General features: G+C 37.6%; 12 protein-coding genes and 2 non-coding genes across 22 annotated transcripts in view; 7 read left to right on the top strand and 7 right to left on the bottom strand.

Moving 5' to 3' along the window:
• Positions 1–1,464: 1,464 nt before the first annotated feature.
• On the bottom strand, positions 1,465–12,232 carry LOC106179932 (sushi domain-containing protein 2). The gene is made up of 17 exons (XM_013563744.3): positions 11,909–12,232; positions 10,354–10,644; positions 9,882–10,013; positions 9,235–9,397; positions 8,701–8,955; positions 8,182–8,317; positions 7,658–7,831; positions 7,009–7,428; positions 6,250–6,533; positions 5,703–5,846; positions 5,225–5,386; positions 4,733–4,864; positions 4,283–4,408; positions 3,732–3,983; positions 3,182–3,364; positions 2,953–3,009; positions 1,465–2,682 (listed from the first exon to the last, which is right to left on the bottom strand). Exons 1-17 carry the CDS (start codon positions 12,128–12,130, stop codon positions 2,456–2,458), a joined length of 3,360 nt encoding a protein of 1,119 aa, XP_013419198.2. The 5' UTR covers positions 12,131–12,232; the 3' UTR covers positions 1,465–2,455.
• Positions 12,233–12,886: 654 nt separating this feature from the next.
• On the bottom strand, positions 12,887–24,058 carry LOC106179913 (sushi domain-containing protein 2). The gene is made up of 16 exons (XM_013563721.2): positions 23,722–24,058; positions 22,672–22,962; positions 22,314–22,451; positions 21,507–21,669; positions 20,611–20,862; positions 19,742–19,877; positions 19,268–19,444; positions 18,574–18,981; positions 18,036–18,313; positions 17,475–17,618; positions 16,740–16,898; positions 16,011–16,142; positions 15,538–15,663; positions 14,879–15,130; positions 14,255–14,437; positions 12,887–13,866 (listed from the first exon to the last, which is right to left on the bottom strand). The coding sequence occupies exons 1-16, from the start codon at positions 23,926–23,928 to the stop codon at positions 13,637–13,639; spliced, it is 3,276 nt and encodes a 1,091-aa protein (XP_013419175.2). The 5' UTR covers positions 23,929–24,058; the 3' UTR covers positions 12,887–13,636.
• An 879-nt stretch (positions 24,059–24,937) lies between these two features.
• On the top strand, positions 24,938–25,011 carry Trnai-aau (transfer RNA isoleucine (anticodon AAU)). Its single transcript has one exon. It is a non-coding gene; the product is annotated as a tRNA-Ile (tRNA).
• A 435-nt stretch (positions 25,012–25,446) lies between these two features.
• On the bottom strand, positions 25,447–33,737 carry LOC106179930 (uncharacterized). Its single transcript, XM_013563743.3, has 9 exons — positions 32,950–33,737; positions 32,539–32,575; positions 30,193–30,354; positions 28,806–28,936; positions 28,482–28,608; positions 27,525–27,700; positions 27,305–27,364; positions 26,479–26,587; positions 25,447–26,031 (listed from the first exon to the last, which is right to left on the bottom strand). Exons 1-9 carry the CDS (start codon positions 33,094–33,096, stop codon positions 25,979–25,981), a joined length of 1,002 nt encoding a protein of 333 aa, XP_013419197.2. The 5' UTR covers positions 33,097–33,737; the 3' UTR covers positions 25,447–25,978.
• Trnai-aau (transfer RNA isoleucine (anticodon AAU)) lies at positions 29,179–29,252 on the top strand. Its single transcript has one exon. It is a non-coding gene; the product is annotated as a tRNA-Ile (tRNA).
• A 786-nt stretch (positions 33,738–34,523) lies between the features above and the next one.
• LOC106179929 (mitochondrial inner membrane protease subunit 2) lies at positions 34,524–76,018 on the top strand. Of its 2 annotated transcripts, XM_013563740.3 has the most exons (6): positions 34,524–34,712; positions 35,670–35,804; positions 36,710–36,813; positions 69,754–69,819; positions 73,659–73,761; positions 74,106–76,018. In XM_013563740.3, the coding sequence occupies exons 2-6, from the start codon at positions 35,715–35,717 to the stop codon at positions 74,289–74,291; spliced, it is 549 nt and encodes a 182-aa protein (XP_013419194.2). In that variant the 5' UTR covers positions 34,524–34,712; positions 35,670–35,714; the 3' UTR covers positions 74,292–76,018. The 2 variants fall into 2 exon arrangements, with proteins under 2 accessions (XP_013419194.2, XP_086872299.1); XM_087016173.1 differs by lacking the exon at positions 69,754–69,819.
• Positions 37,191–66,300, bottom strand: LOC106179925 (uncharacterized). Of its 6 annotated transcripts, none has more exons than XM_013563733.2 (2): positions 66,164–66,300; positions 37,191–40,766 (listed from the first exon to the last, which is right to left on the bottom strand). In XM_013563733.2, the coding sequence occupies exon 2, from the start codon at positions 40,642–40,644 to the stop codon at positions 38,422–38,424; it is 2,223 nt and encodes a 740-aa protein (XP_013419187.2). In that variant the 5' UTR covers positions 40,645–40,766; positions 66,164–66,300; the 3' UTR covers positions 37,191–38,421. The 6 variants fall into 6 exon arrangements, with proteins under 6 accessions (XP_013419187.2, XP_013419188.2, XP_013419189.2 ...); XM_013563734.3 differs by lacking the exon at positions 66,164–66,300 and adding an exon at positions 59,807–60,208; XM_013563735.3 differs by lacking the exon at positions 66,164–66,300 and adding an exon at positions 53,402–53,889.
• On the top strand, positions 69,828–72,980 carry LOC106179928 (transmembrane protein 45B). Its single transcript, XM_013563739.2, has one exon. It carries the CDS (start codon positions 71,509–71,511, stop codon positions 72,388–72,390), a length of 882 nt encoding a protein of 293 aa, XP_013419193.2. The 5' UTR covers positions 69,828–71,508; the 3' UTR covers positions 72,391–72,980.
• A 984-nt stretch (positions 76,019–77,002) lies between the features above and the next one.
• Positions 77,003–81,681, top strand: LOC147761126 (bone morphogenetic protein 1-like). The gene is made up of 6 exons (XM_087015171.1): positions 77,003–77,021; positions 77,500–77,639; positions 78,256–78,463; positions 80,137–80,267; positions 80,853–81,060; positions 81,587–81,681. The coding sequence occupies exons 1-6, from the start codon at positions 77,003–77,005 to the stop codon at positions 81,679–81,681; spliced, it is 801 nt and encodes a 266-aa protein (XP_086871297.1).
• On the top strand, positions 77,069–88,506 carry LOC106179916 (uncharacterized). Of its 2 annotated transcripts, XM_087016170.1 has the most exons (9): positions 77,069–77,639; positions 78,256–78,463; positions 80,137–80,267; positions 80,853–82,872; positions 83,458–83,665; positions 85,638–85,777; positions 86,384–86,591; positions 86,945–87,485; positions 87,806–88,506. In XM_087016170.1, exons 4-9 carry the CDS (start codon positions 82,594–82,596, stop codon positions 87,864–87,866), a joined length of 1,437 nt encoding a protein of 478 aa, XP_086872296.1. In that variant the 5' UTR covers positions 77,069–77,639; positions 78,256–78,463; positions 80,137–80,267; positions 80,853–82,593; the 3' UTR covers positions 87,867–88,506. The 2 variants fall into 2 exon arrangements, with proteins under 2 accessions (XP_086872296.1, XP_086872297.1); XM_087016171.1 differs by lacking the exons at positions 77,069–77,639; positions 78,256–78,463 and having other exon boundaries at positions 78,481–80,267.
• A 1,505-nt stretch (positions 88,507–90,011) lies between these two features.
• Positions 90,012–93,493, bottom strand: LOC106179917 (galactose-3-O-sulfotransferase 2-like). 2 transcript variants are annotated; one of them, XM_087016168.1, is made up of 2 exons: positions 92,381–93,493; positions 90,012–91,514 (listed from the first exon to the last, which is right to left on the bottom strand). In XM_087016168.1, the coding sequence occupies exons 1-2, from the start codon at positions 92,819–92,821 to the stop codon at positions 90,297–90,299; spliced, it is 1,659 nt and encodes a 552-aa protein (XP_086872294.1). In that variant the 5' UTR covers positions 92,822–93,493; the 3' UTR covers positions 90,012–90,296. The 2 variants fall into 2 exon arrangements, with proteins under 2 accessions (XP_086872294.1, XP_086872293.1); XM_087016167.1 differs by having other exon boundaries at positions 90,012–91,517; positions 92,381–93,492.
• A 635-nt stretch (positions 93,494–94,128) lies between these two features.
• Positions 94,129–97,846, bottom strand: LOC106179919 (galactose-3-O-sulfotransferase 2-like). The gene is made up of 2 exons (XM_013563726.2): positions 96,948–97,846; positions 94,129–96,084 (listed from the first exon to the last, which is right to left on the bottom strand). Exons 1-2 carry the CDS (start codon positions 97,418–97,420, stop codon positions 94,872–94,874), a joined length of 1,686 nt encoding a protein of 561 aa, XP_013419180.2. The 5' UTR covers positions 97,421–97,846; the 3' UTR covers positions 94,129–94,871.
• An 827-nt stretch (positions 97,847–98,673) lies between these two features.
• Positions 98,674–101,939, bottom strand: LOC147761125 (uncharacterized). Its single transcript, XM_087016166.1, has 2 exons — positions 101,026–101,939; positions 98,674–100,637 (listed from the first exon to the last, which is right to left on the bottom strand). The coding sequence occupies exons 1-2, from the start codon at positions 101,625–101,627 to the stop codon at positions 99,449–99,451; spliced, it is 1,791 nt and encodes a 596-aa protein (XP_086872292.1). The 5' UTR covers positions 101,628–101,939; the 3' UTR covers positions 98,674–99,448.
• A 3,219-nt stretch (positions 101,940–105,158) lies between these two features.
• The window catches only part of LOC106179927 (sorting nexin-5), a 16,606-nt gene continuing 5,508 nt past the window's right edge, over positions 105,159–116,256 (top strand). The window contains exons 1-12 of the mRNA XM_013563738.2: positions 105,159–105,247; positions 106,132–106,296; positions 106,480–106,581; positions 107,116–107,246; positions 107,625–107,700; positions 108,685–108,762; positions 109,180–109,254; positions 109,629–109,659; positions 111,055–111,139; positions 111,657–111,696; positions 112,113–112,199; positions 112,927–113,016. Coding sequence (XP_013419192.2) covers positions 105,245–105,247; positions 106,132–106,296; positions 106,480–106,581; positions 107,116–107,246; positions 107,625–107,700; positions 108,685–108,762; positions 109,180–109,254; positions 109,629–109,659; positions 111,055–111,139; positions 111,657–111,696; positions 112,113–112,199; positions 112,927–113,016 — 963 coding nt within the window. The 5' untranslated portion in view covers positions 105,159–105,244. The remainder of the gene's footprint in view (positions 105,248–106,131; positions 106,297–106,479; positions 106,582–107,115; positions 107,247–107,624; positions 107,701–108,684; positions 108,763–109,179; positions 109,255–109,628; positions 109,660–111,054; positions 111,140–111,656; positions 111,697–112,112; positions 112,200–112,926; positions 113,017–116,256) is intronic.

Below are 116,256 nucleotides of genomic sequence, written 5' to 3'. Positions count from 1 at the left end.
TCACCTGCAAACTAACAAAAAGTGCCTATGTATCCTCCATTATGCATACTACAAGACAAAAGTTATATACTCAAATAAAATTTAAAAAATTTGTGAGGGTGAGTCAAATTCCATGGGGGGAGTCAGATTTTCATTATGAAATTTTGACTGGGGGAGTCAGATTTTCATGGGAGTTAGATTTTCACGTTACACCGGGTTCGAATCCCGGTCGTGCCTGGTGTTTTCTCCCCCTAAATTGCTACACTTCTAACCATTAGGAAGGCCTCTGGTCCTTGACATATTTTGAAGGGACTGGCTTGTCTGCTGAGTAGTATATCGGCATGCTGTCGTGCATATCAGGATCGTGGGCAGTGCATTATTTGGTATATGGCACACCAAGGCATTTAGTGATCACTATCTCACGAGCATCGCTGTTTGCGACCGCACGCACACATTGCGATCGATCGCTATTTGCGAGTGTAATACCTATGCCCACTTGCTATCGCAACGCATTTGCTATCGCAACGATACATGTTATGATGAGACTGATACCATAACTGGTGCATTGGTGAATATTTCTCAGTCTCATCAAAACACACGCGGAGGGAGGCCATAGTGTGGGTGAATGCTTTGTGAGGTTTACCCTCAATTTTGTGTAGAAAGTGAAAAGTTTAATATCAGTATTAACCATCTATGAATTTTCTTAACTAATATTTGGAATTTAAGAATTCTATGCATAACGTTATAAATTACGAAATTTTCATAAGTGTAATTTTTTGTCTTTGATTGATTAATATCTTTAATTCATAGTATTCTTCACGTAAATATTGCGAGTTAATTATAATACGAGGTTTATAAGACGCAGTTTCAGTTTCAGTTTTAGTTTTCTATCAGAATTACCAAATGACTACACTCTACCAGGGCCGCAGTTATTATTGTGGACATTTTTGACTTCATACCAAAATGACTGTCTATTTATCTAGAGACATATCTGTGAATATCTGTGGAAAATCAATCTGTCGTCCTGGTAAATGGTATCAAATCTTAATAACTACATCTTTTATAAAAGCCCTTGTTGTGTTAGATGCTTTTAATGAATTAGACAAGACCAAATGACATGGGCATACACGTAACCTCATATATGTAAGAAAGATTCTTTTGAGTCTAAAGAGAAAGTGAATTCCTAATGTGATATCATATAATGTTAAAAAAGCATCGACTTTGTGTAATAAACTGTGTTGAAACGTTGGTAGTTTATGATTTTTTTCTTCAATAAGCAGCATCGAAATAACAAGAAATAGAAAATAAACATGCAGAACATAAAGAAAAAAACGCAAGGATTTGTTTTAAATACCCAACATGAAAGCTTCTTTAAATTAATTGTTTCAGTCGTTTATGAGTGGTTTAATATGAATATGACGAATAACTGTGAGAAGACGTTAAAAGCTGATGTACATGCCAATGGATTAAATAACATATCGCAAATACCTGCAAAAGTCAGTTTATTAAAAACAAATATAACACATAAAAATTAAATCACCTCACTGCAAAATGGACTTAACCGGTTCTGTAACTTAAAAGTAACTATAAAAATATAAACACCAATCGTATAAATTTAAATGAATTAACATATTTTCTGCTAATCATTAAAGATATCCAGCAAAACACAATAAAGCAAACATGATATACCGCGTTTGAAAAAAGTGTAAAACACAAATAGGGTTTTATATTGTACTTTCAGGACGGAATTATTTCGTCTAGATTATACTCAGCTGGTTTGGCACAGAGAAATATCCAGGAAGTAAATATTCGTCAATCATTTCGTGCCACACGCTAATTTCCATATTGATATCAAATTACTGGTGTGATGACAATGACACAGCATTATGTTAGAAAGCGTACATACGTGTACAATTTAAGTTGTAACAAACTTGCTATTCAAGTGTTGCGTTAATATTAAGTTACCCATTTCAAACCGAAAACAAGGCATGGCATAAACATGTATACTTTACATTTACACTGAACCCGATATAGTATTATTATTCTCCATTCTTGAGATTTGAGTGAATATCACAAAGACTCCTTAGCCTTCCTAATAAAAAACTACTTACACGACAGTACATTATATAAACTTTACAAACATCTGCTCCTTGAGATGAATTAACATCAGACTAGAAAAAAAGTCAGTTCATTTAACTCTGTCAATCGTAGAATAAAAATCAGATCGACGAATAAAAGTATTCAGGAGAATATTCAGTTTCCCCTTGAGTCTGCATTTAGGGATAACTGTTCTCTGGATATAATGTCGCCATCTTCTGGAGAACTGAGCAACCAACCTATATATATATATACTCGTACCTCCCAGACTTGACGGAAGAAAATTAATAAGGAACACCGATAACACACTGAAGACATTCTTCTGGTTTGGGAACAACGGCATTCTGGGTAACCCCCCCCCCCTTTCTGGTAGAGTCCCCTAGCTGTCTATCTCCGTTACATACAGGTCATTCATGTAGTATCCGGGCGCGCTGTATGCTGGGATATTACTGGCAGGTGGCATGGGGGAGGGGGGCGGTGATGGCATAACCGTCGTATGGCTCTTACCACTGGACTTTACTGCCACGCAGGTTATGACAGTTATGATGATCACCAAACAAGCTGCTGCCGCAACCGCGATGGGAATTATCACGTCTAAGCCGAGCCCTGAAATAGTGTAAGTGTTATGGTTAGCTAAAAGAAATAAAACTAGGGAAGTCTTTTTTAATATGGGTACATAAGATTTTTTATACTATAGATCTACTAGTATTTCTTTCGGAAAAAAAAGAAAAGTGTGATGCAGATAAATGATTCTATAAATAAAGCAAAATATCCAAATTGGTGTATGTCTGTGTGTGTGTGTGTGTGTGTGTGTGTGAAAGTGCATGCATGTTCTTGTTTACATGTGTACATGTGTAATTCAAACGCTTTCCGTACCTGTCTCTTGGCAAGTGACGTCAGTTCCATTCCCGCCTCCATTTTGTGAAGAACAACCTACGAAAGGTGACAGAAAATGAGTTTATAAAGAAAGACAAATAGCATGTAAAAAAATCGCCGTATTTCTCGATTTCCATAAACGTCAAACAATACATTTTCAAGGATGTAATTGCAGAAATGTAACCAAAAATCCAAGGGCAACGTCTATCAAACTAGTATATTGACTTACCATCATACTGACATGAGCTGTTCTCGCCGTTCCACCGCCCGCTGGACAGGCATGTTCTACTGGCTGACCCTTGTAAATTATAGCCGTTGTCGCAGGCAAAGGTCACTTCAGCTCCGACCGTGTAACCACTGGTCACATTCTTCTGGCCATTGGGCGGCGTCTCAAGTCGTGGACATAACACAACTGGCAGACAATATAACGGTCAGTATTTCATACATATACAGACAACATGTTGGGAATTTGAATATTTATATTTAAGGTCAGACAAAATATCATACTTAGGTTTTCGAGCCACGGTGCTCTGAAAAAATTTTGGTAGACAAAATATCATTTTGCTCATTGGTTTTATGTTTAGTTTTGAGTGATGAATTTTTTTCCTGAGGGAAAGGAATTTTAAATCCACAGTTTGTGTATTCTTAGTACAAAACTGATAACATTCAGTTTTTTTTTGCTTTAAATTTTCCCACAGATACCAATGAACGTCAAGTGAATTCATATATTTACAAACTGTTAACCAAGGCAGTTAAAATACAGCATAATTACTGCATACCTGGTTCCGTGTCAGTGACAGCTGTATCATAGTCCTCAACACTACTCTTGGTCGCCTGGGCAATGTCGGTGTTTCCGGTTGAGACGTAGTCAAAAATACATTGGTCGTTGTCTCCACAGATAAGAAAGAGTTCGGTGGTGTTTGCTGACGCTAATGAGACCTCGAATAAGGGCACAAAACCGGTATTCTGGTACGTAGAATGACTTGTGCCAACATCGTATGTAAACAAGGAAGTTGCAGAAGTGGTTCTCCCTAAAGGAAATGCATGCATTATAACAATTTTTGTTTCATGAATACTGTGCCAATCAAGAAATGAAACCAAAAATGGTACCTGTAGTTTGAAAACAAGTACCTTTGTAAGATGATATGAAAATATTTGGAAAATCAAAAAGTCTTCTGAGTGTGCCTCCATAAGTTTTTTTCACATTGGTGCATAAAATTTAACGAATCTTATATGACACTTTGGTATGCTGGATTCCTGCACTGTACATAAACAATACCCCATTATTTCATTCGTTCTTTTTAACTATAACATACAAAACTCAACTTACATGTTTCTCCAAAGTTGTAATGAATAATCCTGGTACTCGAATTGTGTTGTAACATGACGCCAGAGGACGCCACCAGATCATCTTCTGAATTGTCATTCCAGGAACCCAATAGCCCCTCTGTCTTATCTGTATTGAAAAAAACAAAAACAAAACAAAACAAAAAAAAAAAAAAAAAAAGAAAAGAAAAAAACAGTCATTCATATTAATTTTGTTAGATGTGGAATCAAAAAAGCGATCTTTTTAGGAATATGACAATATTATGATTATTTGAATAGCAAAATGACACGTGACAAAACAAGCTTCAGATACTTCCTAAAAGAACCTGGCTTTGAACGGCAACATGTTTTGAAGGATTTTTGAACTTGTCATTAGGGCTGCATTGAGTTCTCCGTGCATCATGGACTGATTTTGAAAATAGGAAACAATTATAATGATTTAAACCAAACATACGCTTCATAGACTCAGGTAGGAGCAGCATAAAATTAAAAATCCCCGCTACATGTGTCACAGTGAGGGAGACGCCATCATTGTTAAGGTCCACTTCGGTGACAGACGTGTTCATGTTTCGTTCAATAGTAAGACCTGAAATAAGATAGGATAATTGATAACTAATTTGTAATATATAAACTCCACCTCGTCGTGTTTAACGATCCCCCTCTCCCAATAAAATAAACGTCAATAAGCAAAATTTATTTATATCCTTCTACACATGTACAAATATATATCCATGTACAACGTACCTATGCAACATACTTGACCAATAAGAATTTAAAGATAAATGACATTGTACGGTATGTATGTGAAAAAAGGTAATTTAAAAAAATAAGTTGACATCAAGTCCGAATTATTTTAAATAACAAGAGCGAGAGATAGAGGGAGAGAGATGGTACTTAGTGAAAGGCGCCTCTCGTTGAACGATATATTAAGTCGACTCATCTTTACCCGGGTAATTTGTCACCCTGTCTCCAAGTTCATCAAAATCTATTCTGACTCCGCCAACTAACACGTCGATTACTCTCAGCAAGCTGGTCCTGACTTCCACCGTGCTGCTGTTTGACCCTTTGAACGCAAAAGCAGTCCACCCAGTGGCGATGGGACTACCACCTATGAATAATAAGGAAATCATGCCTTATTGAATGTTAAACTGTGGGACGGATGCCTGTCAGACATTGCTTTTCCGATAAGAAAAGTATTTCTAAAAAATAAATCCTAGGGATTTCACTATCATGGGGTTTTACTGTTGAAAATTAATGCCAATTTCCCTCACTTGTTTCGTCATCAAACAAATGGCAACTACAATGATAATTTACTTCGTTAATAACAATTTTCATCCTGGGGATTTTGGCTCACAGTCCCCACAGTTATTTCCTCCTCAATCAAATGACAACTACAAACATATCGTATTCAAACATTCCCCTACCGCCGGCATTTTGTACTGTCTCCGCTCTGCCCTGCATGGTAAAGGAATCATCGTTCGTCTTCACAAGGGTGTATTCACCAGCTCCATTAAACGTGTACCGCAAACCGTCCAACGTGATGATGTGGGGGTCTCCGTTACCGACAGCTGGAAATTAGGTCTCAAACTTAGACCTAAGGTTGTTTATCTACTAGAACGTAGCTCAGTTTACTAATTCTTGTGCCTACACTGTACAGATTTACCCTAATACGTGTTTCAAGCATATTTTTATTTATGCCCTACCTAGAGGTGATGATTTAGAAAAAAAATATTGAAATAAAAAGGATAACGACCGAACCTAAGAACGATTCACTGCATAAATTTGTGACTCACTGAATTAATTAATAAACTGATTTAAGAAAGGTTAGTATAAAGATTTTACATGGTCTACATCATCATAAGCATTTGGAATTCTTGGCACTAAATACATGCGTTTACGTATGATACCAAATATAAAGAGAAAATCTAAATTGGAGTGTGTAATATTTGGTGTATATTGTTTTACACGCACCTGGTCTTGGTGGGCGGTATCTACTCCCATCATCAGAGGGTCGTCTCTCCATGTACGTGTCCTGACACAGCTGTTCATCTCCCGAGTACTTGCAACAGTGATAATACGGCAGGACGTCTTGTAAAAAATGGTCAAGGTACGGTATGACCACCGTCCCCTGGTCCAAGTTCAAACAGCCCTTGTAGTGGGCTCTGTCCAGTGTACCACCGCCAAGCTGACCATCGGCGACGTTGAGCAAAGATCCTCGTCTACTGTAGCAGCATTGCTGACCGGCGCCAGAGGGACTTAGTATTTTAAAAAATAAAAAAATATAATAAATGGATTTTCATTCCAGGTGAAATGACCCTGTTCTTTACTCCCTGATGATGGTGTTTGACAGTCACAGAAATATTGGAGGTAATACCCACATATTTTATAAGCTCTTGATAAAAAGAAAATAATAATTTAAATTGATACATACAGAGCTAATGAAACTGTTCTCTCAAAAAATATAATGTGAAGAGACAAAAAAGATATTACTAATAGGGCTAGATGTACATTTTATGTAGACATTTCTTAATTGAGCAGAGATCATAAAAACACTAGCTGAACAATTAAAGGTGTTCAGGGCACAATGTTTGCATCCGTAAAACACCGCACTCTACATACATAGTTTGCCTATTGTTCGAGCGCAACAGCACGGTGAGGAGTGCTGGGGAACACGCCTCTTAATACAGGGTAGGACAGAAAAGAACCGCTACAAAACAAAGCAATCCATACCTACAGACATTTGAACGAACACAATGTGACGCCCCAGGATGAAAGCCACAGCTATTTGGGTACCCCATCCTACAAGCGGGGTCCTCGGAGAAGGTACCGCGGTCTCTTATGGCCTGGCGAAGCCTAACAGGGCATGGCGGAAGATCTGTGGGCAACGGCTGTTTGGAATCACTGTCGAACCAAGCCTGACACATCTGTTTGTTCACATCTCTGAACTTCTCCTTCACTTCGCCTTTGATGGCTGTCCATGTTTTTTGCGCTATTTGTTTTGTGTTGAATCTTATTTCGTCCACGGCTGCTGCTAGACCTTCGATGATGCTTCTTTTACGCTGGTACTGTGGATCTTGCTTTATTTTGGTTGCTATGTAGGCATTTATGTACCACTGCAGTACATGGATATCAGACCATATGGCAGCTGTCCTGTTTTGTGTAAAGAGAAATATGTATGAAAGGTCAGTTATTATAGCTCTTAGAGTCTTTCTGTTAGATATAAGAACAAGAATTTATATAAGTGCACGTAAGGTGAAACCAAACACCTTTTTCTAGAGAGAGAGAGAGAGAGAGAGAGAAAGAGAGCAGTTAAATACGCGCTGTAGATTCTGTATTATACTACATTTTGAAAATAAATTTGATAAACCATGCAACCTACGTGTAGTTGGGCCCTGAAGCGGAACCTGCCGGAGTTAACCGAATAGCTCCGAATGTCGCTATATCACCAAAGTTTCCATTTGTGTTGAGGAGGTCGTCTAAGTCTTCAGTACCATTGTTCGCTATATTTGTGGCAATATTGATCCATTTTTCACGAAGCCCCAGACTTTCATCACTGAAATATTATTATTTTATTTTTTTTAATTTAAGACAAACACATTTCATAATTCCAACATTATGCTGAAAGCGTGTTAAAAGGTATTCAAGCTCAAAACATTTATGCTAATAAATTGTCATTTCTAAAGAATAATATATGGACAAGGAAAACTTTGAACTATATATTAAAAGAAAACAGGCGAAATCGATTTTCATAATGAAAATTTCGTAGCAGCCAAATTTCACGTTCATGTTTAATGAGACCCAGTTCCCCAATATAATAAAATATGCGGTTATTTTGAATCTCATTTGTTTACGAATTTCTGTATGAATATCATAATAAATAAATAAATGAATAAATAAATAAACCTGAAAGTAAGCAGGTCCAAGTCCAAAGTCGACGCTACAAGATCCCCTGGGTCCCATTGGATAACATATGGTCCTTTGTCGTCCCACTTTTCCTCATCAACTCTCACAATTTTAGGGTCATCTATCGCATCCATATCTCGAAAAATAATATAATACACCACATTTAACACAGATCTCTTGCTTGAGCTCCCTACAGCATGTACAAGTTTGTTCAAATTTGATCAATTTTGCACTGTGCTGTAATATTGCACATTTAAACCAATGGTTAGGTTATATATATATATTTGTGGTTTAACCTAACTATGTTTTGGCCCTTTTATATATATATATATTGTATACTTCACCTCAGAGCCATAACATAACGAAATGTAAAAAGTGGTTATCGCAACAAGTTGCTTTTCACCATTATTTGCGCATTTTATTAACTATTCATTGTCACCATTTTCTGCCTGACCATGCGGTAGCATTCTGCAAAGACACTCTTATTTTCATGTCAATAAAGCCAAAAACACCCCTTACCTGGAACAAACGCGCTGCCTTCGGTAAAATTTTGCCCTCCATTTTGGGACATTTGCAATAACACCTCCGATTTTCCCGCCTTAAACAATGGCGGCGAATAGCAGGCCATCCTCAGTGTGTTGACAAAGTGACCCGGGACGACAATGTCATCAAACTTGCACAAAAACTGATCCGTAGGGAGAAAGCAAGGGCCAGAGACGAGAATCTCTGTACCTCCCAACGCGTTTCCTGTGACAGGGGAGATCTGTAGCTCAACTAAAAATGTGATTACAAAATAGCCCAGTTAAAATAAAAAAGGCGTAATTGGCGACCATTTTGGATTTTTCATGTTCCCCATGCAGTGGTTTTGTTTAACTTTAGTATGCATGGGGACCTGTATGGTGGAAAAATGAATTCTGTTGCAATTTTGTCCAGGTGCACCCCCTAAATGGCCTGTCTACATGTATCCTGGACTAAAATTAATCAATAAACAGACGCAACATGAAAAGCAATTTAAAAAAGATAAACTACCAGCCTCCTGTTAGTGACACTTACCCCCCATATTGCAGCCACCGGCTTCAACACCGATGTCGTCTACTCGGAATATCCACCGTCCGGGAACGTTGACGTTGGTGGTGGTCTCTACGTCGACGATAGCGGACGTCCTTGATCCAGGCACTGAGAAATACCGAAGACCATCACCTGCATTGAAACCGACCTGAAAAAAATGATTAAGCCTCTATTTGAAGAACATCACAACTAGGCACAAAACGCAAATTTTAACTTATAGAAGCGCCAGGACTACATGTACTCTCTTGTCGCAGGGGTCTCTAGTATGTTATACAATATTGAATGATCAATTCAATAATTTTGTTAGAAATTACTAGCTATCCCTGTGGTCAGAAATTGCTTCTATACTTAATAATAATAATAATAATATTTTAATTCTTGTAATCATTATTTTTTATGTATTGCCCTTTAATCGATTAATCGATGGCCCATATTCTGTTTATTGTGGAAACTTTCTTTTTATTTTTTTTCTTTGGGGACAGCATTTATTTCCAATTATACGTACTTGTGTTTGTACATTTTATTTTATGTTTACAAACGGCCGAATCAATCACATTTGTTTACCATCGTTATAATCATTGTTTTTTTTCTATTTAATAACATTAATAAATATCAATCGATGCTCCACCCACCTGTGCCGGCGTTCCTCCCAGCCCACCGCTGCCACCACTCGCTGTCCCCGTGGTCCAAGTCACTTCCTTGTAGTTAAATATGGCAAACGAGTGGCGGCCATTGGTGACCAAAACCACTTGGAATGTGTTTGTCTGAAAACACCAAAGTGTGAAAAAGTAGAAATATGTGGGTCAGGGATCAGCCATTTCTCATTTTCATTTTGGTATTAGACTAGATCGTGAGCAAAATCTGCAATATCTTTTGAATAATAAAAAGAAAGGTCTTGCAATATACTCTTGTTTCTGCCTATGGAAAAATACTGTGAAAATTGTTGAAAGAAACACGACCATGCATATTTTCGCAACTCGACAATTTGTTGCTTTGTTAATGTGGATTCTATTCGGGGACTGTCTGTCTGTCTTTCTATCTGTAAATTAATCCTTTTTTATTTTATAAATATATTATTAAAATAATATAAACATAAATACTGACGTTAGTGATGGAGCTCCCACCAAAGTAGGTGACGTCATCATAGGTGCAGACGAAGGCCCAGGAAGCCGTGAACTTGGACTGTGACACGAACGCCGCTCTAATGTCACTCGTAGCTCTGTTAAGTATGGACAAATCTGTCGTCTGCCGGTAGAAGACTCTTCCGTGGTTTTCTGTCGTGTCCACGTCTGCCCAGAAGGGGGCGATGAGCCTCCGATTGGAATCCAACGGGAAGGCTTGCGGTGTATACGTAGAGACGGTGCCCAGGAATGACAAGGCGCCATTGGTATTGACCTTATGGTGATGGATAAACAAACAAACAATAACATGAATAAATAAATAAATAAATGAATAAAATAAATAAACCGACAGATTAAAACAAATACAAAACAAAAATAGATGAATGGAGGAATAAATACATAAATTTATATGTACATCAATCATTCAATAGATGAGGATATAGAAATTTAAAATGAAATAAACGATAAATATGTAATAAATGGGCAGACAAACGGATGAAGCAATAAGAGAGAAAATAAAAAAAACAAATAATGAGAAAGATACACTATAAATATAGACAGATAGATAACCGACTGAAAACATTCGCCCATTACACCAGGAACGGAAACAACACAAAGAAACGTTGTAGAGCAGGGATGTAATAAATGATACTCGTAAGCCATCCCTGTTCTCACACTCACATGAATATTTTTAAAAAAATCTTGGAGCAGCACACACTGAACCTGTCGAAAATCTGGGAAATTGATTAAAAAAGATTTAACTGGCCAGCGTATCAGGTCAATAAATGCTGCAAAAATTAAATAAGAGGCCAGCCTTATTAATAAAGTGAAAACACTGTAGAAAATGATAAACATCTGAGGCCTGAATGACTTGTTTACCATTTAGCGAAAAGAATCAAAACCTGCAGGAAATCAAATAAATAAACAAATTAATTAAATTGATAAATAGGTGACACAGTCATAATTTCACGCTTGAGCTATGAATGGATTGTTTTTTTTAGTCTTAATAAAGAAAAATTTCAACTGTGTTAACATATATACCACACAATATATAGCATGCTCCTGCCTAAAATATAATTATAAAAATAAAATAGCAAAATGTCCCCTACTTTAACATTTTGTCATCAGATATTTCCTTTCAATATCTGTAGTTGTAATGCATTTTCTTGTTTCTTATCTTGGGTGCGGTGTCTCTTTCCATAAGAAATCAGGTCAGCGCTAGGTTCAGAATAAATCCCCTTACCGATTTCATCTTCCCACTTACCTACTAGGAGTAAAGAACTTCAACACACACACACACACACACACACACACACTATTCATACCCAATTCGTTTTTTATGTACAATAAAATCTATAAGTATCTACAATAAAACTGTTCGCAGTTAGTTTTACTTTGTTCACTTTTAAGGTCGAAAGTGCATTAATCTGTTTATATACACGTGTATATCATGAAACAAAAGTGACAAAAAGAAGAGAAAAAAATCACCGTGCACCTAGGTTTCTCTTACCAAAGAAATGATAAAATGTTAAACTTACATAAAGTCTGGTGTGAAGTTGGTCAAAGTATGGAAAACCTGTAGAGAGCGTAATGGCGGACGTGCTGCCGTCATCATTCACCGGGGCGGTGGCGTCTCCGTTATTTGTGCCATACGGGTAAAGAATGTTAGTTGTTTGTGCAGATGTTAAACTCCGTCTCCAGTAAAAAAGAAGAAAAATCACGATGGTATACTGCAGGTGCCTCATCGCAAAAGAGAGCATTACAATACATTAACAATGTTTACATACTATCTCCATTTTCCCTGGCAACAACCTGCTTAATCCTATAATTCTATCGTATGTCGTCTTCGTCATTGACGTAATATCGGGTGACTAAAAACATCATAACTTCGTATTGTACCTGGATGATTAACGATCTGTGAAAAGTATTCGCATTTCTTTCAAAACACAAAAAGCACAGCAGTGATATTTTACTAAAAGGGTGCTAAATAAATAAAACGAACAAGGTAAAGTTAATGCATGGAATAATAAATAATAGGCCAACTGAAATAAAAATAAAAAGCATTTCGGATCCCTCTGTACGATTCCAAGAAGAGTAGTCAGCCTCGTTTTGACTACCTTTTGACAATAAAAGTCTGACCCGATCAATACGTAAATGGAACGCCAAGGTATTCAGGTCTTTTTGAGTCTGCTCAAAAAAACACAAAAGGTGTTGGCTCCAGCGTAGGGTTATCTGGTGAAAGAATCAATATGGTTTCTCTCGATGGGGCTTTATTAAAAAAAAACATAAAAACATGTCAATCTATTTCTGTATGTGAAGCAGAAAAGCCGGTCGTAAAAAGAGGATTTTATAATTGTTGATATGGTATCAAAATATGCAGTTGCATTAAAAAATGTTATACAGCAATAATATTGTTGTACTGGATCTAGTTGAAACTGCGTGAACTTTACCGGTGTTTTCTCTTACTTCTTATAAAATATAGCCATTGCACACGGATGCATTAATAACACATTAAAGGCGATGCCAACGTTATTTATTTCGTCTATAACATTATATTATACATGTACCTGTTTTAATTCGGCTGATCTATTATTTTGAATAAATAAAATTTGGTGATATATGCCCTAAAAACGCTGTCTCCGTTTGTTACAGGTTTTGAGCAAAGACAGAAAGACAAAAGCTCATCGTAAAAAGGGCTTTTTTGTAAAAGTATTAGTTGGCAAGCATAGGGGTACTCCAATGACGTTTTTACAGCAAGACGTACATGTACCCTTCAGACAGATGAAGTAAAATAAAAAAAATATTTATTTCTTAAAATAACCTAGTACATTGATTTGATCATGCACTATCAAACTATAATCCAAATTAAGATATATTCATAAATCTATAACTGCATTTCTCTCAGTTTGACAAAGACAAATGTGTAGCACGGACTTAACACACGTGTTCTCTTTGGAGTAGCGTATATCTAAACATATTTACATATAACCGTTCCAACAATGCAAGTGTCCATATGGCTTAAGATGATGCAGTTATTGTTGTCATTATGTCCATCTAGCACCACTACTATCACGTTTCACAGACTTGCCTCATTTGTGTATTCACGGGGATCAAATTATAAAACAATTTTACAACGTATCCCATTATTTCAATGCCAGTCTAGTAAGGTGAGGCGACAAAAGGCCAAAATTTTCAGATTTAGTGTCCCCTTTATACGCAGGCCTGAATCATATCTGCTGGTCAAACTCAGCCATAAACCATAAAGGTCAAAACTCTTGAGAACCCCACTGATATCCCTTGCGAACCATGTCGTCTTCACTGACAGTTTTGACGACCTCGATCTCTTTCGTTTCCGGTTCCGGTTGTACCTGGTTCTTCTCTGTGTGGTCTGCGCCCCCACGCTTTACCGTGCGCACGATTATCATCACTAACACGACCACCGGGATCCCGGCCCCCGATACACCTAATATGAATACGACTGGGAACAGTATAAAATCTGAAACAAAGGTAAAGAAAAAAATTAAAAAATAATAATTACTTCTTTCTGTGTTTTTTTTTCTTAACCATATTTGGATTTCTGTGACAGAGCATTTTATAATAATTACAACCAGCTGTATAATATCTCTGGCAGAAAAAAGAAGAAATGTAGGATTTTTTCAAATCTATATGAAGCAATTAAGGTTAAACAAGATTCTAATGAAATGCAAGATGGAGACAAGAATGATGTTTTTAAAATCTTTATAACCTCAAGTGAATAGATCTCTTCAGTTAACAGAAACTCGACCTTTTCGGATTTTATAAATTCTCCAAATACCATGTAATTTTTTTTCACTGTGTACAATGATTTTCTACAGTAGTTATGGTGGCAGATGTGGAACCCATACCGGCAATGCAATTCACAGGTTGCCCGCTCCATTGTGACGAAGATAAACACGTGCGATTTGCGGATCCCTCGAGACTGTATCCTTCATTGCATGAGAACTCAATGGTGACGCCTTCAAGATAATTAGTGTCCGTCAAATTTCTCTGACCGTTATCTGGTGCACCGAGCCGGCCACAGGCTACAACTGAAAAACAAAGACAAAATGAAACTAGAAGGTACGCAATCGCTTTCATCACACGTATGATAAGAAAGTGTTGCTTTGTTCAACTCTTACATTAACGCCAATAGGCCTACCACATATATAGGCTACCTATTGCCATAAAGTCGATTTTTATTGTGCTTTAAAAACTTTAACTTAATGTCAATATCAGACTCAAATTTTTCCATTTCCTCCAATTTTTTTTTATACTTGTACATCCATATCTATTTTCCAGCTATTTTCTTTTACTTCGTGTGTCACCTACCTTTCGTTATTACTAAAAAATTCAACAATCGTGTTTATGAAGTAATCCACGGTTTAGATGTTAGGTCTACTTTTCTTAGACTATTGCGGTTGTGTTTATGTATAGTAATATTATATAAACCATAAAGTGTATTGAGTATGGATAATATTTAACTTTTTTACCAGTTTGAGTATCGGCAACAGCTGTTTGATAATCATCTGCTATTCTTTTCGTAGCAACAGCAATGGCGGCACTTCCGGTGGTGACGTAATCAAAGATACACTGGTTATGGTCTCCACACAGAAGCGTCACCTCAGTAACGTTGACGGAGTCCAGTGAAATGACAAACGTGGGAACAAACGCGGGATTTTGGTAGGAAGTGTGACTCTGCCCCGGGTCGTAGGTAAATAAGGAACCAGAAGAACTGGTTCTCCCTGGAAAAGTAGGTTGAACTGTGTAATTTAATGTAACCATATATATCTCCTTTGAAGACTGACATACATTATGCAGCAATTGCAACATTGTACGCGAACAGAAGCCAATGTAACAATATGACGAACACATAAAAGTGAAAGTGAAGTACTAGTAAATGCTGATTTTAGTCAGTCTTAGAGATCTACATTTTTAGAATAGGTACATTGTAATGTGTGCCACCGGGTAAACTGAACAGTTTTTGAACAACTGCTAGACCTACTTTTACACTTTTCAAACTCAGATCGTTAAATGAATCAATAACAGTGAAATGGTTCACATGATAAGAGTTCAGGAATTTTCACACAAATGATTTATTTGAAATAGTTCGCTAAATATTTTAACAAATAAACACTACTGTGCCGCTTACATGTTTCTCCAAAGTTATAATGAATGTCTTGGAGAGACGATGTCACTGGTATTTGAACCCCATTGGAAGTGGTGAAGTCGTCTGCTATATTTCCGTTCCAAACTCCTAACAGTCCTCTTGTTAATGCTTATAAAGCAAATATATATATATATATATATATATATATATATATATATATATATATATATATAGTAATCTAAAGAATGACACAAAAAAATGGGGACTACGAAAATAAATAGACATATCAAAAGATACAAGTAGATAAAATATAATAATTTAACTTCCAAATCAACAGCTTATGGTTCAATTAAAATCTCTTGATAAGATGTATTCTTAAAGGTTGCATTTTGTGTGTCACTTGCTTTGCAATATACTGCAGTATGTGAAAAAATGTTCAACATTTTATCAAAAACACAGTCTTCCATGTACTTTGCTGAATAATAGTAAAATAAATAAAAGGTTTATAAACTTACTCCTTAACGAATGTGGTAGCATCAGCATGAAATTTAATAATCCAGCCACGTGACTGAATGTGACGTATATATTGTCCAGGTCGAGGCTGACATTAATGGCTTGTGTCGCTGGGTTGCGAACGAGGCTGATTCCTAAAGAAAATCGCTCATATTAGGCCTACATTGAAAAGTGAAAAGAAACTGAAGACTTTTAAGACAGCACGGTCGTTCGTTCAAGTTAACTTTCTTTTTCAAGGTTGTTTTCAAAATAGGCAGTCAAGTAATCAATAAAATGAAAAAAAAAAAAAAAAAAAAATTAGCTAGATGTATGACGGCACGAAATACCCGTCAGAGCAGAAGATGATGTTAACGATAAAATAAATCACCGTTAAGGTACGTAAATAAACTAAATAAACGCCATATTCCCGATGAACATCCTGGTTAACATTAACCGATTGGTGGGCTTAATGACACAGCATGCAGACTGGTAGCTAAAACAATGCATCATAATATAAAACCAAAGCCTATTAAAAAACCGCTGCATAATTTACAACCATATAGATCAGTGTAAGGAAGCGTACTGTTGCAACTCAATTTATTTTTTATTTTTAAACTTCGAGCTGGTAACATAAAAGTTTGTGTAAGTAACTCAACATTTTGACTTACTAATTCGAAATTTCAGAAATCTCAAAATGTAATTAAAAAACAAAGTGGCAGCCATACGCTTCCGTCGTAATGAGGTCTACTTGCCGCCGTAAAGAGTCAGGCTGTCCCCCAGGGTGTCAAAATCCACCCTCAAGCCAGCTACGTACACATCCACCCTCACTGAAGAGACCGACCGCACTTCAACCGTCTCATTGGTCCCTCTCAACGCCACAGAGGTCCAGCCCGTGGCAGAGGACAAGGAGCCTGATAAAAGAATCACATGGACTTCAAGAAAATATCTGATGAGAAATACCTCAATTAGTTAGGACCGTATAATGCAGAAACATAAACACGTTTTCGGATACGCTTATTTAAAACCAAAAGATGCATTAGTTATATCAATGAGCTATAGGTCTATGCACCCATGGGCTATATGAAGTGATAGTGAAAGCTGCTTTATGACCGTGCAGCTTACTTGGTTTTAGATTAGATTGTATTCATATTCATGTGAACAAAAGTTAATTTGATAACAGAGGAAGGGACAACTTTTTGACTCACTGGGATCAGCATTATATGTAACAGGTTAATGACGGTAAAACAGTCTTATTGGCCTGAATTTTAAAGACTTACTTTTTAAATCACAACATGTTAACTGATTTCTTTAATATATAAATACAATAAATCAAGGACAAAATTTTACAAAATGTTTTATAGTGTACGAGAAAAAGGGGATTCAAAAGACAAAATTCCGATTGGTCAGTTTCTAGTGACGTCATATGCGCCAGATCTATGGGCTGCTGTGTGCGTGTGTTGTGATGGCACAGCCAATATATGACTTACCGTTCACATGCCTGATCTGTTCTGCCCGTCCCTGCATGGTAAAAGTCCCGTGGGTGGTCTGGACCAGGGTGTATTCCCCTACCCCGTTAAACGTGTAGTTCAGACCGTCCAGCGTTATAAGGTGGGGATCTCCGATGGATACAACTGATGTAAAAAGAAACGGGTATTACGGGTAAGGGTTTTTAAGACACCTTGTAGCTTTGATATATGGTTTTCTACTAGTACACTTAACATCTCTTTTGATTTTAAGTTTCATTTCATTTGGACTGGCTAAAAACTCGGTTAGCGAGTCCCAATGCAAGCACGCACGCAGGCACAAATTTCTTGAAACAGGTGTTTCAACCGACAGGCTTCAAATGTTAGATCGAATCTTGAAAACTTTAGATTTTGGGTTTCAATGTTTGTGTCATAATAGTATAATTCAACAATAGTTAAAGAATGTAAAATTTATTGAAAATTTGCTTTCATTCAGTTAAAACTTTCGTCAGCTTTTTAAGAATTTCGTTTCAGATTGAAAGATTTGCATTTTACAGTAGAACACATAATATAAGAATGACTTGCCTGGCCGTGGGGGGTTGTAATTTGCACTGTCATTAGATGGCCTCCTCGCGGCAAACTTATCCACGCACTTGCCCTCTTTATCTGAAGACCTGTGACAGCAGAACTGATATGGGAGCTCGTCGTGCCAAAAGTTGCTTAGCAACGGGACCACGCCCTCTACCTCCGGACACCCTTTCCTGTGTGCCCTGTCTTGTGAACCACCGCCATATTGGCTATCGGCTAGTATGAGGAGGTTTCCGTCACTGCCGTAACAGCACTCTTGTCCTCCTCCCGACGGGCTTCATGAAAATAATTGAACAGGATCTGGATATACATGTATTTCTTAATGTGCTTTAACTACATGTATGTCTATGTCTATGTAATTAATACCTCTCGAAGATTTGAAGGTCTCTGATTTTTATTCTTCTTAAACATTGTTGATACAATTGAACTACAGCTGGGTAAAGAAAACAGCTGAATGACTCTCATTTCTTCGTGTAAAGCCTTGTTTTATATGACGAACCTTACTTAAAGTACCAACGAGAGGTTGGATTCTCACCTGCACCTATTAGACTGCACACAGTGCACGGCCCCTGGGCGAAGATAGCATCCGCCAGGGGCGTCTAAGTTACAGTCTGGGTCTTCTTCAAACGTCCCCCTATCTCTAACCGCCTGCTGGAGCACGACAGGGCACGCTGGAAGGTCGGAGTGCAAGGTCCACGAGGAGTCTTCCTCAAACCAGTGGTCACACAACTCGTCGTTCACCCACTGGTAATGAACCTTCACCTTGTCTTTGGTGTCTTGCCATGTGTTCCTTAAGAAAGATCCGTTTTTTACAGCGGAGTCCCTTAGCTTTGTGAAGACGTTCGTCTTGGAGGTTGATGCTTGGCCGTTCCGCAACTCTGTAGCAATATAGGCATTGAGGAGCCACAGCATGTAGTGGACGTCGGACCATAAACAAGGTTTTCTAAAAATGACAATGTTAAACACATGTACGGAAATACAAGCGTTGCAGTGAACAAAAACGAGTTGGCAACAGATCTGTAATAAGCTGCCGTTCTGCCTGCCTAACTTTGTTTCAATCCAGTACAAAAGAGAATCCTTTTACAAAAATCAGATTACAATCCTATAAGTATACTAATTTGACCACACTTGACTAACATTTACTCGATATTTTAACCTTTTAAATATGTTGACACCTTGATGTCCACCTGGTCCTTTCACCTATGTTTACTATGAAACTCATGACTTACGTCAGATTTTGACCAACTGCTGATCCAGAGGGCGTCAAGCGAATTGCGCCAAAGCCTACGGCGTCTACTGCCACTTCGCCACGTGCATTAAGAAGACTGTCAAGCTCTACGAGACCGGAATTGGCAATACCCGAAGCAAGACGAATCCAATGGTTGGTTACTATGTTATCAGATATACTGTTGGGGCAACGACAAAAAAGAAAAAGGAATTGCTTGACAGCACAGGGTAAATGTATTGTGTTTATATGTTAAAATGTCATTGCAAATGAAAAAGGTTTTCAAAAAACCATTTTAGAAGCTCCATGGCATTACGATTACAAATATACACCTTAGATTGCACTGTTAACTTTGACACACGCTATTCGTGTTGCCATTTGACACCAAAAAATGAATTATTGATATACACATGCCTGATGGATTACCATTACTGTAAAGAGAAGTTTCATCTAAAAGCAATCTTAGGGTCAGTTATACCTGAAACCAAGTATATCCACATCTATCAGTGATGAACTCAAACTGGCGGACTGCCACTGTATGACGTAAGTACCAGTCATGGTCCAAGCATCCTCCCTTACCCTGACGACATCCGGCGTAGCTGACGTGTTTACAACTGTGTGCAATAAAAGTGAGAAAAGGTTTTAGAGAACATAGTTTCATTGATACAAAATTTTGAGTTAACATTATCTGTTACATTACGCTGGATTTTGACAAAAGTGTGGCCACTTTGAACCTTAACGACAAATTTGGGACCATTCCCACAGATATTTGGAGCGATCTATCTCCCTGGGGAGTCTCACTAAATTGCTATCAACTTAACCGGTTTAAGTGTCTACCATGCCTATTCAAGCTGTTAGAGGGTAATTATCTTTACCCTAGCTCATTCGGTAGGTGTGACAGGCATTTAAGCCGTTTAAGTTGATAGCAATTAAGTGAGACTCCTCAGGGAGTTAGTCCGGTCCAGATGGATCGATCTAGGCATGGCAACCCAGTCTTTGACTTTTTCTATCTAAAACAAATCATATAAATTTATTTTGTTCTTTTTGACAATTTTCACGACTTATCCAGATTTTTTAACAGGATGTACAGTTTTGATTAAATGACATGTTCATATAATGCTAAAGCAATCACAAATTTTCTCTTTATTTTGATAAAACATTAGCAAAATTGCCTTTAGTACATGGTTGATTTTACTGTAAATTTTTTGCATTCATCTACAATTTCTTTTCACATATCTTTTTAACAGTAAAAATGGTAGAAAAATACGTGGCTTGATCTTTTGTGAAACATTCTAATAACAGTCATATTATCAATGACAAAGAGTCACCTGTTTCAAGAGGCTATACCTGGTATAAACTCTGCTGAATGTGAGTATGTAGTACCACCGTCTATGGACACCTCAAATTTGACTGAACTCGTGGTGGCAAACATAGGTGGCGTATAGCACATAGCCTTAAGGTCGCTGATGAAATACCCAGGTACTACAGCGCCTCCTATCTTACAAACAATATTGCTTGTGATTTGGATACAGGGTCCAGAAAGTTCGATGGCTGTTCCGCCTAAAGCGGGACCCCTAACTGGCGAGGTATAGAGCGTTCCTGGAAATACGGAAGTTAGCAAATTAAGATATAAAGGAGATTTTAATTTAAAAAAACATCTGCTTGCTTGACCTCTCTGGCCAATACCACCAAAAACAAATTTATAAAAAATATAAAATGGATTGCGTACGGAATCAAGGCATACACCGAATTTTAATGTAGAAACTGACAAATGTTTTAGCATAAATGGAAAGGTGATGCAATCATCCCTGCCATATACCAAGTACATACGGTATAGTCAGGGCAGTAGCCTCCGGGGGGGCAGGGGGGGCAGCTGCCCCCCCCCTGGGATTTGAGGTGCAAAAAAAAAATAATAATCGCAATTTCTGACTTCTGATTGAGCAATAAATAACAGTTAAAATGCACCAGAATGCAGTATTATACATACAGTTTTAAAAATTTTCCACACCGTGGGAGGGGGACACCCCCACCCACACACCCCCTTTTTGGCTTCGCCCCCTCGTGTCCGCTTACTGCCCCCCCTGGCAGTTTGCTCAGGCTACGGCCCTGATAGTAATTTGAAACGTTCTTTAATATATCATGAAGACCAGGGAAGCACTCATTTTAAACTCACGTGGCTTCCACGTGACAGCACGTCAACAACGTGGCAGCCACGCGGTCACGTGTGTCTGGTAAATCCTTACCTGCCTCCGTGCATCCAGCGGCTACCACCGTGGCCTCGTCTACCCTGAACACCCACCGGCCGGGTATGAGGACATTGCTCTTTGTCTCAATGTCCACGATAGAAGAGGTTCTGGAGCCAGGTACGGAGAAATAGCGTATTCCATCGCCAGCATTGAAGCCTGCCTGTGTACAGTTGGAGTGAACGAGACACGAAAGAAATGAAAAGAAATATAGCACTACTTGTTAAATTTGTATTGACAGGAAATTTAGACAGGCAGTTATGTAGTAAAAGAAGACTTGAAATAAGATGAGATGATTTTTTTCTTTTTCGAAAGGTGCGGCTGCGGCATGTTGCAGTCTGATTCCTTCACTGAAAAACTGCGTTCCACAGGTTGAACGATTTTAAACTTAAAAGAAGACGTTTGATACAAAATGCTGTTGGGAACAGGAAACGGTTAGAATTTAGTCAAAGACGGAGAGTCTTTGGCCATCCCATTCTGTAGGTGTGTATAGAAATGTGTATCATTTCGTAGTCATCATCATAACATCTTCAGCAGCACGTCGGAGCCATCACATGCTGTTGAAGACAAGCCAAGCGCCTCTTTCACTCACAGTATTCTCAGCCCTTCTATACTGACTAGGCCAGCATTTCTCAATAGTATATCTATTTCGTATATTAATATTTTTTGTTTTACTTTCTACAATTCCTGATCATATATTTAAATAAAACATAGGTATGTAAAATACTGCTTAACAATTATCACTCTTAATTGAATTTTATATAAGCAAACCCATCACTGTCTTTAAGCACCCCGCGTTGTTTTTACCTGTGCTGGCGTTCCACCCAGGCCGTTCACAGAGTCTCCACCGCTTGCCGTCCCTGTTGTCCACGTCACTTGTAAGTAGTTAAATATAACAAAGGAATGACGTCCATCCGTTGTCAAGACAACCTGGAAAGTGTTCGTCTGGAAGAAAGCACACGGAGGAATTTAATCACTGGTGTCCGAGATTGCTATGAAATAAACCTGTTCAAAGCCTAGCTTGTTCTTTTTATTGTTCAGAAACAAAACGAAATTGTCATAGCCTTGAGACAGTAACTTCAAATATTTGAAATTAAAGATATTAGATAAAGATCGCCGGAATTGTTTCATCCCATTTAATCTCAAACTCCACACAAATCATTACCGGTGTAGTGCTGCTGCCGCCATAAAACGTCACGCCGGCGTAGGTACAGACAAACGCCCAGGTGGCGTTAAAGTTAGACAGAACCACAAACGCTCTCCTCACGTCCTCGTCGGTTTTATTCAGCACCGCCTCGCTCGTGGTCTGGCGGTAGTACACCCTCCCCGTGTTTCGAGAGGTGTCGATGTCTGCCCAGAAAGGAGCGATGATCCTCCTGTTTGAGTCCAGTGGGAAGGGGTCGGGAGTGAACTGGGTGACCGAGACAAGGAAGGAAATAGCACCGTTTGAGTTCACCTGAATAAATACAATAAAATCTAATCAAATGTCGGTTTAAAAAGTAAGTTGTCTTTTGATGGGCGGGAAGAGAGGAGATTTAAAATAAGAATGAAATATAACACAGTTTTATTCGGAATACCGGTACGCACCCTGTAATACGATGAATTACTTTGTGTTGGTTGATAATTCCACGAACGAGAAAGAGAAAGAAATAGAAGAAGAATCACGACCCTGCGGGCCTTGTAGAGGGGCCCTGCCCTGAACGAAGAACAAGATCCTTTCGGAACCGTTTTTTTACGACACTAGATTCTGGTTACCAGAATCGCTTTTTGAGAAAGGAAACTGGAAACTAGACACTTATTTTTGCCCTCTCCGTTTTCTACCACCCATCTTTATCAAAACATGACCGCACGGTAGAGTAGAATATGGAATAGAATAGAGGACTTACTAATACAAAATTAATGAAGTAAAAGAAAAAAAAATATTTGACTCACCTCCCGACACAAACCGAACAAAACGTTTAAACGTACAATATGAAGAAACAGTTTATAATATGACACCAACAAGCTAATAACTCAGTGAAAAAAATACGGCAAATGATATGTTATAAATAAGGGGACGGAAGAATTCAAAAGAAAATACGTAGCACCGCATACGCCTTACAGTAGTCTTCATATGATACCAACAAATTCATTAGCACAATGATATCATTAAATAGATTTCAGTACAAATTTTTAAAAATACAGGATATAAAAGCACTACATCTATCATACGTACGTATAAGGACGAATGGACCTGATCGAAGAAAGGGAAACCAGCAGCCAGCGCTATCTCCCCTGTCCCCCCGTCGTCGCTCACCGGCACTGTGGCGTCTCCCTCCGCGAGCCCATAAGGGTACAATATACCGGAGCCCTGAACCGCGGCTATGAGCGATAAAATCCAAAACAGATATAAGCAGTAGGGGCACCTCAGCGACGCCGTCATGTTTCGTGGGCGTCCATCATTAACACATGATATGCCTGTATCTTTTAACTTCTGTGTTTTGTGTACGCTGAAGTGTGAGTCTCCTCGTTACTTCTCGCCATCTTGTTCGGTAAGGAAGGAGGAAGGTCAAAACTTTTGTTCAACTTGACCTCAGTCAGTTATAAGGCTATGCTGGTTTTATACCTTACAGGGTGTTAAAAACACGCATACATTGTTCGGGCTTTTGCGAAGTTTACAATTGGTTAAAAACATATTAACGGTGTTTTAGAATTGGAAAGCAAATGAAATTTTGTTTTACTGTCTTATTCTGTCAGATGGATTGCTGTCAATTTATAATTTAAGACGTTCATGGAGAAAAAAGAAACGGAGAAGGCCTACAAGATGAATATTGAACCTTCCTCATCGGCAAATATAACATCTCGACGGTGAATTTATATCTTGAACCTGAAGATAGAACAATTAGGGGCTATAATGCTAAATTTGTGTCAGTTTAATACGTTATAGGGGCACGTATAAGTTTGCATTTTAAAAACGTTAGCATATGGACCATAAAATGGCTGACAAATGTATTTTGGAAACTCTTTAGTACATTTTCATATTGAATGCTGCAGAACCATGCATAAAAGCCCGACTTATCTTAGATTTTTTAGTTTTATTTCAAACTTTATAATGGTAATCAAAAGTCAAAAAATGATTGAACAAGTACATGTAATCAGGGATGGATGGGGGGGGGGGGGGGGGGAGGGGGGGTGCTGAAGGGCCCCGAAAAATGTTGGTACTTTGAAGGGCGAAAGGTGCCATTTGGTTCGGTTTATAACTATGATCCAGCTAGTCAAAATTCTAATATCCAGAAATCAAAAGGGGGGGGGGGGGGGGGCAAGACACCCCTGACACTCCCCCTCCTCTAAATCAGCCACTGTGTAATAATGCTGGCTAAGTAAGCGCACAAGTGTTGTGATACCGACGATGACCCAAGAGAGTATAATTGCCAGTCACAAGTGAGTGTGAGGGCCTGATAGCTCAGTCGGTTAGAGCGTCGTGCTAATAACGCGAATGTCCTGGGTTCGAGCCCCAGTCGGGCCATTCTTTTCTTTTGTGGCCCAAGAGAATATGAAGCAGCCAACTGTTTGGTTTGAGAGTTTTTATTTGTTTATAATACGCATATACATATGCCATTGAATGACTTGACGTTTAGCGAGAATCCCGGTGGAGATAGATCGATCCACAGTTAAGACGATAGGGTCTGGGAATGGTCACTACGTCCCAATTCATCATAATCATACTCCAAGCATAGAGCGGTTCTATACTTTTCAACCCCCCTGCGCGTTACCTTCACCTCTAAACTAAGTTATAAAGATCGGTAATTTAATACATGGTGTCAACAAACAACACTATAAGGGCCTACCTAGCGATGCATTCTTTATACGTTTACTTTGACTGCGCGGCTTTGACACAGATGTTATGCTTTTCTTTAGAAAGTCGGGTTCTTCACACAAAAGGGCATGCACAATAAAGAGGTAAGAACTATGTTGTTTATTAATAACGTACGGGTAGGTCTATGGAACACTATAAATGCCCCCTTAAACAAACCTATGGATTACAAATTATTCGGCAAGACGATTAACTCTGTGATTTTATTGTGTTTAAGAAAACTTATAGTGTAGAATAAATACATGTGCGTTTGAAAAGTTTGGCACAACGTTCAGTTCATTAAGGCGCTGATAACTGCGGTGTAGATATAGGAAAGAGCATAAGTTTTACTATACAAGAAATAATAATCAACAAAATGTTGCGTTGTCTAAATTTATCTGTAAATATACTGTGCATAACGATTTACGATAACGCAAGACGACCACAGTGTGATCATGAACTCCTTTTTCTTAGACTTGTGAAGACTCTTTTGTCTATAGCGACTTATATTTGTCTGGTCCTTTTTCTTAGTCTTCACTAAAGTAGGGATATCTTTTAAATAAAAGTCCATGCGAGAGTATTTTGGCTGCAAAAGCTGCATTTCGCTTTGGGTGTAGATTCAAATTAAACTCCGTTGGCCCTAAGGCGCCGCCAACGTGGGCTTAGTTACATCACACTCCGGTGAGAAAGGGCCTAAAAATAAATAAATAAATAGATAAATAAATAATAAACATACATAAAAAATATAATTTAAAAGAACATAATAATAATAATAATAATAATAATAATAATAATAATAATAATAATAATATTTGATAAAGGTTATCAGTATCCCTGTGCCAGTAGACAGAATTCTCTGGTGCAATACTTGTTTTTCAATATCCAGTTAGAACTCACTAAACAAAATAAGATAAATAAAAAACTTTGAATGCTATTTCCACGAAATTCTTGCCTGTAGCTTCTTTCGTTAGTGTTTACTCTTATAATGTTCACGCTGCGTTTCACTGGTATATCATCCACGTGGCTGAGAAAAACTTTGACAAAATGACTAAGGGTGCATGCATAACCTAACGTGTGTGCTAGGGAGAAAGAACCCCCACACAAGCATTCGCATGCATGTTACACGTGTTATTTTTTTACCTTTTATTGTGAAGACCTCTGTTGCTGATGTGGTACAGTGGGTTTCGCAGCCGCCGTATCTGTTAACGCATGCGCACCGAACCCCGGGCCCTGTGCCCATAGGTTCTACCTGAGGGTTGAAAGGGAAATCGGACATATATGATAGAAATTAAAAAGGAGACACATAGGCCCTTTTTCACTTTAGCAACGCAGCGAAGGCTGGTTTCGTATAATCACCTATTTTTATTTCACTTAGAATTTTTGTGAGCAAATATAGCCCAATCCTGTGTGTTCCCTTTTTCACATCTTCTGAAGAGTTGCTATTACACGTTTCCATTTGAAACGGTGGCTTTCTGGTTTACTGTACATTACTTCACTACTTATTTCTGGAACCTTTGATACCTTTTATTTCTCGCTATACGAAAAAATAATCACTCTTTTTTCCTACCTTTTCTCTGCACAGTTCTTTTGCTAAATCTGTTTTATCTGAATAGGTATTTAGCTAACAGAAGTATAGCGATTTTAATATCTAAACACTCGGAAGTGATGACTGTCATCCAATCAAAAAATCTAAACAATTAAGAATAGCATATACGAAAATGGATGAATAAATATTTAGATATAAGGAAAAATAATGGCCAATGATAAAAAAGTTGACAACATAGAACTGAATTATTGGGAATAAAGACTATCGTAATGATTTGCTTGTTTTAAATATTGGCGATCATTAATATATAAGGAGAATACTTAGCACTGGTGTAAATGTAAGAGTCATATTGGGCTAATCAACAGACACATAATATGTGAAAAAATTAATAACAATACACAATAAGTCGGTTTTTCTTACCCATATCTTGTATCGGCCGGGGCAATTTCTTTTGAAGTTAACTTCGATTTTTTCTGATGTCTAAAAATAATAAATATTACAACTAATTTATATCAAAAGGAATACAGGCGCAGCAGGCCACAGTGGAAGGTTCATAACAACATCATCTAAACTGTAAAAATATCCAAATGAGAAATATCAGAATATCTTGCAATCAAAGTCATTTACATCAGTTACTTACAGACGGCACAAACACAGTAGAGACAATCTCAAAATCTCGGTCTTCCGCCCTTAAAAGGCTGACATTGTACGCCGCAAATGCGTGTGGCGCCTTCCTGAAGCTGACGAGCACGTTGTGTTTGTTGTGACTGGGCACAATCTTGTGTGTGATGGGGGTGGTCCACTCCGCGCTGGGAACTAATGCATTAGTAATAATACGTTACTGAGCACTTAAATGTGTACAAATTATATACAAATTACATTTTATAGGTTCTCTACTCTGTATATTTGTTTATACAAAATGCATAGTTAACAAAATAGGCATGAGGACTGAGAAATAGACTAGGATAATAAGACTATTGTAAGTAATGGGTACATGTATATCGTTTCTCAATGCTTACAGTTATGTTTAAATGTATGGCTCTTAAGCATGATTAAACTTTTGGACAGAGCATCCAGTTAAGTTTTTCAGGGTCCATTCTCTGCTCACGTACTATCATTAATCTACTTCATTCTGTCGTTTTGCTCCTTACATTTCAGTACGGAAAGAGTTTCTGTTTCAATTTCAGAGCGGTGGGGGCACTTATGATTTTTGGTGATGTATAGCGACCCCTTTCAATTTCCAGGTCTTGATCACTAACACGCATTTCGCAAGTTTTGAAAGAAATGTTAATCTGTAGGACATTGCACTATAGAGGCTGTATTACTGATCGAATGTCTACATTGCTTAAAACGTGAATTCAGTAACGCACAGATCTGCACTAGCATACCTGATCATCAGATCTTCAGCATTAAATAGGACTTCACCCTGATTCTTTCTTTAATAACTATAAAAATAGAAGGCCTGAATGGGACTAGGCCTATGGCACATTCTGATTGTCATAATATTTTCTGGTAGAAAGATCTATAAGTTTTAATTTTGAAAAGACTTTTAATATTAGAATATTATTCAGCTGCACGGCTTATCAAAATTACCTACCGCTCTTCTTCTTCTCTGTCCTATATTCTATCACTGAACATCGCAGGGCAGACGAGAAGACAGCGCATACCTCGATCTCTACGGTTAGTTGCTCTGGTACGGGCCAGATCTCCACGGAATACTTTGCCTTGCATGAAAAAAGAAAAAAAAACAGATGGCACAGTTTATTTTGTATTTTAATGTAATAAATAAATAAATAAATATTTTTTCAACGAACCTTTCTTTCAAAGAGAGAGAGAGAGAGAGAGAGAGAGAGAGAGAGAGAGAAATGTGCTTCTAGGATGAGAGATACCAATGACTATAAAAATTTTGAAGAAACCTTACTCTTGGTTGGAGATCCGTCCTCTTCCAGTTTATTTCGCGGTCGAGTATTGCACACACTAGTTCATCGCCAATGGAATAAATACTGGTAGCACTCTGAATCTTTGCTGATATTCTGAAGTCTGTCAAATTTTCTAAAGAAATTTGAAAATAAAAGAAAGAAGTTATAAAATCAAGAAAGCACAATTACAGATCATCACAGAAGACACTGTTCTAACGATACCGCTTTATTTATATTATTTACATTGCATCTAATCAGTATGTAACAGGCACCAATGTACAAGTTTCCTTTGCTAAATTAGTAACCGTGAGAAAACGGTGTTATACACTGACGATGACTCATCGGACAACGTTTTGCTAAAAGTGGAATAAGCGAGGCCCGATAGCTCAGTCGGTTAGAGCGTCGTGCTAATAACGCGAATGTCCTGGGTTCGAGCCCCAGTCGGGCCATGTGGTATTCTTTTATTAAATAATAATATATTGAGCACAGAAATGTACTTTACATGTAAAGGATCTCTAACTACTATATATTACTCATATGGAAAAATTAATAACAATTCAATTCAATTTATTTCTGTACTGGTACATAGATTGTCATGACATTAACATTAACTGGTGGCCACTAGACGGGATGCGTTTGGACCGATGAAACGTGACGGAGAGTCCCCTATAACAGAGAGTCCCCTATAACAGAGAGTCCTCTTCCCATTCATTTGTACAGGTGAGCCTCGCCTTAGATTTCGACCCACTTAGGTCAGACTAACCCTAACCATTATAACTATATGGAGGGCGGACTTTCTGTTACACGTACCCTCAGTTTCGTTACACCTGAACTTGAGAGACATTACTCAGAAATGGTGAGCGTTCATGGTCTGAGGGTGAATATATTGCCCTTTCTATCTAATTTTGAATGTTTAACTTTCACACTTGGACGTTTTTGTTGCATTAGTTCAATTTGGTGTACAATTAAAGCCGTTGGAGATATCTGATCGAGTTCTTCACTTATTTACTGATATCATTGTTATTAAAATCGTCGTTACAATTTGTAGTCATTTAGGGGTAATTCCTAATGACACTGTTATTCAAGGTAGATCGATTCAACTACGCGTGGACTCTCGCAAAATGAAAAATGTTGAGGAATAGACTATAAAAGACAGAAAAAGGAAGTGATGAAACGAGTACGTTGGAAAGAAGTTTCATTGCGAATGAACCCTTAGACTAAAAACGTGCTAAAAACGCGAATGTCCTGGACAGAGCTCCAATCGGGCCACGTAAATTTTTCAAAACTTCACCTCTCCCCTGGAACCAAAGGTGTCAAGTATATCTACACGATATATCATGCAAATGGAAAGAGCCAAAAAGAGAAAGAAAAGACACAGATAAACCTCACCGTGGCGGCCATTCTCCCACTCGACTAAGATACCCGGGTGCTGAAGTCCCCAAGTCCCGAAGTGGCGAAGTTTCCCCTCCGTGTGAAAGGCCTTCAGTGAGGTGGGTGCGCCATGATTGTGTCGGTTGTGATTGTGTTTGCTGCGATACTTGTAATCACACTCTGAAAACAGAAGCGCTTAATTAACAGACAGTTGTGCATGAAAAACGCAAGGAGCCAATTCAAAGGATATATTTCCATGGTAGATTTTTTAAATGTAATAATTAACGTTTTGGGACCAATAAGCTGATGCTTTGCAACTTGTGCCATATTTTTATAACAACTCACCCCCAAATAAAAAATTGAAGGGCCTATACCGTCTTTAAAATGTTAATTTTAGATAAGTCTTGTAAAAACAAACAAACAAACAAACAAACAAATAAACAAATAAACAAATAAATAAATAAATAAACACACAACTTCCTACTTTTAAAATTAAGCAGTGACGGATATGGGGGAGGGGGTGTCAAGGGGGTCCTGACCTTCGATTTCGGAAAAAAAAAACACACCAATGGTCCCTTCTTGAAATTAGAATTTTGACTAGCTGAATCACAGTTCTAAGTCTTACCAAATGGCACCGTTCGCCCTTTAAAATACCCAATTTTTCGGGGCCCCGAACCCCACGCCGCAGGGATTGCATCTGCGGCCTGTCATTCCTAAAAAAAAAAAAAAAAAAAAAAAAACCAAGCCCACCCCCCCTCATTCAAATAATCCTGAATCCGCCCCTGCCAAGAATTTACGGACTAAAATTCACAGTTCCAGAACTTCAGCCCGTCCCGTGGAATTTAATCACCTTCAGCAGTTGCATTCCTCCACTTTTATTACACGCGTGACACTCTCTCATCTAGGGTGTTTAACCGCAGCGTCTGAATTATGATTTATCTCTGTTTAATTGGCTATCACGTAAACAGAATTTGAAGAAATAACACACATAGCTTTGAATATAAACGACTAAATGATAAATACTCTAATGAATGAACGAATGATTAAGTGAAAAACGAGAGAGAGAGAGAGAGTAACCCCTGCTGCGATGACTTTTAAACAAACTCACATTAAGTGCATTGACGTAACTAGAAAAAAATCCAAATGACATCTGGATTTAATTACGATAAACCTGACCTCAATCATCAAGGAGTGTTACTTGTAGACTTTTTATATAAAAAATTCACGAGCAGTCTTTGGGAATCCATTAATGCCAAAAAAATGAAGCTTCTAGATTTTTTTTAATTCATTCAAGCCGATTCAAATAAGAGGCCTTTCTCTTTAACCTCGACTTAGCTCTGTGCCCTTATTTAATGATGTGTTTTTGTTTGGACGGTTTAATTATTAATATATTCTTGGAGACAAGAACACATGATTCAAATAGGTTTACACAATATTCTAATAAGGATATTTAACAACAATGAAAAAGAATAGTAATAAAAAAGAAATTAAACATAAAAAACAAATGGTTTTTCTCTCCCTTTTCATGATCTTACATTCTGCATTCATTAAATTATATGTGTTCTTGTTTGGACGACTGTAGATATTTAAAACGCAAACTATCCATTTGGCTCGTGCACAGAAACCCTCTGGCTTATAAACAGGATTAAAGGTAACATCAAAACAAACAAAAACATCAATTATATTCTCATATCCGCTGTTTCATTTTTGTCCAAGTTTGCTTTCCAAAATGCTGTTGAGGAGGCAGACAAACCAGTCCAGCTGTCTTTAAATTTCAAATCACGTTTCACTTTTTTCATTTTATTTAATTATTTGACATTAATTTTGTTCCATACACACGCAACACTTGTGCTTTCTGTACACATCTTCTAAAAATCCTTTCAAGGGCTATTCCTAGAAATGGAATAACTACTCAGGCTAAAAGCTTATCTTCAGAGGAATAGAAAAAAGATCAACTGGTGGGTTAGTATAGTTTTCAGTAAAGGGAACAATAGGGCCACGGTTCGTAAATCGGACTTTTTGAAAACTACGTCGACTTTTCATTAACATTATAACCTTTAAATAAAACGTAACAATCGTCCTTTTTAATGTCGCCAACATCAGTTTTTATATGTAAAAGAATAATAAAATAATAAAAATAAATTTGAACGAACGACTGAAAACAAATATCTTATAGAAAAAAAAAGAAAAAAAAAAAAAAAAAAAGAAAAAAAAAATCACACAACAAAAAAGGGCTTTGTACTGTGCCAACTACTCCGGCATGTCTAGGTATTTTTACGAGAGGAAACGCATGTATGTCCACTTTTGAGATTGACTATATCTTTATTTGTATTCGAATAGGAGATAAATAAGCCCCATACTTACTAGTGGGTGCACTGTGACACACAAGATAAGGGTGTTTCTGGAAAAGAAAAGTTCATAATTATTACGGATGCTATTTACTCAAGTTGAATGGCCTAATATTATTCATTTCAGGACGTTTTATTTTATCTTTTAAGAAATTCACACAGGAGACAAACAATCACCCGAACTTCATTTATTCATTTGAAAACATTGAAAATCAATTAGATAAATATCAAAATATGGCATTTCAATCAAAATCAAGCATTACTAAATCTGTAGACTTTTACATAAACGTATATGGAAAAGAAAAGTACTGCTGTATACATTTATGTATGAATGGACAACTGATATGTCAAAAGAACAGCAAGACATGCAGACGAAGAGAAAGAGAGAGAGACGAAAAGAAATGCAGACAAACAAAAATCACCCTACCTCTGGCTGGCAATATAACACAGGGCTGCTGTCTAGCTGGGAGAACGACCACGCGAACGTGAAAGTGAAGACAACGAACAGATTCCATTTAATAACGAAATCAGCCATCATATAACGTGGTACTGCAAGTTGGCAGACGTCTCGCATTAGGCACTATTTTCCCTTGCCCACGTGCACGAACCCAGGCGAAATTTGTGGTGATCGTCAGAGGATGGGCATGAATCACGTCGGCGTGTGAAAAGTTTAAATATTACTTACAACCACGTGCAGCCCTTCCTTTTTTAACACCAGGAATCCTTGTCGGTTGAGATGAAAATCCTGGTCAATTCAACACAGCAAGCAAAGTAAACCCGAGTCAGTAATATCAAGAGGGTGTAAAGAGACAACTTCTTGGTAATATATTGTCCTCTACAACTTAGCCTTCTGAATAGATCCTAATATATAATAATATCTTGTCATACTGTACGTTCCCGATTGCCTCGAGTGAGATCAAGGGCACAAAACCTGTGATGTTGACGGATGATACGGAAAGGCTCTGTCTTGGTTGAAATACCAGTACGTGCTACAGTACATAGCCTTTACCTATGTCCTTTTAATAAACATTTACATTAACCAGATATATTCCTGATAAAATCGCGATTAAAGTGGACATGCAGTGATAACGGACATTTTTTAGGTCAGGGGGAAATACCCTGTAATTCATAGTCTATCAAATACTCGGTCCAGTGACAAGTTTCCTGTATACGGACCTTACGGAGACCGCGTGAGGGGTACAGCAGAGTTGCCGCCAGTGCTACGACCCTCAGGGTTTATAAAAGACTGAATGCTGGTTAAAGTGAAAGTATACCTACCCATGCCAAAGACTTCCTTCCGACACTTATGTATCACGAGCTGGGTCTGATAGTGATAGCCTAAAGCTGACATAATCACCGCACAATGGTTAAACTGTTAAAACCATGCTTTCTTCAGAATCGAATGAACTTTGCGGGCTCGTGGACAACCTTGTTTACTGCTCACCGACTGCTAAAAACCTACAGAACTAGATTGTTTGGAACAAACTGGAAGCAATTGAGGTGGTTAAAAAGGTAAAGTGATAAAACTCCTTGCCAAGGCGATTGTTTTGGAATTAAGAAAGTGGTGATATCAGACTCAGTGGTTCCATATCACTCTCTTTGTAGGCCTAACCGATCCAACAAACTGAAAATAAATAATTAGGCCTAAATTAAATTAATTAAATTTGATTAAATTAAATTAAACAATAATAATAATACATAATCGAAAAAAAATATACGCTTATATATGTAAAATATTTACAGTTTATCAGGAAAAAAAAGAATGCATGCATGTACGCAGATGCAAGATAAAACGGGGTCACTGTCGGTGAAGTCTATGTCAAAATGGATCAAGCCTACGGTTTGGTCCTTAAAAATGGCCTAGAAAAAGTGTTTGGATAAAATCTTCTGTCCAGCCTGTGCACATATCAGCAGATGTTTGAGAAAAAATCGTTCATGGGACAAACACTTGATCTCAGATTAAATTTGCAGTTGGAGAACAACGGGGAATCGTGGGTCGCTGAAAGTTAGCATTCGTTACGCGCAGGCAAATTATTTTTGTCTGCAGATCGTGGCGAGGCTTATCTTGGAAAACCCCGGATGTGAAGATGGCGGCGCCCTAGACGCGAGGAAATTTTTCAAAGGCAAAACACAAATCAATGTTTTCGGTTAAATGGCCTGTTACTGAAGGATTAGTGGGAATTGCAGTTGGTAAGAATATGAAATGGGAATATACTGTGAATTTCAATTTCAATGGTTTTCATTGTTTGGTTAACTTTGGCAACTTAATTATTTCGTACGTTCAGTTTTGTCTCAGCCTCAGGCAGAAGTCGGTTACTATTTCGAATGGTCGCTACCAGTTATCCATATTTCTGTTTCATGATATTCACTGTTGTGTAAGAGCATGGAAGAAGCAGATTGTTACACATAAAGTAAATTCCTTCTATCGAAACGTTGGATTCTTCTGCTTGTCCACCAGATATACCTCGGTGAAATTAAACACTTGTTAAAGAAAACATAAAATGGACTTACTAGTATGTATATGTGCAAGGTAGGTAATAGGGCAATGCTCACCCTTCCACACCCCCCCAACCCCAGGAAGTACCCTACTGCAGCAGAATCATGGAAGCTGCTTGGCAGAAGTGATTTTACGAAAGTTTTTTATGGACAAGTTTTTTATGGAGACTGGACTCCCATACCTACTAAGTAGACTGATGTGTCTTCTTTGCGCAAAATGAAGTCTTTCATCAGGGCCATTGCACCTGTGATAACGTGCATGATGCCCATGGATACTAGTAACATGTTTAATACCTATACTAGTACAGCCTTACTTGAGACCTTGATTTATACAGGTTAAAATCCAAAAATTGAATAGAATCAGCCATCAAATCACCCACAGACCAAGTCTGCCTAGCCAAAACAACCCCTGCGACATTCTAGTTTGTGCCTTAGATATGAGGCAAAAAACCTGAGGCAAAAGCATCTTAGGCATTATCAACCTTTCTTCTTTTGTAAATCTATCAGACCTAGAAAAACTTCAGTGTGCTAGCCTGGTATGTGTTATGCTGGCTATATACCACATGTGAAAACACATTTAGGAAAAAGAAAGAAACAGAATCCTTCAGTCCCAGTCCTTAACATGTGTGCTTGATAATTGTTTACTTTCAGTTACTACTACACAGAACTACAGGTGTTGCAGATAGTCCACTTACCATGAACAAAGTGTTGGTTGGTGGTGCCGTGGTAGGGGTGATCTATTCTGCCGTTGGGTTTCCTTCCAAGATACGAGGACGGTCAATGACAGTGAGTATGGCCCATTGTGGTATGATATATATGCAAACATTGAGTTGATGGACTGTAGAATTAAGATTTTAATTGAACCTGACTTGAAATATATTGCATTGCGTTGTGTTGTGAGACTGTTCCCATACCTAGATTGATCTAACGTGATCTGTCTATCTCCGAGGGGTTTCTTGCTAAATTGTTTTTAGCTTAAGCAACTTGGATGTCCAGCACACCTACTGAAGCTGCTAAACGATAGTTAATTACCCCCTAACAGCTTCAGTAGGCGGGACAAACATCTAAGTTGATTGCAATTTAGTGAGAATTCCCTCTGAGATAGATCAATCCACAGTTAATAAGGTCTGGGAATGGTTCCTATGTATCATAGTGGAATTGGGTTGAACTGACTTGATGTAAGTGTCATGTCTGTACAAAATACATGTAACTGCTATTTTCAAAGAAAGGATATTTTTCTGAATAGTTTTGACTCAACCCAAGAAATGACATAGAACACAGCAGACTTTTAAATCTTACACATAAACTTGAAGTATATGAAAAATCTCGAAGACCTTCTCCAGTGTCAGTTTTTACTTTGCAATGTTTGTTTTTACTATTACAATGTTCATGCGTGAAATTTCACTGATTATAGTCACATCTAGCACAATTAGTTGATCCCAGTCTGGCAGTCACATCTAGCACAATTAGTTGATCCCAGTCTGGCAGTCACATCTAGCACAATCAGTTGATCCCGGTCTAACTGTTAATTGTAAATTTAAGTAAGGGATCATCTTTTAATATGTTTCAATTACACTGTGATTTACATCTTTTTATATATTTTACATTTTCTTTGACATTCCATTGATAAATTACCACAAACTATTTTACTGCCAGTAAGACATTATAACAAAGAAATTTTTTATTTTTAGCCCACTTTAAATCCTGATGATTCCAAGTACTCGGACTACATATGGATGAGTAAACTGGGCAGCCAGCAATTCAAGTACCAGAGAGGAAATGTGGTCTGCCTTGTGTAAGTATCTGGTTTGCTTACTGTAAGTATCTGGTTTGCCTGCTGTAAGTATCTGGTTTGCCTAATGCAAGTTTCTGGTCTGCCTAATTTACTAATTTGATGTACCTTGCCAAAGTATCAGCAGTTGAGGCAAGCAGACATCTGGGGATAAAACTGATAAAAATTGGCTGAAGGGTTAGTAAAGCCCCAAAATTCCAGGTAATTTTTAAACTAAACTTGCTTTTGATTCAATGTCTGTTATTTTTTCAACTACATTTATAAGTTATTTACGTTTAGTGTTAACAACAGTTATATGTTATAACTTAAGTTTGGGAAGGATTGTTACGATGTTCACTTCTATTATTTTATATATAGTAATGTAAAGGAAGAAATGGTGATAAGAGACAAGAGGAATCTTTATTTACAATATTTTACAGGCAATGTACAATTTTCTCTATTATGCTAAACAGGCTGTTATTGTACCACAGAAGAAAGAAGCCACAGTTTTTGAATTCCTTCCATTATGATTATTCTAGAAAAGTTACTTACCAAAAGAAACTATTTAAAACTGTACAATGCAGTGATATAGACTGGTGGTGAATTGATTAACATATGGTACTGCTCACATTAAATTTATTACAATGAAGCAAAGATCAAAATACCCACAGTACACATATTTTATGAACTCGTATGTTATGGATAGCTCTTAGACTGTCTCATTTGTCATAATATTATGTCATTACAAAAGCCACTTTTCTTTCTTTCTTGCTGTGACATTGAGTTGTTCCTATTGCTACTTAATATGTAAAAGTGACATATTTACATTTCTCATTGTTTATTTACATCAAGTGCAGTTAGCAGAAATATACATTGAAAAAGCTCAGATTCGTTGTAAAAAAATTGACATAGCATGAGACACACATGGTATTTATTAAAGAATGATTTTTTGTGCTTAACCTAAATGGAAAAATTTACTTTTGACAAAATGATGTTCAACTTCAGCAACTAAATAAGACTGAATATATTCTTATATGAAAAACAGTGCCTGCACATGTACTTGGTATTTATGTATCCTGCATTAGATATATTTGTGTTAGAAAAGAAATAACATATTTGGCATTTGCAACAATGCTTTCTGATGTATATCCACATGCCTGTTACAGTCATCATTAATCTATAGACTAAAACATTTCCTGGTAAATTTGTAATTAATATGCCACATATTCCCACTAAGAAATCCTCTCTTTTTACTTTTTTACCAAGCAACAGTAGACTTTTAACTTTTAAAGGCAGTAAACGCTTTTTAAACAGCTTTTATCCAAGTGCAGTGGCGCATTTTAATTTGATCTCAAAGCTAAATTCTTAATTTATTTATTTATTGTATTATTTTATTATTTTACTCTGTATATTGCTCCAATGGAAAATGATTTCCGATTTTTATAATTGGCTAAATAAACTCTTATCTTAAGAGAAACTTCATCTGTTAGACCAAATTCAAGTAGAATAATATGTAAAGTGACTGCAATTAATTTTGTTTCACATGTATTGTACTGAATAAGTGGTGTCAAGAAGTTTACTGAAGGGAAGACATGTTACAAAGGGGAGACACTGTGTATGATAACTTATATCCTAGGCATATGATGGACCGTATGCATTTTTCACCAGCGATGTCTTGAGATTGTGTATTGGGGTAGATGGAGGGCTGTACAAAGAGTCTAGCGTAATGTTTGAGATGCTACCCAAGCGATAAACCATACCATCGGGTTCTTTGTATGGCTGCCTTTGCTTGAATCGGCGCACAAATGCCAGCGTCACCGCCAGCACTGTGAGGACAGATACGCACACAAAGATAACCGTCACAACCGTTGTACCCGTGACGTCATTGAATTTGACATCGTTACTGGTACTGATGTTGTCATTATGCAGTTCTTTGATGACCTTAGAGTCAGTGCTGATATTAATACAGTCTAAGTTATGATTGTAGTTATTGTGCTCATAAGTGATGCAGAAGATGTACATTGTCTTTGGCTGTAGCTCTGTTATGGTGAAGATTTGCGTATTGTTAGGCAAAATATGGATCAGTTTATAGTCTTGATCGCTACCTGGAGATAGTTTGTAACTGAGGTGGAACTTTTCCACCGTTTTATTCAAGTCTGATCCGTTGAGAGCCACTGTGACCATGTTCTCGGTCACGCCCACGGGGAGGATTTTAACATTTTTACCCTTCACTTTAAGTCGAGTAGAAGTGGTGTCGTACTGAGAGCGATTGTTGGCTGCGATACACACTACAGCGCCAGTGTCTGACTGGGTCACGTGGGTGATAGTGAGACTCCCTCTGTCAAACTGATATCTGTCGGAGTCCGATGATGTCTCGTTTACTTTCTTTCCCTGCCCTAGAAAGTAATGAATATTTGGGGTAGGTATTCCTATGGCCCGGCAGTGTATGGTGAAAGGATCGCCTAATTCCAGTGTGTAGCTGGCATTGAAGAATGGGAGAGCCGTAGGGGCGCATGTTTTGGAAAAACTCTCCAGGGGGACGGTTTGCAGAACTTTGGTGTTCAAAGCTGGGGGCGTGTCACAAACCAGCCTGTCAGACCACTGGAACTGAAGCCGCGAGTAGTGATTGGTCAGGTGCCCAGGTGTAACTGTGCCATTGGTGTCTTTGGTTTTGTCCTTGGCTCGTTCCATCCATTCTCGTATCCATCTTGCATTACAGTCACAGTGAATAGGATTGTGGTAAAAACTGATGTCCTGCAGATGTGGTGAGGATTTTGCGATCTCCTCAGGCAGTGCCATCAGGTTATTATTATGTATGTATAGCATGCTGAGTTTAGGAACATTGTCAAAAGCGTTGGCATCCAAGTAGGTCAAGTTGATGTTGTCGTGGAGCTGTAAGATGGTCAAGCTGGATAAGTCCTTAAATGCACCAGCATCTACGAACAAAAGTGATGGCATGTTGTTCAAGTTGAGCTCGGCAAGCACTGGGAGATCGTGAAAACTTCCTGTGTCCAGCCTTTGAAACTTATTTCCATTTAAGGACAAGATTTTGAGATTTGTCAGGTTGGCCAGGGTTTGTGTAGGTACAACAGTCAGATTGTTGTTGTCAAAGTAAAGGAATTCTAAATTTTCTATTCCATGGATGGCTGCCTGTGTTAGCTGGTTGATGTTGTTGCTGTTCAGAGACAGCTTGGTGAGCTTCCGCAATGGTCTGAACACCCCATCTGGTAGTACTCTCAGCTGGTTGGCGGATAAAGTTAACTCATCCAGATAAGGCAAATTGGAAAACCACTGAGGATTCAGAGACGTGAGTCGATTTTCCTGCAGAAACAAGCTCCTTAGGCTCGAGAGCTCATCAAAAGTTTCTGGCTCGATTTGCTGCAGTGCGTTGTTGGACAAGAATAACTTGTTCAGGTTGTGAAGGCCACTGAAACTGTCTCTGGATAGAGATGTTAACTTGTTGTTGGCCAGGTTAAGATAGCGCAAGGAAGTTAAGTTCCTGATCACGGATACTTCCTGCAACGAGTCTAAATTGTTGTAAGATAAATCCAAGTGTTGAAGTCGTGGTAGAGGCAGTATGGTGTTTTCAACACTTGTAAGGTCATTTCCTTGTAGAAGGAGTGCCTCCGTGTCCAGAGGAAGGTCACTGGGAATGGACTGAAGGTTAAGATTATGACAATCAACTGTTTTTAACTTGACTCCAAAGTCTGTGTTTTTAACAGCACATGAGCAGTTAGACACACAGGTGGTGTTCCAGATTTCAGCTGGGTCTTTTCCTACCTCCGCTGTGGTGAGAGTGAGGCAAGACAGTCCAAGGATGATGAGGTGGAGTAGAAGGTTGTTACTGCTGCGCATTGTGACGAGTTGGATGATGTAATCACTGGATTGTCATAGATGTGGAATGTTACTGTATCTCAACAGAAAGTGGTTTGGTCTTCTGATGTTGTTTTCTTTGTATCAACTTCTTTTCATGCTTGCTGAAAAAAGAGACAAAACTTTAAATTGGCTGTTAAAAAAATTAATTTAAAAGTTACAGTATTATGTTGATGATAGAAACAAAGATTGTTTCAAGGTTTTTATAATTCTCCCTATGTATTGAAAAAAAAAACAAAAAAAAAAAAAAAACTAATGGGCTATATTCCAATAAATTTAATCTGTAGATGTTTTAACTTGTATATGATGGATTTTGAATGTTGAATGGTATCTCCTGCTGGTACTATCTGCTATCAGCTTACCATGTAGGATTATCAGTAAGTCAGTTAGAAAAACTAAGATGATATGTACAGAAATAAACAGTATTTTCCACAATTTTCTGAAACAGCTGCTTAATTGCCAGCCATTAGCGTGCGCAGTGAAGGATACAACCGTCAGTTGTGAATGGTAAAAATAGAAACTGATATGGCAGTATGTTCGTCCAGAATGAAATGCTGAATTCAAGTTATCGAGTAAACGTTTCGCCAAATGCTTAAGAAGATTTATTACTTTGTCTTCAGAAATAATGGCAATTATTTGTTATTTTGAATGTTTTCAGTGTTCCCAAATCAAATATGATATCATTGATAGCTAGTGAAGTGAGAATTTCTGTGACAGACGTGGGATTATGTTAGAAGCCTGCCGACCATATCAGCAATCAGTGGCAGGAATTTCTGTAGTACTAGGCTCAAAATACATTACTGTATCATTCATAACAACACAGAGTTTAAAGGAAGCACAGTTTTGACTGGAAAAGGTCGACTCTGAATCAGAATTTGATCTAGGTTCTATGCTATATTTCATGTTTGATCAACAACAGAGATAAAAACACCATCTCTGCCCTGACACAATACATTTTTAAATGAAGTTTGGCCTCAGAATGACATTATTTTTCATTAATAATTACATTTCCTTGAAATGATATCGAAGCCAATATCAGTCACACATTTCTACACACATTGCTAAACAGTATCTATTTGTATGAATACCAGTATACACAGCTATACAACTGACCGCTTGACCACTGTGTCCAGTGTTTACTCTCACAACATCCTATAGTGCAGCTGCCCATTGATGAACAAGGATATTATCATTCATAAACAGTACGGTTATCTACATGGGCAGTTCTTCTTTGAAAACAAAGCCTACAAGGATCTGCATTGTTGCTTCCTACTGTAGGCCAGTGTAGACAAAGATTAATTTGGATCGAGAGTGGGCCCAACTTTTGTTATCAGACCACTGGTTTGATAAGCCAAGCATTAGAACATTGGAGTCTAAAAGGAATCTTTCAATGCCAAGGCCTGATTACAAAGAAATCTCTTTTTTTTTCTAACTCTCTCTCTCTCTCTCTCTCTTTTTCTTCTTTTTTTATGCCGCCTCTGCCAGCTGATCCTGTCTGAATTAGTTCTTATATCTAAACATGAAGTAATGCCTATGTGTGATTTGTGTACCACACACAAATACCAAGCAGGGGTGTTTCTTTTCACTGTATATTACTGTAAAGATATTAGATAATGTCTAAATCACTAAATGGAATTTGCTGTTGTCTCTGGTTATGTATTTGCATATTTTACACTTTCTAAATTTATATACTATTTCATAGAAATTATATGAGTCCACTCATACTATGCCCTGCCATATTTATATATATCAAAACATTGATTATAGCACTGTTTAACTGTCATGTTTTGTTGTCTTTTATAACAGTACTTGTCAAAGGGAAAACTGTTTTTTTTTTCAAAAGTATATTTTTTGCAATGTGGAATATATTCAACTTTTTCTCTGAAAATCACAACAACATTAATATGATTTAGCCAATTTTCTGCGAACATGAAACTTTCACTTTGGAAATCTTCATATCAGTAGCAAGATTTTAACACTAATCAAGTCACACGAGGAAAATGACACCAGAAGCGTGGTAAAAACGACCATTAGAGGCTTATTTAAACCTTATTTTAGCTCACAGTCATGGATAATTCCACCATATCATCAGCTTATAGATAATTCTACCCGTAATCAATATGTGATAAAATCAGTTAATAGTTTTTAAGAGGCTCTGGGTTGGATCATATGAACGGGTTGTGTTTCCGCAGCAGCTCTGTGTTGGCGTGAGATTATAGGTGTGTTAATTCTCTGAAAGGGATTGAAATAATGTGGGTTCAGTAACTTTGTCATATCTGCGCCCTGAGTATCAGAGTGTGGTATTTACTTGAATTTTACTTTGAATTTTTCTGTCATAATTTCTTCATATTAGAACATTCCTATTGAGTGGAAGCAACATGCTTAAAAAGCAGGCTACTCTATAGTTCTTTTCTATGTATACAGTAAAAGCACCACAGATATGCTTTTTAGGACTATAATTTTTTATTGTAAAGTTATGTATCTGAAAGTTTGATAACTTTTGTCCATTTAAAAGATTGAGTCATTACCATACTAGTTAGCGAAAAACCTTCCTCTAATAGCAGCATACGACATATTCTATTATGATAGATACTGAAACTCGGGGTGCAATTTGTTTGACATCAGCCATCAAAGGGAAGCCAAGACCATCCTTGCAAGAGTCACATGTACATAATAACCAGATGGTCACCAGCTCAGTGGTAATCCACCTCTGCACATATCCGCTCATTATACTCAGGTGTCTCACTGCTGGGCTGACAACTGCAGTCGGACATACACCTCTAAAAATACATTGCTCTTAATCAGTATTTGCTATCTGGTTGCCCACTTATAGTTTATACAAAGTTTGCAAAAGAGCTTGCCAATGTTAAATTGTTTTATAGAATGCTCACTGTTATTAATTTTTATGAGTAATTTAACAAATAAATCTGTTCATTATATAAAGATATAAATTTTTTTGGTCATTCACAAACAGGCAACACAATTACCAACTAGAGAAATGGTAATGCACCGATTGCCGGTAGTATATTATATTGTACAAGGTCATGATAATCTATGTACCAGTACATAAATAAATTGAATTGAATTAATATTAAAGGTGCAGAGTGCTACTTCAAAACTGTCACAGGAGTACTAGTTTTCACTGTAGTGAGTAAAGACCTCTTATAAAATACAGGTACATACTATTTGAGTAGTGACTCATGTGTAAACACACATAAACACACACACTGTTCTCTGTATATTACTTAATCCTAGGAGGCTGGTGTTTCTTGGTACTCATCCTCCTGGGGTTTAATTAGTTTTATGATCTATATGTTGTATCCAGACTTGGCATGTTTGCTGAGAATACATAACCCTTTGGTAGGAAAGCCAGATATTCCTAGTGGGAAAACAGACATTCAAGGAAATGCACTCAAAAAAAGCCTTGTTTGTAGGGCCTCTGGTACAGCTGTTCAGCTGTATTTGAATTTCTTATATATAATAATATACTTTGATTGAGCCAAGTTTGTTGAAGATGAAAGATTTGTTTATTTTGGTGAGATTTTGCCAAGTAAAGCTCCGGTAAACTGTTTCAGTGTGGCTGCTTTGAGAAGTGTTTTGTGTTTGTGTGTGTGTGCATGTGTGTGTGTGAGAGAGAGAGAGAAAGTGAGAGAGAGAATTATTCTTGTATTATTGCACATGAGTCATTCAGAATTTAAATAACCCAGACTGCTGAATTAAGGAGCACTCAACATTTTCAATACCTCAGTTTGGGGTGGGATTTCCTTGTATTCCCGGTAACTCTTAAGTAAATTGGCTTACAGTTCCTAATCACATAGCAGTGTTTGATCAACCCCCGTACATATAAACTGACTAGATTCCCAGACTTCTGCTAGAGCCATTAACATTTCCATCGCCTGCCAAGTCTTATTGAACAGGACATACTCAGTAATGGATTTTAATTTGTGTACATAAATTTGTTAGTGGTTCAAGAGTTTAATTTCCATGCAGCTTTTTTTTTCAGGCATTGATTGATTTATGTCTAAGTGTTAGTGTGATGAGGTGTCTACTAAATCAGGCATGTTTGCACTTTAGGGACGGTGTGTTGTTGTTTGATGTTGGGGATGTTGGTTGATACACAGGGTTTCCACAGGAATTTGAATTTTTGTGTCATTTGGAAAAAAAAAAAAAGTTGGCTGTGTTGTACTGTGAGGGTAATTTCTTTCACAAGACAACAAGGAACCTTATATGTTGTTGCTTATTAGGTTCTTACTTTGTTTGGTGGGTGCTATAAAATGGAGCTCAATTTGTACACGCAAATTTAATGTGAACCAAAGTAAAAAAAAAACAAGATTTTCTTTCAGTTTTTTCTCTTTCTGATATTCATCTTCATGAACAATTAAAATATATCCACAGGGCTATTTTTCTTGAATTTCCTGGTACGTGTACTTAGAATATGCCTCCTTTAAAGTTAATTACAGTTGGACGAGAACAGCGTGCTGAGTTACATAATTACAATTATGCTAAGAGTCAATCCTGTAGGGAAAGTCAATATTTCTAGGGCACAGTTAATCTAGACATCTTTTAATCTCTCTTTTGTATCTATCAGGTAGGGCCTCGCGCCTAAGTTAATGACCGTTTGCTGGGCTATTTCCTGGCCATTTCCCAGAACATTTCCTGGAGCCAGCAGTGCGGAGAGGCAAGGTGGAGAAGGGTTTTATGAATGGCGCTGGAGAAGTTTTATAACTCGAAGCAGATTATAGTATTACTGATACCACAAAAGAGTTAAAATTTTTTCTGCTGTACTCTCCTTAATATAAGTTTTGTAGTACACTAGAGACCCCTGTGTAACCAGGTGACTTGGGCTTTGAACAGAGACAATGCTTCATTAAGAAAAGCCTCTATCAGACTTTTGGATTACAGGGTGCTTCATAACTACTTGGTATCACATTAATTTCATAGTCTTTCACCTACCAATTGCTGACCTGATTATACTAATTTTGACTTAGGCATATGTGATATTTCTGGCAATTTATTTTACTTAACACTGCAGGAAGTGGTGATGTCTTGTCCTCACCTGAGCATCAGTAACCCCCCCCCCCCAATTGCTCTTGCTGCTATGTTGACCAGTTCAAAGATTACACTGGGATTTAGTAGAGGAAGGGGATAGCAATCAAGCCTCTGTATTGTGATGTGAGAATTATTAGCACAGTCTTGGTTTATATCTTAAATGATTGCAACAAAACTATGATACACTTTTTAATAGTTACTTTTCAGGGATTTTGTTCAAATCCTGAATAGAACAACTGCCATGGTTTTTCTGGATGGAAAAAATTGACTTTTTTTGTCAATCATTAGTTGTTCTGTGCTAACAGGTGCACAATTGTTCTGTGAGGATGAATCATGCTGGAAAGCCATCTAGACTAAATGTAATGAAGGAGACTCATGTTTTGTAATATCATTTAATGGCTCATGCTCTAGATATTTAATGGCAGCTCGATTCCTAGGATACTCCGCATGAAAGTAATGACACTGTCACCTGACTAGGGTGTGGAGAGACAAAGGTTGGATCCAGAATGATAGCAGCAAGATTACTATAATTCTAAGCCTAGTAGTACATCTATGCCCTCTTTCCTTCTAAACACACACACAGACAGACACACACACACACACACACACACACACACACACAGAGAGAGAGAGAGAGAGAAAGACATGCGTGCACATGCATGCACATACATAGCTTTTTATCATTTCTAATTACCTAAATGAGTCGTACAGTGGTGATGTCTTTTGGACCTTAACCAGTTTGTGTTTTATACACCTGTGTATAAATCCACATACATGTTGTAGTTAGCATGAAGCCACCATGCTAACCTGGGACATCGGCCTGCCCGCAGTATTTGCTGGAAACTTAAGCAGCAGAGCCGCGATCAATATATTACCAGGTGTTATTCCCAGCTGCCTGAGATCACACTGGGACTGACATGGGGAATATTAGCCACAGGCTTAGAGTCATTTCTTTTGGCTGAAGAAAATGAGCCAATTTTAATTACCATGTATTCAGAATATATTATTGGGTTCAGAAAACAGTTTCAATTTACCTGTGAGTTGTAACGATTTGGTTTGGAAAGGTATGGTCATAGAGTTTAGTTATATAGTGAGTAATGATGGTGTATCTAGGCACATGCTAGCTGTGTAGTCGGGAGTCGCGTCGCATGAGGTTTTTGTGTTAAGCACCTTTTGTCCCTCACCAGGATGCGCTGTCGTTAAAGCCACAGCTCTGTTAAAAGGCCCATTGACCATGCTCTTAAATGTCAACAGAAATGTCAGACAACGCAATAGAAGTAACTGCGGTTTGTCTATGCGGTAGATACTCTGGAGATGACGCACTGTCATCGGTGTTTGACTTAGAAAATTGGCTGATATCCTGAACTGCAGAGAGGGTTTTTTACTTCTCTGATTTCTTTGAAAGAAAAATTAATTTCACTGCCAGTATGATGTGGGTTTTATCAATAATGGAGTATTCTTTTCAATGTTATTATATTATATATATATATATATATATATATATATATATATATATATATATATATATATATATATATATAACTGTATACACTGATGTTTAGATAAATACCATAAATCAGAAGCATAATAAAAGGATTGAAAATACAAGGACCAAAAACAAAATGTTATTGGTAAATCTACATGGTGTCAAACAGGTTCCGTCAAAATGTAGACAGCTAAATATCCTAAGCCTAAAGTAAGAAATGTTAGTTTTTAGGTCTTCTGTATATATGCTCACAACCTCTACAAATACTTGTCTGCAGCTATTGGCAAGTATAGACTATTTGCATGAATAGAGTGATTGGCAAAGTTTGTTCAGACCCTTAGATTCTGTGTTTTAACTAGTTGTACATTTGAAGAGCTAGATAATGCTTTATATTCAACATGATTTATCCAAGAATTTTTTTCCATTCATTTGTAAAATTGAATGATAAAAGAACAGATAGTGAGGCAATAGCAAGTGAATTTTTCAGCCTTTAATAAGAAAAAAATATTCAGCCTTTAATAAGTAAAAATCATTTCATCACCTATTTTATGTATATTTCATCACAACAACAACAAAAAGAGCATAAACACAGATACAAATTACCTCAAACATATCTGAACAAATACCTGAATCCTATTTCACTAAAAACATTTGTAGGACAAAAAAACAGACTATACTCTAACATACCAGAAACACCTTCCAGATTTTTTTTCCACTGGAGATACCACAGGGCTGGCATGCCTCAGAAACCTAACAGAATTTTTTTTCTCACCTGCCTGTCAGAGTTAATCCCTTGCTTGGCTTTGATCCCAGCGTTATAAACCATCCAGATTAACCATGTGTGATATATATGTATGTCCCAGCTAACATGTCCTTTATATCCAACTAATACCTTATACTTCAGTGCCAGTATACTATGTACAGCTTATAGCTGCTGGGGAGGCTATGCTGGCATCTGATTGGCTAGACAGGCAAGACAGGTGGGCTGAGCCAGTGGGGGTTACAGCATAGGTTTCTAGGGGCAGAATGGCTTATCATTAGGATAATTTGTAGATAATTTCTTGTTATCTTGATAATTTCTTGTTATCTTGATAATTTCTTGTTATCTTTGCACAACACAAGGATTGATGAAGATGTTACCAAGAAATGACAATTTATATATAGATGAATAATTTGAGTGTACAACCTTTTAACCCTGTTATAAAATGGGCTGCCCCCTTGACTGGCAGCCATGTGTTTACTCGCCCCGTGCACTGTATTATGGTTCTCTTTTTAGCGCTGCAAGTTGTAAAAATTACCATTTTAATCACGCAGTCGCCTGGCAGGTCTGAATGACCAGGTGATCACCCACAGCCATCCCAGCTTTCCTTTCCCACACTACCTTCAATACTGCCAGCTATGCTACTGCATACCAAATTAAATATTCGGATGGAATAACATATTTGCTCTCTTCTGTTCGTGTGTTATTATTATTGTTATTGTTTCTATTACAAGTAACTTCTGGTACAAGTATTGGTTTATGCTGGAAGACTGTCTGTTACAGTGGAATGTGGCCATTGGGGCAATAAGAAAAGAGCTGAACAGGCTGACCATATATAATTGATTTCTTTTTTTTTTTCTCATAAAAGTACTGGTACAAAGAAGTTTAATATTTATCTCCTGTCCTAACAGGTGCTTTGTTCATTTTGGATTTCCACAAGTAGCGATCCATCAATTTTTTGACATTTATAGACTTAAATATTGTTCCTAGGGCTGCTCGGGTATCAGTGCACCTGACCAAGTAGTCCGCTTCTTTTGTTATCATTACAGCTAATTTGATTTGATTTTGATTTTTTTTTTCGTGGTATTCACTACTGCTACTGTTATCCTGAAATTATAATGTTTGTCTGATGTGGGCTGCAAAAAGATGTTTCTTTTTTACACATAATATGAGACTTTTTTTGTCATGGTGTTTTTCCATATTTCTGTCTCAAGCACCTTTGGTTATGTGGACATCCTTTTTTCTTATAGTCTTAATTCATGTGTACCTGTAACTGACTAGAAAGGGGTGGGGGGGGGGGGGGGGCACATCCAGTTCAGGTATCTACTATAAAATATTTGTAGCAGGTACCTCATGTGGTGATATTGATTCTTTAATTCCTAATTATATTTTCAATCTTGATCTAGAAAAAAAGTTTGAGGAATAAGAAAGGAAAAAAAAGAAAGGAAAACTTGTTACACACTGCATAAAGCAGTAGGTGAAAAGGTTCTCTGGAGTGAAATTTGAAATTTCATGAATGATTCACATGCTCAGACACCGTGTCACAAATGTCATGTACTCTATGACAAGTTGACATCAAATTGATTCAAAAATTTTTCCAGTCTGGAATCAATTCCACGAAGAAAAAAAAAATCTGTAAAATTTCCATAAAGACAGCCACATGTCTTTTTATTTGTCCCCCACCCTTATTCCCGTATTACTTTTCACCAAATGGCAAGTATATGCTTGAGTTGTTCTAGACGCAGTATTATTTTACCTCAATCAAAACGTGCCCGGCACAATCTGCAAATACGCCATTATTGAAACAAGCCCTAATTCTCATGCCGGCTCATTGTGCTTTATGCTAATCTTGAACCCCGATCTCTCAATTGTCTGGCAAAAGGAAGCTTGAGGACTGATAACTCTGTTCATGTTATACTGGTAGACAGGTGGTTGAAGGAATAAAGTTCCATTGTTGATTTTGTGTTGTAAAACTATTGCAAAACATCGTTTCAGCTGTGGGTTTCGGTTCAAGTGGTCATACGAATGGCATCCTGCCAGTAGTTGATGGAAAGTTTGGTTGATTTATGTCAACGCTGGGATTACTTCTATTTGTGTAATTTGCTTTTAACACTCAAATTGCTGCCCTAGGATAATTATATGACTTTGATGATACGATGCTTTGATAGCAATTCCCAATAAGATGATAAATGATTGATTGCTTAAATAATTGAACCAACAAACATGAAACCTTAAGTGGTAGATGATATTTTTGGAAACGGTTGAAAAAAATTCTGTCTGAAGGTTAAGCCTAGGCTCGATAAAGCCAATACATTTTTCGCCTAATGCAAAGATGATATACTTTGTCCAAAAGTTCATGTGAACAAGAAAAAAAAGAATGCCTTCGTGCTAAATTATAATTGAGAGAGAATGAAGCAATCAGCCTGGATTAAAAACCTGACGGCACGACCCCATTGAATTAGTGGATGTGTGATTACAGCAGATCTGTCCAATTCCAAGCTCTCTCCAGGGAATGTCCTGTCAGCTTATCAGCTCATATTTTCCTGGCAATCTGATGGATTCCTAGTAATCTTAGTGGCCCATGCTTACCATTGAATGCGTATGTCACAGAGTGGCGGTCCCTTGTGTATGGATGTGTAGCACTTGTAATGGCGAGAGATACATTGAGTATGCATTTGTAAGTGTGTGTGTCTGTGTACATGTGTGTGTATGTGTGTGTGTGTGTGTCAGTGTATGTGTGTGCATGAATGCACCTGTGTGTGTGTGTGTGTGTGTGTGTGTGTGTTAATTGCTTGTGCTCGAGTGTTTATGCATCTGTGTTGGTTTGTGCATAATTATACATGTGCATTTGCATTTGTATATGCCATAGCACACACTGCATGAAAGTATTTTATTTTGTATCAAAATAAAACTATGTATTTTTGCTATCGATTAAATCATGATACTAAAATGTGCCATGTGTGAAATATTAAGTTTCTTAGTCACAAAAAAGAAGAAAAACATTAAAAGCATGGATATTATATAATGGTAAGAGGTAATGCATTTAGTTTGTCCTTAGAGACATTTGGAACATCTCTGGATCCTGCATCTTGAAAAATGAAAATGATGAAGTTGGCATGAATGGGAAAAAAATTTGAGTCAAGATTTTACTGTATTGATTTCTTTCAGACTAAGTCTGACTTGGAAAAAAAATCTTAAACTTATTATTTCCTTTAACAGTTCCTTGTTCTAATACCATGTAGGTATTCTTTCAAGCTACCAATATGACAGAAAAAAAAAAAAAAAGAACTGAGAAAAATCGGAAATGAGACTTTTTGCTGATATTCAGTAATTTTTTCCATTAGCTTAGAATGATGGCTTCTAGTTGTAATGATGATGATGTCTTTCAGGGATTGTCCAGATTGCAAAAGATGTGGGAATAAACGATGCTTTCATTAGGCTAGCTGTTCATCAACAACTACATTCACTTTTTTTGTACTCATTCCACATTTTAGCTTTTCCCTCTTGATGACTTGTCTAGAGATTTACAGTTCAATTTACAGTTAGTCAGTCTTTACATAAATGACTTTTACAAACATCTTTGTTTTCCAGTCTTCGTTTTCTTTCTGAAGTGGGGTTTCTCCTGATCATTAGTCTCAGAACACATACATGAACACAATTTGCAATCACCCACATTGACATTTTCTAGGATTTGATCTAATAATCAGCTTAAGGCACATCAAAAGTACATTTGTGCTGGGTTAACTTGCCATTCACTATCTTAGTAGAGTGTAACTGTACAATTTCTTAACACAGGGTGTAATTCTAATCACTCTGTTGCCCCGCGTTCTTTCATTTTAATTAAGTTGTGATGCCCAGTATGCCTAAAACTAGTTGGGATCCATGGTAAATAATGGTAGTCACTTGGAAATAGTATGGAACTAAGTTGAACTGTCACAATAGGACTGTATATGCACACCTTTAGAGAGTACAATTTCTAACAATAATGGGCATTTTTGTATCATTTTTCACAAGAGCTAACTTTCATGTTTTTCCAATGCCATTGAGGCTTCTCAATGGTTAATGATAATGGACATAATGTGTTTTTGTTATCGGAAACCCATCAGCTGTGGTAATTTGTCTTTTTTCTCAGTACAAGTTTTCCAGATAAAGCACTGGGAGTAAAAGATGAGTAGCCTGAATATCTGGAAAATTTGGCCCTGAAACTGTAAGTTTTTTTTTTTTCGCTGTTTGTTTGTTGACAGAGGACAGTCATATTTGAACTAATTGTCATAGTCCAGGCACCCTGAATGTCACAGAACTATTGGTGATCATCTCCTCTCCTGTACACCCTGTGAATGGAGGAGGGTTTCCAGTTTAGACTCCTATTTACCGAAATCTGGCCCATAAGGGGGGTGGGGGTGGAGAGAGGAGGACAAAGAAGCTTTTGGCTGAAAAAAGGGTGCACCCTGAATCAAAATTTGATCTGTAGATGGGTTCTCTTCGATTTCACAAGTTGGCTCAATCATGGGAGTAAAATGATAAACTTTTTCAAAAAAATACCCCCCACCCAACTCAAACTATTAAATTGACAGTTGTGGGCCTCCAGATTGCCTCACTTATAGTACTGACTATATACACTTTCTATAATATACATGTTCACAGAATATGATGTTGTTACAAGATGAAACAAGAGCTGTGCTCTCAAAGCTCTTAGTATGTAATCTGGATGTTTTTTTTTTTACCTTCCAACAGAACCCTTCCTATTACTGCCAAATCTCGAGTCTGTCTCCAGACTGTGCTGACATTATCAAGTCATCGTAGAGAAAGATGTAGATTTTATTCAATCTCGTGTCATCATAGTGTGGATATTGATTAGAATTCCGCCTCCCTGCCCCTGATTAGCAACCCAATGTGGAATAAAGAAAAAAGAGATAGCAGAACCATGCACGCATTTGCGTCTGGTTTGTATGATAAAGAGATGACAGGATTTTACGTTTTAACCAACATGTGTCTTTATGCATGGATGTCTTCCATTTAGAAAGATACGATTTAGGTAAAAAAAATTACCCAAGGCATGGTTTGAACTGTGGTGTTTTGGCCTTGCGTGGTTTGATTTTTGAATTGATGTATGCAGTCACTATTCATGCTTATTGAGGAGTTTTGTAGGTGTAACAGTATTAGGATAGAGGTTTTTGATTGATTGATTTGTCTATGGTGCCAGCCTTACGTGATAATTATGACAGATTTCATGCACTTTGATGTCTTTCTTAATGAAATTGCATGCAGGGAATTGTTGTATTATGGGATGTACGTCTGCTGTTATTGATTTAACCTCCCAGAAAATCTGCTGTAAAAATGTACATGCACGCAACTGACTCGGAGAATGAATGCTTTCCTATAAGATAAAACAAAGTGTGGCTGATAATTTTTTTTAATCAAAGAATGAAGTTTTTTTTCCCTACCTGCAGAATCTGTCCTTCTCTGCGTGGATTATAGTTACCCAGGTATGGACTTGAGTCTCTTCAAAGTGAATTGCAACAGAAAGTTTTGCACTTAGAGAAATGTCCTGTAAAAAGCTATTGCACTCGTCCGCAATGGTTCCTTTCTCTTCACAGTGAGTGGCTTTTCTTCTTATAAACACCAGTTTTATTTAAAAAAAAAAAAAATGTTAAAAGTGAATATAGATATTATCTGCAGAGATCCTGACAGCTGCTGTCATTCTCCTCTTACTAGTTCTGACTTCTCTCTCCCTCTTTCTCTTCTTCTCTCAGACTGGTGGTTGTCACCTCTCCCAAGCCTAATAAGCAAAGAAGCGTAAACTACCAGCAGCTACAAAATATATAGTTTCGTTAAGGTACATTATCCCTTACACAAGAGCTGGCGGAAGCGCGTTGCTGTGTTATTTAGCCGACGACTAAGCCGGAGTCTTTAGCCCAGCTGAGATGTGGGTCCCTTGTCGTGAGGCGCCGATGCATAAATCATGTGAATGAGACCAGCTTGTGACTGGCGTGTGTGGGTGCGTGTGGTGTGTGGACCCACATGTGGCCCCCTGTTGCCGAGGCTAGAATTACGCCGGGTCCTCTGTGTCTGATTTTATTTGCTTCGGTTGAGAATAAAGGAATAAAAAATGCATTTGCTTTCCTGTATGTTTTGTACTATAGGAGGAGATTTTGGTCATAGATAAACCATTTCTTGTGGCATGTTTTTCTTTAGTAATTTTATTTTGTAACTAAATTTGAATGAGAGTTTATGGCTATGCATGGCCTTTTTATTATTATAATTATTACATAAAGAAACAAAGTTAAGATGTTGCTTTTTATCATCTCTGTTTTGGTGTGAATAACACTGTCTCATAGGGGTTTGAACAGGTGCTGCATGTTTTTGTGCCTTTTGATCTATTTTATGTGGTATTTTATGGGCATTTCTGTACAATTTTACACACTGAACTTCACTGGCAGGTGTGCTCTGTTTGGCTGGAAATAAGTAATTTTTTTGATGATTTTTTACTGATATTTTTTTTTGTATTATATTTTCACTTCTTATTTCTGTGGATAATGACTTGTTTTTCTTTTCTAAAGTTTCTATAGTATTGCGTGTAAGCCTAAATTTCACATTCTAAAAATCCGATTGAAACTGTAGATGTTTTGCCTCATATTTATACCTTGCTTTGAGAATTATTAAAACTTTTTAGAAAGTCTTAATCTAATGTATTAAAAAATTTATGGAAAAATGTTCCAAAGTTCCGTTCTGACATTTTAGCCTGTGATTCCATAACTTCAAAAGATATGCAGCGGTACTTTATTACATCATCTATATTACTAGTACATAGTATCAAATATAAGACTGTGGCTTCCTCACAAACCCTGCACAATAAATTTGTATATAAGTCACTGACAGATAATAGAATTAAATTATTATAATAATTCTGGGGACCATGGTAGCTAACGAAGGTGTCGAGCTGTACATCTGCCTAGGCAGGTTAACTAACAGTGTACTCAGCCCCAGCCCAGGCCCAACTGCCCACCCCGAGGGCATTGTAATCATCTCCTCATTATCCTCTTCTCATTATGAGTAAATTAGCAGCTGAATCTCGGGGTGATCACAGGGTTGATGTTGGCGGGGTCTGGTCACCTGCCCTAGCATTGTGGAAGAACAAAGGATGGATGGGGAGTGGAAGTGAGCCTAATCTGGCTCAAGTCAGGAGAGGTTAGGTTTCCATGGCTAGGTGTGATCATCTTCATGGTCAAATGTGTGTGTGTGTGTGTGGGGGGGGGGGGGGGGGGGGGAGAGAGAGAGAGAGAGAGAGAGAGAGAGAGAGAGAGAGGCAGAATGATATTTTATTTTGTTCAAATCAAGATAAGTTTTGCTACAGAAAGATGCAATCATCTTCATGATCAAATGTGTGTGTGTGTGTGTGTGTGTGTGAGTGAGAGAGAGAGAGAGAGAGAGAGAGAGAGAGAGAGAGAGAGAGAGAGAGAGAGAGAGAGGTGAAGTAACACTGTATTTTCTTCAGATCAGGATACATTTTGTCACAGTAAGGTGTTATCATCTTCACAGTGAAACTCTTGGAAAGGGAAAGATTTGGGGTTATTGGAAGACGGCAGTGTAACTGGCTCAGTTGAGAACTTGAGCACTACATTTGGCTCATTTTGCTTGGCTTTTCTCTTCAATTTGGTTAAATACCCTCATTTAACTGACTTATCTCAGACAGCTGCCTGCAGCATTTCAATTCATTTCTACAGAGGATCATGTGGGTATTATTTCTACATACATGCACCAGTTGAACAAGTACATGTACTAGCATTCTACTTGCACAAACACTTCAAAAAGCTGAGAGCCGGTAGGAAGGGGAACTTTCTCTCTGCCCTGCACAGACTGGACACAGTGCCCTAAAGTCCCTGGGGACTAATACACCTTTAAATTACCTGTGATCCATTTATCCACTTAATGGAGGGGCAGGTGTGCAGGTTAAGGGGCACACTTAGGGGGCAATCATGGACTGGACGGGATAAATTACTACTTAGTTTACTACTGGAGTTATCTTAACTTGGACTCAGTTCTGTATGGATCAGTCCTAGATTGGCAGCCAGCTTATTATTATTTTTTTTTCTCAATCACCCCTCCCCCTCTACATAGGAAAAGAAGATAAATATTTTGTTTAGATTTTATTAAGATGGCAATATTTTTAGAAGTTGCTCTAGATTGAAATGCTGCACCCCCTTTTTCAGTGAATCAGTAGTCACCAGTGAACTTGTTGGACTTCTGCACTTTGAAGCAACACTGAATCTTGAATCAGAAGTACTTTAAAATCTGACCAGTTTCAGGGATACCTACCAACACCCCCTCACAGCACCCCTCATAATAGAGACAAGATAATAACTTTCTGTTAATGATGTGTTGGCCCCCTGGATCGAGGCAGGTAGACTTACAAAAGACTGGGACAGTTAAAGCATCCGAGATAGAAAGGGTAGACGCTAAACCTGATCAGGATTACCTGACGTCCATTTGTTACCTGACACCTACTCTTGTCCTGTTACATAGCTGCTACACAGAATATTGTGTTGGTATTATGTAAACTTCCAGCTAGGGTCGGTGTACTTGTCTGTACACCAGTGATTGTGGTAATGTGATTCTGGGTTTGCATGGTCTTTGAGTGCTATCTGACATCTGCACTTGTCCTTGTACATTATGTAGTAGAACTCTGACAAGAATGAAGAAGTTTCTGGAGGTTTGACTGCATTGCATGGTCTTGGTCTGTTTCTTTACAACTTGTAGTAAAAGGAATGAAATGAATACATATATGCTAGTATATGGATACATTTTTCTAGGAATTTAACTACAAGGTTTGGTTTCTGTACACTTATATCTGCTGTTAAGTGATTCTGATTCAGATGTTCCTATCAAGCTGTTTGGCATATAAATTATATGTAAAATATATGCACTTGTTAACTTCATCATATCTCTCTGTGTCAGGTGGGCCCATACTGCAAATATTTCTGTCAATTATTTATTGTAACAGTTGTAATGTTATTCTGACAATGAACAGAACACAAACCGTATCATTTTCCATATTAATAGATTATAATTGTATAGTTACACATAGAAGGAAACATTACCCCTGGGTTAAGTATGATTAAGTGTTATGTCAAAAATAATAATAAAAAAAATATTATTTTATTCTTTGCCAGCAAATGATCAGTTTAGTGAAATGTTTATGTTCAGACTGTGTAGATAGTAATAAGTTAACAGTAGTTAATAATAGATTAAATATGTCACTGAGTGTTTAAATGACAAATATTAAAAAGCTCAAATGAGAAATGTTTTCTTGGTCCTTTCATGCAATTGTATTTTTTGACCCACAAACATGAAATAATGCACTAATATCTGTATTTTTTTTAAATACTGATATATAATACTTTAGAAGTATTATTCTGCAGATACACAAGCACACTTCCTTGATACGAATGAATACTATTAAATAAATAAAAAGATGATGATGAATATCTCAGTGTCTTAAGGCAATCTAATATTGATATAATAATTATTTCATGAAAAATCATAGGCTACAAATCTCGTGGTCGACTGCTCTGCACAAAGCTAATAATTCAATATCCAAGAAGTCAAGACGTCATAGGCATAATCCCATCTGTTTCCCTATAACCCCTGGTCAACTTGAATTACTATCCACTCCATTGAGTGACCATTGAGTCATGAAATAGGAATGAAAGGCACAAGGTAAAGCCACCTGCCTCTCAGCAGGAACCTTCCCTACAGAAAGAACTGAGGTCTGGTTAGTCTTCACTTTGATACCCAAAATGGTTGACTGCCGTTAAGTATTAGACTAGTTGTTATCTAAATTATTGAAGTGACTGTTTTTTGAAAGCTTTATCTTTTTTTATATTAAAAAAATTTTTTTTTATATAAAACATGAACTTACTCAATGTAAATCAGTAAAAATTCACTTTAATTAGCACACTGTTTATTATCTGAATAAACTGTTTGTTTAAAACTTAAAGTGATAATAACTCTTCGTTTCGGCAAAAAAATGAATTTTCCTGGAGTAAACAACAATTTTCCCATACTTACCAATGGTTAATGAATCCATTTTTACATTCAAAGGTAGTCCCTGGTTTTTTTCTAAAAAGTTTGGTTTTTTGTTAAAATCTCTTAAGAGATTTTAACAGAGTATAGCCATCAATGGAGGTCACGTGGTCTAAAGACAAGCTCAGATATCAGAATAATAGCTATAACAGCCGTTTTTGTGGGAAAACAGAATATCTTATATTTTTATGAGTCACTCACAATGTTTTTATTGTGAAATACAGATTTCATACGAAGAGTTATTATCCCTTTAAGTCATTTCTTACTTTTTTTATGTAAAACAGGCCAAATCAATATGTGAGTTTAAATGGTCCAGGATTATTACTGATTTACCTTGAGTTAGTTGTCAGGTTGGTGGGGGACTGAATGTAGTGAATGTTGGACAAGTCATGCAGCAAGTAACTGTAACAGAAAATTGGAAGTTCATGATTTTTTTCTTGATGTCTTGCTCCATTTTACACCATTTATAAATCAATTCACATGACATTGGCCTTACATACCACAACATGCTGCATGCACAAATATTTTGATTCAAGATTCACCATCATTTCAATCAATCAATGGCACATTCTTTGTATTGATCTCTCACTTAAAAATATACGAAAGCAGCATGTTTATTTGGATTAAAATGGAGCACACAAAACATCTTCGAGAGAAAAAATAACTCATCTGTAGAAATGACAACTATAATTATCACATGCCAAATGGTTGCTCCATTTTCATCCACCTGTATGGATAAGGGTACCAGCATGGCTGGAATAAAAATGACAAAATTTTCCTATCAGACAGTGTGACACAGTCAGTTAACTTGCCTTCTTTATCTGCAGAATAACAAATAAGTTGGGTGACAGGTCAGTCAGAGTTGACCTCTTGACCTGACCCCTACCAGGGCGCCATCTGCTCATGATTAGATTTTTATCTTGACTTTAATTATGATTTCTTAATTAGAGAATCTTTCTGAGAATTTTGTTGCTTTGCTACTAGTATATGATTATGGGTTTATTGAAATAGTCACTTCCAACCATCTTATTTGAGTATGCCAAATTTCTTATCAATGTCTTTTCTTATATTTCTTAAAGGAAAAGAAATCATCACAATTCATTTATTTTCTTTTCAATTTCTCGTCTCATATTATTGGTAGGGAAAGTACTTTTATCTTCATTTTCTGCTTCATTTTCTTTTAATTAAAGACGCATCATATTTTCATCAATCATCATTTGAAACTTTGGTTTAATACCATTTTGAAGGTGGATTATTTTCCTCGCTGGCTGTCATAAACCTCCACTATTTCCTGAAGTCTCTTTTGACATTTACCTTAGCTAGAGTATGTCGACCAGATGCCACAGTATCTTGTGAATGTACTGAGTACATCTGTGAGGTGATCTATGTAGCGACAAATTTAAAGAATAATAAGCTGTTTGCTGAATGGTACACTAAGGCTCTATTCCCATAGATTTTAGATCGATCTATCCCCGCGGGGAGTCTCACTAGAATACTTTCAGATAATCCGACTTAAATGTCCGTCCCGCCTACTACAAGCTGTAAGGGGATAATTAACTTTCGTGTCCGCCCGGCTGACAGCTATTAAGCGTGAACCCCCAGGGAGTTAGGTCGATCTAAAGTAGGTCGATCTAATCTATGGAAATGGGGTGTAACACATGTGCACCCAAAAAAGCATGCATGCAGAATGAGAGAGAGAGAGAGAGAGAGAGAGAGAGAGAGAGAGATAGGGAGAATATACCACAAGCGAATATGATAATCATTACCTTAATTTTGAACCACCGTGACTGTTCATAATATAGATCTGCTGTTTAAGAATACTGTTATTTCAGTTTGGTAGTAACACAACAGACGGATTCCTCTGATGAAAACTTAAAAAACCTGTTTCCTCATCAAATGAAATGATCGTGTGAAAATTGTCACTTCTTTACATAAAACAGCCAGTGGCATTGACTCTTCGGTATGTACAGATAGACCAAGAACGAAACTGTTAGTCTCCCAGTAAATATCCCCAACTGAATATACAATCAACTTGAAGTTTTAAATAAAAGTGTTATTCATATCCGTGTCTGGGTCCCAGTCATGCAGTCACCGTGCAGCTGCTTTCTTACAAACAATATCTCAGCCGTTTCCTGAACGTGATCTTTTATACGCTGTGAGTGCTTCTCTACACACGCACGTCCTAGAAATTGTCGATTGCCATAATATACGTGGATGGGATAGTAAATGCTTTGGTGATCAATATTTAAACAAACTGATAACATTATGCACGGATCTAATGTTTTGTGGAAGTAATCCCAGTGCCAATTATTTATGGATTTGCGTGCAGCAGAAATGCGGGATTCATTGACAGTAAATGGTTCTGGTGAGTCTATATAATCGAGGTCAGAAGATGTTCAACTCCATTGTTTTTCGCTGGGTCAGTAGTGTGTCGTGGTTCATTGAATTGTCCTGTCCTTGTGTGCAATTGTTGACATTATATATGATGATAACAAAAGCTCGTTTTGAGTTTTTGAGTGAGGGAAGATCAGGAAAGCAGTCGTGTAAATTGTATTCATATTCAACTGTATGAATCGTTAACACACAGCCCTTCAAGCATAAGATTACGCACAAAATCAATGCCCCATTCAAAGAAACCCACCAGGCACTGCAGGCCAGGAAGTGAACAGTTTTATTAGCTGCGTAGCTCATTAAGCCACAAGAGGAGCAGTTAAGTGGCAGCTGGTGTGGTACAATGCAATGCTTTAGCCAGGGAGGCTGCTCGCCTTTTAAGACAAATTTATCAATATTATTTATTGATGATTGCATCTTCCCATGGAAGTATGTTTAGCAAAGGAAATTTAGAAGTTATTATACAAAAACAAATTGGACAACCTTGGCGAGGTCTCTTGGTGCCTCAATGCTTTAATAGGTTACGTGGCTTTTTTATCGAGTGTAATTTATATTTTAAATTAATCAAGTTGTGGTGAGAATTTAGAGCTGCATATGAGAATATATATATATATATATTTATATTTAGATCACAGGTATATATTTAGATCACAGGTTTGAACAATCTGTTTTGTATCATGCTATGATCTTTTCTCAGTACTGCTGAAGATAAACACGGATACAAACATGTATTTCGGAGATAAATGAGAGCAGGAAATTAAAAAATTTAGTAAAGCGTCACATGTGGAAATGCTAGTCAAAGTAATAACTGTGATTAATAACACGATTCATCTGTAAGTTCACTGGGTCAGGGTACTATCAATTTACTGAAGCACCAAAATTTATTTTGACTTCCTATTTTGGATTCCTCTTTTTTTTTTGCATGGCACAATTAAGTAAAAAAAATTATATTGTGTAATTTTGAAAAATGTATGGCGAAAACGATGTTCCTTACAGTTATGTTTGTTTGTAAAATCACCTTTGTCACCACCAGTAAAGGTCAAGTGGATTGCATTACCCCAAGCATTTTCCAGAACAGTTGCCATTATTACCTTCTTGGCAATGGGGTTTGGTTTCTCCAGAAAAACCATGTTCATATACATTGGGTATGAGATTTTAGAATATATGCATGATTTTACCTCCTTTAGGGGTCTGTTTTATGAAATACCTCAGTTTGATGTTCTGTAGAAGATTTTAGACATTAAACTGTAAATGTGCCTTATACCCTGGAGACCAAAACTAATGACATTTGAATAGCACTTATCTTGGGACTCAACCATTTGCTTAGGACAGAATATTATTGCTTTTTTGATAATCTATACTTTTAAGGCCCTTTCCCACAGGCAGAAATTAAACCAGTTCTGATGAATTCTGTTCGACATCATTCACCACACAATAGTCAACAACACACCTAAATTGCCAGTCAGTGACCAATAAATTTTTTAATGAATTGTAGAAAACTGTATTCAGTCAGTTCAAGAGACACCCAGCAATTTTGAATTTATTTAATAGGCAGTCTGGCAAAATGTCCTTCAGTCTGGCAAATTTTTCATAACGGACCATCTGAATGTCAGTCTCTTCCTTAAAAACTTTTCAGCATGTCTGCTTTTTCAAAGAAACCAGTTTTTCTTGTTTGAGTATACATGATGTAACATTTTGTAGTTCCATCAATTACACATAACCAAATCTCCATGATGAAAGTGGTTCTGACATCTCAGGGGGACTGGGATTGCTGGGTATGAGCTAATTTTGGATTCTGTTGTACGCCTTTGGATTGTCTCCTGGGAGAAATTCCAAACTGTGGGCATGAATAGTTATAGGGCTGATTGAGATGTGGGGTGGAGGAAGTTCATGAAGAAGTACCTGAATTAGGGAGACTGTTCACACAGGGATAACTTAGACCGAAAACGGGTTAAGTGTGTCATTTGAAGTTGCAAGTAGACCATGTTTTAAAGGAACACCAAATGAGTTAGTTTTTTAAATCACGTGGTATTAGGCTGCATCCAGCCCAGCGGACTAACTATTCCACAGGTCAGATATGGCAACCCACTTAAAAGCTTGATGTCTAATCCCCTAATAGACACTAAATAGATACCCCGTGCAGATTATGCAACAAGCATTCAGGTGGGTTGGCCATGTTTGATCCAGGGACTAGTAAGTCAGCTGTTGTGATTGTTGCCTGAGAACAAGCTTGAAGGTTCAGACCCAAAAGAACCCCTGGCATAAATACATTAGGTTTACGGTAATGTGCCAAGCATTTCGACGGGCCCAGTCAATCCGACCATAAAAATTATTTTATAAAATTAATTTTTCTGGGCTCAAACATTTAGTCCATACGTCAAAATCATGCGACAGAATTTTTTTCTTGTTCCGATTGTTCGACCACATCGTCGGCAAGACTCGGTAAATTTTCAAGCCAGTCATATAGATGCTGCATGCCGGGCCCTTTGTCAATTGTTGTCCTTTCAATAGCTCTCGTCAATGAGGAAGAAACTATTAATTGAAGATCTAATCTGGAAGCATGACGTACCTGTCATTTCCAAAAGATCAGCGGGATTGACCGCCCAGACTTCTTGGCGCCAAATACCACGCGCTGTCAAAATCTGACGAACACGTGTAGCTGTTCACCTACATGGGTAACTGATTTGTCAACAATAAAAATGACGTCTTCCTTAACTCCATGAGAGCTTCATAGAGAGTTCCACTGGATATTTACGTTACCTGTGAGTCACTTTTTATTTCCCCAGATGCATGAAATGTTGATGATATGTAGCGTAATCCACGAAGAACTCCATTCCTGTGACCCCCCTCCCCCAAAATGGGACCGTCTTCATTAACATGTGGTTTGCGCTATGCTGGACCAGACCAGTTAAGACCTGTCTCATTTCTGCATGTGCTCAATTCTCGCGTCAAATTATAAATGCACTTGTTTTGTGAAAATTATGGCAATTAAATGCTTATTTTACGTTCGGGTTGTATCAGTGGGGTTTTCAATATGCACCGTGGTTTGTGCACAGCGGGAGTATATAAGTAAGAAAATTGGAAGAGTGCCAGCAAGATAGGCCTACTGTATGTCTATCGGCACAGGTAGGCTCCGTATTTTGCCTTTTCTCAATATGTTTTAATATGACATGCTTTTTAAATAAAATACTTATAAGTAATTTGAAGTTACACTGAATTCTGTTTGAGTGCCAGTTGGTATTCTTTGATACGGGTGATTGAATTTTCTTCGGAAGTACGTCTACGCCTCGACGCTGAGCAAGCCTTGCGGGTTGAAAACAACTGATCTCAGACTGGTAAAAAATTTCAATTCGGTTGATTTCAGTTGTCATATTAAAATTCAAATAGGGCGAACGTAGATCACATAACTAGTTTAAGTCTACTAAAGCTACCGGTTTCAAATATAAGAGACCGGCCTTTGTTTACAACACCCGTCTCTGGGGAAATACTCGTCCCACTCTTGAAGCGCATCATGAAAATGATCGTAGGTGAGGGAAATATATAATTAGAAATTATTATTGTCGTCTTTTTTAATGTTAAGTAATGTTAGCACATATTGTACACAGCAAAATAAGATTTTAAAAGGAGGATAAAACAAGCCTGAAACACGTGTTAGGCGAAAATTGCGGCTTATCTTGCGTAACACTTCCGGTAAAATGCAATACTTCCGGAAAGATGGACATTTTGGCAGATACCCCTAACAATCCGACGATATCAAAGGTTTCCATTTGCTGTATTTTAATCAATTCGACCAAACTGACATTTCCATGAAATTAATTAATTAATCTTGGTCGAATTGTTTGGCATATTACCGTATGAAATTTTCAAATTTTGATAAGATTCAATTTTATGACCTATAGCAGCTTTGCAGCAGTTAAAAAAAAGAAGCCCCACAAAATATCTTCATCTCTTTGTCTGATCACATCATATTGGAATTTGGTTTACAATCTGGCACATTCCCTGTCTGAATGGACCTCAGCTTTGATTTCCCTATGCCCTAATTTTGCCTCCAAGTCATCCTAATCAAGTCATCACTGGTAAGACTCTGTAGACTGTGCCAATTATTACCTCTTGTTCTGTAAAAGGGGGAGTGGGGGTGAAATGCACTTTGTGGTGAACATTGCCAGGAAAGAGTCAGATTGGTTTCAAACGGAGAAAAAATTTGTTTCAGTATTGATCCGCACTGGTGAAAGGTGTGAATTAGTGTCTACTTGCTTGTGTGGAACTCAAAAATGTCATTTTAAAGAGTAATTGCCTGGTAATGAACCATTTATTGGAAGGAAATTGTTTATTTTTGAAGCAGTAAGTTGGCTTAGCACACTTTATTATGTTGCCTCCAATTATTGTTAGGCAGTGAGACTGAGGATTACAGTTACCATGACATAGGGCATATTCCCAGACATTTAGATCGATCTGTCCCCGTGGGGAGTCTCACTAGATTACTGTCAGATAATCTGGCTTAAATGTCTGTCCCGCCTACTACAAGCTGTTAGGGGGTAATTAACTTTTGTGCTCGCTCGGCTGACAGCTATTTAGCGTGAACCCCCAGGGAGTTAGGTCGATCTAGTTTGGATCGATCTAATCTCTGGGAATGGGGTCATAGGCTGCTGACATTTTTATGTGGTGTTTCTCACTCTGTTTTAATTTAGTATTTTAAATCTTTGCTTCATGTTAGCATCATTCTCAGTGTAAGATATGTACTTATTATTTAATTTATATACATGAAAGGACTGTAAAATACCAGATTGACCCCGAACAACAGTGGAGAGAAAGACCGAATGGAGCTGCACATGTCTATGGTATTTAAACTATAGACCTTAAGATATTTATTTTGTGTCAACAGTCATACTCTTTTTTTTCCTCAGGAATGTTACACACACATTTCTAATATTATAACAAAATACGAAAATTGATATATACAGTACTTGCATTTGGGAGATAAATATGAGCAGGAAATTAGAAAATTTAGTAAATGTACTTAAGCGTTGTAATATGGATGTCATCAAAGGATTATGATTGTACTACATGTAACTTTGGTTAATGGCATGGTTCAGTTTTAAATACTGGTACACCACAATGCAGGCCCGTAGCCAGGGGGGATTTTTGCTGGAAAAAGGTCCACTCTGGGTAAAATTTGTTTCAAACCCCCCTTTTTGCTGGAAAAAGGTCCACTCTGGGTAAAATTTGACCTAGGTACATGGGGATTATATGGTAAAAGGTCCACTTTTTCAGAAAAAGAACTCCCCCCCCTTTGAAATTGCTGGCTACGGGCCTGCAATGCCATGGTTACAAGTACAGAATCATATCACCTTATTGAAGCACGATAACCTGCATATTTAGACTTCCTGTTTTTAAAGTTAAATTGTTTTTGCATTCAAAATTGAGTTATGAAAGCAGTACTGTGTAATCCATAGACATTTCTAATTACATCTGATGTACATTTTGGCATGATGCCTTTCTAGTTGTCTCTGCATGGAGATGTTACTGACTAAAAATAATTTTCAATTTAGATGAAGCATATGATTTTGAATTCAGTTCAAACAGGCTTTGGCAAAATGAAATCTTCTCCAATCCTCCACTGGCATCTTTTTTTTTTTTTTTTTTTTTGAAACTACTACCTCACCTGACAAACTGCTGGCAATGGTTTCAAATGCATCTTAAGATACAGCAATAAAATTAAAAGTTTTGCTTACCTTGTTATTTATCCTTGTTGATCTTGTCCTGGAATTATAACGATAATTAATAAATTGCACAGTGAGTGGAGGTCTGTTGTCTTGAGGGAAGTTCAGTGCTGCTTACGTCGAGCAGCTGAGGCTGGTGTCATCTGAGTCAGCTTGCTTGGAAAATCAATACCTGTGTCTTTGTTTTATGCTATGTCCCACTCCAAGTTTGCAGTAATATATCATCATGAAGACAGTTTTATTAACACTGGTGACGCGGCACTGAGAAAATTGTTTAATTTAACACAATATTGCTTGAGAATTTTTTTGTTTGATTTAACTCTGTATGAGCAGCCAGCTCTAAAAGGTAGCCTCTAACCTCGTAATTGCGTAAGGCACTCCTTGCACACAGTAGGGGTAATTTGTCAAAGAAAATTATTTTATGTGACAGGATTTTGTTTGAGATTTTTTTTTTTCTTTGCTAAAATTCCTTTGAATAAATGATGCTTTGGGGCAACTTTCAATACTGCACATGAGTTCCTATTTGTGTTTGCATTTAAGAGTAACACAATATTTTTTCTGGTGCCATGACTTTCTCTAGTAAGTGATATTATTCATTAAAAAAAGTTATTTATGTGTTTGTCATCATGAAATGCATAAAATATTGAGTAGGGATTATTGTATAATGGCCTAGAGTTGATTTGTTTACTTAGATAATATAATAAAATCATTAAAATTATCATTAAATAAAGCAAATAATGGTAGCATTGAAATGTCAAGGTGTGTACTAGTAGACAGGTTTTTACACAACAATTGATAAGACATAATTATCCTTAATAAGTAAAAAGTCACAAAGGTGATTCTTGCCTGCATACCTGATGTGAAGCTTGGATTCATTTATCAAAAGTCAGCTTGGAAAATAGGGCAATAAATGCCAGGAAGAGACTGAAGATGTGTTATTGCCAGATGATTCATAAGCTGTTATATGTCACTGCATTATGTTACTGCAAAGTGAGTGGATTTTGACTTGGGGATTAGAAACCAAATGTCACAGTCTTCCTTAATGGTATATATTTAGTTAAGTTTCTGCATTATGGTATTACCAGCAGTGACATCTTTTACATTCTTGGAAGTAACATGCTGGAAAAAACAATAATTGTAATTAGATAAACTTGCCCCACCTATGGATAACACAGAAGGTATATTCAACCCCATTGTTTTAGTTTTTCCTTCCCCCCCCCCCCCACACCCCACCTGCCTGCCCGCATGCCACGCGAATCATGCGAAGCTCATGCACATGTTTCCGTAGGATTTGTTTATTTTTCTGTCAGCTGGATCAACAGAGGGTTGAGGGCCGCGGCATTGTGTGCTCTGGCCCTTTAGCTTACATGTACACAGGCATGACCAAACAATACCTCCCCCATCAGCTGATTCAACAGCGCATTTCAACACAGGCGTGTGTCACTATAACACGCACTGGTACTGCGACATGCGGGCGCACACACTTGTCAGGAGAGCGTTAATTAAGGAATCATCGTGGTTGTTCATAAGAATGGTGGGGTTGTTCTTATGTAGTGGTGCGATTTGGCTTTTGAATTATTTTAATACTTTAAAGTATTTAGAGGAATGAGAGCACCCTGATTTTTGAAAGTGATCATTTCTGGTTGTTATCCTTGATTTCTTCTTTTCTGTCTTTTTCTCTTTCAAATTGTTGCCATCTTTCCTTTTAATAAAATGTTTGCCTTGTATTATGTTTGGATTTTTTTTTTCAGTTTACTTTCTTCTTTCCCTTTATGCTGTTTGTCTTGATATTTTATGGAAATGAAATCTTGATTAGTATTAAAGAAATCTTGCCAGGTTTCATGATTAATATGCCTATTGGACTTCATAATTTTGAGCAAATAAGTGCATAGTGATAATTATTATTATTTTGCAAGAGATAGGAGAAATGTCCTTAGATTAGTGAGCTTTGAATACTGTCTTACCACTCATTGACATGGAGTCCTTATTTTGGCTAGTTACTAGAGATTCCACTTCTTGAACATTCACAATAGAAAGCACTTAAAATTTTGACATGTTTGACGAACCTGCATGTTATATAACGTTAACCTGCAGGTCTGCTTACTAATAAAGCCCAGTTGTTTAGACATCAGTGTTGTTTGCGCGGAGTGTTATGGTTCCTTAAAGATGTTGACTCAGCTTACTTCATAATTACCTGCATCGTCTGTTTATTACCTGTAATCAACTCTCTGATTGAGTGCTTGTAGTTGAATCAGCTGACGCCAAAGTAAACAACAACAGCTCTAATGTCCATTATTAAGGGGACATTGACTTACCCTCCATTGTTGTATTGAAGGGTTCGTGACAGCCCCCTTAAGTAGCGTGTCATACAGTCAAAAATTAACATCTTGATTTTGAACCACAGGCATCTGATCTTGCACTTGCAGCTGGTGGACATGGGTCATGTCTCAGGCCTCTAGCAGTCTGTTACGTTAGCCACTGGTCCTGTGCCCCTGGCATATGAAATTTTGTTTGAACCAGTGAATTTTTCAGAATGTGTAAATTTAGTGGTCAGACATGGTCATTAGAATTTTTCTTAAAGTTTTCAAAAGCACTTTCAAATCCAATCAATATTTCCTGAAATGTAACTTGTTATTACTAATATTAATGCTATAAAAATTACTGGTCTTACTGATATTTTTATTTGGACCAGTGAAATCTGATTTCGCCCAGTAGATTTCAGGAAAGTGGTCAGATTGCCAAGGCCAATAAGCTGAAAAGTTAATAGCACAGGCTGCCTTAGGCAGCTGTGTAAAAGGGTGGGTGTAGGAATAAGTCTTCTTTTGAAATGTCTTTCATTTTTGGCCACAGAAATGTCTACTTTGAATCAAAATTTTGAAAATTTTTTAATGCTGTACTGATGCACACATCTAGGTTTCTTGGTAAAAAAAGAACTTTTTCCCTTTGAAATTGCTATCTTCAGGCCTTCTAATGCCAGAAGCATATTTCGTGTATTCATAATTTTGCAAAATGCTCATTTTAGACTATATTTCATTCTTAAGAGTATGTCTAGATCTGCATGTGAGTGTGTGTGTGTGGGGGGAGTGGGTGGGGGGGGGGGGGGGGCAGGAACTAACATACAAAATATCTGTAACAACATGTACTTTTGCAATGAGATGATGCTGAAGTATCTACAAACACAACTTATTTGTCCATTTTACTTTACTTTGCTAATTTATTTAGTGATAATGAATTTGGTAAAAAAAAGTAAAACAAATATGTTAACTGTAAACTAGGTACTGTCCAGTGAATAAACAACTATGACTTTGTTCCATTTTCTTCAACCTTCCCAGTTGATGGCAGATTTCATCTTATGTGTTCAGAATTATTATAGCATCATAACTAACTTACACTTTCATCTGCCAGCTGCAAGAATACCACAAAGTAGTCACTGGGTAGAGATATGAACAGGTGATACAACAAGTCTACGGATAATCTCTCACAGTTTTCTGCTTGATAGTTTCAGCAACTCCAACAAGGGGGCAGCACCTGCTGGTCTCTCTTACAGATCTGGGATACAAGAGTAGCCTTAATCTGAAATTCTGTTTTTGATATTATTGCAGTTCTCCCAAGGACCCAAAAGAACGTTTGATCAAGCGAATAATTGCACTAGAAGGGGATACTGTCAAGTAAGTGGCGAAAAATGAAAACAAAAAATTGAGTGTAGTAAATAGACAAAGTTGAGGATTACTGAAAAGAAACTGCACCATAAACATGTTTTCTGATCACAGGTGTAATGTATGAAAAACATTTTTTTCTTTTTTTTTCTTTTTTTGAGAGAGAGAAAGGTGGATCAAATAAATTTAAGATATATTTATGTGTGTAAACACAGTTATCAGTTTTATACAGTCTAGCATCACTGGAACTAGAGTTGAAGCTAGGAAGTAATGTCATTTTCAAGTTACTGCGATAACCAGAGAAAAAATTGTTGTTGGGCTTGAGACTCACAGGTATAAGTTATTTATTGTCTTCATATGGTGCTCAAGTTCGAAAATGGGCATAGTTTTTTTTTTTAATTTTGGCTGTATATTGCTGCATAGATGGGGTCAAAAACTGTTGCTTACCAGGTCGATGTCATAGAAGAGGATGCCCCAGTGCTGATATGATATGAAATGAATTATCTTTCATCTGTAGTCTTTTCTGATGACTAGATACAACAAGAATGTCATCCCTTCTTTATGCATTTTACAAGATAAGATGACTGTGTAATCTTGTCAGGACAGTGGCTATATAGAGGTGTGGAGATTTATGTACATATGATTACAGACATGGGATTGACTCATTCTTCTCATTGGGGAAAATCGTGATTTTTGCAGATACTGTATTCTTTTAAAGACTAATTATTTTTTATTCAGAACATCCCTTTTGTCAATGACAACAAAATAACAGAATTGAAAAGCAGGCTACTCATAAGTTTTATTCTATACAGTGATAGCACCACAAATGCTAGTAAGATGTATGTATGTAATATATCTGAAAATTTGATTATTTTTTGCCATTGAAAATATCGAGTCATTACCACTATACTGTTTATCAACATTTGGGTAAGAAAAGCCAGAGGGGTGGACAGGTTGGACTGCATCATATAACATCTTAAAATGGCACAGGTTTGACACTGAGCTTTCTCTTTTAATTCACAATCCATGTCCCACTCTTAAAACTGTTTTCAGTATAGTATATATTGCACATTGTGCTTATGTTTACAATGGGTGTTATATTTAGACCTGCTTCTTTTGAAAGTTAGGAAAGCGTGGACGTAACAGGTAGACAAGAGAATACTGTTAGGCTAAGTTACATAAAACTATTCAAATTTGATTCTGTTCATAGCGAGCTACACAGGTAGAAAAGAAAAGGGGGCAAAGAAAAGAAAAGGAGGCACTTATAATGATAATGATAATAATAATAATAATCTTTATTGGAGAATCTCAACCCGAAGGTTGAAGTTATACAATTATGTTATACAATTATATATGAATATTCAAGTCAAGGAAGCCTGGTCATTTTAGCACTGGTGCACTCCGTAGACGGTCTCACCTCCCTGGGGAGCATACACTTAAGTATACTTCTGGTACACAAGATGATGAGGGTGACAGTCATTTTGTGCAGTTTTAGTCAACTCTTACTGTTATGTTGAGTGTCTTGAACTATTTAGAACAGTCATCTACTAGGAGTGAGTGACGATAATGGAAATAGGCAGTGCCTCATTGTGATCTTTCATTTTGATTTTGCTCCCTACCTTGCATGCTATTGGACTATCTGAATTCATAGTTGGAACCTGACCAAGAACTCGTTTAAGTAGAAAAAAAACCCAAGTGAAAATGGGTAATTTTAAAGGACATATTCTCCCAGGCTCATTCTTCATTGCTTTTGGTATATGGTGGACCATCAACATTTGGGTCAATTATTTTCGCGCTCAAGACAGGAAGAAGAAGCGGCCATTTCAATGCAGACTCATTTATCCTGTCGCTAGTAACTGCACCAGACTGAAGTGCTGTCACAGTGGCTCCATCTGCTGGGAAGGCATTGTGAAAGTGGTGGTCACAGGCATAGGCATTGTAGGGGAATTCAGCTACGGTTACGATGCCAAACTGCATTATGTTCATGCGGGCAATGCCCAGCACATCACCATGTTTGCCGTGTTCGGGTTGACCGGAGTCGTGGACATCCTGCTCTTTCACAAGGTTGCTTTACCCAGCAAGTGTGACTACATGTCCGTGGTGCTGGCCCTGGTGGTGGAGAGCATCCTGTTCAAGTTCCACTTACACGGAAGAACAATGCTGAACACTCACGTGCACACTTTGCTCCTATACACTCTGTACATGACAATTCCAGCCGTGTTAGCAGAGATGTACTTTGACAAGCATGTGCTGGCAGCGTTTGCACGCACATTTCTGTTCCTGCTCCAAGGAACATGGTTCTTTCAGGCAGCGTTCATCCTGTTCAGCCCTCTCCCCAGAGCATTGCCATGGAAACAGGACAGTCCCCATGAGGTGACACTTGTGACGTTGTTCTACACCTGGCATCTGGGAAGCCTGTTTGTGTTGATGCTCTGCATAGGAGGCATAGTGGGCTGTTGCTTGCGATATCGTAGGCGAGAACGCCGCAATGAAGATGTAGAAATGCAAAGCCTTCTGTCTACAAATACTACTAACCTGACCCCAGAGTGTGCAGAGGACTTCCTCAGTGATGGTGAAATTTAGTCACGAGTCCCATTTTGACACGATTATGTAAAGATTTTCGTCAAATATGCACAGCATCCTTATATTATTTATTTTGATCTGTGGAGAATTTTCAAAATCTGACAGCTAGTAAATGAGAAACTGACTCATATGCTGTAAACCTCCATATTTGTTACCGCAACAGTCTACTCCTTGATATTCCAGAGTGCCATGTATTGAATGAAACTCCAGTCTGTTTAATGTGCGTGTGCTAGATTATTGGACTAAATGAATATTATAAGCAAGAGCATTTTACACTAATTTTTCACCAACTATAAGTAACCCTCATGGCAAGGAATTTCTTATCAAGTTTAACGCTGATTTATCAGATTTAAAGGAAGTTGCCCATAAGATTTTTATTGATCAAACAAGTTTTTATTGTATACAGAAACGGATCACCCAACAGAGATTGGACACAGAGCAAACCATAAAGACTTGTGGTCATCTAACTTTCACTATTACTGCAGCCATATTTTGACTTGAACCACCATGATAATAAATGTTCAAAGTTTATTAAAATAAAGCTTAAAACTTACCCTTTCAAATAATATCATGATCATTTATTAAAGTTATAGTGGATTTGACTTTTACTGCATTGGACCTTTGGAATTTTTAAAACAACTAAATTTTGAAGACACTGATATTTTTAAGTGGATACACAGAACTTTATTGTGGTCTCCCTAGGCCAACTGACAAGGTCAGGCACATATGGCTGAATACTGTGTATGACACTCAAAGCTTGCTGAATGCAACTCACTCTCCCCTGGGAAACAACACATTGGAGACAAAGTTGTAAGGAGGGAATCTACTCTCTACTCTCATCATACTTGCAATAGAGATGAAGGGCTCAGTAACATTTACCAAGTTGTTGTGACGTCAGGACCCTGCACACACTAATGAAAGAATGGGAAGGGCAGTATCAGTCGATCTGGGGTTGTGGTGTTGCATATGTCAGCATTGGCCAATTTTTTTATTTCTTTTTATTTATTTATTTATTTATTTTTTTTTTTGTGTGTGTGTGGGGGGGGGGGGGGGAGGGTGGAATTTAAAAACTAAATATAATAGATTATAAGTGTAATTATTAAAAAAGGATGTGTCTGATGTCCAAATACCTTCTGGTAACATGGTAATGGAATTTATTTATTTTAATTTATTTTACATTTTGCAACTTTTCTAGCATTTTGTGACAGAACAAAGCAGGGTGATTAGTTATAATACTTTTTTGTTATTTTTGTTTTATTTTCAATCAGGACCCTGGCCTACAAGAACCGTCACGTTACAATTCCTGAGGGGCATTGCTGGGTGGAGGGAGACAGTAAATACAGGAGCTGCGATAGTAACATATTTGGTGCGGTATGTACGCCATTGGAGGTGCAAATTTTCGTCCTTTCTTATTTGAAGATGAAGACTGTATGTACGAAGTGGCTCTGTGAAATAGTATTATGCTCTGCTTATTATTTGTGTCATTGTTTACTTTGAATGGATAGTCAGACAAGTCACAGTGTCACTTATGGACAAGTCACAGTGTCACTTATGGGCAAAATAAATAGGATAAATGTGTATGAATTGATTTTTTTGTTTAGAGTGTAATTTTGGGATGTATTTGTGTGAGATAAAAAGGGTTCCTTTGAGATAGGGAAATATCGATCCTTGATCTTTAAGTAGCTAAATTTTCAACCACTTACCTCTATTTTCAGATTTCCATGGGGCTAATACAAGGGCGCGCAACACACATAATATGGCCGCCATCGCGAATACAAAGACTAGATAACCGTTACCCAGAGGAGCGTGTACAAATTCCTCCAGACTCTAAACATATACCTACCAGTAACCCTTCACTAGGTACCAGTAAACATTCAATTTTAGCCAATGAAAAGGAATGACAGAAGAGGAGGAATTAGGCCACAATTTAAATGTATTTTATTTTGTACTATATATATATATATATAATAACATTTTACATGAAAACCAAATACTGCATAATTGGATTAATTTTACGAATTGAAAATTGTCTGGCAAGCTGTGACGAGAAAACTACTTGTTTCACCATCTTGTCAATTTTGTTTATGTAGATTTGCACAGTAAAAAAAATTCTAAGGAAATAGATGGCAAATTGCTGAATACAGGTACCTACATATAAAAGAAAGAATTAAATATTGGAATTTTTTTACAGTAAGTCAATAAGTTATTTTAACAGTGGTCAGCTTGAATCTTGCTGTCAGCTTTCACCTAAACCCATGGACAGGCCCAAACTATTGCTGCAAGCCGAGTCTGTTATTACTCTTGAAATGTAGCATAGTGGTACCATTAGTTGAGAAAAAAGGACATTTAATTATTATTTTTTTTATCAGCCATTGTTTGAGAATGATTTTGAATTCTGGAAAATTTTTGACTGGCCATTTCTGAAGCTCAAACATCCCCATTATATTCCCTTCTGAATAATATAGTTTTTGTTCGGTGTGAATAGCAGCACATTACCTTTGAAGATGCATGTAATTGATAAGTATGGTAAAATTATTACAATATAAGTTTGATTTTTTTATCAGTATGGGATTTACTAAGTACCCAAATTGTCAATTTGTTTCTATTAGTTTTAAAGGATATTGTAAGTTATGCAGTCATTTACTGGGGGGACGGAATCGTATTTAGTCCATGAAAAAAATTTTATATTGGGTGAGGTGCCATTACAGTATGCTTGCATGGACCATAGCATTCTGTATTCTCCTGAAATTGACTGCACAATGATTAATCATGTTGCTGTTTTAACGTGAAGATAATATTATGACTACTTCACCAAGTCTTTGTGAGTCTTGTTTCAATTACTAACAGGGCACATTCAGAACCCGCAGGCTAATTGATCTGCATATTAAATATGGCCGACCCACTTAAAAATCGGCGCCACTTTGGGGTGCAATTCGTTCTCATGCTGATGTTTGCCTTGTTCCCTATGCCTGATCAAAGTGGAGCAGAAATTAAATCATTGTGCACTTGTAGGGATGGCATGTGTAAGAAGCAGGGAGCCCATTAAGGGACTATGCAGTATTGCTTTCAAGTGGGTTGGCCATTTTTGATTCGCAGATCAGTTTGTCCACGGATCAAATTGTTCTGAATGCACCCTGAGTGTGACGCGTATTAGGCAGAATATTGTCAATATGGCCTAACAAGGTCACCAGGTGTTCGAGATATATTGTAGGTTCTTCCTGGAATGATAACGTAACAATCATATATTGTCAGTACAAGTAATTGAAACAAGACTCGGGGGGGTTGCGAGTTCATTGTGCACTTCATCAGGTTGTATGGGCTTTTTCAGTGGTGTGATGATAATTATTTTAATTTGAAAAAAGTTGTCTCCTCTTCATTTATACAAATATTTCGAAAAAAGATGAGTGAAATGATTAAACTTTGCAATCTTCGTATACATGCTGATAATCTTGCCCATTGTAAAAATCAAATGCTGCTGTGGGTTTTGTCTTGTGTGGTTGTTATCAAATGTCAAAAAGGTCGACGAAGTACATTTGTCTGTTCGCCTTCCAGTTTGTATTGCACATAATACAAAAGGTTTAATGTATCACTTTTTAAAGAAATAAATATATTATTTATATTCAAACAATTGTCTGTTTGACCTTCATAATGCAACATTTAATTACATATTATATATACATAATTAAGCTGACCTATTTGAAAGAAGCAAGCTAATTAAGCTTGCATGCCGAATTTAGTTATCTTGTGAATCCTACCCTCCCAGCTTGGGAGCTTATGCTTAAAATAAGAGTGAAAATCAATGACACATACTTTCTGAATATATAATTGGAGAAACTGATGTCTGTGATTTATGAAGCTGCATACTGACCATATGGCAATGTACTTGTATATTTTACGTTGCAGAATAACTCGCAGAATAACTCGAAATGCATAAAGAGACAAAATGATTAAAATTAATGATACACACATATTGATCGTTGGGACAGGTATCCTACTAAGAAAGTAAATTTCAAAATCACTCGATAATGTTTTTTTAAAGGTAAATTATAGGTATGCCAACATCCATAATAATCACTGTTTTGCCGTCACTACTAACAACATGGACAAATAACAATGAAATATGAATATGACATGAGGCAACTGTTGTAGTTACCAGAATTATAAAGATAATTCAAACACGGAAAATTATATATAGTGTTGAATGGGCAACGTTGTTTCAAACCCACTGGAACAACAGGAAAACATGGGTGTGGCAGAGAGACGTTTAATTTGCAGTAAGGCCTTATTTGCAGTGCAGTTTCTGATGATTTTCTTTCTTATAACAGGTAGGGATATTTTAATGAAAATATGTGTTTTAATTGAAGTTAGATGTCAGTATTTATTGCGTGTTTATGTAATGTAGCCAGTCTCCCATATCAAATATATCAAAGGTAAAGGAGGAGATTTTGATAACAAAGTAATTTCTTCCAGCATTTGCTAGTGAATTCCTGTAAGATGTCATCTGAATTATTTCAAAAATTGCTCTCCTCTCATCTTTACTGACAGGTGTTTATGGTCGAAATAATGCTGCACTTTGCTTGTTTATGGGTTTCTATTGTCATCCGCCAGCAACATGATCACTGGTACTAGTGGTACACCCGTAGATATAAACTCTTGCTCAAAAATTGTCCCACTTTCAATCATTTGTGCTTTTGTTTACAAATAATAACATGATAGCTAAAGACCGATTTAGAATAAAAAATAATTTATATATATTATAAAATAAAAATACCATATTTAACATGACTTACATTAGATAAAAACCAAAATACCATTTATTCAAAGTATTATTATGCACCCCCTCAAGAATGAGTTTTTATAGTGATTTTCACATAAATAATTATTGGCCATAAAATCGAAAAGACGCACCATATTTCATCAAATTTACATCAGAATGCACTCTTCAAAAGTCACTTGTTAATTAGTAGCATGTGCGTTTACGGCGTACTGCAATTATCTCCTATAAGCCGCATGGCATACCACCAACGAGGGGCACAGGAGTGTTTTGTGGGAAATTGTCCCATTATTTTTGAACTGCTTGAATTTTTTTTTTACAATTTTCTACTCTAGAATCCCAAGGACAAGTCTGCCCACCAGCTTCGAACCCCACAGTGCTGACCGCTCCGGTGACCATAGACCCTTGGCCTGGGGATGGATCGTATTCTAGCGACTTGGACTGTCACTGGCAAGTGAACGCCCCCAACGGAGAGGTATGGTCTTTATAATTATAAATAGAATATCAAAAAAATAGGTACTACATGGTTCTTGTGTATAAATGAATAATACTACTGAGCGCACTCGAGTACGGCAGGTTTTGCGTTTTTTTTTTTGCTTTCTTTCTTTTTTTAATGTGTGATTTTTCTGCACTTGTACTGGGATGGGCGTTATTTGCAGAAACGCATGATTTTTTTTATCAAATTCAAAATTCTGCTTAGGAATGGACGTATCAACGTCATGTTACTTAAAAGCGATGCGTCGGCTTTATATCTTTACTTCTATATCACAGTAGACAACAGCGTAGGTACTAGGGTAGGCATACATGTAGGTGCCTCTCACGCTCCTTGTTTTATGGTGACTTTTGCTTCAAAATTGTAACAAGCATTATAATGCAACTAAGAGAGAGAGAGAGAGAGAGAGAAAGAGGGAGAGAGAGAGAGAGAGGTGAGATATAAGTATGATTGATTGTTGGTAAACAGGTGGAATTGATAGTGTGATTTGTACATCTGCGGCTCTTATTGTACCCCAGTATGCCCCTACTTGATCGACTAAATGATTATCGACTCTTACATGTATACATGCTGCTAAGCTTTACGTCCTTGATTTTAGGTTCTGGAGTACTCGATCGATTCTTTAGACATAGAGGATGACATAGACTGCTATTATGACTATCTAAAGCTAACAAGTCATTCTGGAGAGTCCCAAATATTTTGTGGAAGTACGCCAGCCAGTGGTACCTATTACAATCCAATTTACATTCATTTTCACAGTGATGATTCTATGGTTGGATCTGGATTTAGACTTGTAATAACGCCAGGTGAGTGGCACTTCTTTCTCTCTCTCTCTCTCTCTCTCTCAAGCGCTCGAACGTGCAGGTGTGATCCATCTATTATTAAAAAAGTTTTGTATTGAATAATAGTGCAAATTACTCGCCTGTCTCATTACTGTTGGAGAGAAAGCTTGAATGATAACGACGAAACCCAGGCCTACCCAACTACCAGACTCGGCACCAATTGATCCGGAATTCACCGGTAGATCGGGCCACACTACCCGTTTTCATGGTGTGCGTCAGTACGCATTTCACAGTATCATACCCCGGAACAAATTTTGAGATGAGATGCGCCTACTTTACAACCTCGCTGAGAATCATCACTATCACATCGGGTACTAGGCGTGAGCGGTGTCGCGTCTGATAATTCGGAGCGCGTACTGATACACACCTTGAAAACGGGTATTGTGGCTCTGGTAGTTGGCCTGAAGCCGTTTCAATGAATATAGGTGTTTTAATTAAAGTTAGATGTCAGTATTTATGGCCTGTTTGTGTAATGTATTCAGTCTCCCATATCAAATATATCAAAGGTAAAGATGGAGATTTTTATAACAAAGTAATCTTTCCAGCGTTTGCTAGTGAATTCAGTGAATTCCTGTAAGGTGTCATCTAAATTATTTCAAAAAGTGCTCTCCTCTCATCTTCACCGACTGGTGTTTATGGTCGAAATAAAGTACACTTTGCTTGTTGATGGGTTTTCTATTGTCATCCGCCAGTCAATAACAATATGATCACTGGTAGATATAAACTATTGCTCAAAATTTGTCCCACTTTCAATCATTTGTGCTTTTGTTGACAAATTATCACGATAGCTGTAAACCGAGCTAGAATACTATATTTAACATCAGACTTGAATAAAGAAAAGCCGAAATTCCTCTGAAGACATACACAATTTATACCATATGTTGTAAAGCAAATGGCATACTCTTTCGATAATTACAAAACAATTAAAACAGAATTAAATGTGTGGGAATTTATTGAGTGCAAAGTGAATTGTCAACGAGTGTAGAGACTGTTCTCGAAGCAAGAAAGGGTGGAACATTTCAGAGTCAGATATAGTTGGATCTGATTGGTTAATTTTTCTATAGATTGCACTTTTTTAACATGTGTAAAACTCATGCATACTCGAGTTGGACAAGATCCAAGATGAGTAATTCGGGAAATATTTTAAATATTTTAAATCATAAAAAAAGTCTCATTTAAATTACTGAATTAGGAAATATTGAATAGAGTTTTGTTATATGAGAATAGAAAATTCTTCGGGTAATAGTGTATAAATACTTGTAGATTCTGTGAAAAAGTAAGTCGGTGAATAAACGTTCGAAAGCTCCAGACTGCTGAATTTCTCACTATAAAACATTTACTCAAAGTAGGAATATGCACCCCCTCAAGAATGAGTTTTTATAGTGATTTTCACATAAATAATAATTGGCCATAAAATCGCAAAGAGCACCAAATTTAATCAAATTTACATCAGAATGCACTCTTCAAAAGTCACTTGTTAATTAGTAGCATGTGCGTTTACGGCGTACTGCAATTATCTCCTATAAGCCGCATGGCATACCACCAACGAGGGGCACAGGAGTGTTTTGTTGGAAATTGTCCCATTATTTTTGAACTGCTTGAATTTTTTTTTCAATTTTCTACTCTGGAATCCCAAGGACAAGTCTGCCCACCAGCTTCGAACCCCACTGTGCTGACCGCTCCGGTGACCATAGACCCTTGGCCTGGGGATGGATCGTATTCTAGCGACTTGGACTGTCACTGGCAAGTGAACGCCCCCAACGGAGAGGTATGGTCTTTATAATTATAAATAGAATATCAAAAAAATAGGTACTACATGGTTCTTGTGTATAAATGAATAATACTACTGAGCGCACTCGAGTACGGCAGGTTTTGGTTTTTTTTTTCTTTCTTTCTTTTTTTTAATGTGTGATTTTTCTGCACTTGTACTGGGATGGGCGTTATTTGCAGAAACGCATGATTTTTTTTTATCAAATTCAAAATTCTGCTTAGGAATGGACGTATCAACGTCATGTTACTTAAAAGCGATGCGTCGGCTTTATATCTTTACTTCTATATCACAGTAGACAACAGCGTAGGTACTAGGGTAGGCGTAGGTGCCTCTCACGCTTCTTGTTTTGTGGTGACTTTTGTTTCAAAATTGTAACAAGCATTATAATGCAACTAAGAGAGAGAGAAAGAGAGAGAGAGAGAGATGAGATATGAATATGATTGATTGTTGGTAAACAGGTGGAATTGATAGTGTGATTTGTACATCCGGGGCTCTTATTGTACCCCAGTATGCCCCTACTTGATCGACTAAATGATTATCGACTCTTATACATGCTGCTAAGCTTAACGTCCTTGATTTTAGGTTCTGGAGTACTCGATCGATTCTTTAGACATAGAGGATGACACAGACTGCGATTATGACTATCTAAAGCTAACAAGTTATTCTGGAGAGTCCCAAATATTTTGTGGAAGTACGCCAGTCAGTGGTACCTATTACAGCCCAGTTTACATCCATTTTCACAGTGATGATTCTACGGTTGGATCTGGATTTAGACTTGTAATAACGCCAGGTGAGTGGCACTTCTTTCTCTCTCTCTCTCTCTCTCTCTCTCTCTCTCAAGCGCTCGAACGTGCAGGTGTGATCCATCTATTATTAAAAAAGTTTTGTATTGAATAATAGTGCAAATTACTCGCCTGTCTCATTACTGTTGGAGAGAAAGCTTGAATGATAACGACGAAACCCAGGCCTACCCAACTACCAGACTCGGCACCAATTGATCCGGAATTCACCGGTAGATCGGGCCACACTACCCGTTTTCATGGTGTGCGTCAGTACGCATTTCACAGTATCATACCCCGGAACAAATTTTGAGATGAGATGCGCCTACTTTACAACCTCGCTGAGAATCATCACTATCACATCGGGTACTAGGCGTGAGCGGTGTCGCGTCTGATAATTCGGAGCGCGTACTGATACACACCTTGAAAACGGGTATTGTGGCTCTGGTAGTTGGCCTGAAGCCGTTTCAATGAATATAGGTGTTTTAATTAAAGTTAGATGTCAGTATTTATGGCCTGTTTGTGTAATGTATTCAGTCTCCCATATCAAATATATCAAAGGTAAAGATGGAGATTTTTATAACAAAGTAATCTTTCCAGCGTTTGCTAGTGAATTCAGTGAATTCCTGTAAGGTGTCATCTAAATTATTTCAAAAAGTGCTCTCCTCTCATCTTCACCGACTGGTGTTTATGGTCGAAATAAAGTACACTTTGCTTGTTGATGGGTTTTCTATTGTCATCCGCCAGTCAATAACAATATGATCACTGGTAGATATAAACTATTGCTCAAAATTTGTCCCACTTTCAATCATTTGTGCTTTTGTTGACAAATTATCACGATAGCTGTAAACCGAGCTAGAATACTATATTTAACATCAGACTTGAATAAAGAAAAGCCGAAATTCCTCTGAAGACATACACAATTTATACCATATGTTGTAAAGCAAATGGCATACTCTTTCGATAATTACAAAACAATTAAAACAGAATTAAATGTGTGGGAATTTATTGAGTGCAAAGTGAATTGTCAACGAGTGTAGAGACTGTTCTCGAAGCAAGAAAGGGTGGAACATTTCAGAGTCAGATATAGTTGGATCTGATTGGTTAATTTTTCTATAGATTGCACTTTTTTAACATGTGTAAAACTCATGCATACTCGAGTTGGACAAGATCCAAGATGAGTAATTCGGGAAATATTTTAAATATTTTAAATCATAAAAAAAGTCTCATTTAAATTACTGAATTAGGAAATATTGAATAGAGTTTTGTTATATGAGAATAGAAAATTCTTCGGGTAATAGTGTATAAATACTTGTAGATTCTGTGAAAAAGTAAGTCGGTGAATAAACGTTCGAAAGCTCCAGACTGCTGAATTTCTCACTATAAAACATTTACTCAAAGTAGGAATATGCACCCCCTCAAGAATGAGTTTTTATAGTGATTTTCACATAAATAATAATTGGCCATAAAATCGCAAAGAGCACCAAATTTAATCAAATTTACATCAGAATGCACTCTTCAAAAGTCACTTGTTAATTAGTAGCATGTGCGTTTACGGCGTACTGCAATTATCTCCTATAAGCCGCATGGCATACCACCAACGAGGGGCACAGGAGTGTTTTGTTGGAAATTGTCCCATTATTTTTGAACTGCTTGAATTTTTTTTTCAATTTTCTACTCTGGAATCCCAAGGACAAGTCTGCCCACCAGCTTCGAACCCCACTGTGCTGACCGCTCCGGTGACCATAGACCCTTGGCCTGGGGATGGATCGTATTCTAGCGACTTGGACTGTCACTGGCAAGTGAACGCCCCCAACGGAGAGGTATGGTCTTTATAATTATAAATAGAATATCAAAAAAATAGGTACTACATGGTTCTTGTGTATAAATGAATAATACTACTGAGCGCACTCGAGTACGGCAGGTTTTGGTTTTTTTTTTCTTTCTTTCTTTTTTTTAATGTGTGATTTTTCTGCACTTGTACTGGGATGGGCGTTATTTGCAGAAACGCATGATTTTTTTTTATCAAATTCAAAATTCTGCTTAGGAATGGACGTATCAACGTCATGTTACTTAAAAGCGATGCGTCGGCTTTATATCTTTACTTCTATATCACAGTAGACAACAGCGTAGGTACTAGGGTAGGCGTAGGTGCCTCTCACGCTTCTTGTTTTGTGGTGACTTTTGTTTCAAAATTGTAACAAGCATTATAATGCAACTAAGAGAGAGAGAAAGAGAGAGAGAGAGAGATGAGATATGAATATGATTGATTGTTGGTAAACAGGTGGAATTGATAGTGTGATTTGTACATCCGGGGCTCTTATTGTACCCCAGTATGCCCCTACTTGATCGACTAAATGATTATCGACTCTTATACATGCTGCTAAGCTTAACGTCCTTGATTTTAGGTTCTGGAGTACTCGATCGATTCTTTAGACATAGAGGATGACACAGACTGCGATTATGACTATCTAAAGCTAACAAGTTATTCTGGAGAGTCCCAAATATTTTGTGGAAGTACGCCAGTCAGTGGTACCTATTACAGCCCAGTTTACATCCATTTTCACAGTGATGATTCTACGGTTGGATCTGGATTTAGACTTGTAATAACGCCAGGTGAGTGGCACCTCTCTCTCTCTCTCTCTCAAGCGCTCGAACGTGCAGGTGTGATCCACTCTTTATTAAAAAAAGTTTTGTATTGAATAATAGTGCAAATTACCCAGTTAATATCATCGCCTGTCTCATTACTGTTGGAGAGAAAGCTTGAATGTTAACGACGAAACCCACCCGCACGAAAACGAAGTAGATACTCCAGCGCAGTAGACTACTGCAATCATACTGCAAACATGCTTCAAATCTGCTTCGATGTGGAAGCTAATTAGCATATTTGAAACATGCTTCTATCATGCTGCTAATCTACTGCATTAATGCTCCTCCTCTGTACAACCCTATGTAATTTTTGAAGTAGAATTGCAGTAGGCTATGCTGCATTTCTACTGCAAATATGCTCCACACCAGTACTGCGTCAATGCTTCTTTGCTACTTCGATACTACTTCATTTTCGTGCGGGCAGGCCTACCCAACTACCAGACTCGGCACCAATTGATCCAGAATTCACCGATAGATCGGACCACACTACCCGTTTTCATGGTGTGCGTCAGTACGCATTTCACAGTATCATACCCCGGAACAAATTTTGAGATGAGATGCGCCTACTTTACAACCTCGCTGAGAATCATCACTATCACATCGGGTACTAGGCGTGAGCGGTGTCGCGTCTGATACTTCGAAGCGCGTACTGATACACACCTTGAAAACGGGTATTGTGGCTCTAGTAGTTGGCCTGAAGCCGTTTCAATGAAAATAGGTGTTTTAATTTAAGTTAGATGTCAGTATTTATGGCGTGTTTGTGTAATGTATTCAGTCTCCCATATCAAATATATCAAAGGTAAAGGTGGAGATTTTTATAACAAAGTAATCTTTCCAGCATTTGTGAATTCAGTGAATTCCTGAAAGGTGTCACTTGAATTATTTCAAAAATTGCTCTCCTCTCATCTTCACCGACAGGTGTTTATGGTCGAAATAAACTACACTTTGCTTGTTTATGGGTTTCTATTGTCATCCGCCAGTCAGAAGCAATATGATCACTGGTAGATATAAACTATTACTCAAAATTTGTCCCACTTTCAATCATTTGTGCTTTTGTTGACAAATTATCACGATAGCTGTAAACCGAGCTAGAATACTATATTTAACATCAGACTTGAATAAAGAAAAGCCGAAATTCCTCTGAAGACATACACAATTTATACCATATGTTGTAAAGCAAATGACATACTCTTTCGATAATTACAAAACAATTAAAACAGAATTAAAGGTGTAGGAAGTTATTGAGTGCAAAGTAAAACGTCTTGAAGTGTCAACGAGTGTAGAGACTGTTCTCGAAACAAGAAAGGGTGGAACATTTCAGAGTGAGATATAGTTGGATCTGATTGGTTAATTTTTCTATCGATTTGCACGTTTTTAACATGTGTAAAACTCATGCATACTCGAGTTGGACAAGATCCAAGATGAGTAATTCGGGAAATATTTTAAATATTTTAAATCATAAAAAAGTCTCATTTAAATTACTAAATTAGGAAATATTGAATAGAATTTTGTAATATGAGAATAGAAAATTCTTCGGGAAATAGTGTATAAATACTTGTACATTCTGTGAAAAAGTAAGTCGGTGAAAAAACGTTCGAAAGCTCCAGACTGCTGTCGTCATTTCTCACAAAAAAATATTTTTATTCAAAGTAGGACTATGCACCCCCTCAAGAATGAGTTTTTATAGTGATTTTCACATAAATAATAATTGGCCATAAAATCGCAAAGACGCACCAAATTTAATCAAATTTACAACAGAAAGCACTCTTCTATAGTTACTTGTTTAGTAGCATGTGCGTTTACGGCGTACTGCAATCATCTCCTATAAGCCGCATGGCATACCACCAACGAGGGGCACAGAAGTGTTTTGTGGGAAATTGTCCCATTATTTTTGAACTGCTTGAAAGTTTTTTTTTCAATTTTCTACTCTATACTCTAGAATCCCAAGGACAAGTCTGCCCACCAGCTTCGAACCCCACTGTGCTGACCGCTCCGGTGACCATAGACCCTTGGCCTGGGGATGGATCGTATTCTAGCGACTTGGACTGTCACTGGCAAGTGAACGCCCCCAACGGAGAGGTATGGTCTTTATAATTATAAATAGAATATTTAATACATATTTAATATTAAAAAAATAGGTACTACATGGTTCTTGTGTATAAATGAATAATACTACTGAGCGCACTCGAGTACGGCAGGTTTTGCGTTTTTTTTTCTTTCTTTCTTTTTTTTAATGTGTGATTTTTCTGCACTTGTTACTGAGATGAGCGTTATTTGCAGAAACGCATGATTTTTTTTTATGAAATTCAAAATTCTGCTTAGGAATGTACGTATCAACGTCATTACTTAAAAGCGATGCATCGGCTTTATATCTTTACTTCTATATCACAGTAGACAACAGCGTAGGTACTAGGGTAGGCGTAGGTGCCTCTCACGCTCCTTGTTTTATGGTGACTTTTGCTTCAAAATTGTAACAAGCATTATAATGCAACTAAGAGAGAGAGAAAGAGAGAGAGAGAGAGAGAGATGAGATATAGATATGATTGATTGTTGGTAAACAGGTGGAATTGATAGTGTGATTTGTACATCTGCGGCTCTTATTGTACCCCAGTATGCCCCTACTTGATCGACTAAATGATTATCGACTCTTATACATGCTGCTAAGCTTTACGTCCTTGATTTTAGGTTCTGGAGTACTCGATCGATTCTTTAGACATAGAGGATGACACAGACTGCGATTATGACTATCTAAAGCTAACGAGTTATTCTGGAGAGTCCCAAATATTTTGTGGAAGTACGCCAGTCAGTGGTACCTATTACAGTCCAATTTACATTCATTTTCACAGTGATGATTTTTTTGTTGGATCTGGATTTAGACTTATAATAACGCCAGGTGAGTGGCACCTCTCTCTCTCTCTCTCTCAAGCGCTCAAACATGCAGGTGTGATCCACCCTTTATTAAAAAAGTTTTGTATTGAATAATAGTGCAAATTACCCAGTTAATATCATCGCCTGTCTCCGTACTGTTGGAGAGAGAGCTTGAATGTTAACGAAGCCCTTTGAGAAATTTTTAATGTTCACCTGAAAATAAACTTACAAACACATTTCAAACGATTAAAGTTTCCACACACACACACACACTCACACACACATACACACACACACACTCAAACAAAAAATCACTTGAATTTTGCAGTTTTAGTGACTATGGCGTTCAACCAACTGCTTTATTGGTATCAACTTCAGTGTCGCTTCAAAACCTGGTGACGGGTTCCGAGAAGGTTCTACCAACGGAGGCAAACACAGTCACTCCGTCACAAACTGAACAGCAGTCTTCAGCACCTCCAAACTTCGATGCCTCAAGCTATATCCCAATCCACAGTGGACAACCGTCTCTAGTTACTGGTGCTTCCGGCTCACTTCAGACGACACAACCTTATTCAGCACGGGCCATTGTGACAACAACCAATACACTGTCAACGTATACCATGTCTCAGATGACGCCAACACCTTCAGAATTTATTACATACCAATCTATTCAACCATCAGCAAGCCCAGAGTCAATTGAATATGTCTCGTCGCAGTCCGTCACCTTAAATGAGCAATCAGCAACACATCCGCCCACAATGCCGAACAATGTCACTTCCCCTGCCACTGCCGGTCAGGTGATCCAAAAGGCTAAAGAAGAAGAAGCAAGGAGGTTGGCTGCTGCCGTAGTCGGGGGCACAGCAGGAGCCATAGCTGTTATAATAATTGTAACACTGGGAGCGTTTTTATTCATCAAATGGTATGCATATAAATTCACTGTCATTTCAGATTTGTTGGCTCTCAGTTCCTCAGCATAGCATACCAAAGTGTCAGACCATTGACATTTTTAGATTGTTTTGCATTCAATGTAAAATCTGTGATTGCATTCTGTGACGTAGTTTATATGACATGATAACTAAACTAATATTTATGTTTAGTTCACTCGTTTTGTCTGTTTTTTTTTCACACTCATTTTGACTTCTATATTATTACCAAAAAACGTTTTGATAATATCTTACGGATATTATTTGCCGTAAATAATTGAAATAAGCCAGGTGAACATGACATTTTGTCTTTCAGGAAAGGACGCCAATCTAACGTCGTCCACGCAATTTCTAACCGTGATAACTCGACCATGTAAAAATGATCACCTACTTTAAGGGATTGACGGAAATTCCAAATGAGGATGTTTCCAAAGTTGCACCAGATCCATTATGTGCAGTGTTCAGAAGTTTGAGCGACCAGATGTCAGTTGTGTTACATAGAAAGAGTACATAGAAAGAAGTGTAATTCATTTGAAGACTCCAGGACTTAGTTTTGCAATATGTTAATATCGAAAATGCTGGAAACGACTTATGATTTTAAGCGCAAGCACGAAAGGAGCAAAATTTCATTGGGGTGAAACCAGATCGGACCTTCATAATATCATGAGTACTCCAGTGTGAGAATACAGCAGTGATGTTATTATTTGTCCCGTATGTAATGGTCTTTAATTATTATTCTTCCTTTACTGTCAACTGTTTAACAAATTTAAAATGCTTACCGTGCTTGCTCAGTAAATACGGTGCTTACTTAGAGAAAAAATCCCATTAATAAACCAGAACTAGTCATCTCTGTCCCCTGCCTGAAAACGTCGTCGTTGTTGTTGTTGTTGAAATATAGAATCCGAAACTGTGTTTTACCTTTTTTTTTCTACATAACAACGAATGCATTTATTTTGCATGACTAAGTAGGTGTTTATTAATCAAGTATCATGTTACTGAAATAAAATCTTACGCATGTCTAATAGGAGTTGGCTACACTGATTTATAAAGATTATAATAAAAAAGGCAATCGCATTGGCGGCTTGTCTCTTGCAAAATAAAGTGACACTTTCTATTTCGTAGTAACAACATCACTCAAATTCGTCATCTCTTCAAACGGTTTAACTGGATAGGCCTAAGTAGCAAGAAAACTCTTTTTTTGGTGACCATACAGTTACGTTGTCATGGTTATGACGGACGCAGTTGAATATGTAAGGGCAGTTGACTCAAAACATTTATTCTCCACTTGAGCCAGCTCTTCAATTAAAAGAGGAGCTATGTACTTTATACACTGCGGCAGCCTGCTGGCGGCACAATTCCGATAGTGACACGAATTGTTGTTGGCGTGGTATCGCTTGGCACACCGAGATGAAAGCCAATCTGCACAATTATTACCTGAAAAATACACACAAAAGATTTAATTGTGTATTGGTAACTGCTGGATTTAAATTTATCATTTATATTTTTATTTATAACTGTAAACATCCTGACAACACTGCTAGCGACACGAAATTATAGGTCCTACCCTATACGTGTAGTTACCAAAAAGTGGCACTTCAAGACCCCCTTCCAGTGCTGGCGGTTTAAGGTACGTTACACGCCATTAAGAATTGATTTTAAACTGTGGTGCACTGCCGTAAAGGGCGAAGATTTAAATGTCTTTTTTTTTTCTTACTCTTCTGACTTTTTGTATTTGAGGAAGTTTCACGGCAGGCTCTATCAGTTCCAGGCCTGACACTTCTGATTATTAGCATGTATTAGAGAGGTCCCTGTGTTACAGGTTTAGATTCCCAGTGATGCGTACAGGCAAGCCCAGTTCTACATTTGACCTACTTACATTACACTAGCCTGAACCTGTATGAATTAAATGAAGAGCAGAGTCGCCGGACGCTGTTACACAGACTCCCACTTTACACTGGCATTCTTTGCCATGTGTTTTTCAGCAGTTTTGTACACTGTCCCTTTACTTATTACCAATCTTGTACAGTAATGTCGGCGTAGGCTCATTGGTTGGTTGCATTCTAAAGAGTTAATGTAAAAAATAGATTTTTTTACATTTTTCAACTCTTAGAAAGCTGTCAAAATCATTGTTTGAATGTGTGTAACAACATGTTGCATAAATTAAATTTCCATAAAAACTAAAAGCATATGTTGTGACGTCACCCGACCACGTGACCTGGACCTGTTCCTTCATTTTTGCATATTGAGGTGGGGTGTTTTAAAACGCCCTTTTTCTACTAATCGATTGTTTTTATAATCTTTATATGATGGTTTTCGCTGTAAACGTATCAATAATGTACAATTTGAGTGATGTTTCCGTAAAAGTCAAAAACTGAAAATTACTCTGTCTGTTATCCTTTAACAAACAGACAAGTATGAGACCAATATTCAACAACTGCGACAAAACTGTTTAATTCCACTTTTTGAATGAAAATTGAAATATACATACCATTTGCTGCAGAATAAATAAAGCATGCACAAAATTTAAAGACTTTCAGGAACCACCCTTTATTTCAAAACGGACTGGTATAGATTACAGATTAATTTATTGAAAAAATGGATCGAAGAATGACTACATAATGCTCCAGTATTGTATGCGCACAAGAAGCCGATAAAAAAACCTGGCGTGCTAGATGGATAAAATATTTCTTTGGTGAGACAGAGGCACACGAGTACACCACAAAACCAATGATGTTGTAGCGCATACTGTTAACAGAATAACAAAAGAAGATTAAAGCTTCCCATTACATACCTGAAAGGTAAAACCTTTATTGTTTTTTAGTAATTTTCATTTGGTCTAATTTCTTATTAATTACATTATAAAATTTAAAGAAGCCCTTCCCAAAACGTGCAACCTGGTTATAATATCGTTCTTTAAGCAGCAGCGAAAAATGATTCGAAGATAACAGCATCCTGGCGCAATCTTTCGCAGTCAAATTGAAACCACTTGTCCAATTATTAGGACGAACCAGGAAAACATTATTAGGACGGGCCAGGAAATCAGTGCTGTTGGTCCCATTCAGTTCTACATTACAATAATCTCTTATTTGTAGCAAAAGTTTTTCATAGTACGCAAGTTCGGCCCAAAAATCTTTGTCTTGTCTTTTCTTCTCTGCTTCAAACTTAGCACGAAAGTGCTGATAGAGCTGATAATCTAGGGTACCCCAAGTTGCATGGAGCTTAGCAAGATCGTCCAGGGTTTTTTCACGAATTGGGAATTTGTAAGTGGCTTGAGCGTTCAATTTTAAATATATAATATCCTTTATATCCCAGCACAGTCGCCGGCGCAACATAACTATGCCGGCGTTTATCTCCTCGGTAAGCAAAACCAAGTTAAAATCAGAGTCAAGTGTTTTGATGTAGTCTATCCCAGATCCAATGTCGTCTTCTGCGTGCAGCTTAAATCCTAGATCTAGCATCATATTGTTTCTAAGTATATATCCGATACTGCGTAGATTAGCTTTATCTATACTCTGTGGAGCACTCTTCTCATTCAACACACTTCGTAAGAACAACAACATGGGGTCAGAACTTGTTTGGATGTTCAGTTTTCTGGCAAAGTTACTGTAACTAAAATGGGATTTGAACCTCGAAAATGGTTCTCGTATAATAGTTACATAAAAAGCATCATCTGGCATAGACGCACGTGCTATTTTCCCATCATACCTCCAGTGGTGCGCGATGACGTCATACTGCACCCTCTGGTCATGCTGATCCCACAGAAAACATCCGGGTATGGGCGCGTGACGCTGTTGTTTCATTGTCATTATGACGTTTATGTCGCCATCACACGAATCCAAGTGTGTGTCATCGACGGCTGGGAGGGCAACATGAAGATCATTTGCATAAGCAAACCTCAAAATAATATTGGAAACCGTGGTTGAGCCCGTCTTGTGTGTTTTCAGAAACATCACGTGCTTATTTGGCTTGCATGTGCGATGGTGTCTCGACACTGGGTGGATGTCCTGTTTTTTGTGGTGAGCAAACTTCTGAAAAGAAGTAATTGTGACAAATCAAGGGATACTTAAGGAGGGTTTACTTTCATTTCTGAGACTCATTGCAAGTAATTAATCGAGAAACTATTTTAACATACCACTGGATCCATGGTAAAAGTTTAAAGCCTACCAACTGGAATTTTTTGTGTCATATATCCTGCATTGTTTTCTAATCTTTACCAATTCAGGCCGTTAAGATAATTTAACATCTGACATAAAAATATCTGCTGTCTACATTTTCTTCTAAAATGTACAGGAGGAAATGGCGGCAGTCTAAATGACGGGCCAGTCAAAGAACTAAGCTATTTAGTTAACAGTGGAATAAACATCTAATCCAAGTCCGGGTTGGGATTGAGCAGTTATGCGCGAGGAGGAAAAACAACTTTTTTTTTTTTCGAGGAAAATTTGATTGGAAGAAAAATCTTGGATAAGATAGCTTTAACTAAAGGTCGGTTGTAGTAGTCTTCATATGTTTTTTTTATCTTAAGAATGTGAATCTTGCTGACTGAAATAGGTACCCAGTCATATGCATCACTAGAAGGGTTTTAAAAAGCTATCCGGTGATCAAAATTAATGTTATCGCCTACAACCAATTATCTAGTTTTACCGCTATTTGCAGTACTAAAATTGAATAAGGAACTTTATAATAATTAGTCTGGTAAAATTTTTCTAATTTCCATTTGTACGTGTAAATCCTACAGATGATCATTTAGCAGAATTTCTATATTGCCTAATGGACCTGTAAACATGTCTTCATTTCTGTATATCGGAAGGAATTGTCTCTTCATGGCGTCTCGTTTCTTGTTAGTAGGCTAAATTTTTCAGGGGTCACTAGCATGCATTTAGACACTTGTTACCTTATCTCGAATGGCGCAGCTTTTTGCATGGTGGACGAGAGAAGAGCTAGCAGTCACAGTTTTCACTAGTTCGTTCACAGACGCCTGTTTGGGTGGAGATTCGGAAGTTTTTAAAACAGCAGAGGTGGGTACCTCCTTGGTTTGACGATTGGTGCTGGTTTCAGCTGAGGAAATGATGGACTTGGCAGCCGCATGTTCCTTTTGCAGATTATCTTGATCAGGAGCGTCCGGCGTGGTTTTAAAAGGACTCGATATTTCAACCCCTTTTAGATTTACTTGCTCCTTGATCCCTCTCAGTGAGGCGCCCACGTCCTTGGCCATGTTGAGATTTAAACTGTTGTCATTGATAATGCTAAAGGTGAAATATAAAATGACAATAGCACAGACGGCTACAATCGATAGCAAGCACTCTCGGGCATTGCCAACAGTCCTTGAAACCATCTCGTAAGTCTTAACTAAGAATATTCGGGAATTTCCAAAACGATAATCTTGGGGATAACGTGTAGTCTGAAGGTTCCACAAATAGATTTCAGGCTGCTCGTTCCACTAGTGCTTGTATCACACGCTTTTGTCAACGCCGTCCAAAATTAAAAAATAGTTTTAAAGCATGTGACCTTTTTCCGGTAAAAGAAAAAGCATTCACTCGAATCTAATTGTTCGAACGTTTAGGTACGCTTAAAACCGTTTTCTCTTGAAGCGGACCCATGGTGTTTCCCTCTATGTCACGTCCAGAAATACAGTTTCTTGTGTACAAGACTTCCATGCGCATTTTTGGCACTAATTATTGTAAAAAGCACTTTTCATTTCAATCAAATGTGATCAAACACCTGGGACAAAAGTAAATAGGTCGAACCTTTCTTCAGCATTACTATGAAATCAGCTTATTGTACAATGCCCCTGGTTAAACACATGACATGCCTGCGGAAACATATAATCATATAATTATAAACGCTCAGTTTGCACACCTGAATACCGTTATGCACGCAGCATTAACGACGGCTGGTTCATGTTGAATTCCGGTGGTGGATGAGCAGTTTCAGTCCTTGCTATATAATGCATTCATAATTTCTCCATCTGTTTATTCATGTACAGAACGCTAGACCTTGGAAAAAACTGAAGAGAGAAATGTCATTTTTTATACTTAAGTCCTTAGTATCCCCTGATCATGGGTTTTTAAATAGTATACAAATTTGAAGTATGGGCCCAGGCCCGTAACCAGCAATTTCAAAAAGGGGTTCTTTTTTCTGAAAAAAGGGATTTTTTACATTGAAACCTTTGTGTACTTAGATCAAAATTTACCCAGTATGGACCTTTTCCTGATAAGAGGGCGTTCTTTCGAAACCCCCGACTCCCCCCCCCCGAAGGGCCTGGGGCCACACAATAATTTTATTAATGACGACTAGCACAGCCTGAGGTTAGAGGTAAGTTTTAGCACTGTGTCATATTTTCTCTAAACAAGCATGGTGCAATGTGTCTTGTTAGAGAAGATGGAAAGTGTCACAGTGAAAAAAAAGTTAAGAACTTCATTGTATCAATTCAATAAATGTGTCTCTGTTACTAGTCATTTTTCTAGTTATTCAAAATTTTCGGCGTGCCCGTGTTTCTTCAAACCGACACATGGAGTTTCTCTATTTTACGACCAGAAATGAAGCCTAGTGTGTACTAACTGAACACGCTTTGTTTAACACTAATTATTTAAAAAAAAACTGTCAGTTTAACCAAGTTTGATCAAACACACGAGACTGTAGTAAATATGAGCATATTTCTTCAGCTTTACATTTTTATTAATATAATAGGACCGTTTTGCACGCAGCATAAAGGATGGCTCAAACAAAGATTGATTCATAGCAAATAAAGCGAACAAATATTTATAATCATTAGCTGTACTTATACATGCATAAAATTGAAAAAAAGTCTTCTACCACTACATCTTATTTTTAGATTGGCCGGTTAGGATAACGGGTAATAGGCCTATGAATTACCTTCCACCATCACAATATTGCATGTACGCAAGAAGCCAACCAGACCTTCGAGTTCGGGAGAAATAGGGGCCATTCAGAACGAAAAGACCCGAGTGATAGCTGGTCCTCTTTCACACCTCACCACGCATCGTCCCTGTAGGGGAACAGTAATTAAATCTCGGCTCAATTCGACCGGTCGAGGGACGACGCGTGGGGAGGCGTGTGAGAGGCATGGAGACCATTACAGGATTAAGCGGTCTCCCTTTCATGTTGGACCGCCATATTTGGGCCGTGGACCAGCTAGCACTCGGCTCTTCTCATTCTGAATGGCCCCTATATAAAATCTATTTATGTCATAATGATGAGTCAGTTGCACCAAAATATACCTGAATACCAGTAAAGTTTTGTTCGCATGCTCATAACAATATATCAAGAATAAATGTAAAGCTACCCCTTATAAACCTGTTAGATAGGGGGCCTACATGTGAAAAAACCTCATCACTATTTAGTAATCATCGTTATTTAGTAATTTATGCTTGGTCTAATTTCTTATTAATTGCATTATAAATTCTGAAGATGCCCGTCCCCAAACGTGCAACCTTGTTGTAATATCGTTCTTTAAGCAGCACTGAAAAATGATACGAAAATAACCGCATGCTTGCGCAATCTTTCGCAGTCAAATTGAAACCACTTGTCCAATTATTAGGACGGACCAGGAAAACATTATTAGGACGGGCCAAGAAATCAGTGCTGTCGGTCCCATTTAGTTCTTCATTACAATAATCTCTAATTTGTAGTAAGAGTTTTTCATAGTACGCAAGTTCGGCCCAAAAATCTTTGTCTTGTCTTTTCTTCTCTGCTTCAAACTTAGCACGAAAGTGCTGATAGAGCTGATAATCTAGGGTACCCCAATTTGCATGGAGCTTAGCAAGATCGTCCAGGGTTTTTTCACGGATTGGGGATTTGTAAGTCGTTTGGGCGTTCATTTTTAAATATATTATATCCTTTAAATCCCAGCACAGTCGCTTTCGCAACAGGACCATGCCGGCGTTTATCTCCTCGGTAAGCAAAACCAAGTTAAAATCAGAGTCAAGTGTTTTGATGTAGTCTATCCCAGATGCAATGTCGTCTTCTGCGTGCAGCTTAAATCCTAGATCTCGCATCATATTGTTTCTAAGTATATATCTGATACTGCGTAGATTAGCTTTATCTATACTCCGTGGAGCACTCTTCTCATTTAACACACTTCGTAAGAACAACAACATGGGGTCAGAACTTGTTTGGATGTTCAGTTTTCTGGCAAAGTTACTGTAACTAAAATGGGATTTGAACCTCGAAAATGGTTCTCGTATAATAGTTACATAAAAAGCGTCATCTGGCATAGACGCACGTGCAATTTTCCTATCATACCTCCAGTGGTGCGCGATGACGTCATACTTCACCCTGTTGTCATGCTGATCCCACAGAAAACATCCGGGTATGGGCGCGTGATGTTCTTGTTGCATTATCTGTATGACGTTTTGGTCGCCATCACACGAATCCAAGTTTGTGTCATCAATGGCGGGGAGAGCAACATGAAGATCATTTGCATAAGCAAACCTCAAAATAGTATTGGAGACCGTGGTTGAGCCCGTCTTGTGTGTTTTCAGAAACATCACGTGCTTATTTGGCTTGCATGTGCGATGAAGTCTCGACACTTGGTCGGGACCGGTGGATGTCCTGTTTTTTGTGGTGAGCAAACTTCTGAAAAGAAGTAATTGTGACAAATCAAGGGATACTTAAGCAGGGTTTACTTTCATTTCTGAGACTCATTGCAAGTAATTAAATCGAGAAACTATTTTAACAAACCACTGGATCCATGGTAAAAGTTTAAAGCCTGCCAACTGGAATTTTTGTGTCATATATCCTGCATTGTTTTCTAATCTTTACCAATTCAGGCCGTTAAGATAATTTAACATCTGACATAAAAATATCTGCTGTCTACATTTTCTTCTAAAATGTACAGGAGGACATGGCGGCAGTCTTAATGACAGGCCAGTCAAAGAACTAAGCTATTTAGTTAACAGTGGAATAAACATCTAATCCAAGTGCAGACTGGGATTGAGCAGTTATGGGTGAGGAGGAAAAACAACTTTTTTTTCGAGGAAAATTTTATTGGAAGAAAAATCTTGGATAAGGTAACTTTAACTATAGGTCGGTTGTAGTAGTCTTCCTATGTTTTTTTTAAAGACTGTGAATCTTGCTGACTGAAATAGGTACCCAGTCATATGCATCACTAGAAGGGTATTAAAAAGCTTTCCGGTGACCAAAATTAATGTTAACGCCTACAACCGATTATCTAGGTTTACTGCTATTTGCAGTACTAAAATTGAACTAGGAACTTCTTAATAATTAATCTGGTAAAATTTTCCTAATTTTCATTTGTACGTGTAAATCCTACAGATCATTTAGCAGAATTACTATATTGCTTAATGGAAACGTGTTCATATTTGTATATCGAAAGGAAATGAATTGTCTCTTCATGACGTCTCGTTTCTTGTTAGAATATGTGAAATGCAAAGTTGTCTAAATTTTTCAGGGGTCACTAGCATTTACACACTTTTTACCTTATCTCGAATGGCGCAGCTTTTAACACGGTGGACGAGAGGAGACGTACAGAGCCAGCAGTCACAGTTTTCACTAGTTCGTTCTCAGACGCCTGTTTGGGTGGAGATTCGGAAGTTTTTAAAACAGCAGAGGTGGGTACCTCCTTGGTTTGACGATTGGTGCTGGTTTCAGCTGAGGAAATGATGGACTTGGCAGCCTCTTGTTCCTTTTGTAGATTATCTTGATCAGGAGCGTCCGGCGTGGTTTTAAAAGGACTCGATATTTCAACCCCTTTTAGATTTACTTCCGCCTCGATCCCTCTCAGTGAGGCGCCCACGTCCTTGGCCATGTTGAGATTGAAACAGTTTTCATTGACAATGCTGAAGGTGAAATATACCACGACAAAAGCACAGACGGCTACAATCGATAGCAAGCACCCTCGGGCATTGCCAACAGTCTTTGAAACCATCTCGTAAGTCTTAACTAATAACATTCGGGAATTTCCAAAACGATAATCTTGGGGATTACGTGTAGTCTGAAGGTACCACAAAAAGATTTCAAGCTGCTCGTTCCACTAGTGCTTGTATCACACGCTTTTGTCAACGCCTTCCAAATTTAAAAGATAGTTTTAAAGCATGTGACCTTTTCTCCGGTAAAAGAAAAAGTATTCACTCGAATCTAATTGTTCAAATATTTAGGTACGCTTAAAACCGTTTTCTCTTGAAGCGGACCCATGGTGTTTCCCGCTAAATCACGTCCTGAAATACAGTTTCTTGTGTACAAGACTTACACGCGCATTTTTGGCACTAATTATTGTAAAAAGCACTTTTCATTTCAACCAAATGTGATCAAACACCTGGGACAAAAGTAAATAAGTCGTACCTTTCTTCAGCATTACTATGAAATCAGCTTATTGTACAATGCCCCTGGTTAAACACATGACACGCCTGCGGAAACATATAAACGCTCAGTTTGCACACCTGAATGCCGTGATGCACGCAGCATTAACGACGGCTCAAACAAAGACTGGTTCATGTTAAATTCCGGTGGTGGATGAGCAGTTTCAGTCCTTGCTATATAATGCATTTATAATATCTCCCTCTGTTTATTTATGTACAGACCGCTAGACCCTTGAAAAAGCTGGAGAGAGAAGTGTCATTTTTTGTACCTAAGTCCTTAGTACCCCCTGATCATGTTTTTTTTAATAGCATACAAATTTGAAGTATGGGCCCAGGCCCGTAACCAGCAATTTCAAAAGGGGGTTCTTTTTCTGAAAAAGGGAACTTTTTTATATTGAAACATTTGTGTACTTAGATCAAAATGTACCCAGAATGGACCTTTTCCTGACAGGAAGGCGTTTTTTCGAACCCCCCGACACCTCCCTACCCCCCCCCCTTCCCGGCGAAGGGCCTAGGGCCCTACAATAATTTTATTAATGACGACTAGCACAGCCTGGGGTCAGAGGTAAGTTTTAGCACTGTGTCATATTTTCTCTGAACAAGCATGGTGCACTGTGTCTTGTTAGAGAAGATGGTGGGGTGGCACAGTGAAAAAAGTTAAGAACTTCAATGTGTCAATTCAATAAATTTGTCTCTGTTACAAGTCATTTTTCTAGTTATTCATAATTTTCGGCACGCCCGTGTTTCTTCAAGCCGACACACGGAGTTTCTCTATTTTACGTTCAGAAATGAAGCCCTTGAGTACTAAATAAACACGCTTTGTTTAACACTAATTATTGTAAAAAAAAATGTCAGTTTAACCAAGTTTGATAAAACACATGAGACAGTTGTAAATAAGTCGACCATATCTTCAGCTTTACATTTTTATCAATATAATAGCATCATAATGAACGCAGCATATAGGATGGCTCAAACAAAGATTGATTCATAGCAAATAAAGCGAACAAATAAATATAATCATTAGCTGTACTTATACATGCATAAAATTGAAAAAAAAAAGTTTTCAACCACTATTTCTTATTTTTAAATTGGCTGGTTAGGATTACGGATAATTGGCCTATGAATTACTTCCCACCATCACAATATTGCATGTACGCAAGAAGCCGACCAGACCCTCGAGTGCAGGAGACATGGCGGCCATTCAGAATGAGAAGAGCCGAGATGTTAGGATACCTCTTTCAGACCTCACCACGCATCGTCCCTGCAGGGGCAAAGTAATTATATCTCATTTTAACTTCTTGATTCGACCGGGCGGTGGACGACGCGTGGAGAGGCGTGTGAGAGGCGGTCAGGATTAAGCGGTCTCCCTTTCATGTAGGTCTGCCATATTTGGGCAGTGGACCAGCTACATGTAGTAATCGGCTCTTCTCATTCTGAATGGCCCCTATATAAAATATCTATTTATGTCATAATTATGAGGCAGTGGTCCCTGAATATACCTGAATCCCAGTAAAGTTGTGTTTGCATGCTCTTAACAAAATATCAAGAATAAATGTAAAGGCACCCCTTATAAACCTGTTAGATACATGTAAAAAAACCTCATCACAATTTAGTAATCATCGCTATTTAGTAATCTTTGTTTGGTCTAATTTCTTATTAATTGCATTATAAATTCTAAAGATGCCCGTCCCCAAACGTGCAACCTTGTTGTAATATCGTTCTTTAAGCAGCACTGAAAAATGATGCGAAAATAACCGCATGTTGGCGCAATCTTTCGCAGTCATATTGAAACCACTTGTCCAATTATTAGGACGGACCAGGAAAACCATGAAATCAGCGCTGTCGGTCCCATTCAGTTTTACATTACAATAATCTCTTATTTGTAGCAAGAGTTTTTCATAGTACGCAAGTTCGGCCCAAAAATCTTTGTCTTGTCTTTTTTTCTCTGCTTCAAACTTAGCACGAAAGTGCTGATAGAGCTGATAATCTAGGGTACCCCAAGTTGCATGGAGCTTAGCAAGATCGTCCAGGGTTTTTTCACGAATTGGGGATTTGTAAGTCGTTTGGGCGTTCATTTTTAAATATATTATATCCTTTAAATCCCAGCACAGTCGCCGACGCAACAGGACCATGCCGGCGTTTATCTCTTCGGTAAGCAAAACCAAGTTAAAATCAGAGTCAAGTGTTTTGATGTAGTCTATCCCAGAAGTAATGTTGTCTTCCGCGTGCAGCTTAAACCCTAGATCTCGCATCATATTGTTTCTTAACTTATTTGCGATGCTGCGTAGAGCAGTTTTATCTATTCTCTGTGTAGCACTCTTCTCATTCAACACACTACGTAAAAACAGCATCATGGGGTCAGAACTTGTTTGAATGTTCAATTTTCTGGCGTAGTCACCGTAACTAAAAGAGGATTTGAACCTCGAAAATGGTTCTCGTATAATCGTTACATAAAAAGCATCATCTGGCATAGACGCACGTGCTATTTTCCTATCATATCTCCAGTGGTGCGCGATGACGTCATACTTCACCCTGTTGTCATGATGATCCCACAAGAAACATCCGGGTATGTTTGCGTGAAGTCGTAGTTTCATATTCTCGATGACTTTGTGGTCACCATCACACGAATGCAAGGCTGTGTCATCGACGGCTGGGAGGGCAACATGAAGATCATTTGCATAAGCAAACCTCAAAATAATATTGGAAACCGTGGTTGACCCCGTCTTGTGTGTTTTCAGAAACATCACGTGTTTATTTGGCTTGCATGTGCGATGGTGTTTCAACACTGGGGTGGGCGGGGAGGAGGTACTGCTAGAAAGATATAAGTGGGAAAAATCGAGTGATACTTTAAGAGGGTTAGCTTTCATTTCATGCACTATTAAATTGAGAAACTACTTGAACAAAACCCATCACTAGGGTGACTGTTAAAAAGCTACACGGAAACGAAAGTCACAATTTATGTAATTACCGTTTTTACCTCTATGTGCAGTATATTATTGAAAAAACTATATGGATTGTAAAAAAAGAAGAAAAAATTAGTGTAAGCATCAGAATTTTATGGACAGAAATTATAACACAGCACAATGCACATGCCAACACATATGTTTTGTATGTCGAAAAATTAACGAATCATCTCTTTCTTGTCAGAATATGTAAATGAAAAGTGTGAAGTGGACACTAGTATTAAAACACCATTTACCTTATCCTCAATGAAGCAGCTGTGGGCACGGTGGACGATAGAAGACGCACAGAGTTGGCAGTCACAGTTTTCACTAGTTCGTTCTCAGGCGCCTGCTCAGGTGGAGTTTCGGAAGTCGTAAAAACCGTTGCCTCCTTGGTTTGAGAATTGGTGGTAGTTTCGCGGTTTTCAGTTGTGGAAATGATTAACTCTGTGGACGCTTGTTCCTTTTGCAGATTACTTTGACTAGGAGCGTCCGACTCGGTTTTAAGTGGACCCTCATCGGTGTTTTTATCATCGGGGAGGCCTCCGAGAAAAGCTTCAAAACCAACATCGAAGCTGTTATTGTCCTCATAGGAGTTTTTAGAGACTGTTTCAGATCCTGAATCGTTCCAGGTATCTTCGATATCTCCCTGTTGATCATCGGGTATCGATCTTTCAAAATCTTCTTTATTTCTTCGCGCCATGAGCCCTCTCAATGAGGCGCCCACGCCCTGGTCCATGTTTAGACTTAAACCGGCATTGACGGCACTGCTGAAGGTAAAAAAGGCCACTACAATAGCACAGACGGCTACAACTGTTAACAAGCATCCGCGTATAATGAATGTAATTCTGGGAGCCATCACGTAAACTTAGAACAAAATATATATTCGGGATGATGGCTTTTATAATATGTAGTCAGAAGTCTTCCAAATTGGCTATGAAACTGTTTGTGCCTCCAGTGCTTGTATCACACGCTGTGGTGAACACCGTTCAAAGTGAAAATATTGAATTAAGGCATGTGAACTTTGTCTATTTCCAAAAGAAAGAAAATGTTTTCACTCCTATCCAGCCGTTGGTATTTCTCGACACGCTTAAATCCCGTCCCGCTTGATAAAAGGGACGCACGAGTTTTCTCACATTTAAGTCGAGGTATTATAAGACTCTCGAGTACAAAAGGGCATACGTTTATGTTTGGCACTAGTTGTTTTAAAAAAGCACTTTTCGGTAATTTAAACCAACTTGGTCAAACGCCTGAACAAATAGTGCGATGATCGCACATTGTTTCAGCTTTACAAAGTATCAATACAGGACAGCTGGATAATGCATCCTGAATAAACTTAATAAGACGGCTACTCCCTCTCCTACTAGTATATGCAGCGTGGAAATATTGAAACTCTAATTAGTTAGCACACCTGTATAACATAATACACAGTTAGCACACCTGTATAACATAATACACTTAGCATTTAGAGCAGTTCAAACAAAAACAGTTTCGTGTTTAATTCAGGTGGTGGGCAAGTAATTTCAACCACTTTTCTATATACATTCCATTAATAATATCTACCTCTGTTTATTAAAAGGGCCCATTCCCATTGAAACTATCGATCTACATTTATGGATTCAACTCCGCGGGGACTCAAGCTGAATGCAATCATTTTAACATATTAAAATGCCTCCTCTTGTCTCCAATTAACGCACTTTTCTGAATTTTACTCAACGCCAGGAGGCGAGCAAAGAAATATTTAAGAAATATCTAAGGTCGAAAGAGGTACACAGATGAGACTGATCTACACGAAGAAGAGCAGGGGCGGATCCAGGATTATTTGAAGAGGGGGGAAGGGTCCTTGGCGTGCGCCCCCCCCCCCCCCCCCCCTCAAATTTTGTTATTTTAGAAGAGAGGCGGTGACATTTGATTAACCTTGTCAAAATTCTAATTTCAATAGGGGCCATTGGTGCAGTGATTTTTTTTCGAAAATCGAATGGGGGGGGGGGGGGGGGGGTGTCAGGACTACCCCTAACCACCACCACCCTAAACCCGCCACTGAAGAGGACCACATATTCGAAGCATAGGGAGTGAAAGTGATTATGACCTACAGGTTGAACATCAAGAAAAGCTGCAACATCTTTGTAACCAAAGAGGGTGACATTTGTCAAATTAGGCGAAGACCTAGGGGAACTAGGCTGCTTAGGGGGCGACACAGGGGACGTGGGCAATAAGCAGGCCTAATGTACTGTAGGCCTACATCCGGTAGAATATGTTGCAGGAAATGTGGTATGATTAGGGTAAAATGACTAATAAACGTTGCATTTAGACCTTTCAAATAAAACAGCATTTATTTTATAAATAACCCCAGCCCGAACGTATAAATATAACTTAATTGGATAAAAATACCAAATCTTTTTAAAATATAGGCCTATCGGTAATAATATCCAGTGCAGAAAATAAATAAATAAATAAATAAATAAATAAATAAATGAATAGATAAAATAAAAGCTAAAATAGATTTAAACAAGGAAAAATATGAAAAAAAAAAATCCCAGATATCTACCTCAGGGCACAGAGATGAACGCCAAAAACGAGAAATATTTTAATTAAAAAAGCCCATTAGGTCTCCAATATAGCCTGGATCAGGGGCGGATTTAGGGCGTCTTCTGGGTCTTCCGGAAGACGGTCAGATTTTCACATTTACACGGACGGGTATCTAATTTTACTCTAGCTGTTGGAAGACGGTCAGAAATGGAGGATGGATAAACAAAGATGATTTGGAAGACTGTCAGAAAAAAATTCTAGATCCGCCCCTATGGATTGTCTAAAAATTTGTTGTATACTATGGAGACTTTCGATAAACATAAAAAACCCAAGTTGTCATTTTCAACAGCAAGGGAAAAATCACAGACGGCACCACTCAAAGCAAACATAAATTTAACATTGGCGGTAAACTACTCACTATCTCGTCTAGTTGCAACTACCTAGGAATTCTTTTCACTAGATCCGGCAAATTCACTGCAGCTCAAACAAGATTTAAAGAAAAAGCACAAAAAGCCTTTTTTGCACTAAAAAGTTACTTCCCTCTAACCAGCCTTATTAAATCATCCCTCAAGGAAAAAAATATTCGATACAATCATAATGCCAATTGCAACGTACGGATCAGAGGTCTGGGGATAAACCCCTCTCACAGACAGATCTCCATCGGAAAAGCTAAATCTCAGTTTTTGTAAACAAATTTTAGGTGTTCACCCAAAAACTTCAAACCACCCAGTAAGAGGAGAGACTTGAAGAATTCCTGTTTACATAAAAATTAACATACAATTAATGAAATTTTGGCTCAAAACAACCTACTCAAACAAGCATACCTAGATGAATTACATTATTACAATTTGCTCTCAACAAAAAGCCTGTCAAATCTGAATGATGATAACCTCTCATGGAGTGAAGGTATTATGAAACTCTTGTTTGAAAACGGATTTGGAGATGTAGGCCTATGGCTAAAACAGGATCCTAACATAAACTTCCTAAGTATATTCAGAGAACGCATCATCAGTGGGTAGGCCTACATACAAAACTGGCACAGTGAGCTTGAGGACAAAGCCAAATCCAGAGTAGGCCTATATTGCCAATTTAAAAATACATTTAAAAAAGAAAAATATCTAGACCTTCTCCATGATACTGATAATACAAAAAAACCTAAGCCGTTTTCGCACCAGTGGGCATAAACTTCACATTGAAACAGGCAGATAGGCACTAACATTCCTCGGACCGACAGAATATGCCATTACTGTTCTAAACAAATTGAAGATGAAAAACACTTTCTCACAACATGCCCCCTATACAACGACCTGCAAACAATATTATATAAGGTATTTACAAAACACTATACACACTTTGGCCTAAAAACAACTGATGAAAAATTTACTATAATTATGAAATGTCAAGAACAAGAAACCCTTATTGCACTAGCTCAGTTACTCTCCTCCGCTTTTGCTAGGGGGGATCTAGAAGACAGTGCTGCACTCATCGGCAATTGAGAAATAGTAGGCCTAATAGTTTTTTTTTTAGTTAATAAGTAAATAGTCTTACTCATTGTGATTGTTTAATAGCATATTCACAAAAATTGTATTCATATTGTCATTTTCATCCACACAAGTGGATGCATATGTTACAGTGAAATAAACTAATTACTATTTTAATTAAAAACTATTAATTCAAAAGAAGGAAGATTTTAGAGGGTAGCTTAGCGATGACAATCCCATACATACATACATACAGTACAAAAATGTATAGAACTAGCCAGAGGCACATATGTGAACATAAAGTGAAAAGTCTGCGACAGAGTAATTTGACGTTTGTCACGCTTGGAGACATCGATCGTCTTTTGTCTCCCATAATGCAACGGGGTCGTTTTAGAGACTTTATTTCCGGCTGCGCACGTGATGTAGATTGCAAACGGAGAGGCGGGACAGTGATAGAGTTTTCCAAATGGTGAGTAAATGTCAGAGATTGTGTAGTTATCAATCAATGCCACAAATCACCACGAAAACGCCAGCTCGATGGAGTTTTCGAATTTGAATATGCAAATCGATTTGCTCCGACTTTTTGTTTATGTTGTTGTCGGCGTCTTCACACGCCCCCCGTTGTAAATATCCTACTAGTTCTGATTCAATTCAGTCAGTGGCTAAATTTAGCTTTAGTAAGATGTGGTCTCCCGTTTGGAAATATTAAAACAACAGCAGCTGATCGACGGGAGTAGGAATCCTTGGGCACGATGTAGAAGCGTAGACGTGGAGCCTAGCTATACGTGTATCATGTATTGATTAAATATGCTAGTTGTCCTGCATGTTTTGATTACGCATCATGCAGTTATGATGTTTACGATAGATCCCGAGTAGGAAGTGTCATGTTAAAGTTCTTGGCATGATACTGACTCATCTGACTAAATCTGTCTCTCTCTATAGCAATATGCATCATAATTCAATGAACCATGATGTTTTCGTTTGAATGCATGTACGTGTAAGCAGGGTTACTTGTAACATTTCTTCATTCAGCATCTCTTCTTGAATTCCAAATTCCCAATGGATTACAATAATAATAATAATAATAATAATAATTATTATTATTATTATTATTATAGCAGCCAAATTTCAAACCAGTTTCAACCTATTTCTTTGCAGGATCTCATACTTTAAATCTTTGACAACTACAGGATAGGCATCATATTTTAAAATTGCTATGTTAATTGCATATACACATGTAGTTATAGATATATCATACATACTTCAAAGAGTTTTGATTACGTCCCCTCCTACAAAATACAAAATTTATTAGTTTTAACATTATTCAGTCTATATATTTATGTTTATTTCAAGGATTCCCCCTCAGAGAATGGAATCTCTGATGACCACAATGGCGAGGCAGATAGTTCGGACACTCCGTCCACACCAGGGAAGTCTTTTGAACCAGCCTTCACAGTCAAAGTGACGGAAGCTGTGAAAAATGGAGATGCGGTTTTGTATACTGTCTGTAGTAAGGAGGTAACTGAATCATTGATGTAGCATTTTGATTCATTATCAGTGGATTTCTGACTTTCTGGGAGCCTAAAATAGCATTGGTCTAGGCCGTACCACACACCATATTTTCAGACTTTTTCACTACGTGAAAGACTCATTCCTGAGTAAGTATGACACATTTCACATGAATATGTCTTCTTGTTGTAGGTAACAGGAGACACCCCAGAAGTGACAGTCTCACGGCAGTTTGAAGATTTTGAATGGCTTCAACATTGTCTTATGATTAAAGATAATGTGGCTGGAGTTATAGTGAGTAGGACATCTAGTAGATTGATTTAACAACAGAAATCTTGAAATTATTAATTATAGTGAGATTCTTTTTCTTATAGATGCTGCATGAAAGAGGTTAGATGATGATGATGATGATGATGATTGAAATCATGAATTATAAAATTCTGGATGTGTAAGTGTGTGTGTGTGTGTGTGAGTGGGTGTGTGATTGGATGGGTGTGTGTGTGTGTGTGTGTGTGTGTGTGTGTGTGTGTGTGTGTGTGAGAGAGAGAGAGAGAGAGAGAGAGAGAGAGAGAGAGAGAGAGAGAGAGAGAGAGGAGAAAATGGTTTGTGATTGGTGGGTGGGTGGGTGAGTGGGTAGATTGATGCATGCAATGCATGTGAGTGTGGTTTGATAGGTGAAGTCAGAATATGGGCTATATTACTTAATGTTGATGATTTAACACAGTCACATGGTTGCCGATCACTCTCATTATGCACTTCTTAAAAACTGATACATTTCAAGTCTAAAACACATGATTTATCATTGTTTGCTTTTTTATTTCTTATCAGTTTCCACCTCTGCCCCCAAAGCCTATCGTAGATTCTAAATCTGCAGAAAAACAGACAAAGAAGCAGTTAGGAAAGGATGCCAAGGTCCTAATGGGGGACACATTTGTCAAGGACTGCAGGAGTATAGAAAAGTATAAAAAAGGATTTATTGCTTTCAGATACAAAATTCATTTGATAAGTATTAATTTTGTATTATTACACTTTCATAGATTAAAAATGTAATCAAAACTCTTTTAGATATAGCAAAATTTCAGTTATTTTGTTGGCTCTTTGGATACAATTATGTGATAGATATTCATCAATTTTAAAAGTAGTGCAATTGATGTACATAATCTGATAAAGAGAATGAGAAAGAAATACCTGAGTTTTCTACAAACATATTCATTAATTTTACTTGAAATATCTCATTTGGCAAGTTAATCATATAATGATATGTTCAGTAAAGGAAAGGGATAACTGTCAAACAGAGTATGTAATTGGCACTCAAGGTTTTATCTAATCTCTTGCAGATATTTAAAACTTGTCGTCAATCACCCAGAGCTGGGGTCTGATAATACGCTACGGAAATTCCTCACTGAAGAAGAGGTAAAGGACCTGATTTCATTTCAGTGATCATTTATAGTTAAATTTTTATGTTACAAAATGCAGTCAACATATTACTGTTGTGTAATCTTTATGTATTAGTAATGGATGTGTAAATTTTAACCTCAAAAATACCCTTAAAAATCGCAAGGAAAAAATTGAACTGCTTTGACAAAATTATAAAAAATAAAGCTCTAAAAAGATTTTCTAGAGAGGAAAAGTTCACCAAGAGAAAAGATGTTTGTTTTGAATGTGCAGACATAATGTGTAATTACTGGTACATGTGTGTTATCCAGGCCTATGTGTAAAGTACAATTATGCATTATTATATAATCCAGGCACAGTTACATTTATGCGTTATTATATAATCCAGGCACATGTGTAATGTACAGTTGAATGTGTAATAATATAATCCAGGCACATGTGTAATGTACAGTTGAATGTGTAATAATATAATCCAGGCACATGTGTAATGTACAGTTGAATGTGTAATAATATAATCCAGGCACATGTGTAATGTACAGTTACATGTGTAATAATATAATCCAGGCACATGTGTAATGTACAGTTGAATGTGTAATAATATAATCCAGGCACATGTGTAATGTACAGTTGAATGTGTAATAATATAATCCAGGCACATGTGTAATGTACAGTTGAATGTGTAATAATATAATCCAGGCACATGTGTAATGTACAGTTACATGTGTAATAATATAATCCAGGCACATGTGTAATGTACAGTTACATGTGTAATAATATAATCCAGGCACATGTTTAATGTACAGTGACATGTGTAATAATATAATCCAGGCACATGTGTAATGTACAGTTACATGTGTAATAATATAATCCAGGCACATGTGTAATGTACAGTTACATGTGTAATAATATAATCCAGGCGTATGTGTAATGTACAGTTATATGTGTAATAATATAATCCAGGCACATGTAATGTACAGTTATATGTGTAATAATATAATCCAGGCTCCAGTGAGAACAAAGGTCAAACAGGGTCTCCTTACCAAACTAAGCTCTGCCGTGTCTAGGAAGGACAGTAAAAAGGTCAGCTGTCAATTATATATAGGAGCACTAATACAGGGGCGGATCCAGGGATATTTTCTGACAGTCTTTCAAATTATCTTTGTTAATCCATCATCCATTTTTGACCAACAGAAAACATTAGATACCCGTCAATGTAAACTTAAAAATCTGACCGTCTTCCGGAAGACCCAGAAGACGGCCTAAATCCGCCCCCGTAATAAATAATTTAAATTTATGTTTGACTTATTGATTGAACAAGTAGAGAAACAAAGAATTCTGATTATAAGTAGAAATAAGTAAAACAAAGTGGAATGATCTTTGATCAACAAGTTGTGATCTTTGCAACATCAGTGGCAAGGAATGAAAGTATCATATGTATGGCAGTTTCCCATTTTTGCTGTTCTAGGTAATACATATTTGATTTCTTCATATTTTCAGGATATAGAGGAATATTTCCAGAAAGAAAGGGACTGGGTCAATGACTATGCAGTCCTGATCAAGGAAATGTCATCAGTGAGTGAAAATATTCAACTTTGGCAATTAACTGCATTTTTTGGAGGAATTTTCTGCAAAATTGTTATTTTTTGGCATGTGTTAGTTGAGTTTTTCAAGTAATTGTAGTGAGAGTTTTCAAACACCTTATTTTCATAAAGTACAGCTGATTCCAAAGTAATTTTTTGTGCCAGTGCAGAACATTTTCCCTTATAACACTGGTCTGAGTATCAGCACTGCCAGAAGCTCTCTCTCACAATAGAATTTAGTAGCAAAAAAAAAAAAAAAAAATAGCCATAGCTGCATAATAACTTTATTTTGAGTTGTTGAATTATTGTTAGGTGCTCTCATGTTAAGGTATTGTTTTGTCATTTGTACTTTTTGTTTGTTTTTAGGCTTTTAACAAAGTTGTATATGCAGAGCAAAGTAAGTCCTCAGTATTTTTATAATTACCGTTCATGCAGTGTTTGTCTTAAGATATTTACACCTCTTTGTTTCCCATGTAAATGAATAAAAAAAAAGAAATTAAACACAAGTAAACCTTGGTTTAATCCTGATTAATGGAATTGCATGTGGGATGGAGAGGGGGGAGGGCAGTATTGTATGACACAGGTATATTTCTACTTGGCAAATTTTATTCTAACCCTGTGAAACCAACGTATGTGATTACTGAGGGTATTGCCCAATTTCTGAACATGAATTTAAAGCCGTCGCTTCTCGGCAAAGCACAAACTAAATATGATTGCTACAGGTGTGCTGGAACTGTCACATCTACTGCAATATCAGATCCACCACAGCACACAAACATTGCTTTACATCTTACAAATATATTAGGCCTTCTTCCACTGGTGATGCATTTGTTTTGTACCATGCATCCAGAACACCACAGTTGTGGCTGAAGTGATGCCACATGCTTGTAATATATATATATATATATATATATATATATAGAGAGAGAGAGAGAGAGAGAGAGAGGGGAGAGAGATTAATGTACTGAGTATAAGGGGCCATTCAGGATGGGTTCGGTCGCAATAGCTGTGCACTTACTTCAAGGGAACACTGGCTGAATAAATCAGAATTACACACTGAGAGGCCTCCTACCACTAAGTAAAATACAGAAAAGCTGATGACTACACAAGTACATTGGAAACAAGAGGAGGCATGTTAATCTGTTAATCCGATTGCATTCAGTAGAGTTAATGTGCAGTAGTTATTGCAATCAACCCATTCTGATGATCCCCAGGTTAAACTGAAAATTTGTTTAAGGCCTTAGTCAGAATAGGGGACTAACTAGTCCAAGGGTCAAATATGGCAACCCACTACAAAGCTTGTCGTCTAATTTGCTAATAGACACTGAATAGATAGAATAGATATTCCGTGGGGAAGAATTCAGGTGGGTCAGCCATATTTGACCCTCGGACTAGTAAGTCCCCGATTCTGAATGGGGCCTAAGTGAGGCATGTGAAATTTCTGAAACTGTCATTCTATACGTATCATATATCATACATCTAAATGTTAATGTAGTAGGTGGATTAATTTGCACTGTCACTCAGACTGTCAGTCATCCTGATGTCAGGCATGTGGCATACTTATTAAAAATAAGATAAATGTAGAAATTTGGACCTGGTAATGATGTCAAAACATGCATTTAGAGTTGAGTAAGTGCATTATTAGATTTAATAAATCATAATTTTTTTCCTTTGTAATGCCTTTTATGTGAAACCTGATCAGACCAAACATATATTGTTGACACATCCAGTTTTTTTTCATGGGTTTTTCCTTGCAGATGAACTTAAATATAAATGTTATATTTATTTCTAGGGTTATCAGTTGCACATTCCCATTTATCAGCCTCACTGAACTCCGGAGGGGCTGAGAGAGATGACGACAGCACTGAACTCAGCAAGTAAGCCTTGCTGTATTTAGTTTTTGTATGTGCTGGGGTTATTTCGATACCGATAGCTGTTTGAATTGTTAGAGGGGCACATGGTGTCTTGCCCTGTATATCTTAGATGCAGAAGCTAAGGGGCTGATTGCCCCCCCCCCCCCCCCCCCCCCCCCCCCCCCCTTGCAGTGTTTTTGCACAATACTTAACAGTTTTTGTGCCATAGAAATCATATGAAGTATAAAATATGCACAGGACATTGGAGTATTATATATTACTGTAGTATAACAAAGTAGTCAGTAATGAGGTTATGCCAGGGGGACTTCAATCTGATCCCTATTTTTCAACCTTATCAGAAATGGCAATTTTAGTATGGAGGGTGGGAATAAGTTCACTTTAGTGATAGTTTAATTTTTATTTAACACTGGACAGTAGTACACATAATATTTACATATATTTCAATTTTACATAAAACTTGGAGTCGAAGCACAGTAGCCATAATATGCTCTGTCTTTGATTTTTTCTGTAATGATTTCAGAAGTCTAGTCAAGTTTTCAGAAGCAATTGAAGATATGAAGGTAAAATGAAAAGAAGTAATCAACTGTATTGAAATGTGTCACTAGTGTATATTATAGAGAAAAAAGGCAATCATGAATCATTAGATTACAGGCAGAAAACTGCACAGATATTTGAATTTAAACTTTCCAGTTTCATACTTTTTGTCAGAGAGAAAATGTGGGATAAGTCTTAGCTAAATCCAGTGCTGTATACATTTGGCAGTAAAGATTATTCTTACTTTGATTAGCAAATTTGAGAATAATATTTAGTTACGATAACAGTTTCTCATTAAAAAAAAATAAATAAAAAAGTTATTTGCACTCCAATATTTTAGTATTTCTCAGTCATCTGTTGCTTTAGAGAAGTTATTATAATTGTAACTGAATGTGTGGCACTACTGATGAATTTCTTTACTGAACCTACATTATCTTTTCAGCATAGCTTGGATGTAGACATTATCAATAATGAAAGAACACTGGGGTTTCAGTTAGAGCTATATGCAAGATTTCTGCAGTCTGCTAAGGTATACCCACTAAACATTTACTTAAAGAAATTGAGAGTCTTTTGGGATGAACAATCTTTGTGATTGTCTATCCATGTGGCAAATTGTATCTCTGTTAATTTTTTTCTCACTTTAATAATTTAAATATGTATCTGTATAGATCAAGTAAAAGTACACTATATGCGTGAAAATGCCCAAATTTTTGGCAGGTTCACCTTCTTGAGGAAGTGTTGAAAAAAATAAACTCCTATGACATGTGATGTAAAAGTGAAAAGTGCATGCTTTTTCCTAATGAAATTGTCCTTGTTAGCATATTCAGTGAACAAATGTACCTAATGTCTTTGAAGATTTATGCATTTTTAAATGATTTGTAAAGCTCAATATAATCTGCATTTAGTCAAAGTAGCAGCTGTTTGCTTGCTAGGGACATAAATATTTTAACTATGAAGGAAATTTATATGCTTGATAATTGTTATGATTTGGCTTTCTCTTAATGCAAGTAGACTCCTATTATGTAGTTAAATAAGTACATATTTTCATGTAGTCATGTAAGCTGTCAATAACATCATGGCAGTTTTCGTGTGTGAAAGCGATTTATGAATAATAGTGGCTTAAAGGGAAAAAACAGTGCCATCACAGTATATATTATTGAGTAGAGTTCCTGTCTGTTTTGATATTGATATTGAAATGCAGTCAGATGTATTTATGATTATTTTCCAATGACTTCAAGATATTTTTATGGTTGTAGGACATGCTGCACCAAAGAACCAGTCTTCTCATTCAGTATGAGGACGCCAACAGAGCTTTTGACAAGGCCAAGCCTCAGAAAAAAGATGCAGTAAGTTTACACTTAGAGGATTACCCTCACCCCCCCTCCCCCCAAAAAAAATGAAACAAAGAAAAGTAGGCACTCGAGACAAGTAATAAAAGAGAGACCCATTAAAATTACAAACACTTTGAAACAAACATAAACAACCAAACAAAAATATGGATGTACAAAAAAGTATGAAAAGATTGAATATTCTCCACAGAAAATATTTTGCAACTCTAATCTTGGACAAAGCGAGAATGTTCAACTGTGCAAGCTGTCTGGTTTGTCGCAGATGATGATAATGATGCCATGTGGCATTTACATTTGGAGTAGTAATATGTAGGCATGCTTTAGTCCCCAAATGGTTATCATTAGTGTCTTTTTTCATCTACAAGAAAAGTGCACTTTAAAGAAAAAAAACTAAAGAGCTAAAAAAATTTTAGAAGCATATCTGATTGACCGTTTTTCTGAAATTAGAATGCTAAGATTGCACATAAACTGGACTAAGCTCAGCCTCTTTTTTTCACTGAAGGACAAAATGTGAATAAAAAAAATCAGTTTAAATAATTTTATTTTATATGTGCACATCCACCGTACTGGTTAACAACAATGGGACATGGGCACCAAAATTTCTGTCCGAAATTTGACAGCAGTTGTTAAGATAACACAAGTCCAGGGCTTGTCTCATGCAAATGAAATTTTTTTTAAGGTCATGGTGTTGTATTTTTTTTATAAAAGTCACCAACAGTCACCTAGATAATCAATAGTTGGTGTGCTGACTATAGAAAATGCTAGTTTGAAATTTGGATTCTGCAGAATGTAAAATAAAAAAAATAAAAAAAAATGCTCTTCATTAGTTCTTGTCTGTGAAAACCCAAATGTTTGGGGTTATGTAACACTCTCATCAGTTTCATAAGCCCTGCTGTCACTCAAGTGCCCAGTATACACATAATGTACTGACCTGGGCAGGGACATATTAATACTGCCGGCTCCGACCTTTTTGTATGGGATAGTTTTAGGAGTATTAGACAAATGAGCTGTTGAATCTCTTTCCTCTTCTCTGTGCCCTTTCTGAGAATTTCTACAAAATTCAATGAAGTCATGGTCGTCATAGGATGAGCAGTGAATATTTGATGCATTAGGATTGGACAGTTGTGTTTCAAAAATTGTCAGATCTATCCAGGATGTCTGAGATTCATAGGACTGCTCATCCAACGACATTGTTCCACTCAAAATCCTGGCCCAAGCGGCATCATAATCTGGACCATTTTCTGCAGCAGAAATGGCCGGGGATTCTGTACCACTGTCTACAAGTCCAGAACGAGGGTCAGTGTTGTCCATCTCGTGGTCATTCGGTTCTATATAGTGACCCTGGTCTTGGTTTTGCCCCTCAGGGAACTGACAGGATTCAGGTAGGGAATCGGTGTATTGCCCAGAGGAGCTCTGGTCATTTGGTAACTGACCAGGAGTGACCACTTCTGAATGGCACTGCCCATTATTTATTCCTTGAGATAAATTGGAAGATCCAAGCGAACCGCTCACAGAGCCATTGGTTGCAGGCTTTTGATTGTTTGGAATGCTGATATCAGCAGCATTGCCTTCTTTGTTTTTATGTTCAGTGAACTTTTTGTGATATTTGTCAGGAGTTACAGTTCCCTTAGTTAGCTGATTGTATTCACCTTGGCACTTGGTGTACGCCAGTGAGTTTTTGTCTAAAGTGGTGCTGACAGGTGCTTTATCACTGTTATCCACTGTGTTATGATCAGTTGCCATGACAACTGAATCTTTCACGATATCTTGCTCACTGTCGGTGTTGCAGTTAAAAGTACTTTCCGATTTCCTTGCATTATTTTCTAGATTGTTAATACTATTTATTGAAGCATACCTTTTTAGTGTGGCTTGTTGGCTGCGTTGTGGCTTGCTGGACTTTTCTTCATAGACCCAATCCTTGGCCACTGAACTGCCCCCGAAAATGTCAGTGTTGTCATGGTCTTCATCCTCGTCATCCTCTGAGGAGAAGGTAATGGTTTCTCCATCTTGACCTAGGTCATCATTTTCTGTAAGTGTCCAGTTTGACAATTGACCATGGCCATATGTGCAGGATTCACGATCCTGTTGTTCTGTTTCCCAGGCCCTCAAGCCTTCTTTGATTTCTTCTTTGTTGTTGTTCACACAAGCTTCTGAATCAGATATTCGGGGGTCAGAGGAAAATGTACACGCTCTCTGCTTTTTGTTTGTTGTCTGACATTGATGTTTGTGATCTGCTGTACTTCTGTGGTGGTTATTTTCAGGAGTCGGGCAGGTTTGGTCACTGAGTGTAGTGCAAGTATGGTGATCTAAAACTCCATTGAATGATGTCAGCACTTGATCGATTTCATTCTCCGACACGGAATCCTCTTCTGTGATCACTTCATGAATGAGAATGTCTGCCATCTTTAAACTCTGGGGCAGAGGATGGTGGTTTGTTCGGCTCTCTTTCATTCTCTTGTCCATAGTTTTCAGCACAAGATCTTCTTTTGTCATGTTCTTGACCAGTTGGTCGACTGGAGCATCTTTGGGGCCATGTGGTGACTTGTACAAGGGCAAGGTTCCATTTTGAAGAAAACGGTGTTGTGTGTCAGCGAATCCATCACTCTCACGTAGAGGATGCATTGGGGAATTAAAAGGTGTTTTCAAAAACCGGTTTGATTGGATGGAGATGTCGGACATGCTGCTACATTGGTTGTTTTGATACATGAGAGGTGAGAAGGTCGGCAGGTGGCGCTTTCCTCTGTTCCATGCCGGTACCATTAAATGGTTTCCCTCAGGGCTTCTCCAAGATGGTCCCCCTATATTTTTCCAAGGTGGTGATTTCGGACCAATAACACCATCTGACTCTGGCTCACTGACGTAAATTTCTGGACCATTGTGTCTTTCTGTGCATGTGACACCTCTCTCGATACACATTAATATTGGGTTGTCCCGCTTGGGTGCGTGCACCTGTTTTGGGAACGGACGTTTGCGACATGTGCAAGGACTTACGTGATGCAGTGACAGGTCGCACATTTTGTTTGGTGCAGGTCTTCCCCTAGGTTGCCCACAAAGAATCATTTTTCTGCGCCAGTCGTAGCATTTAGCCCAGACGCAAATTAAGATGATCACGGCAATGGGAATGACGGCTATGGTGCCAAGGACGATGTAGGATATGTTAATGGGTGGGAGTCCTGCTCCTAGTTCAACCGTTGGCACTGGAGGAAGTAGGTCTGTATCAGCCATGTGGTCCTCACT

The sequence above is a fragment of the Lingula anatina genome, chromosome 6 (assembly GCF_051362555.1).
Source record: "Lingula anatina isolate TDL-2025a chromosome 6, LinAna3.0, whole genome shotgun sequence".
Taxonomy (NCBI): Eukaryota; Metazoa; Brachiopoda; class Lingulata; order Lingulida; family Lingulidae; genus Lingula; species Lingula anatina.
This window is presented reverse-complemented; position numbering and strand designations above follow the sequence as displayed.

Excerpts from the sequence above, each read along its gene's own strand:
- LOC106179930 (XM_013563743.3), bottom strand. The coding sequence starts at position 33,096 with ATGCGAGACGTCTGCCAACTTGCAGTACCACGTTATATGATGGCTGAT. Across the intron at positions 28,937-30,192 it reads GTGGGAGAATGGCCGCCACG|AAAATTTGACAGACTTCAGA; the intron begins GTGAGGTTTATC and ends AAATTTCTTTAG. Across the intron at positions 27,701-28,481 it reads GACAGAGAAGAAGAAGAGCG|TTCCCAGCGCGGAGTGGACC; the intron begins GTAGGTAATTTT and ends CTAATGCATTAG.
- LOC106179917 (XM_087016167.1), bottom strand. The coding sequence starts at position 92,821 with ATGGTTTCAAGGACTGTTGGCAATGCCCGAGAGTGCTTGCTATCGATT. Across the intron at positions 91,518-92,380 it reads GCTGCGCCATTCGAGATAAG|AAGTTTGCTCACCACAAAAA; the intron begins GTAACAAGTGTC and ends ACTTCTTTTCAG.
- LOC106179913 (XM_013563721.2), bottom strand. The coding sequence starts at position 23,928 with ATGACGGCGTCGCTGAGGTGCCCCTACTGCTTATATCTGTTTTGGATT. Across the intron at positions 22,963-23,721 it reads AGGTCCATTCGTCCTTATAC|GTGAACTCAAACGGTGCTAT; the intron begins GTACGTATGATA and ends GTATTTATTCAG. Across the intron at positions 13,867-14,254 it reads ACCTGTGAATTGCATTGCCG|ATTTTATACTGTTCCCAGTC; the intron begins GTATGGGTTCCA and ends CCTTTGTTTCAG.
- LOC106179929 (XM_013563740.3), top strand. The coding sequence starts at position 35,715 with ATGAACAAAGTGTTGGTTGGTGGTGCCGTGGTAGGGGTGATCTATTCT. Across the intron at positions 35,805-36,709 it reads TACGAGGACGGTCAATGACA|CCCACTTTAAATCCTGATGA; the intron begins GTGAGTATGGCC and ends TTTTATTTTTAG. Across the intron at positions 36,814-69,753 it reads GGAAATGTGGTCTGCCTTGT|TTCTCCCAAGGACCCAAAAG; the intron begins GTAAGTATCTGG and ends ATATTATTGCAG.
- LOC147761125 (XM_087016166.1), bottom strand. The coding sequence starts at position 101,627 with ATGGCTCCCAGAATTACATTCATTATACGCGGATGCTTGTTAACAGTT. Across the intron at positions 100,638-101,025 it reads GCTGCTTCATTGAGGATAAG|CAGTACCTCCTCCCCGCCCA; the intron begins GTAAATGGTGTT and ends ATATCTTTCTAG.
- LOC106179916 (XM_087016170.1), top strand. The coding sequence starts at position 82,594 with ATGTGCGTTTACGGCGTACTGCAATTATCTCCTATAAGCCGCATGGCA. Across the intron at positions 82,873-83,457 it reads TGAACGCCCCCAACGGAGAG|GTTCTGGAGTACTCGATCGA; the intron begins GTATGGTCTTTA and ends CCTTGATTTTAG. Across the intron at positions 85,778-86,383 it reads TGAACGCCCCCAACGGAGAG|GTTCTGGAGTACTCGATCGA; the intron begins GTATGGTCTTTA and ends CCTTGATTTTAG.
- LOC106179919 (XM_013563726.2), bottom strand. The coding sequence starts at position 97,420 with ATGTTATTAGTTAAGACTTACGAGATGGTTTCAAAGACTGTTGGCAAT. Across the intron at positions 96,085-96,947 it reads GCTGCGCCATTCGAGATAAG|AAGTTTGCTCACCACAAAAA; the intron begins GTAAAAAGTGTG and ends ACTTCTTTTCAG.
- LOC106179925 (XM_013563733.2), bottom strand. The coding sequence starts at position 40,644 with ATGCGCAGCAGTAACAACCTTCTACTCCACCTCATCATCCTTGGACTG.
- LOC106179928 (XM_013563739.2), top strand. The coding sequence starts at position 71,509 with ATGGGTAATTTTAAAGGACATATTCTCCCAGGCTCATTCTTCATTGCT.
- LOC106179932 (XM_013563744.3), bottom strand. The coding sequence starts at position 12,130 with ATGCTCTCTTTTGCGATGAGGCACCTGCAGTATACCATCGTGATTTTT. Across the intron at positions 10,014-10,353 it reads GTGGGAGCTCCATCACTAAC|ACAAACACATTCCAAGTGGT; the intron begins GTCAGTATTTAT and ends TGGTGTTTTCAG. Across the intron at positions 5,847-6,249 it reads ATACCGCCCACCAAGACCAG|CTGTCGGTAACGGAGACCCC; the intron begins GTGCGTGTAAAA and ends CCTAATTTCCAG.
- LOC147761126 (XM_087015171.1), top strand. Across the intron at positions 77,640-78,255 it reads TGAACGCCCCCAACGGAGAG|GTTCTGGAGTACTCGATCGA; the intron begins GTATGGTCTTTA and ends CCTTGATTTTAG. Across the intron at positions 81,061-81,586 it reads TAGACTTGTAATAACGCCAG|TCTCCCATATCAAATATATC; the intron begins GTGAGTGGCACT and ends TAATGTATTCAG.